This window comes from Notolabrus celidotus, chromosome 3 (assembly GCF_009762535.1).
Source record: "Notolabrus celidotus isolate fNotCel1 chromosome 3, fNotCel1.pri, whole genome shotgun sequence".
Lineage (NCBI taxonomy): Eukaryota > Metazoa > Chordata > Actinopteri > Labriformes > Labridae > Notolabrus > Notolabrus celidotus.
The window spans coordinates 25,157,671-25,301,849 of NC_048274.1; the positions used below are offsets into that span (position 1 = coordinate 25,157,671).

The window sequence follows — 144,179 nt, forward strand, 5'->3', positions numbered from 1 at the left end:
ATGTACACCACACAGAGACTTAAAGAACATTTAGTCTTATTGGCACAGTGTGGTTTGATGGTTGTTACCTCTGTAATCTGGCATTAATTAGTTTGATGTTATATTAACTGTCAGTGTTCAGTGGTCATCTGTGTTTTGGCGCTTAACATTACAATATCGACGCAGGTTTTAAAGTCAGGTGTATTGATGTTGTAAAAGTAGTCGTAGGCTAATTGATCAACCACTTGCTTAGTGCTGACAACAATAAGAACATGTTGGATCTCCATTAGTAGCACTTAACAGCCTGACAGCAAACACACACTAACACACACATTGGTGCAAGGGCCTATTTAAAGCTCATCCTAGACAACAGGAGTTTTGGGCCAATTCACCCCAGATTCCCCTTCCCAAGTTTCAGAGGGAACATGTGGTCTTGGGTCATTATTATTTCTTATCATGCTGACTTGTGTTTATATTTTCTTTTTTTCTGAGAGAATTTTCAGTTTAACAAGTAATTTACTGCCTCAAACCAACAAAAGAAGCAAGTCTGACTCTGTCTCCAAATACGCAATTCACCAGTGCCTGTCATTGGGGGTATACTTTTGTACAACAGGAGGAGGTAGAGTCAAATCATCCGTTAATATGTACTGTAAGTGGTTGGAACCAATATTTAGATTGATTATCCAGTAATGTGAGATGTTCACAGTCCCAGTTTGAGATTTCCTAAGCTGAACATGGTTGTTATTTAGGATATTACACCATGTCTTCCCATGACACACCTTTTTTTATTCAACAAAAGTCCTGAACTATCTGTGTTTGATGAAGATATAATACTAACAGCTGTTGACAAACCAAACTTTACATCTCCTCTCTCTTTCTAGTTGCACCTCTCTAAGATGTTAATACAACTAAAAGGCACACTGTGTCTTATTCTGCAATCAGCCCCTCTGAGATGCCAGCCATAATGGCAGTGCCAGGCAGGTGATGGTGATGCCAAGCTGGAATGACACTCACTCACACACATACACACACATACCCACACACACACACACACACACACACACACACGCAGAAACGTATCCCTGCGGACGCTCTTAATTAGACTCCACCCGTCCCCCATGGTCCCTGTGGCAGGAGAGACAAAGGGAGGCTCACTCGTTTGGACGTGCGACTGTGTCTGTGTGCATCCGAGTGTGTGTATTGTGTGTTTGTGTCTGAGGGGCCTATCTTTAGCAGATGCTCATACCTCTCCTGTCTCTCTGTGTGCGGAGCAGTGGTGCTATCATTAAAGTGTCATTGAGAAGTGGCACCACTTAATTTTAGCTGCTCTCACTGGGGGCGCTGAGGGAGACGCTGGAGACTGAGCAGGGAGGGAGGGAGGGAGGGAGAAGAAATGGAGACAGAGAGGGAAGCAAGTAGGAAGATTCAAAGGTTAGATGGAAGGGATTAAGAGAGGAAAGCATGTAGGTTTAAGAGGAAAAGCAAAAGAACGTTGACAAGAAAACTTACTGCAGCTTCAGGCTCAACTGTGTTTCCATTGGAAAAAGTAATGCTCACCTGGATCAGATAAGATTTCGTAAAACTGAAACACCTTGTACTCTGGCTTATGGATTTTGCACTGCATCTTGAAATAACACATCTCTCCTTCTTTCCTACCACCTGCTATCCAATAAATTCAAGAATACATAATAAATTAAAAAATTTCAGTTTGTTTGTGATCATTGTTTTCTCCTGTTTCTTAGTTTCCAGGGGAGTACCTTCCATGACTGGAAATTATGAACATTCAAAATGTGTAAAAATGTTGACTGTATTTTATGACACATTGACAAACTGCATGAATAACACATGTAACCACTGATATATCAGCCATTCTTACTTTTTTGGCTGTAGTTTTGAAGCCTACAGCTCAGCATTTTTGCTGCTTGTCTAAAAGTTTCAAAAAGTAATTTGACTTAAATGGATTTGCCTTCCAGCACAGACCAGGTTGGCCGAGATATTGTTTCAACTTCTGCAGTATCTTCACAACCAGTGGATCTAGATATGCATAAAATGCAGCGTTAAATGCAACACAGTACTCATACAATACTACTGTGTGTATTCTACTTTTCATATGAGAAAAGAGAGAGAGAGAGAGAGAGAGAGAGAGAGAGAGAGAGAGAGAGAGAGAGAGAGAGAATTGAAATGGGTTAAACTAACATTCAACGGGGGGATGCATTACTCCCCTATCAGCAATTTCCCAAACAACAGTTTACCTGATTTGAATTACATGACAAAGACATAGACATTCACACACATACACACACACACGCACGCACGCACGCACGCACGCACGCACGCGCGCACACACACGCACACACACACACAATCCTGGTGGCGTCTAGCTCAGTAATGAATCCATGTCTCAGGGATGTCAGGTGAGAAGCAGTACTTCCTATAGAGAACCCAAAATAACCAAGTGTTCCAATGTTAGACAGACAGACAGACAGACAGACAGGCAGGCAGGCAGGCAGGCAGGCAGGCAGACAGACAGACAGGCAGGCATGCAGGCAGACAGACAGACAGACAGACAGACAGACAGACAGGCAGGCATGCAGGCAGACAGACAGACAGATGACTAGTGTACTCTTACACATATTTTATATGCATATTATGTTTTCATAAGGTCTGACTTTTCCCGTTGATTTATTGACCTTGAACTTAACATCCCCACTCGGTCCCTCTCTCCTTCCATCAGTCTGTCCGCCCGATGTGTCAGTAAAATGTTAGCACATTGTCGTTGTCTCAGGAGCAGGTATAGACTTGTTAATCCTGCCCCATCCTCCGCTATCTGCTATTTACATTTTGTCTGGAAGGCGTGATGTGAAAATGTGTTTTCATAAGGCAGTTGCCAACACATACAGAACATTCTTCCACAGTTTACACAAACTGTTACTTTCACTGGAGGGACTTTTAAAACTTTTTCTCACTTCTGATTACCACATTAATTCTCTTTCTCACCCTTTCAGCCTGCCATCACTCCCTCGCTCCATCCCCACTCAAGGTCTTTCAGTTTTTAAAGCTGGAGAGTTTTCTGAAGTTGGACAGCTTACTTAGCTTAAGAAGATGCACTGAGCCGCTTAAAATGTTTCATGTTATACATTATGGTTTTATGTGTTATGAATATTGTATATAGGCTTGGCATTTTAAAAAGTACAGTTATGTACCCTTGGTGAAATAAAAAAAATGTGTGATCCTTTTTGTCCTCACAGCTTGTGCAGTAACATATGAAACTATCCAAACATTTCTGCAGTACTGGACGCAGAAGAAGATATCAAATAAGACACAAAAGAACAAACCAGGCCTAACACTGAATGAAGAGTCTCATCTCACAATCTGTGGATGCAACTGAGATGTCAGGTCAGTTTAAGTGAAGAAATGTATACCTGTAAGACTTTTACACTGCATGGCGAGCTGAGCTGTATTCAGATAAGGGGAAAAAAGAAAAAGATAAAGTTTTGTTGTTTTATATTTGTTTTCACTTTTGAGTAGCATTAAGAGAAAATCTTTTTACAAAAACTGCCTACACATGCAGGAGAAATGCTAATATTTGAGCGAGTCCCATGTCCAACAGGGTGCACAAAAGCCAAAAGCTCTGTCTTGAGTGAAAATAATCACCCTTTTTAGTTTGTTTCTGTTTACCCCAGTGTATATGAATGTCAGTGTTTTAAGCACCTTCAGAAATTAGTTTCAAAATAATAATAATAATAATAATAATAATAATACTTTATTCATTTGGCACTTTTCGATATAAGTAACAGTGCTTTACAGTAGGCAATAAAAACAAGAAGACGTTCAAAGCAAAATGAAGCGATAAAATGAAATAAAAGCTTAAAAAACATACAAACTTATAAAACAGACCCTTAAAATCAGAGCAAAAATTAAATAATATCACACAATAAAAGCTTCTCTGTAAAAATGTGTCTTGAGTAATGACATAAAACACTGACTGGTAAAAAAAAAAATACTCTGGTAATTATTTCAAAAATGTGATTGAAACCACACAATTTGTACATACAAGTGTAGAAATAGCTTTCTATACTGTAGGGATGCCATATATGATTGTGAATTGTGGTATTTTGGATTTTACTATAACTAGCATTGGGATGAGACAACTCCTCCGGCAAGTAAATATCCTATTACTCTGGCTTAATGGGTGAAGCTGACAAAAAGAGAGTACTTAAGTGATGCCATAGTAGGTGGAGTTACTGCAGTCACTGAATGCACCAAGTAGCACTGTTAGCGTTTAGCCTGAATATGACAAAAATGCAAAAAAAAAAATCTTAATAAAAGGCAGAGGGGTGTACTACCAAGTACAGTAAAGAAAAAAAAGAAGTAGTTCAGGGATAAAATAATTGCTTTTTTTGTTTTTTTTTAACCTCCTTTCTGTTCCCGTACAAGTACCAAAATATACTTGAATGGTTGGGCCGTCAGAACTGAACCAAACTAAACAGAAAACCATGACCACGATTGAACCAACGGCTAACTGTATTTTTGCATCTCTACTATATAGTAACACGTAACTGTACCTGAACAGATGAGCAAGCCCTCATAGTTATAGTGATATACTAAGAAAACAACAGGGATAGCATTTATAATCAGAATGATCCTGAATTAAAATCTCTCTTGCTGAAATACAGACTGATCACATATCACATATTCTGCTTATTTGCGTTGCTTAGCTCAGGGAGCATCTTTCACATAACGTTGCACAAAGAAAATAAATACAATAGGTTGACCAGAGCCCCATTTCACTCTTTTGGGAAAACATTTTTGTAAAAGAACATCCACATTTGTGTTAAAATCAGAATCACTGTAGAGTTATTTACACAAAGCACCTGTCTTAGTTCTGTTTACCAACCCGTGTCCTTCTGTTGTACTTTAATACGCTCATATCATAGTCTCCTCTCTCACCTCTCCTTGCAGACACCCACTGCTCCCTCCACCCTCCTTGTCTCCTTGTTTGACACTCACTGTCATACAGTTTTGGCATCGGCTCCTTGAACCACCTCCCACATGTCTCCCTACCTTCTCCAACCTCCCATTATGACTCCATATATTCCTTTACTCACTTTACATCTCCATCCTTCTCCCTTTATTTAAGCTCTGTCTGCATGCTGAGTCTCTGTCTCATCTTATAACATGCTGTGTACTCAATAGGGCAGCTGACACCAAAGTCCTCCTGTGAATCTTTGTGGGTTGTTGGCTGGGGTCTTGTTCGACTGCTGAGATCCCCGGAATCCATTTTTTGATAGGTTCTACTCAGGATTTCTGTCAGTTTAAAAAAGTTTCCCCTGGAACTGTTGCCAAATGTTTCCAGGTGTTAGCTCACAGTGGACCAGCGTTGGCAGGGTTTTTCCTGCATATAAAAGTCAGAGTCGACCACCTCAGCCTGTCGTACTGCCTCATGCCCCATAGGCAGTGATGGGTGTTTTCATTAAGAACAGAATTTTCAGAGGATAGCACTTGGTGAATGTTTTTTTTTTGTACTGCAATTACAGCACAATGTTGATGTAGAGGTGGCACTGTTTTTTAATTGGTCTAATGCAGGCATGTCCAAAGAATGGCCCGGGGGCCAATCGTGGCCCAAGGTCCATTTATTTATGGCCCCAAGCTTCCATCTAAAAACGTGTTATTTATAGCACATGAATGAATCACATTCTGAATCATCTGTACATTTGCAGTTTCTTGCAAGCACACAAACAAAACTAAAGTCAATCCAGAAACGTCTCAAAAAGCTTCATATGGACTACCTGTATAAAGCCAAAGCTTTGGGAATTCTGCAAGACGGCAATAAATAAGAAACACAAGAACTCTTTTAAGTTGACAAGTTTTCAAATGAATGTTTTTATCATGAGGAGAAAATGTTCTTGATGAACACTAAAAGTTCAGAAGACACAAAAGAGGACACAAAATAAGATCAAAATTATGAAATTCCCAAGAAAAGGCAAAATTAGGTGAATAAAAATGGTTCGGAACGAAGGAAAAAAATATATTTTGTTGTAAAATGTTGCCTGCTGGTCAGAAAAGTCCTAGAAACTACATGAAAAAGAAGTGTGATGAAATCGAGATCGTGACCGACAGATACCATAGAAAAATAATGAGACACTATTTTTCCCACATTGCCCGACCCTTATGAAAAACATTTTCCTCCAGAAGAATATGAAGTTTGCTAATGTTTACGTGGCTTGTGGAAAACTGAGGACTACCTAGTTACTGATTTATTGAAAACATTTTTTTTAAATAATTGTTATTTAATAGATTTTTCATATATAACTTTTATGATTACTAAGTCTCAGTAGGAGCCACTGGCCCAGAGTTATTCTGACAACATCAAATGTGGCCCTCTTTGAAAAAGTTTGGACACCACTGGTCTAATGTATCAGAGAGGACGCTGCAAAAACTGCCCCCCAGGAAGAAAGGTAAAATGTCTCCCAAAGTCACAGCTAAGTTATGTGAAAGATTGACATATCTTTATTCCAGACTTGGGTATGGCATTAAAAAGGCAAACATCTGTGGTGCATCAACACAAAAAAGTTTATGACTCTAATAAAGACATAGAAAGTGAAACCCATATCATGTACATCCTAGAAAAACAAGTGAACCTCTCTCTGTCGTTAACGAGCATCATCAGACCAACATGAATAATGACACTGTAAATCTTCTAGAATGTGAAATTTGAAAGACATGCAGGAAGCAGACATTTATTATTAAAATTAAATACGCTGTCATATGAATATAACAATATGACAAATTTGTGCGTGAAAATACAGCAAAATACAACACACAGTTGTTCATGCTCAAAATTTCCTGGGGGATGATGTCCGAAACCCCCTGAGAATATTTCATTTTTAACAATTTTGCTTCTAACTGTTAATTAACATATTACCCTTATGTTGTATTGAATTTAACTTATACAGTTTACTATAATATGAAACAGGCTCAATGCAAGATTATCCTTTCCTCAGTTGTGCAGTCATTGCAGTAAATAGGTCGTGATCAAGTCTGCTGCCGTGCACACACAGTAGGGATGTAGGGTACCACCTCAGCCCCATTTTAAGCCAGAACAAACCCTGGTTGGGTCTCTGTAGACATGCTCTTTTTGTGAAGTGTACTGAGGTAACTTTGGTAATGATAAGGGGCTGTATAAATAAATAAATAAATAAATAAATAATTGCTTGATTGTTTTGGTTGTGAATGAGACATGTAAGGGGTCTTTGGCTGCTGTTTGACTTCTGTGGTTGTATAGTTGGACCAGTAATTAATGGTCCAAATAGTTTCCATTGTGCTTAGAGTTAAGCAGCATTTAATCACCACAGTGATTTGTCATGTCTGCAACATCTGTCCTGTACAACTACTACAGCACCTTTACAACCCCTGTATGAGAGTCATTTACAAAGAAGGAGAGGCTTAAAGAGTCTCTGATGGATCATGGTGGTCCACAAAGAAAGAGAAGATGGGGTGAGACATTTTATGAGGAAAAGATAAAGAAGTTAAATAAACAATGAAAAGTGTACTGAAAAGGGTAATTGTTAAATTGTTAAACAGCACAGTGATGAAAAGTGAGGTGAATAGGACAAAAATGAAAGTAAAACAGGAGGAATGAAGAAAATTGAGAGAAAAATGAGAGAGGAGTGAGGAAAAGACAGTTTAAAAGAAGGCAGCAGGAGGTGAGGACGGAGACGAGCGGGGCCCTGAAGAAGGGATGAGAAAGGCGAGGATGAGGAGGGAGAAAGGAGTGAGGCCCTCTTCATTTATTGCTCCACTGGAGAAGAACGTAGAGCTCTCTAATGGCGCTGCCGTGGTAATAACAATAAAAAAGAGGCGAACAAGAGGAAAAGAGAGACGGAGAAAGAGAGACAAAAAGAGAGAGGTTAGGACAGAGGGGGAGACATGAAGCATGATTGTTTTCTTTCTGCATTTCCATATTTCCCCATAGCTCCCTCTCTCTCTCTCTCTCTCTCTCTCTCTCTCTCTCTCTCTCTCTCTCTCTCTCTCTCCCTCTTTCTCACACACACACACTCACTCACACACACGCTTTCCCTCTCTTCCTCTGTTCTGTCTTTGCGCTGTTGGCACTGTGTGTCCTTGCTCTATGCTTTGTTAGGCAGGACAGTGCCACTGCTGTAGCTGCTGTGTCAGGGCTTTCTATTGGTGGTGATTAATGTATGGAGATGGACTGATCGTCACCAGCCACCAACAATATTCTCACCGGTGGCACAGCGGAGGCACACACAGGGGGTAGGGGACATGGAGGCAGCCTGCACACTGGAGTCAGCAGCACTGAAACATACATGCCTGTTGGAATAGGTCACATATCTAACACACACACACGCACACACACACACACACACACACACACACACACACACACACACACACACACACACACACACACACACACACAGAGATAGAGAGAGAGAGAGAGAGAGAGAGAGTGAGAGAGAGAGAGAGAGAGAGAGAGAGAGAGACACACAAAGTCATACAGAAGTGAGTTCCATTCATTAAAGGAAAAAACTTTTTTATTAATATGACTCAGCATTTATCAGGAACGATTAATACCTGAGAATACAAGGATTAAATGACAAGGCAAAATCTCACCATTACTATTTAGTTGTTTTGTAAGAGCTATGAACATCTGGACATGTCTCTGTGTTGAATCAAATCGTGTTGAATAGCACTACATCACGATGTGGTTGAATCACAAGGCATAGAAAGTTGCTGCATGTGCATCTATAATGTATTGGATCCTGTCTGTTCCTCTTCTCGATTGTCTCCCGCCTCTTTGTTTATCCTTTTTGTTTGTGGTGGCTTAACGCCGGTAATGTGTCGCCACATCTTCCTCAACACGCTCTTCCCGCCGTGCTTCTTCAAGCAAATGGAATGAATATAACTCCAGTAGCTGAGGTCACGCCATTCCCGACGTACCAAATCACAACACAAGTACAGCGCCGCCAGGGTCAAAACAGCCTGACAGTCGGCAGAAATGGGCGAAAGTATGAAAACAAAACCTCACATGCAATACAAATATTTTCCATAGGCCTCTGGTGGGTGTGTGTTTTTGTTTTACACGCCAAAACATTTTTTTTACCCGCCATTGGCGCTTGGCGGGTGTTAATTTTACGCCCTGGTTACATGTCATACTAAGTGTATTACCCACAACTTAGGAGAGAGACCAGCAGGCGAACCTGCACCAAAGCTAGACTATCAACAGCTACAGATGTTGTCAGTACTAACATGTAATTTAGCAAAAGTTTAGAGAGTCTGTTCCAAAAACTGATGCCAGTATAAGTGCTATGTTTAATACATTTTCAGCTCTTTACTTGGGTGTCAGAAAGCCACCTTAAATGGCACTATTTGGCAGATGTCACATTTACATGGTCCACTCCTTGTAGCCCATAAGACATTGGCTTTCTGACTGTTTCTGCAGCCTGTTTCTTTACAAAGGGGCTGAGCCAACCAACATATCCTGTGGGTAATACACAACAACAACTGTTCCTTTAGCATTGTGTCCTTTATGGGTTTTTTTGCATTACATTTTCTATTCACATATTGATATTGTTTTTTGTAGCACACTGTCCCATTGGTATGTGTGTTTCAATCTGCAACCTGTTTTCTAAGCCATCATTTTCAAACTGTAGCAAAGCACCAATTTGGAGAACTTTTCTGTTTGTTTTTTCAAACATATTAATTCCTGACAAACTGTCTTGGCATCAGTAGGCAGAAAATCACATCTGTGGTCTAAAAAATAGTCTCAGCAAAAGACATCTAAATAACGGCACAATTTGATTCCTCATAAATTATCTTGCAAGGTCTGGCCCCACATTAAATCAGGTTGGAATAAATGACTGAAAACTGAGCAGCGCTAAATAAAAAAAATAACCTGTATACCAGGATAAAGTGCGGAAAACAGTTGTTATTTAACACACACGATTAACAAGTACAATTTGTGTGATATCGAAGTACCAAATGGCACACCAGCTTGGCATTTCTGCCCACACTGCATATGTGTGTGTTGTGATTAGGCCACTGAGACAGTAGATAAATTAGCTTTCAGAAGAAAATGAAAGTGCTAGATATACTAGGTTGCCCTATGAGAGTTCATGAAGTAAGTAGTGACACACACACACACACACACACACACACACACACACACACACACACACAGAACCTTCCCTCCCTTCCTTCCTATCCACCTTCCCATCCATCAGGCCATCTCAGGGAGCTGCCCGCGGTTCCACTGGCTGGTTTAATTGTTAATGCTAATTGCTATTTATTGGCTCAGATGCAAATGATAGGCTGGCCAAAGTGAAATTTTATGAGGAGTGAACTCCCCCTCTCACACAAATTGAAAAAGTGAAACAAGAGGAAGAGGGAAATGAGGCGAGGAGAGAAGAGCTTAATGGCGGCTCTTTAATGGCAGAGAGCAAAAATTAAGACTGATTTAAGACACGGAGCTAAATCCCCCCCCAAAATCCACTGTGATCCCCTCTTAGGGAGACACTCGTTTGGCAGGAGAGGAGAAGAGAAGAGGGAAGGGGAGAGGAGAAGAAAAGGGGAGAAATTTGTAATTAATTGAGCCTGTTGCCAACATAACGTGCTAATTTTGGGGGATTTTTGATTAGATGCAGAACTAAAATTAGTTTTAGTCTTAACTCTCAGCTCTCTAAGTTTTTTACTTTTAAAAGAAGATAGGATAAAAAAAAAGATATGGGTCATTTTCACAGGATATGTGTCTTTATGGCTTGATTTAAAGATACATATACATACACCACTTGCGGCTTGATAGCAGCAAAGACACAGAGGAATAATTGTATTAGAGGAGAGCATATGGAGAATGACACTGGGCTGAGGTCAAACTTAGCCAGCGGCTGCCTCTCACTGGCTCCCTATACACCAACTGAGCGTGCACTTGAACATCATCCACTTTCTAATACACTCTAAAAGGCAAAGCAGTATTTGCACAGCACATTATCTTAATGTAAGTCTTGGAATATGTGTGTGTGGGTGTGTGTGTGTGTCCAGGCACAGGACAAGCTTTGTGTCCTCTTTTTAGGCTCCCTCATTTGTTTTCCATCCATCCATCCTGTATCCTCCCTCCTCTCCTTCCCTCGCTCCATCACTCCATCTGATTGAAGCCTCTTCCATCCTCAAGGTGTGATCGCCCCGCCAATTAAAGACCAATCCAATCGCATCTGAGCCTCTGTGTGTTTATGTGAGGTGTGTGTGCAACCGCATGTACAGACGTATGAGGGTGCATGCATTGTGTATGCGTGTGTGCATGTGTGAGTGTGTGATGTGAGATCTGGGAGGTTAATGCAGTTAGGGTTATTTCACAGTCCATTAAGAAGCTTATGTTGACCTCATGACCCCAAAGCCAACAACACAGAATCCATTATCATGACAATAGGACTGTGTGTGCATGCATGTGTATGAGCTTTTGAGTGTGTACTGATTTGACATGTGCAAACCAAAGTTAGCATGTGTGAGGGAGATGATCAGAGGGGGTGAATGGAAAAGAGAAAGATACAGACGCCGTCACAGCAACAAGAAAGCAACATCTTATTGTCTCTTTCTGTCATTACTGGAGGTTTGGTGTGTTTATTGTTGCCTGTAGGGTAATCTGTATCATTACAGTTTACAGAGCTGAGGACGAAGGACAATCAGTGGCCATGCAAAAAGGAACACAAGATGCTGATGCCAGCTTTTTTTTCTTCTTAAGGTGGTGGAAAATCTGATTCAATTACGTAGAGAGCAAAACCTAGTCATGCCGTACGTGCTGGATTGTGTGTGTGTGTTTGGTTGTGTGTGTGCAAATGTGTGTCTTTGACAGATTAAGCCATCAATGGGAAAAAGAAGTTCGTCAGCTGTGAAGGCAACCTGAGCGACTGCTGCTTAAAATGGATGTTAAACAGAACTGTACTCTGCACCTGTGCTTTTTGTCTGATTGTAAAAGAAGGATTTATAATTTTATATTTTTACATGGATTACTGTTTACTCCAAGAATTGTAATGATAATAATACAAATTATTATTATTACTATTATCATTATTATTATTATTATTAGTAGTAGTAGTAGTAGTAGTAGTAGTAGTAGTAGTAGTAGTAGTGGTAGTGGTAGTAGTAGTAGTAGTAGTAGTAGTAGTAGTAGTAGTAGTAGTAGTGGTAGTGGTAGTGGTAGTAGTAGTAGTAGTAGTAGTAGTAGTAGTATTAATATTATTATTATTACTATTATTTGTATTGAAACTGATTCCTATTCCACACTCCTTTCATTTTCATTAATTAAAGGATTTTTCAGAACAAGTAGAAATAAATGTAAAGCAGAATGACTAAATGTGCTTAGGATTAAGTGCAAATGACAAAAGAATTTTATTAATAAGAATAAACATTACAGTCCAATAAATAATGTAACAGTCAACAATTTCTCTCTCTGTTTTATTTTCTCTCAGTTTCTCTTCTGTAATTCATCCAGTTCACTCCATTCTCCCTTTCTCTCTTTCTCATCTGTTTATCCACTTATTTCCCTAACACCTGGCGGCTAACCCTGACCCTCACCTTGCCCTGCACTATCCACACCTCTAGGATGGTTATTGATCCACACACACACACACACAAACAACCACACACACACATGCAGAGGCCTCGCTTCTGTGTCCAGTGTTATTGTAACACACAGGACCAGTCGAGCTCAGAGCAATTTGTAATCTGGAGGAACATAATAAATGTACAATACTTGAGGGGACAGAGAGTTGAAATAATTACATTTTGGCCATAGTTTGAAAGATTTTTTGCTTGTAGGGTTAGGGATTCACACTTAAAGAATCTGAGACTTGACAAGGACCTGACATTGTATGGTGACAAAAGTTTTTGAGGTAAGCTGTAGTCCAGATTTGGAAAACTAAAAACCCCACCACAAAGTACAAAGAAATTAACAAGGTGTGTATATAAAATACTTAATGTCTTCAATCTCACACACAAACACACACACATGGGCAAACACCTGCACACAGTTATAGGCAAAACTACACACTACCATTCTTCCTTCCCTTACACACCCCCTTCCTCAGATATTTTGGGGTTGAGTGTTTGTGTGTGTGTAAAGTGTGTGTTGAGAGTCAGTTAGAGTGGTTAGGTGAAAGTGACATTATACAGTAGTGTGAGTGTGTGAGATATCGCACACAGACAGTCGAAATAGATCTCACTCCAGCCAGGTCTTTGTGTCTAACATGGTATGTTTGCCTGTTCAGGGACTTGACAAACTGATGGATGGGCGGAGAGACGAGCCCTGCAGACCCCTGAAGCCCCCTGCTTTAATCAACAACCCCCCCCAACACACACAGAAACACACACGAACACAGAAACACACACACACACACACACACACACACACACACACACACACACACACACACACACACACACACACACACACACACACACACACACACACACACACACACACAACTGTAAACAACTTGAACAGTGCAGGGCTGTATGTGTCTACCTAAACTTAAAAAAACAGTCAATAACATCTTTGTGCAAAAAGACATCCATGTCCATCCAATCCATGTATGAGTGTACAACGATTAAGTCACACACCTTAGCATAAACACACACGGTGTCCTTTAGCAAACATGTATGAAAATAGATAAAAGCATAAAAAACTACACACTCATGAACATGACCTCCTTGTGTGTAGTGTCTCTGAGAACTGTGTTTCCATGCAGGGTAATAAGAACCAGAGAAAGAGACAAAACACAGCAGCTATCGATTGAAAGAAAGAGGGAAGCCTCTTTTACACATGCTGAAGCTCTGCCCCTCAAAATGTGAAGTCCTCCCTTTCTGCTGGGTATGGTATCCTGGGGTCTCTTGAAAGGTGCTTTGTAAAGTTAACTACTCCTGTTATTAATCCTTGTCAGACGAGGGGAGTGCAGGCACAGATAAAGTTGGGGCCAACATGTTGGCTGTTTACATTCACACGTGCAACCCACTCTGAACATTTCTGAAAATTCAGGAATTCTGTGTAAAGACAGATGGAGAGAAGGATGAGTGTAAAGATGTCAAATGACAAATCTTTTAAACTTATCTCTGTATTTTTTGTGGTACATAATGAAAATGTTAAATTAAGTATATTGTAGTTCTTTCATTGTATTCTTTCAAACTATACGTTCAAGTTCAAATCATTCATCAGCAATGCTTTTATAAAAAATATCGTGGACAATAATGATGACATCACAGCCTCATGTTTACTTGATAAGTTAATAAAGATTGAGGGAGAAGTTAAGGAAAGAATTCTAAATTTTAATCCTCATTTTCTTCAAGCATGTTTCTTACATCGTATGGACTCTCGAGATCCAAGTGTGTGTGTGTGTTTCTTTTTATAATCATGTACTAACTAAGAATATTCAATGATATTCATTCAGTTCCTCCATCATTTCACACTTCAAATCCATCCCTTGGTTTAACTTAACACAGAAAAATTGAATTTCAGCTTTACATTATGCTGTGATTAAATTTCTATTTGAAACATTTGTCTGCTGTCTTGTGTAGTTTCACCTCTCTGTGCTTCAGTGTGTGTGCGTGTGTGTGTGTGTGTGTATGTGTGTGTGAGGCCTGTATATGCACACACTAACTCTGTTTTAATGACTCTGGAAGCTGTTTATCAGTGAAGGGTATACAATGCTCTGTTGTCAGTACTGTCCAAAACACACTGGGACAAAGAACACACACACCCACACACATATAGATGGTGACGCTCTTTAAATTGTCCTTCACACGGCTCTCCCTGTGTATCGACTGTGTGTCTTTTTTCTCAAGCTGACGTTATTGTCAAATTGTTTCTCAAACGGGACACAATTGAAAAGGCGGACAGTTGTTCAATGGCTCCAGTTTTATCATTGATTACCAATAGTTGCGTCTATTCGTCTGCCGGCTGGAGGACCACAGAGAAACTGTGCTCTGCACTCATCCACCACTGCTCTCTTTTATTTAGCACACACACAGGTGCACATGCATACACACACACACACACACAAAGACAGGTAGATGTTTGTGTCTGTGCATGTGCACACACGTCCCCTTTCATTTAAATATTGCCCCCGTCCCGGCACATTCTATTACCTGATAGAGTATGATACCCACAGATCAATTGAAGCCAAGGAGACACCACACACACACACACACACACACACACACACACACACACACACACACACACACACACACACACACACACACACACACACACACTTACACTGTGTGTAGCCTGCAGGCAGATGGTATCAGCAGTAGACGCTTGTTTTTCTCAACAACTCTGATATGGAGATCATTAGCACAAGGAAAACAGTAAAAACGTGGATACACCTGAAGCGTGTAAAAGAGATAAAACTTTTCGCTTTAGGAATCAGCATATTAAAGCAGCCATGTGTGTGATTTTTTTCTGTTTAATATGTTTCTACTAAATCATTGAACACACATGCCACAGCTAAAAACAACACATATGCAGATTTTTTTAGGCAGGAGGAACATTTTAAAAATGGATGGAAAAACAGACAAGATGTTATTCAAAATGTAAATTTGAAGTGTAAGTACAAAAAAGGAAATTCCTGAGATAAAATATTTTTCATGATGTTCTTCTTGAGGCAAATACCCTTGTGGTTCATCACTTAAAACACTGATGAATCCGCAAACCTGTCAAATAAAGTGTTGTATTATATTTTAGTCTTTTTTTTCCAAAGTCAAAACATTTCTGAAACTTTTTAGAAAATGTGTAATATAAATAAAATATCAACAAATTATGTAATTGTGCTGAGAAGTTTTTGAAGCATGTCAGTTAAAAGAAAGGTCTGCAGCATCACTGTACAAGACACCTCTCAAAGAACAGGGTCAGGAAGGTTAACAAAAACTAGTAGAGGCCAGGTGTTGAGGGACTTTGAATTCAGAGATGTTTTTTTTTGCTGGAATCCATTAATATAAAAACAAAATGTATTTACTTTTATGACTGCAAAGATGTGTAGAAAGTACAAAGTTAAAACATTGCCTATGTATTCAAATTGGGCAAAAAGTAGCAGATGGGAAAATATTTCATTACTTACATACAGGACACACTTTTAATGCCTTTGAATATTTTTTTCTTTTCTTTTAACAGTGTTTTAAGCTACTGTTTATTTTCTCTAAGTGTAAAGTCAACTCTTATATTTTGAAGTAAAGCTCTGAACTAAACTAAACTCTGAAAGTGTCCTGAGCAACATACAGCTAATGCAAAATACTCACAAGTGTACACGTGGAGACTTTCTCTAATTTGCAATCATTTGACCCACTCTCTTAGGAGGGATAACTCGGTGTATATTGCACTTGGACAAAAACAAACAAACTTGTAAGCAAGTAGTTACTCGGTACCCAGTGGAAGAAGTTATATCATGGGATAGCACGAGGAAAAACTGAGATTAAAAGAAAAGAGAGGTGCAGTGAAGAGGACGAGGATGAATGTTACTTTTCTCCTCTCTTGACACTTTTTTCCTTGGTGGCACTTTCAAACAGTAAATAGATTACCAAAAGAAAGTGTGTGTGAGAGAGAGACAGAACAGGGGAGATAGTGTGTGTGTGTGTGTGTGTGTGTGTGTGTGTGTGTGTGTGTGTGTGTGTGTGTGTGTGTGTGTGTGTGTGTGTGTGTGTGTGTGTGTGTGTGTTTATACTTGCACAGAAGCCCTCCCTGCTCTCCTCTGTTCCTCCTCCTGTTTGTGAGGAGCAGACAGTATCTGAGGGAGCGTGCGGTGCTAGATTGATGTGTACCGCCGGCGTGGCCGTTTCTGCTGAGAACGGCCACACTCCTCTGCCTAATGATGCCACATCCATCCTGGAGCGCCGGGTGCTGCATTGGTAGGTGTGTGTATGGGTGTGTGCGTGTGTTGCTTGTGTGTCCACAAAGCGTCTATCCTGGGGGCTACAACGCAGCACCTTACACAGCCTCTGATCACTCTTTATCTGGCACCGAGCATGTGTGTGTCCATGTGTGTGTGTCCATGTGTGTGTGTGTGTGTGTGTGTGTGTGTGTGTGTGAGTGAGAGAGTGAAGGGTCCTATGTGCCCATTAATATTAAATATAGATACCCTTGTCAGTGAATTACATCCTCTGATCCCATATCCTCCTCTCAGGGAGGAGAGGTGAGGAGGGAGGAGACACAGGAGGTGAGAGAAGGGGGAGATGGAGTGAGGAGAGGAGAAGAGGAGGGCAGGAGGTGAACAGAGAGAGAGGAAACAGGGCGGTAAAGAAGGAGGTGAGGAATGGTCAAAGAATGGGAGATGAGAAAGCGTTAGGATGAAGAAGGTATAGGAGAAGCAGGAAAGGGCATGGTGAGGAGATGAAGAGTTTCAAGAGAAGATGAGTTGGCAAGGAAAGGAAAGGAAGGAAATAAATGAAAAGAAAGGAACTTAAGGTAATGAAAAGAAGGAATATGCAAGGAATGGAATGGAAAATAAGACTGAGAAAAGCTTGGAGGGTTCCTTTTTAAAAGTTACTTAAAATGTGAAAGTTCGCCAAAGAAAGTTGCAGGAAAATAAAACTAAGAAGTAAACAGGTGAAAAAGAAGAAAAACAGGGGGAGAAAAAGAGATTGATGGAGTTGAACCATAGAGGGAGAGCACAAAGCTGCAGATTAAAAAAGAAAGAAGGGAATGCAAAGGTGGAGAGAAGAGAAGGGGGGGATAGAAAGGGGCGAAATGTGGGGAAAGAGGGACTACAGAGGGGACTAAGGGGTTTAAGGATGAATGGAGGGAGGAAGGAGGGGGCAGCTGATTGATTGTGTGGAGTGTTGGAGACTTGAGGAAAGAGGGATGAGGAGAGGGGGAAAGGGAAAAGAAAACAGAGGAGTGAATCCATCACTTGAAGGGAGGAAAAAGGGGGAAAGATTTTGGCATGCAAAGATGGAGAACAGAGAAGTAGAAAAGATCAGAGATAGAGAGATGAAGTGTAGAAATGGAGTGAAAAGTAGAATAAAAGAGGAATAAAGCGGACAAATAGTGAGAAGGAGACATCAACAGACAGAGGGATTAGTTAGATGAAGATGTAAGAGGGAAGAAGTGATTGAGTGATGACGGATGGAGGAAAAACAACAGAGTGAACGGCAGCAGCTTTGACCTGTCATCTGTCTGTAATGAAGGAGGGAAGGGAGGAAGAGAGGAAAGGAGGAGTGACAGTTTGATTTTCCTAGCCAGGCGTTCATTCCCATATTCCCTGGCAAGCTCTCACCTGATGGAAAGATGGCAGAAAATCAATAGTCCATGTGCGTAATGGAGTAATGACTCTGAGTGTATGCGTGTGTGTGTGTGTGTGTGTGTGTGTGTGTGTGTGAGTGTGTGTGTGTGTGTGTGTGTGTGTGTGTGTGTGTGTGTGTGTGTGTGTGTGTGTGTGTGTGTATGTGGATAATGATAAGTGTGTGTGTGTGTGTATCTGCCCGATCCCTAAGCAATCACACACAGCTTAAGCCAGTCCCATGGGGTGGGGGCCACTTTAACTAACAACTTCATTACTGCAGCCACACACACACACACACACACACACACACACACACACACACACACACACACACACACACACACACTCACACACACTAACCAAGCCATGCCTGAACACAAACACTGTTGATCATAGACTAGAGACCTGTCATGATTCACAAATATATACTGGCCAAAAAGTTTTAAAAGTGTCTGAAGTACTGTGTTAGTCGGAAAACAAGGCAACCCTGAATATAAGGCGAACGCTTCTTTGGGAAAACTTTTTGAGGACCATCTCTTGTTTTTGTGAGGAAAATAATTTTACATTGAAATAATTATAACAGAAAACATGAAATGAAACAAGGTATGTTGTTTTTAGGTTCATGTTACTTAATTTACTGAACTGAACATGAAACAGCACAATAAGAGCCAGAATAAAAATCTATGATATGATGCTAAACATGATAAAAAAGTACTGAGTTCTCCACCAATCAGAACTTAATCAAGAGGGGGAAATTAAAAAAATCCACTCTGATAAATAAATAACTTCTGGGATAAAACAAAGGTAAAAGCAAAACAATAAAACATTCAAATAAAATTGTTTTCAACTTTTTTTAGTTCAGTAATGGAATCAAATGTGTAAATGTAGCACTCGTGGAACCTGTTTTTATCATTGATACCATACAAATGTGAATAACCTGTCCATGGTGATACTATCCCTCTCAGTTCAGAAACAACCGTACTGTATGTAGCCTCTATTGTGATCTTTCAGGTTTTGAGCAAGATGAAATCTCTGGCAATGGACATACTGTACCTTTGATCAGTTTTTTCAATAACATACTCAGACATGTGGTAATATTTTCTCTGACTATTTTCCTTTTTCAGATGGTCTTTTTTGGCATGCCAACTTCGGACATTAGACAATGTGTCACCATATTTATTGGCCCCTTGACAGTTGTTTAAGTTCTCAGCTGCATCGGTAACCATTAACTGAAAATTGGCACCATTAAAATATTGTTAACTTGGCATACTTGTGGAGCACCTTTTTTTTGTTTTGGACCATCACTGTGTCTCACCATTTCTAATCCCACTGGCAATGTAGTTGTGAATGACAGCTGGCCTTTGTCACAAGGAGTTGTAAATAAATGGCACCGCCCACTGTTGTAATTGAGTATCGCCATTAAAAAGTGTAGACCTTGAATGTAAGACAATCCTACTTTTTCAATTGTACTTCAAGAAAAAAAAAAGCATTTTATTCTGATCAATACAGTACTTTTCCTTTTTAATTATCAAAAGCATTACACATTAGAAACTTTAATTTGAGAAGTTTTACTTCCATAATCATTGGGGATCCAGGGTAAATGTGGAACCTTTGTCATCAAGGACTGTTAGATATCAACTTATGGTTCTTAAATAGTGATATGGATCCCAAAAGAACACTTAACCAATAAAAAATGCTGTCAAACAACCACAGTCCAATGACAGGGCTACAAATACAGTCCATGAATATCAGCATGGTGTCGCTTTGTGCGTGTGTGTTTATCCTAACAGCTCTCAAAGTGTTTCCAGTCACTGCCAAGTTGTTGTGAGGCTGTGAAAACATTCCCAGTTCTGGGAATGCAAGGCCCAGGCACACACACGCCCACATACACACTCAAATGCACACACACGCATGGAGAGATGCACCTCAATCAACCAATTAGGTCATCAAGGGGATCTCTCATCAAAAAACAGGCTCTCTGCCATGTCCAAATGACGGGGAGCTGACGCACAAACACAGTCGTGATCCTCTTCTGGCTCCAAACTCAAGAGATCCACAGAACACATAGAGACACGCACACGCAGTTACAATCACACTGCCCCCTGTGAAAACACAACCACAAACACACACATGCCCCCCTAACTCATTATGGGTCCACTGATCAAAAAGAATGATGCTCCCTGTAACTATCTACCAGAGGAGGATGGAGAGAAAAGAGGAATTTGGACAAAAGGCGGCCCGTTGCGGCTCGGCGGCGGCACAGACCGGCAGCTCATGGCGGAAGCCCCCTCTGTTTACTAGCGGCTAATTAATTCGCCACATATGCTGAGAACATCTGTCGCTAGTGACCTGCCGGGAGAGCAGAGGACGCACTGCTGCGATGGCCCACTACACCCCCCCCCCCCCCCCCCCCTTCTCATTAGCACACACACATACAGTTTCATACACATGCACACACACCAACACACAGACATGGATGCATGTGTGCACATGTGTGGAGACACAAATTGCTTCACATGTATGTAGCAATGTGATGACACAAGCACAAACTTTGATCTGTTATTACTTCAGGACTTACTCATTTACCTGCCAATTATTAGAGTGCAAAGATCCAACAATCTACTACACTCACATGGAGCCTTCATTTTGGTGCTAACTTGCTTTCTCTGGTGCAATCATCTACAATATCAATTTAAAGTAAAATATACTATACGATTCAAATATATTTGCTTTCTCTAAGGAGGGTTAACTTCATAAGGTCACAAGTTTTAGGCGTGCAGTTCTGCAGTTGCAGCTAGCTCAGAAGATGTTTTTAGGATTTGTCCACAAAGTGCATGTTACTGGATCCAACATATGAAGAGTCAACTTTTTATTCCAGTATTAGACCTCAGTTGACCAAACAGTGCAGTTAATATTTATATTCTGCATGGGTGTTCATCAAGGTGTAGTCTTGAAGGGCAGCCAACTTTCAGAGTTGTCAAAAATCTATCCGATGTGGGCCGATGTTCAGGTAGAGGTAGGCTGAAGGACTTCCATGATACCTTTAGTTTTCACAGTTTTTATCTTAAAGATTCAAAACAAAGAAAAATAGGTCCAGATAGTTTCGATTGAAACACAAAAAATTAAACAACATACAAAATCAAGCCTTGTGAGTGAGTTTGGCTTTAATCCACTGTAAAGATGCAGAAAAATAGAAGCAGTAATCATCTTCATATATTTAGATTGAGCCAAATAAATAGCAAAGGAACGACGGCTCTAACTTCCGAAGAATGAGAAAATAAATGACTTTCATGGTTATGTCTGTGGTTCATATATTTGATTGATAAAAATAAGTATACATTTTTAATTTGATGTTGCAAGATCTTTAACTTCATCTGGACCCACTTCTTTTTTTTTTTACACTATGTATTATCGAAGGTGATAGAGTTCAAGTAAAACTGTCCGCACATGATACATTTCTTCTCCTGTATCTCAGCCTCTTTAACATGTTGTATCAAAGTAGCAGCCTCTTCCACACCTTCAGTAAAATTAAGCTCACTTTTTGTCTGCCTCTGTCCTTCATGCCGCGCTGTGCCGAAGCCAAACTTGGCGAAACAAAAAAAAAGTGAAGCCCTGCGAGTGTGTAAACCGCAGCACCAGCAGAAAAACTCCCACCAGCCAATCAGATTCATTAACCTCCACTATCCCACAATCCCCCCAGGGGGACATACAGAGACAAAGACAAACTCTCTCTCCCCCCTTGTGTCCTGTGTGTCCCCCTCTCTTCCTCCTCTCACACCCCATAACTCCCACCCAGGCTCATAACCCACACACCACCCAACAATGAGTTTCAACACAGGAGGGTAAAGTGTGGGTCTGACTTACTGCAACCAAATATAAAGGAATACAAAGCTGTGATATGAGCTGGGCTTTGAGAAGTTTCAGGTTGTGTGATCTGGAAATGAAAATAGGTTCTAGTGCATATGATCAACAGTCTGCATGTAAGAAATGGCATTTTGATTGAAGTTGTTGGATGGCCTTTTAATGTTCATAAAAACACATTTAAAGCTAGGGTTGGTAGTCACGGAAAACTTGCATGAATTTGAATGCAGCATTTCCTCAGGAGTCCGTCTAACCCTCCCATCCCCCCGGCAGGACGAGATTTGATTGGTTTCATATTTTGGCTCCAAAAGGCATGGATTGGTTGGTGTTTTCCAGGTTTACTCTGGCTGTAGATAACGGCTTTTTTTCGCTCTTTTTTAAGAAGACATTATGTATTGATTGTCATCGGGACATAGAGATAATTTTAGCCAGTATAACAAAAAGTGTATCTAAATCTGACTTACGTATGCATTAGGTAATTTCAGTCACTTCACAGGCTTGAAGGTTGTCACCTCACCTGTCCCTGTTAATCTGGTAAGACTTAATTAAAGCTGTAAAGCTCTCACCACCTCAATTTCCACTAAAGGCCTCTAAGACAACCAGCTCGCCAACTCTTGCCATAACTCGCTGAACAAGTCAACAAGTCAGCCACTCGGCGAAGCAGTCGACCAAGCATCCAGTCAGTCACAGAGCCACGCAGCCGGTGAGCCCCCCCACCTGTCCCTGCTAATTTGGTGAGGAATCAATTAAGGGTGTGTTTGCTGAGTTCTCCTTGCCTTCAGCTCATCTGCTCCTCTCTAATGCAATTGTCCTGTGTGCTGCGTGCAGAGCGGCATAATAAAGTGATAAGGCTAATCAGGTTGGCTGCTCCTCTCCTCTCCCCATACGCACACTACACTTATTCTATTAGATGTGTAATGAGATTCTGCACTCCATCAACACGATGCCGCGATGTGTGCAAGTGTGTGTGTATATGTGTGTGAGTGAAAGTATGAAAGTGTGTGTGTGTTTGTGCGCAAGAGCTTCTGTTCTTGCAGAGGAAATTTGCTCCATTTACATTCTATCATTAGCTTGAAACAAATGTGCCCTTGAGCTTAGCGCCCCTGTCTCTCTCGGCTGCAAACACTTTACTTTGGCAGGCGATCATAGTAGCAAGCGCGTGCACTCGGAGACGCACAGACACACACACACACACACACACACACACACACACGCTCCCAAGTAAGACACTTCAGCTTATAATCGAATACAGAAATACACAAACACACACTTAAATGAAACTAACAGCACAAAGTATGACTCAAATGAACGTGTAATGCTGCATGTGAGGGTGTGAGATCATTAGCTCTGGAATCATCTTACTTTTCATTATGTAGACAGGCATACACACACACACACACACACTCTTACACACACACTCACTTACTTTAACTTCAATACATTCACTCATGCCTTCATTTATCCATCCATCTAACAACCCAATTTTACCTATCACACCATCACACACACACGCACACGCACACACACACACACCCCTTCCAGACAAATAGAGAGAGTAATGGTGGAGTAGCTGTAGAGGACACGGGGCTCCATGATGTGTAGAACAGTTCTGGTCAATGGGCCAGATAATGAGTTGCCATAAACAGCAGCAGTCTTCCACTGTCCAGCTCAGCTCATTACCGTAGCTAGCATATGTAATCAGTGTGTTGCTGGGGCGTGTCTTAATGTACTCCACTCTGCTGTTTCTCAAAGACAGGCCCAGGCCTACAGGGTGGGTCACACGAAGGTAAGAGCGGATCAGAGGATCATCCTCGGGAAACATGGGTGATTGGTATTCAAATCTGCAAACACAGGCTGAGAACAAGATTCCCGTTTCCTGTTCAAGTAATTTAGACTAAATAAGCTACTGAGGAGGAGTGCATTATGTAGTGCAAATACTCCATTTTAGGAGGCAAGTATGTTATTTTTATGAGGAGCAATGTTAAAGGTTTAAGCCAATGTATGTGCTGGGTTTTTATCTCAAGCAGTATAGGAAGAAGATGCTCATATATCTCCTCTGTTGTGATTGACTTCATTAACATAAATCAGTGGGAAGACAAAACAACAGAGGGTTTGCAGTATATGGGTATTTTGGAGGCCAGAAAGCTGTCACAGAGACATAATTAGAAAACACACACACACACCGCCACACACATACAAACACAATATCAAGCTGTGCACATCCTCATTAACTCCTCGAGTATGATAAAACACGATTCTCTCTCATCCCACCCAAGATTCCATAAAGAGGAGATAGTATTTCAAGCTGCCGACACTAAATCTCTAATTATAACTTTATTTGAAGAAAACAAGGGAGCACTTAATAAGCAAATGAGAGTGATAATAACTTGGAATATGGATTGGACCTAACAGAGTAGATTATAGGGGTGAACCCCGCTGAGACGGGGGGAGAGAGTTGTAAATAATGTGACAGAATGAGTAAATTATGAGGCTAAATACTCAAAGCTGTAATTATGGCGCTCTTTGAAACCAAGACATGAGTGGCTGTGAGGATGATCGGATAAAAGAAAGTTAACTGCCTTCCTCATTTGCTGTCATTCACACACAGTAGACACTCCTCTGCATCTCTATCTGCCTTTTACTTATTCTCTTTTGGTCTGAGTTTTTCCATTGTGTGATTTCTTTAACCAGGTTTTAGACAAGAGAGAGCAAAGTTCATTTAAAAGAGTAGTTGAAGATGTAAAAGTTTGCTCTGGTTGTAGAGATCAGATACCTCATTGCAAGGACTACTGATAATGTTAAACAGTGTGTGGTTTCTGTGGCTCTGGAGGAACTTGTTAAATCCATCCAGTAGCCCTATTATGTCATGAAGGTCATTTTTAGCAGGGCAAGCAGTTAGCATTTTTAACAAATGCCTGTTGTAAACCGGATGTGGATTTAGCCAGAAGTGATGAAAGGAAAGATCATCAAAAATAATACATTGAAAAATAAAGAAGTGTATCCAGCTGGAATGTTGCCAGTGTTTTCAGAGCATACTAGGGAATTCAAAGTTAGGATTTCCAGCCTCTTTCTAATCCCTCTTTTTACCCACTTTGGGAAAAATGTTCAAGAAACTAACACTGGCTGTTAGATGTAAGCTGGAAACCATCAGAAGTCTATTATCCTTAAGGCTGACGTTTTGTCCCCTGAGACCTCATTGCTCTGTAAACTTTGTCCTTTTGTTATACCACCTGACTTCCTCCTTTATTCCCAAAGGAACAGGAATCATAAAAACTGGGGCTGTTAGATGACTTGACCACTTAAATACACGTATATATTGTGTTTTGGGGCTTTACCTTACTTGACCTGACCTATAGTGGTTACAAAGTTACAAAGACTGACAGTAAACCTACATTTCATTGCACAAAATGGGTGATATTAAATGCCTTGGTTACATAGAAATACTTCTGATGCTGATTTTCATGCTCAAAAGAAGAACACATGGTTATTTTAAAGGAAAGAGGAAGGTTGCAGAGATTTCTAACCTAGCAATTTTTTCAATCCCAACTTTTTGCCTTCCAAGGTCTTTTCAGGCAAACGTGTCATGTATTTTGTCCTGTATCTGTATTTGGGATATGCGTGTTTAATCGGTTAAGTGATAAAACATAGTCACCCTCACTAGTCAGTACCAGGATTACTAGTTGGTTAAACCAATTCTTGATAATTTCGTTATTGTGTCTAAGCTGTAACACAGCCACCCACCACTAGCTGGGGCTGTAGATTAATGACCACTGCCATGATGCTTTACTAAAAAGGATGTAAACAAGCACAAAATCTAGTTAAACTGGCAAATAACCTCTTAAAGGTAGGGTTGGTAAACACGGAAAACTACCATGAATTTGAATGTAGCATTTCGTCAAGACTCCGTATAACCCCTCCCCAAAACGACGCCCCGCTCACATGCACGAGTGCCGCTGATTCGCGACCATATGATTGTGACTGATTCAAAACCAGTCCTCATCAAATCGTTTGGATTTGCACTGCGTCAACTCATGTCTCACTCAGCGGTAAGAAAACACCAAAACATTATCATAGTGAAAGTTAAAAACACAAACAAACATGAAATGTACGCCCTGCAGGAGGCGGGCAGAACGGCAGGATGGGATTTTATTGGTTTCCTAATTTGGCTCCTTATGGCAGGGATTGGTTGGTGTTTTCCCAGGTTTACTCCGGCTGTAGATAGCGGCTTTTTTTTTGCTCTTTTTAAAAACACATTGTGTATTGATCGTCATCGGGACAGAAAGATAATTTAACCAATATAACAAAAAGTGTATCTAAATCTGACTACCAACCCCAGCTTTAATGAGAGCAATTTGTAACCAGCACAGGCATGTGGACGTCAACCTTCAAGGAGAACTGAAGGCTGGTGGTGCTAGCCCTTCCTACCTTAGTCACACTGGGGAAATTAATTTATTTAACATTGTTTCCCCACAGATTTGGTGATCCTGTGTTCAGCTGTGTTAAAAAAAAATGTGCTCAATTTAGACTTTTAGTGTAGTTTGTAATCCAGAATTAAAATTTCTGTTTAGACGACCAAGTAGTTGTTCCCTTATCTGAAACCATGTGGAGTTGAATGTGATCAGTTATCTATTTTTCAGGAATTTGTACTCAGAGTTTAAAACACATAGGACATTTGGCAAGAAATGTGTATTTAGTTTGACATGCGGACAAAAAGGCAAAGACCTCAGAGCCACAGCATCATTAAAGAATGTCATGTAAGTTAACCCACTGGGCTCTCTGAAAGAAAAGCAATCCTGTTTAATCTTGTGACACAAATCAGAGCAGTTGTACAATATTTATGAATTGGTGGTACTGTTATGACTTTTCAACCTCAATTTAACACTTGATTCCCAGCTCTCATCGTGGTCTCCCCCCTTGTTCATCTATCACACTCTGTTCTTCACTTTCTTTCTGTAACCCTTTTCATTCCTCTCCGTCTTCTGTCTGTTTCTCCACTGTTTTCAAATCTCTTTAGATTTGTCTGCAGCTACAGGATCTGAAATTGACTTGTAAAGAGGAGACAAGTATTCACAGAGGGCTTAGCCATTGAAGGTTGATTTCATTTTATCGTTATCAGGGCTGTCTGTCTGTTTGCATGTTAAAGATATGAGCTGGGTGTGCACACGTGTGGGTGTGTGTTACTCCGTGCTTTGTGTCTCTGCCATTCAGCCAGCTGTACACATGTCACACAATCTCCCTTTCTATACATGGTTATATTTGACATATGCTTAACGGGGGCTGGGGGGATCGCTCACAGTGCTGTGAGTGTACGTAGATGTGTGTGTGTGTGTGTGTGTGTGTGTGTGTGTGTGTGTGTGTGTGTGTGTGTGTGTTTCTGTGTCCCTGAGCAGCGTCTGTGCTCCTGTACCAAACCAATGAAGTTGTCTGAGAATGACAGCTTCATTATCTTGTATGAAAGTGGGACAAATGGAGGCTTGTCTCTCTATCACTCTGCGTGTAAGTATGGAGAGTGAAAACAAGAACCTCAACACACACGCATAAACAAGCATACACACACATACAACCACACACACACAAACACAGTTACTGCTACTATCTTCTCTTACTTTTAATTCTTCCTCAACTTGTCTCTTCCTCATGGTTCAGTCTGTCCTATTTCGCTCTCTTGTATTTTTTTTTTCTTATGATGTGTGTGTGTGTGTGTGTGTGTGTGTGTGTGTGTGTGTGTGTGTGTGTGTGTGTGTGTGTGTGTGTGTGTGTGTTGGCAGCTGGGACTAGTAAGTGATGACTGTGTCTAAATGTTGATCACAGGGAGATGCTCTGTTGTTCTGAATGAAGGTGTGTGTATGTGTATGTGTGAATGTGTCTGTGTGTATGTGTGTTAAGGGGGGGTCGCTGGCAGATGTCAAACAGTTGAAGCCTCACACAGACGTGCTGACAACTCTCTCAGTAACTGGGCACCTTAGGGGGGCCAGACAGGTGTGTGTGCATGCATGTGTGTGTGTGTTTGTCTGTGTGTGTGAAACAGACGTGACCTACCCCCCTCCATTCCATCCCATCTGCATCCTGACATCTGACAGGGGGCATCACACCAGGCCAATCCACGCGTCCATGTGTGTGTGTGGTGCTTCATCTCCAATAGAAAGGTAATAGTATGTAAATGACCTCACATATGTCATCTATGAGAAGATGGGGATGAACACACACACACCTACACACACTCCCACTTTCTGCCCTCAGGGTTGGGGGGGTCCCGGCCCCTGTCTGATTTCTTTGGGTCAGTTTCTCACACTTCTGACAGGGTCACACACCTCTCCTCTCATTATTAACCTGCACTGAAAACGCCACAAAGCCACTGAGTGTATATCAAGGTGTCTGTGAGTGATTTAAAGACAGAGGGAGAATAGTGTGCTTGTGTGTGTGTGTGTGTGTGTGTGTGTGTGTGTGTGTGTGTGTGTGTGTGTGTGTGTGTGTGTGTGTGTGTGTATGTGTGTGTGTGTGTGTGTGTGCGTGTGTAAAAAGAAAAAGATTGAGAGAGATGAAATGGAGAAGCTGAAGTGTGTGTAGGAGTGTATGGAGAGACAGGTAAAGGAACTCACCACGTTGTGTGTGTGTGTGTGTGTGTGTGTGTGTGTGTGTGTGTGTGTGTGTGTGTGTGTGTGTCCTCGGGGCACTACCTATCACATTAGTGATAAGACAGACTGCCCAGCCTCCTCTCTTATTTCCTGTCAATCAAGCACAGAACATCACATTCAGCCAACAATAACTCACTCTAAAGAGAAAAAACATCCAATTACAGTTTCAACATGCTGCCTCTTGTGCTTTAGGACAGTTAATGTATATATATCTTTGAACATTCAGTTCCATTTAGTAGCCTTTACCCTCATGTCTCCCATCTGCAGTCATATCCCTGCAGCCATTCCCTGTCCCACATAGGCAGCTTTTACTTTAACTTAGCTATAATAAAATGCAAAGTGGCCACAAGGGGTTGGAAGAATCAAATAGATGCAGTGAATATGTTAGTGCTCACCTGTTATTGAGGACTTTTTTTACAGACTGCAAACTGATGCTGCAAAAGAGAAATAACAGATTTAAGGGGATCATAGTCACATAAAACATTTTGTAGAAAGAATAGAAAAGAAACATTTTAAGAAGTGCCTATGTGTGCGTAAGCATCCCCAGAATCTTGCTTTTTGCTCCAATGATTCACAGTCTGCTGTTAGGTTTATAAATAAATTCTCTATAGATTCCATCACAGTAACTGACAGGATTAGGTGTGTGACAGGTGATGAGAGAGCCCTGCACTGTGGTCACTGCTGATACACAATAGGATTATGACCAACACCTACCTGTGTGTGTGTGTGTGTGTGTGTGTGTGTGTGTGTGTGTGTGTGTGTGTGTGTGTGCGTGCGTGCGTGCGTGCGTGCGTGCGTGCGTGCGTGCGTGCGTGCGTGCGTGTGTGCGTGTGTTTACGAGTAAGCAGCAGTGACCAACACGAGAGCCTCCTGAATGATAAACACAGACTACATCTGTCTTTGTTCCCCCCTTCTTTGTCTTTATCTATCACTCCATCTATCTCTCCAACCATCTGGACCCTCCGTCCAACCCCACCCCCACTCATCAGCCCTACACACTCATACACTCATACACATGTATACATACTGTACGTATTGAGTCTCCTGTGAGGGAACATTGTTAGTTTTCAGATGTTTGAGTGTTAAGCTGTCTTGTATAAATTTTCATAAACATATTGAATCATGCTGCAAATTTGATGTGCACAATTTTAATGAAATGCTGCATGATGCAAATGTTGAGGATCTTTTTCATTGCAGGACCTTGACAGGCAGACTGTATTGGGTCTCAGGGAAAGATCTTCCCTTTGGTTGAGATTGAAAGAATATCACAGAATTGGATGAATAAAAGTAAACACTTCGCTCCTCATGCTTTACTTAACATTTAATATGTAACATTTTGTATGAATTACCTTAATCTTATCCTTTTAGTTGAAAAGTTGTTTTAGAGCCTTAATATACTGTTTTAAAAGAATCAAGAGGCATTTATGTTGCCTCAAATGGACAAAAAAACATTTTGTGGTTCGGTGCATTTGTTAAAGCTCCTGTGAGGAGTTTTTGACAGGCTTTGTAACATGACCTACTAAGGTAAACAACACATATAGGGACTACATTGATTCTTTCTATAATGCTATATTTAGGGGTGTACAGATTCAGCAACCCAAACCCAATCTGAACATTAAAGATCAGAGTGCACCGGTCCAGAGCAACCTGGATCAATAAAAATGTCATATGAACTGTTCAGTGGCCCGGTTTCAAAGTTGAGATTCAGTTGGCTGAGGTTTTGCTGAGCTCAACATCTTTAGATTAACAAGACTGAACATTGACCTTTTACTTTTAAAAAGGGTAATGTTAGCTTAGGTACGTGACTGGTCAGGTAGTGTTAGTTAGCTCACGATGAGAAAACAACATCTGTGATCGACGAGGCACTTTACAGCATCAAGCTAAGAAATCAAATCATCTGGACTTAATATGAAGGTCTACCCATCTGTAAGTGATTGTGTACATCAACTGTAAGATTAATATCACCTGATGAAACCCATGACCCATGAAGAAACTTGTGCTACAATGCTAGCATTAGCATTTTTTCAGCCACAATGTAGCGAAGTCTATGGTTATCACAACAAATTAGAGCCTGTTTTATTACTGAGATTTACAACCTATACTGTGTGGTTTGGAGTGGTGACTTTGGGACATGGTTAATACATTAAATCCAAGTTATAAGATTCCCAAAGACAGCATTAAACCATGCATGACAGAAATGCTTTGAGGAAAAAACAATGTCTTGAATTGTTTTCCTTGCTTTAATGTACAATTTCTCCTCATTATGGCTTTGGTAAAAAAGCTTTTTAGTGGTGTTTTATTTCAACTGTGATCTGCATACATCTTGCAGCTGCCTACTTTGTGTGTGACGTATTTGTTACTAGTCAAACCTCTGGATAAAGTCAAGGTGAACTTTTGGTGTTTGCGTTCATACATGCAGCCAACCTGGATAATGTCAGCAAACTTTCAGGAAAATGGTGCATGTGTGAAAGGGGCTTAAAAGACAGGATTCACTGTGGATACTCCATGTCAGACAATGTGAAACTTTGCATCATTCCTCATCTCTCACTTTCTCCATCTACGTACTATCTATGCAGGCAAAAATGCCACACCCAAACAAAGCAGAGATAAAACCATCTTATTGTGTTTGTATTTTGTGTATGTATGCAGTGTTATATAAGTAACGTTTTTTATACACATATGTTGAGTTTAGTATGGGTCTCAATATAGTATTATAAAGATAATGACTGCACATGAGCAGTAATGCATGTGTTTGTATTTTTGTATGCATGTGAATGTGTGTGTCTCTGGCCCCCCAGGCTCACTCCATCAACCTCCCCTCACCACCAGCTGTCTCTCCTCATTTAAATACTCTCTCCTCCCACTAATGGAATTAGCCACAAGTTTCCTGAGGTGAGGTAACACACACACACACACACACACACACACACACACACACACACACACACACACCCACACCCACACCCACACCCACACACACACACACACACACACACACACAGGTATATAGTCACAACTGTGTGTACTACATGTGTGTGTATGTACAAGATGTTTTGGGTGTGATGTGAGGATTGGTTGGGAAGGTCAATCAGAAGACACAAAAAGATGCAGCTCAGTCCAAAACAGACAGAGAGGAAAGTGAGACAAGGGATCTTCCAAACTTTCCCTCTCTAGGGTACTTTTATGCCTTGCGGATCAAAGGTTTTTTTGATATTAGTAAGCCAACATGAATAGTAGAGCCAATGAGCAAACTTTACTTAAGCCAATCAATGAGTTAAAGAGGTAACCTGCCATGATTGAGGACTGTCACATTGATAATGTTTTCGTTAATACACCTGTTATGTCTAAAAAAAACAGTTTCCATTTAGATAGGCTCTAAAAAATAATGTATATGAATACATTAAACCTACACAGAACAATACAGATTAAACTTTCAGCAGACTTAACAGGCCACCTTTGACAGATTAAGACAGTTGAAGATGATAGTGATTTCTTAAATCTGAGCTACGGTCAAAAAAAGGTCGCTTCTACAAATCTCTCCTCTTGACAATTTGCAGCCCTCGCACTCCTCAACAGGTGCTCACAAAACAATCTTCTGTGATTGGCAGAGCAAGAAAAGGCAAAAATATCTGACTTACCCAGAATAACATATCCTAAGGAATCTTAGTGGATTGTTTGGAATTAAACTTTTACTTTTAAGTGGAGGTTAAAGAAATGTTTAGCCCTGTGAATGAATAACAGGAAGAGCACAGGTGTAGTATGTGTAATATGTGTTTCCTGTTGTTATAGCTTGTTTACTGCTTCTCTTATTGGTCATTGTGCTGCTAACATTGGTAGTTTAGCCAAACAACTCCGTCTGACACCCGGAGCCGTGCTCCTCTGCTCTGGGTGCATATTCTACACTTCAGCCTCCACTGCTCCAGGCGTCCAATGGTCCTAATGCCCCAGAGACTGCGGAGCGATTAAAACTGATGAATGATAGAGACCACTCGGAGACCATTTGAAATTAATCATTTTCATATTCTGGAGTTTTTATGTCTTTAGATTCAGAGTCAGACGTCTCAAACATGCAGGCTGTGAACTCTCGCTCTCTTGACCTGTCAATCAAAGAGTTAGCTGCCACGCCCACACAGTCCTGAAAAATGCTCTGAACTGGAAAATGAGCTGTTTTTGAGCCAAGTTTTTTCAAAGTTATGGATGTTTATTTTCACTCAGAATTTTGTTGAAGCTTGATTACACATTTAATTTTGATATTCTATGTGAATTTTAAATATTCCATTTACATTTGCTTAGGCTTTAAGATCTATGACATCATCAGGATGCCTAGGTTGAGTCTATGAGGGAGCTTTAAGATTAGATCTATCAAGCCCTAATTTTACATATCTGGCCCAAATATTGGTACCAACCAATGGTCCAACCAAGTTATCTTTCCTGACTGTAGGGAGTGCAAATTAGGTATACATTTTCCCAAAACTTCTGAGCCTGGTCTTTCTTTGAAATGGATGATCAATCTTGTTTTATTTCATCAATTTATGCCAAAAATGTACCTGAGGTGAACTGATCCAGACCCAAAACTTAACTTCCCTCTCGTCCTCTGGATTGTTTTCACGATTACCTTGAGAAAGTTTCAATTGTCCCAGTAAGTGACCTCCCCTGGCCTTTGTCCTCCTTCTTCTTGCTGTCTCCTCTGCCCCGCTCTGCCGATGGTGCTCTGTTTCCTTTTGTTTTGTCCTCCATCACTCTGTCAGCAGGTCCCGTCCATCAATACACGACTGTCAGTCATTGGAGCGACAATTGGCAGCTGTCGATATGGTGTAGAGGTCCGCCAGTCTGTATACAGGCTTCAATTCCTAAAAAGCTATCAGCTGCCAATACATAAAGACTTACAAACACAAGCTTGACATGCACACAGGACCAACACACACACACACACACACAAACACATCATTCTCTTCACATCCTCATCACACCTGATCATCGCTGACACAGGAAAATTTGGCTCAGTTGCAACGAGATCAGATCAGATGAGGAAACAAAGAACCACCTTCTGACTATTCAGCCTTGGCAGCGCAAACACACACACACACACACACACACACACACATATACACACACACACACACACACACACACACACACACAATCACTATCTTTCAGATAAAGGTCTTTGACACTGATTGGAGTCACTGACACATGGCTCCCTCTACTGGAGACCTGTAAGACCTTTGACAATGACATTCAGTCCCCGGTTACACTGTAGCACATTAACATTCATTAATTGATTCAATTATCCATCTATTCATTAAACACTCCTCCCTCTCTCATTTCTTATTCCATCACTCCATCAAATCCCTTTTCTTCCTTTCCTGATTCCCTTCCTTTGAACCTGCTGACTTTCAGATCCTTTTCTTTTTCTGTTACTCTGCGATGCAGGTTCAAAGCTTCCTCTTGGTTTAGGTGTAAGAGTTGAAAAGTTTGTGTCTGTCTGCATGTAGCAGGCCTCTTAAAGCAACCCTAACTAGTATGCTAAATTTTACTGAGAATAAAAATATAACCTCTTAAATACTAACTTTATATTCACCTGAAAATTTAAGAATCAAGTGGGTTAGAATAAGTCCAGCAAGTTAAGCTGATTTTTCCGTTTGGTCACAATCTTTTCAGGTTTGATTCTTGGAATAATACAGATTTCATTCAGGCAGTGTGGCTGTATCCAATTGATACTCCAGAACAAATCTGTTACAGTGTCACAATAAAGATTTAAAGCTGCTGTTGGTAGAAATGGTGTCAAAAATGTTACTTTTTTTCAGTTGGGTTTGGAAAAAGGTCATAATACCCATCGGTACTTATCTGTATGTTAAGTAATTTGAGACTATCGCGAAATCTCTGTGTTTTCAAATGCCTATGTATAAAGCAATGTTATAACTCCCCTTGTTCCCGTTATGATGGACCAATCATAGCTAATCTCCATTCCTCTGTCCTGATTGGTTGAGTGGCGGCCCCACTACATCGCCCTCATTAGCTTGGAAGTCACTTCTTCCTCATTGGAAGCGCACAACAATCTTTTTTTTGTGTGTGTGGGGGGGGGGTTAGGGAGCAGAGAAGGGAGGGGTAGTGTAACATTTGAAATCTCTCTCCGAACTGATGTTTGTATCACGACTACAAACAAAAGCTTTAAGTAGTTTTAACAGGAAGGCTGGAGTAGTGGATTTAAATGTGAGAGGTGAGCATTCAGAGCTCAGTGCTGTCGTATTGAGACTGAAAGTATTCTCATTTTTATACGAACTGCCTCTTTTCATTGGTGGGTTACAGATACTCATGACTGGGGGATGTATGGAGCATGTGATTTTAAATGCATGCATACACTACATACCAAACTCATTCAATAGCAATTTTCCTTTAAACACTCAAAGGTTATTATGATTTCATTGTGCTGTGTCTTCATGAAGTAGTTTAAATAAAAATGAGAATCCAACAAAAAATTCATTGTGATTTCCCCATTTCCTGATTAGTAAGCCACTGAAAGACGAGGGGTAGTGAAGGTTTGGAGGAACTATAGGTCATATTTCCCATTAAGAAAAAATAATTGACAGCAAATTAGCAACCACATACTTTAAGTATTCAGCCAGAGGACCGAATGCTAATGTTGCCTCTTGATTGCGTTGTATGATGTACTGTAAGCAAGTAAATAGTGGAGTGCTTTCATTAGCTGTTGTTTCATATTGGCTAATGTGCTGTCAAAGTTGAGTCTGTTGCAAGCGGCAACCTCCGGTCTCAAAGTATGAAGCCCATGCGGAAGTGTTATAAACTGCAGTTCATCTAGAATCGGCTTGAGGCTGGCTGCAAAAACACCAGAAACCACATAGACACCAATTCAAAAAGACGATCTTTGCAGCATTAATAAACATGTTTACAGCCTGGTTCAAAAACCGGCTTGGCTCTATGTTGCTAATTTCTCTATCGGCACACACTGTACGGGGGGTGAATTTTTTTCTGGCGCGACTGTTCAGAAGAAATTAAGATTACGAGTTTTTGCCCAAATAAGGACATGACTGACACATAGCTGTTGGCTAGGAGGCTCAAACTCCGCCTTCCTACGTCACACTATGCCTGGTTGAGTTCCGCATTTCCAATATGGCTGCCGCCGTCGATTGGCTTCAAAACAGTGCTCAGGAACAGATAAGATTCTCCTTTATTCGTCCCACAACGAGGAAATTCATATTCATTCATATGGTTGACGTCACTGATACTGCGTCCATATTTTATACAGTCTATGGTCTGTTGATGACCATTTTTATCCATTCCCTATAAAAGTTAATGTTGGCATTGTCAGCCTAGCAAGAGTTAATCTTATAGTTTAGTTCTATTAGCTGATGTCTGGCAGCAGCGAGGGTGTTATCAGAAATGTTTCATTTTTCAACTCAAAATGTTTGTCTGTGAAGTTGCTGATCAATGTTGTTGTAGTTAAATACAAAATTGTCAATCAATATGGCATATGGAATTTCAAAGTCATTGATAGTGTGATTAGTCAGATTCTGCTTTGAGTTATATACCACACATCATATTTTATCAATGCAGTTTCCTCACACTGAATCCCTGAAGAACACAAAAATAAACACATTTATGTTGCAGCACTGAGACCAAGAATTAAAGGAACTTGGGGCAGCAGACCCAAATAGAGAAAACAGTATAAAAAAAGAATCGAGGAGAGGAATAAAAAAAGCTGATGGGAATTGGTGGGGGGAATGCCAGGCTGTCTGCTCTCTCTTTTACGCACATGGCGTCCATCCGGATGAGAAATGTGATTACAAATGAGAGTGTGAGTGAGAGAGCGGAGTGCCACAGCTGGCATAGCATCTGGCTTGGCATATCGTTGCCCGGCCTCGCCCGCTGCCTGTGCGCTCTAATGTGGCTGTCGACAAGCCCATTAAGAAACCATTACTAAATGCGCTGTCTCTGCTCCTCTTCCACGCCTTATAGCACAGGCCCGGGGGAAAGCCAACGACACGCAGGAAAAGGAAAGAAGAGTGAGGAGACAGACAGAACAGAGAGACAGACAGAAAACAAAGTGGAGTGAGGAAGAAGACGGCAGTGGAAAGTTCGTGCCAGAAAAGGTGGCTTTAATGGTAACACTTCTGTACTGTGCGTCAGAGACTGGAAGTGATGGAGAGCAGACACTGTGGACTTACTTTACTCTCAACCATCAAAACTGAGTTATATGAGGAAGTTCTGCCTCAGGGCATCGTAGGAAGAGGTGTCATATGTAGCTTTCACTTCAGACAAAGTTCAGACCAACCTACATTATTTAGACTCATATTTAATAAGCTGCATATGTCTTCAAAGGGTGACAGAACAAAAAAAGGTGACACATTTTTGATAAATACTTCACAGCAGAAAGAATAATTTGATTGACATAAAATAAATCAGTTATAAGCAGATTATTACTCTAATCAAACCACATATCATACTAAAAATAGTTAAATCCCCAAAAAATCAGTAATGTTGTAATTCTACTTATTGAATATGTGAGGTATTGGAGCCAACAAGGGCGTCTATTCAGCAGCAACCCAACAGATTTCCTTGAGACCAAAGTGCGGGCATATTCAGAGACAATATTATTATGTTGAATTACCCAACAAATCCACAGAACTGTAATGATTTGGGGATGCAGTAGGCAAAGAATTCTGTGATTGAATCAGATTTTGCAGCTCAATATGAAACGTCAATGTTGTTCTGATTGTTTCAGTTCAGGGCCAAACTAAACTCCTTGATAAGCCTGCTGGAGTCATTCAAAAGTTTTCTTTAAGCCTTTGGTGGTGGGCCAGAAATAAATAACATTTGTGAATACATTTGCTTCATATTGTTTTGTTTGAAGTCTTGAAGTCATGTTACCATTTTTTCCCATCATTATTAAATAACTGAGTGTTGAAGTAGGCTTTCACTCTGTACACATTTCCTGAAGTTCAGTTGGACAGTCACCAGAACATCCAAATGTGAAGTGAGACAGCTTTATCAGTGTTTGGTCAGTTTTCATTTCTAAGTGTGTTTTTATGTACAGCTTGTAGCACATTTGCTCCTGCATTGCTCTGTAAGTAATATCAATTAAAAAAGGAAATTGCAGAGCTTTGACTTGCAATATTGGAATCAACCTGTTGATAAATTGAACTAACTAGTTATAATTTGCAGCCCCTATCTAACAACTTACAATCAGTTAAAGGTAATGACGGGATCAGATGTTTCTACTGTTACCCGTTTAACTCTTCGGTATTTTATTACTGGGAACTTTTACCATTAAAACTGTACATGCTGCTATAATGGATTTTCTCACACATCAACTTGGTTATGGATACAAAATGAACATATAAACACAAACAAGCAGTTTGTAATAATGTCCTCGTTGTATATAGAATTGAGTGGCCCCAGATAAGCATATCTCTTTTGGTGAGTGGCAGAACTCATGTCAATTCTCTTCCTGGCACAAGACTGCCTATATACACTGCTGTGTCCTATAGGAGCTCAGACAACTCTGATTGTACATTCCCAGCTATTCTGATTTACACACATTTTGGACAATATGACAGACCGACAGTAGAACACTGTGAAATGTGTTGTCTTTGAGAAAAAGGGCAGCATTAGGTGAACCCTAACTTGGTTGTCACATTGAAATTACAGAGTCATTGGGAGGAAATGTTGACATGAACACATTAGGCACTGAAATAGTGCAATATGAGCAAAACATCTTTTATTGGTACTTCTCTCCATTCTCTCAGGTATGAAAGAGGTGTGTCACTCAGGCCTGCCTCCCATTGAGGATAGAGCCCAACACTGAGATTAGATGTTGAGGTTGCACAGTGAGGAGAGGAGAGGAGAGGAGAGGAGAGGAGAGGAGAGGAGAGGAGAGGAGAGGAGAGGAGAGGAGAGGAGAGGAGAGGAGAGGAGAAAAGAGGAGAAAAGAGGAGAAAAGAGGAGAGGAAAAGTAGAGAGAGAAAAAAATATATTATTTTAAAGGGAAAGACCTTAAAATCACCTTAAAATTTTCCATCTGGATATGTAAGAATTTATTATCACACGGAGATACAATATCTGAAAAGCAATGAGGCCTCTATGACTGTTTTTAACTATTGTAAATGGGGAAAGATACACATCCTTATGGTGAATCAAAAATACACTTACTGCTACTGTGAGCAACTTCCTGCTGAGTGTGTGTGTGTGTGTGTGTGTGTGTGTGTGTGTGTGTGTGTGTGTGTGTGTGTGTGTGTGTGTGTGTGTGTGTGTGTGTGTGTGTGTGTGTGTGTGTGTGTGTATGGAGTGGTGAATTGCTCTTTTCATGAGTGACAGTGACAGGTTTCTCATCAGGCCCTGAAGCCTCCTCACAGTTAGAGACCATGTACATCACAGCCACCCCAAACAACAAACACACACACACGCACTCATATGAGCACACTCTGAACAGGGTGATGGTGTAAAGGAGACAGTTTGTGTGAAACCAGGGAGAAGCAGAGACTTAGTTTGTGCCACACATGAGCATATGTGTATGTGTGTCTGCACCGGCTGCTGGAACTAAGCGGGGCTCTTAATCACGGTTGTAACAGGCAACATTACCAGCAGCCGCAGCAGGCTAATGATGAATGCCCGAGTCTCCGTGCAAACCCTGACCTCCTTTTCTGCTGTGATGCACAAAAACATTCACAAACGCATGTGTTTGCGTTGACACAAACACAAAGTGGCCTAAGTTTGCATCAACACATACATCTTGACAAAAAACTACACTGCTGAGGCAAAGGATAAAAATAGAGAAGAGAGTGAACATACATACACATACACACACACACACACACACACACACGCACGCACACACACAGACACACAAATGCACACACACAGACACGCAAATGCCCACACACTTGTCCCAAAGGTGGATCTAAGCGTACTTTCATAACCAGCCTGGTGGTTCTGGGAAGGAATAGCATGTGTTACTGTTTTTGGGTGAGTGTTTGTATTTAGATATAAAAATGATACAACCTGTTCACCAATTCATTGCTTTTAACAATCGTTTATATTACCAGCAAGATAAGAGGTTTTCCAAAAAGACCCCAAAACAAACACTTGGAGCTAGAGGACAACAGATTAAGAAAAAATTGAGAAGTAAACCAGAGAAAGAGGGAGAGATATAGAGCTAAGAGGAGCAAGAGAAGGGGAAATATTAGAGTTTTAAATGGAATGTAAATGAGAGAGAAAGATCCAGGAAGTAGAAATGAAAGAGAAACAGAGAGAGCAGAACATGAGAGAGACAGATGGTTAAAAAAAGGGAATAAACGAGTGAGATTTTGCGACAGAGTGAGTGAGTAGTTATAAACGAGTGTAAAGTTTTGATGAAGGACAAACTAATGTCAGGGACTGGGGCGGTTCGGGCTTCCTGCTCCCCGGCTACCACATGTGATCCCGCCTGTCACTCACACTCCATCGCCATGACAATCATCGTAATGCAGACGCCTGGGGGCGGGGACAAGCCTGTCCTTGTAACAAACAGAACCCCTCTGCGGTCTGACGCCAGCAACTGCTGAGAAGATTTCACACACACACACACACACACACACACACACACACACACACACACACACACACACACACACACACACACACACACACACACACACACACACACACACACTACCATCACAGGGTGAAGACACACCAGCAAAAACTCTTGCGCACAAAGTTGAAGCAAATTTTTCCATCTTATTTCAGGAGCATTTTTTAGGAACATTGATGTGATTGATGTGCTATTGACACTGCATGAAGATCATCTCACGTGCTTAGTCACACATATTCATTATGTGCTATGCATCATGGTGTTGACCGTGCATTCAGATGTGTGTGTGCTTTCAGAATATATTCACTAATTATAGACACTTAAACAGTGCATGTGAGGTTGTGATCATATCGAATGCATGTTTGAGAGAGGAGTGATAAAGAGACAGACAGAGAAACAGTCTTTGTGCGTGTGTGTGTGTGTGTGTGTGTGTGTGTGTGTGTGTGTGTGTGTGTGTGTGTGTGTGTGTGTGTGTGTGTGTGTGTGTGTGTGTGTGTGTGTGTGTGTGTGTGTGTGTGTTAGCCATGGGGTAGAGAGCAGGGACTTGTCAGGCTGAGGAAGAGATGGCAAACTGGATGGTGATGCCAGCCCTGTGTGACAGCTCCTTCACACACATATGCACACACTCACATGCACACACATACACACATGCTGTAACCCCCCCAAACCTACCCTGGCCTGCACTGTAGAGCTGTGAAAGCTGGGACGTAGAAAGAAAACGAGACTGGTGGAACCTCCTTTTAACTGGAGGCTGATTAGTGTGTGTGTGTTTGTGTGTGTGCGTGTACGTGTGTGTGTTTGTGTGTGTGTGTAATAGTGGGAGGGAGGTGGTGTACTGGGGGGCGGGTTCAAAATGTCACATCAATTTGTGGCTGTGGTGTTTCTGAAAGAGGCTAACCTCACTGCCACTTAAGCTTAGCACAACAGTGAACAGCATACTTGCAGACAGGACATATACGTACATACACCAAACAGGCGCACACACACACACACACACACACACACACACTTGCAGACATACACAAAAATGCAGGCACGCATCGTTATACAATTTCTACAGTTGTCAAATTCCAACTCCTCAACAAAGTGACTGCATAACTTTGACACTTTCAATCACTGCTGCAAAAAAAAATCTATCTCAGTTGAGATAATGTGTCTATACAGAACCAAATGCCATTATACCAGGTGACAATGCGATCTGGTAGTGTTTGTGGTAACTTTACATGCTGGGTTGTCAGTGCATTAAAGCCTGAAAAACCAAGCAACAGAAAAAAACAATTGTTAAACAGGTGTCGAAGCAAGGAAAACCATTTTCCTTTATCTAAATACCTTCACATCAGCACAAACAAGGACTGCACAGTTCAACCCAATATCATTGGGATTTCATTATTATCCCCACAATGACCATTAAGGAGTGCGTGTGTAGTCCAATAAACGACTAAACATTTCACCCTTGCTGGTCGGCTTCAGAATTACTAGTTGGTTAAACAAATTATCAATACTCTTTTATTATTGTAGGCACAAATTCCAGCCATATTATGTGTCAAAGCTGTGGCCCAGTCACCCAACCTTAGCTGGTGCTGTAGCTCCAGGTAATGGCTACTGCCATAATACAATGATGTTCTACCACCTGGATGTAAACAAGCACAAACAATAGATAGCATTTTGTAGTATAGCGCATTTTGACAGTATTTAGATCTAGAAAATGGATATAAAGTTGTATGTAGGCTGTGTCTGGTTATGCTAGAATATAAACACTCGACTGGGGCAAAGTGTGACCAGCACAGGCGTGTGGACAATGCAAATGTTAGCAAAACTCAGCCAACTCTTTTGACATTGTTTATCTGCAGACTTTGTCATCCTTTAACAGTGTTCAATAAAGTATGCTCAATTTTGACTAAGTGTTTTGTTTTTACCTTCAGACTGATCGGATAGTCAGAATGTAAATTTTCATATATTTAAGTAGGAAATAAGTCGATTTGGAACATCCCATATGAGCATGCACAGTATACACATTGCCATAGTCAATATTCTATATGTGAACAAGCAATGCTTTCTCTGTGAACATGGTTAAATGTTTACCTTCTGATGGGAGCCTGGGAAAATACTTTGGGATTTATTTGCGATTCAGGGGAAAATTGTTGCAAACACAGGTCCTGAGTAAAACATGAAGAACAGAAGATAGACAGACTTTGTGAGTAAAAGATTAGACAAACTCTTAATTATTTTTTTCAATTTATCACACGTTATATCTCAAATGCAATAATGCAGAATATAATCGACATTACATATTTCTTCATACCCTGCAGGCCTACCACATACATATCTTTGAGTTTGATGTCATTTCATGAAAATCTATCAAAGCATGTCACTCATATTGTATTTTGGAAGGGTGCTCCACTGTGCCTCTGAGCCCAAGGCACAGCAGCCAACTGAGGGGAGGTTGCCGGTTAAAAACCCCCAGGGGTGACCTGGCCAGGGCCCCAGACCACTTTAACCACCCATCTCCATTAACAGGCTCCCAGATATCATTATGCTCCCAGGGGAACAGGCGTGCTCTAACCAACCATTTACCCTCTCTCCTCTATTTCTCTCGTCTCTCCCCCTCTCTACCATCATGTTACTCAATGAAAAAAGACAGCGGAGAGAAAAAATATGAGATTGATTTATTTGCTTCAGTGTTCTTTTGGATGGAGTCCTCTCCCCCGTTTTTTCTCTCTCTCTCTCTTTCTCTGCAAACTGAAACCAATTAGCGAGCAGAGCACTTGTAGCGGGGAATGTAGGGCAAGCGAGGAGTAATAAAAAAGTATTGACTTTTCTGTGACTGTACGCAGCGTGAAAGGGGTGCCGCGGCCTTGTCCGACATGAAAGGAGCTCCATTAATTTCACTTATTTCACCCAGGCCCCTGTCAGGAGGCCCTAATGCGTCCCAGGCGCACTTCTCACATGCAGGCACTCAGACAGCACAACGCAGCTCCAGCCTGGTTACCAAATGAGTTTACATTATATATCAGAGCAAGGGAGAGGAGGGTGCAAGAGAAAGGAGTAATTTCTAATTCCCTGGTTGAGACACAAAGCGAGGCCTTTCATACGCTGCTAATTTTACCTCAACCTCACCTCCACGTTCTCTTTCGCTCTTAGTTTTCTTGTTCAGCATCATGTAAAGGCCACAGTTTCACATGAATGACTTGGGGTGTCAAAACATGAACTCAGTTCATGAGCCTGACAGTAAGATGATATACCAAAACCAAAAATACAACATACACCTTGGTGTGAATTCAGCCATCAACAAGAAAAAAAAAGGTTCTCTGTTGTAAAAATCAGCCTTCATTTGTACATTTTATAGCATTAAAATATAAAGCGGGGAATCAAGTAGAATTTTTCACGGACTAAAATTGAAAGGTTAGAAAATATAGTCATTTTAAAACATTGCAACAATCTGTCTACAAGCACATCTGATTTTGAAGTGACTTGTGGAAAGGGAGTCAAACAGTGTTTCAAAAAAAGATGAACGACACGACAGCTCCCCTAATGTGAAACCAAAACAATTGGAGCTTTCCTCCTGACTGGCTGCATAGTAGTCCGCGAAAATGCCATGATTGAGAACTTTGTTGATAAATGCAGCTCTTGCGGCACTATAAGCCTTGCCTTGCCTTGCCTTGCCTTGCCTTGCCTTGCCTTGCCTTGCCTTGCCTTGCCTTGCCTTGCCTTGCCTTGCCTTGCCTTGCCTTGCCTTGCCTTGCCTGCCAGAAGGGTTGTTTTAGCATCACTTGAGCACAACGAGAAGAGGTTCATCTTTATATACAGTCAATTGCTCAACTTTGCAATCTGTAAAGGGACAGCACAACTGTGTAAACCACTTGATATAGGCTCGGCTCTTTATTCCGCTTGCATGCATATTTTCTTCTGAAAACAAACCTGGATGTTATTTGTGAAATTCAGAACCGCAATCCTCACCTGATGTACAGTTCAGTGCATTTCACTTTTTTTTATCACACTCCACCAGATGATTAATCTGAAACTTGTTTAAGTGAAACCGGTTAGTAATAAAAGGCTCCGAAAACTTTTCTCATCTGCCTCTTGGGGTTTGTTTGCCATCATCAGGTAAATTTCATTCACCTGGAATTTTAACAAAGTTGTGTTTGTGTGTACCTGCGTGTGTGTGTGCATGAGCCTCTTTGCATAAGCACATGCATGTATGCGTATGGCAATGTGCCTGATGAGTGTCTGTGTGTGCGCGTAAAAGAGCGAAGAGTGAGAGGCTATCTGCAGACAGAAACTAATCAGTGTGTGTGAGATAAGAAAGCTGCCTTTATGGTGTATGGTAATCAGCCCCCCCCCCTGGCCTGCCACCGCCATGCATAATCACCACGACTTATTCACATGATTGATGAAATATGCGTCTGTGAAATCCGAGCTGCTTTTGTTATCATCCTGTTTTTCCCCTCTCACCCCCCTCTCCTTCCTTTTTCTCTCAATCTTTTTTTGTCTTGTTCAATCTCTCTGTCTCTCTAAATATCTCCCCTCCTCCTCTTTACAGTGGTCGGAGATGTTTAGAACCATGTACAAACAAGAAATTACACACACAGCATGGGGTCCCTCTTCCAAATATGCCCACGCACATACACACAAACAGAACTGCTACACATACTTTTCTCTCACAAGGTAGTAATGTGATGCACGAGAGATCCCGAGTAGAAACACCCACTGAAGAGGAATATGAAGAAAGAAAGAGAGAAAAGATAAGGTAGAGAGATGAGTAAATGAGAGGACACATTAATTGTTCTGTCCTGCAGAGAGAAGAGTTGGCTGGATTAAAGGGGATGAGAGGGGTGCGAAAGATTGGGTGATAGATGGAATTAGATGAGTAGATGCTTCAGAGAGCTTTTGTCATTGCAACTGCATTAATCAAGAAACAGATGCAGAATTCTCAACTAATGTAACATGAAGAAAAAAAGAAAAATCCATTTAAACAAAGTCCACTTTTCAAGACTTCTTTTTGTTAAGCATATGCTTAATTGCCTTTTAATTCAGAGTCAGTCTTTTTTGGTTTACTTCTCTCCTATTAGTAATTAATTGTCAGGTCCTGTTCAGCTTTATCCCTCAGAGGGTCTGTTTGACTGAACAGTGAACTAGAACTCATGTAGATGGTTTGGCTAAAGGACCTGGCAGAGGAAAGTCAAGCAAATTTGATTAAAAGTAATGCAGCATCATCCCGTTAAGTTAATAACTGCCCAGTCAACTACATGCATGTTCACATAGCTGCTAAATTACTTTGTTATGTAAATGTTGCTTAATTACTGTTTACTGTGTCCCTACTAGGACAATAAAGCAGTTAGTGCTGTAATAACTCTTCTTGGAGTAGTAAAACCTGCCTGATAGTATCCAAACTGTTGGGCCATGTTTTAACATCTGTTAAGTTTTTAAATTCAGAGATTTAAAAAAAACTTTCTGGATTATATTTCATTGTCTAAAGCTCTTTTACATTGCCATTCATTCCACAACACTGTGACGAGGCTCTGCTGTCAAAACACCTTCATACTTTTCATGAATGACAGACTGGCACAATGTTGGTGTCCCTGTGTCTGAATTTACATTGCATTCCAAATGAGAGGTGATGGCAGTGATGTGTAACAGAGCAGGATCATCACTGAGTATGACACATACAATAAGCAACAGTAGCTGCGAGTGCTTTTGAAACAATGATGGCGAATGAACTGCATGTCCTTCTTTCTTGCTGGACTCTGAAGACTGGAACAAAGTTTCTTTGCCATTCATCAACCTGATAGAAATGATAGAAATCCAAAATGATCTTCTATCCCAGGCGTTAGTTGCACAAATAATATGTCCCCAGACGTCAAAGGTTGGTTTGGTTCTGATAGTTAAGCCATTTTACACTGATCCACAGGAAACCAAGAAAGAGTGGGATGTGACATTTGAACCCAGGCCACTTGCTTGAGGACTATAGCTTCTGTACATGGGGGGCACTTGTCTTAACCACTCAGCCAAAGCGGCGCCATAAGAACACTCCACCTGGTAAGGTAAACACCCACAGTTCCCTAATCAAGCAGTTAAGTTAAGCTTGAGTTCACCCTGTTTCTCACAGTGATCAACTCTAACTCTTTGGGAAATACAGTTTGATTCAAAGCATAAGCGTAGAGTGGGGCCTCACTGTCAAACATCTTTGAACCAATTAAAAAAAACTCCCTCTGATGCTTTCTGAGTTACCCCGGCTATCCATTTATCCTTGTCCACACAGGATAAAGGGCAAGAAGACTTCATTTCAAGACTGATTGGGTTATCCGAGCTCTGCCACAACTACCATGAGGGCTGCCATCTTGGTTCCAGACAACACCATTTCATGACTCACCAGGGGCGGTATGCCAGGGAGACCCATGGCTTAGGAGTGGTATGATTCTGGGGCATGACTAGAGTAAAGTTAAGACTGAGCAAGAACTTCATTTACGGCAAAGCTAAAACAGATTTAATAGTCATTACAGTGGATCGCAACATCCCATCCAACACAGCTCCTTGTGTTGTCATTACACTGGCTGCTATCAGTCTGAACACCCACTTAGAAGGGTAAAATGGCTTTGGACTTTCAGGTCTTAGGCTCATGTGCAATGTCAAAAAAGGACTAGGAGACATAAAGCTTGGGAAGAAGACTAGGACAACCACTGATTTGGGTTGAGAATACACATTGTTGGAAGGTGGGGGCTGAGACTCAGGGTAAGATTAAGACTAGGACTGGGGCTTGTGAATTAAGGCCCCCAGCCTAGGGGTGCTATTACATATCTATAATGAGAAACGGAGACGAGGGGGGCTTGTCTTTGCACCTCGGCACACCTTAGATTAAATATGCACAATTCCCATGCAAAACGGGCAAGGAACAGCCGGGACCAGCGTTGCTGTCTAATCCCCCGTGCTGGAGTTGTTTCAGCCAGGGTTAACAGGCTCATCAGTCAACACAGGCTGCTTAGCACAGGACATCAAGGCCATTTGCAGGTTTAAGTGTTTGTGATTGCTTCCCCTTCCAGATCCATCCAGCCCCAACCCCCCACAAATGCTCCCTATGCTGGCTAGTGAGCATATAAGCTTGCAATAAGACACACGGGCATGCATATATCAGCCATCTAATAACATAGGTAAGGGGCCTTCACATTCACATTAATGAACAGACGGAGGGAGGTAAAGACATAGACAGACATTCTGACAAATGGATAAACCGACTAATAGTCAGACTGATAGATTGACAAAAGGTAGATAGACAGGTTAAAGAATAGAAAAGAGATGGATGATGTTTTGCTACATGAATGACAGGAAATTGTTTCAAAAATAATTATTAAAGCTTTTAAGAGTTAAAACAGACAGAAACAGAGTACGTAAAGTGCAGGAGGAAGCAGAAAAGGTAAGAGAATAATAACACACCTACCGTCTCCTATTAGAAAATGTATTATTTTGATATTTTTGACAGAAAAACACATGCTACTCTATGTATTCTGTCTGCTGTATCCTCTGTGTCCATCTACACGCCAGCTTCATCACAATCCATTTGCATTTCACAGCCAGAGTTGACTTCTATCACCAACACACTGCTATATAAGAGGGCTGTCATGTTCCTCAAGTATCTCTTTGTGTGTGCGTGTGTGTGTATTGTATATTCAGCTATTTGAAAGCACATGCAAACCCAATCACAAACAGACATGTACACACAGAACTATGAAGAAAAAAGCAGCAGGGAGCATAAAAAAGTTGTGGCTAGGAACTGCAGATGATAGAAGATAGAAAAAAAGTAAACAAGTTTGCAAATAAACAAGACAGCAAGGGAAAGAGAGAGTGATGGCAGGAGATAGAGATGGGCAGTGATTATACCACACTACATACTGTATGGTTCACTGGAGCATATCTTCACAGGGACAGGCGGTCCATTAAAAGCACAGACATCCTTATCCTGCTTGTCTGCCTGCTTTCTCTTACATCCATGTATACATGGAGAGGAAACTATCTGAATAAACCTGAAAAGAATCCAATCTTGACTTTGCCTTAAAATTACCATAAAGACATCACATTTCTATACAGTAGGTACCTTTTATTTTCTGGCTAGATGGTTTTAATCAATCTATTGATTAAATGTGTCTGGTTGACACTTGTGCTAAATTAAAAATAGCATTTATTAAATATAGGTTAATGATTTCATTTAAGATCGGTGGTATGCTTTCTGAAGTTTTTTATTTGATTTCATAAAACCCATGTAATACAGGGCATAACTGGTTGGTCAGGTGGGCAGCAACATATTTTCTGCATTTGCATTTCTAAAATCGCAGTACATCTACCGTACATTACATCTCTTTCGCCGTCTCCTTTTTATTCTTCTTTTTGATAATTGCTGTATGAGCAACAGCAAAATGTATAAGCTCAAACTTAACATGATACGCCCAGAGATACCATAGTTCACTGTAGTCGAGCAAGTAGAATATGTAGCTGGACCGGAAACAGGGGACCTCACTAGTAGGGTATTACAGAGTGACATGGACACGTCAACGCACAAATATGTAGTCCCACAACCACGTCGGCCACTATGGTGCAGAGTCAATGCAGAAGTATAAACCAGGCTTCACAGGACATGCGATCCGTGATGTTTACCGTGGGAGGCAACGGATCTGTGGTGTAGGCAATGGTGTCAATTTGACACAGAAATTTAAACCAGCTTAACACACTATCCTTCCATTTTATGAGGAGGGTATGATAACTTAAAAAATAAAATGAATTTTTTGAGACTTGATCCAAAAGGGCCTTGATTTTCACTGGGCCAGAAGGTTAAAGTCAGGTATGTAGAATCCAATCTTCACAATTTTGAATTTATACTATTCCAAGACTACTTTTATTTATTATTTTTAAACAGGAGTATGACACAAATTCACACAAATAAGTGCAAAAAATTGACCTGGAAGTGACCCAACTTAATCTGGTCAAGGCAGGTTTAACTGCTCTGAGCATAAATAATAAAGTGTAATGTCACTCACTCTTTTAAGTCATACCAAAAAATGATTGCTAATCATTTTATTGAGACTGTCCATTTAATATCATGCTGGGCCCTTATTGTTACTCTGTATGCAGGCCTTGTGGTGCAAAATGCCACCGTAATGGAAGCAAAGTGTTGGGTTAATTGATAAGCTGAGGTCTTAAATAGAAAGGACTGTGGCAGGGAGAATGTTTTACGGCTGTGCAAATGAAGGGGCTGCAGAGTTTTACACACGCCGTAAAATGGTTATGGAGAATTAGCATTCTTTCTATCGCACCTCTGTAACCTAGACACTAATGCAGCTAAGCTCACGAGATGGATGGACATGATAACATTAAAAAAAAACCTACATAGACAGACACATAAAGGGTGACTTCATGCATTTGCTGTCTACCCAACCTAATTCCATCGTCTCCCCTTGTGGTCTAGTTCAGTTTTGGTATTAATTGCCAATGAGCATTGTTCCAATTAAAGATTTGTCATACATCCATTGTATACATCACGATGATACATGATGGCTGGGGCCATTAGTGAGAGAGCCGGCATGTGTGGGTATGAGTGTAGATGCGTTTTTCTTGTCCATGTGGCCTGAAGCTTCATATCCGCGATATAATAATGACAATAACAAAGCCACACCACAGTAGATGGGAGGAGACTAAGGCAAGTGTCTCAGTGGGGGAGGGAAGATGTGTGTTTGAGCATGAGGTGGCAAGAGGCACAAACAAGGAAGATACTGGGGCAACATATAGTTCTATTCCTGGTTAAGCTTTTGGTAATGATCAGTGTAAGGAAATGTACTGGCATGTATAAATGATTGTTTAGCTGTCTATGTGCATGTGTGCATGAAAACTTCGATGACTGAGCATACTTGTGTATCAGTGTTTATCAGTGTGTTGGATCTGGTTAGATGCTGGCTTTTGAAAGTTGTGACGGGTGTCAGTCTAATGTGAGGGGAAGGAAAGGCTTCAAGCGCAGAGAGACACAGACGTGACCACTCACTTTGGTGAACTTGATTAGCACGTAGCCTCCTAATTAGCTAGCCTCTATGGTTAGAAGCAACACCGCTGGTGACATGGCCTATAACACAACCACAAAATTAGCATGGACAGAGAGGGCTTTCCCATAACTGCATATGAAATTAGTTGTTGCTGGTGCATTAAGCTAGTGCACAAACTATAAACCATTGAGAATTTGGATTTGTAGAAGCCATAATTTGCTGGCCATATTAAACTTTTAAACTTTAAGGGATATAGGCACTTTTACCTATATAACCTATGATTACTTCATGGCAACAGCTAACCAGGTAATCTGTGATTTAGGCGCTTGATAACTCCACATCGGCAATGCCAAAAAAGCCATTATTATTCAAAACAATTACACAACAATAATGCAAAAATCCATTATCTGCCTGGGGCGACAGAAAGCAGCATTATAAAGTTATTCCAGTGATTTCTCAAACAGTGTGCAGAATGTAGATAATATGTAATTATCATCTCTGGTCTGTTTTGTCTAGTCTATAAATGTTTCTCGGCCCCTCTCATGAAAATTTCCTCTGCTACGTTTTATAAGTTTCAGTCTGTTCTTCTGGGCTAGTCAGTTAATTAAGGTAATTTTTTAAAAGAAACTCTCCATGCCAGGTAGAAACAACTCTTCCTAGTACTGTGGTGCCCACTTTAAACCCTGGTTTAGGGAAGGTTAGATGATCCATGTTCACAGATTTAGTTACACTGCCAACGCAAGTATACAGCCGAAGAGTCTCAGGCTGGTGTTAAAATGTGTTGCATCAAGACAGTCGAGAAATGAGGGTTATGATATGGGTCTTCAGACTGTGAAGCTTAATCTTTAGTCAAGAAGTCCATGTGAGGCCACAAAAGAGGTGAAAAAAGAGCGACCATCGCACAGCCCCCATTGGCCCAAGATAGGGCAATTGAGTTCCTTAAGTGGTGAAGATCAGCATAAATGTGACTATGTGTGTGCCCTGACATGCTGGGTCACATTTGCATTGATATATTTTCTTACTGTGACACAGATGGCTGAGGTAAATAAAAGTCCAGGAGTCATGGTCTATTTCTAGGCCTTGCTTTGGACTGGGCAATGCTTCATGCATTCTGCCAGGAGCTGTGATGGTCAAGCCAGAGTCGGGGTCTGGAACTCAGAAAAAAAACTGGGCTATGTTAATGATGAAGCTTCAGGCTTTGTAGAGGGCTAAAGCAGGGCTTAGGGTGATGATTACAAACAGGGCTAGGTAATGTGGCAGAGGCTGGGTGAGAGGGCTGTGGCTGGGGTTAGAAAATAATTAGGAGCATGGCTGGATAACATAGCTGGATAATGTGGCTGGGGGGAGGCAGGCTGGGCACAGTATGAAGATGATGAGTACCAGGGTTGAGCTGTCCACTCCATTGGCCCTCAGAGCTGTGACAAGAAGCTCTGCTGGCTGCTGCTGTAGCTGGGGGTGATGCCAACGATAGGACTAATGCACTAATTACCACAGAGCGAGAGAGAGGGGAGAGAGTAAATAGAGGTAGAGAGGGATACAGGGAAATAGAATGTCGCACAGAGAGGTGAAACGGGGGGAATCTGAGGTCTGATGAGCTCTGAGTGACAGCAGAATGACACGGCTGGGCTGAGAGCTGCGCCGCCTTCATCATCATCTTCTTCAACAACATCCTACACAGCTGCAGCATTGTTATCACTGAGGAAAGGAGGTCACACTGAACACAGACATGTATAAGTGTTTGTATAAAGTGTACATCTCAAATGTTTAAGAAAGTGGCAAACTGAAAACTGTCATTTTGAAGCATTCATCAGAGAGAGTTTGTTGAAAGGGAATAGCTATCTTATCATAAGCAGAAGTTACAATTGTATACATATTATTGGTTGTATGTATATTACTTGCTTTCCATTATCATGTCGTCCTATTTTGAAGCTCAGCAATCAAGGAGACTGTTTCATAGTCATTCATTCACTATCACCTCCTCTCTTGTATTTAAGTCTCTCTTAAAACATGGTCATTCATAAATGAAGAACATAAATGAATAAAGGTAAACATGCTGACCTTGCATGATAGGGATTATAAGAGGCCTTTTCTGAGCATATTTAGCATCAGATCACTATAAATAATTTTGCATTAATATTGTTTATAACATATGCAGCATATACATCGAGCAAACTCCCTCAGCTCATTGTCAGCTGCTGGAGACCCCATACACCCGCCAACACAACCCACACTTCTTTATCTCCCCTTCCCGGGGCCATGTTAGTTCATTCCCCTGCCGCTTCTCTCTCCTTCTTCACTGCCTCCTCTCTCTCTTGTTTCACTCCTCGTTTCCGGGCAATTGGGTCTGGGTGCTGGTGGTGGGGGGTAAGAGGTTGGGGTGGAGCTGCTGGGAACTTTGTGTGCGTGTGTGTGTGTGTGTGTGTGTGTGTGTGTGTGTGTGTGTGTGTGTGTGTGTGCTGGGAAGTGAGCTAATAAAGGACGGTGATCCATGAAAGGCCTTGAGCAAAGACACAGTCAATTACCTAATGCCTGGACCAGACCGCAGGGCCCACGCACACACAGTCTCCCTCTAACAGACTCTCTCTCTAACACACACACACACACACACACACACACCAATGCATGCACCTCATTTACGTATACATGGAGAGGGGGCAGTGGAGGGCATAACTGGGAATTGTGTGTAAGTGTGTGGGTGGGTGTGCATATGCGTGTGATGGAGAGCGGCGATTTATTAAATTGCTGTCATTTTTGACAAATTTGTGCAACTCAAGTTGAAAGGGTTAGCCTGGACTGCTTCTCAGTTTTTTTATATCATGTTTCTTTTGCAGGAGAATAATACCTTCCAGCCGGCTGAGAACGAGACACTCTCAGTATAAACCTGTGTCTGCTGTTAGTATTGCATGGGACCAGGCCTCAGACCTGGGTTTACACAGGTCTGACACTGATTGATTTTGATTTGAGAGGATGAAGATGAGTTTTTATGTACTCTACATAAAAATGTAAGATCACGTTAAAATTATTACAGGATTACTATAAACCTACAGCACACACTTGGCCTCACTTTCATTTCAGCCATACATTTTGATCTCAGAGAACTGTTTACTGTAAAGATTCTTGCATTAACATAAAGTGAACTTTAGGAGAAAAAAGCTGATAAATGGATGGCCCTTATTACAGTTGAAACGCTTTCTGTGTGACTTTTTACACTATAAGGGATTTTCTTTGGCTGATTTGTCCTGATGTATCAGGTTTTTTTTTACATTTGTCGATTTTACTTGATTTTCAGTTTGTCTGTTCTTGTTCTTTTGTTTTAATATGGTTCTGAAATAGTAAATTACTTGTAAAGAAAAACATAAATAAGCAAAGCAACATTGTTGGACACAGATTGTGTAAGAGAATGTGTGTACATCAGTTCTAGTCAGAAACCTGAAAGTCTTTGGGGATTAATACTGACTTTGTGACAGCAGTCTGAAACAAAAGGGTCAAAGGCAAGTTTACCACATCTTCATCATTCACTGTATCACACATGAATTCTGTGATTGAGTGGTTACAGTCAGTGTGGGTTACCCACCTTGCGGTATGTACACTCAAGGCAGAAAAGAAGGATGTATTTAGACAACATGATGTCTAAGTGGTTGGTTGATCTCCTTATACAACTTAATTTGGGTGCATCAGACAGTATACACCAAATGACTCAAAGTTTATATCGGACAATAGTCATCATAGTTTATATGACAACAATAATGTTTGTGTGTGTAGCTTTTACATACCTCCGTCTGTGTCCTACAGTATGAATTTCTTGGCATAGACTGGCTCAGTAAAGGCATTGCCGCTGAGGCTCTGACGGTGGATCTTACTTTCCATTTGTCTGGTTGGAAAATGACAAAAAAAAACACTTCAGTTAAAATTGTCATAAAAGTTGCAGGTCAGCTCAGTACAGTCTTTACAAAAAATATCAACATTGTGTTAAGCATGATCTCTAAAGCAATACAAATGGAACCAACACAAATGCCACTGTCAAGCCATCAGTTTAGAAAGACAGAAAAATCTGTATTTAGTGGTTTGATTGCAGAGAGACAAAGGACAGAAGAGGGAAGGGTTGGATTGAGAAGAAGACTGGGTGGTCTTTTATACTGTAGTCAGGGAAATTATTGAGCGAGACAGATCAAACAGCGGGTTAATAACACTACTTCACACACTCTCACACAACTGAGTAGATTAGCCTGCAAGTGGTAATGAGGTTATAGTCAAGTGTTTCAGCAAAGCCGCACACACACTCACACACATAGATTCCTAATTAAAACTAAAACAAACCTTTGTACAAAGCAGGAAGTGACTGCTTATAATAAACTCAATATGAAGCTGTATTAAAATGATCACCGAGCATACACCCATTAGTTTTATATAATTAGAAAGTGCCCATTTACATTTAATGTAGCATGAATTTGTTGAATGTGTACTACATGTCTATGACCACACTTGTAAATGTTAATAAACTTGTATTTGATGGTGCATATTGAATAAAAGAAGCAATATCAGAGAAAACTTTCAACAGAACACTTGTAGTTTATATTTACCTGATAGTCTATGACGGAGGTTGTGTGTGTGGTTATTTTTCTATCTGTTTAATGTATCTGTGGCTTGTTCTCACATTGTTTTATTGTAGAGTTTTGAGGACTCATGTTGTCGGAGCTGGTTCTGGGCCTCCTTCAGGTGTGTGTAAGAGGTCTGCAGACGCAGTGTCAGGTCAGGACATTTTACATGCTGCCCCCACACTTCCCCTGGCTCTCTAAGTGGACCCTGGAATATCCACAACCGAAAGACAGACAGACAGACAGACAGACACACACACACACACACACGAACGCAAGAATCAGATAATGATCACTGTATCTTTCTGTTTCAGACCCCTGCTTCTCTATGTCTCTGATCCCTCTCCCACAGGTAGTGATGGCTTACTGCTAAAACCAGAGGCCAATCCTCTTCATCTCTCCTCCTGTGACACAGAGGCTGAGAGAGAAAGAGAGAGAAGAAAATTATATCAGGAAAAGAGGAAGTGCAGTAAAACGAAGCATGTCAGGGTTAAGAGAGGCAATACAAGGATAGCGGAGAGGAGCAACAAAAAAATGATGGTAAAGTGAGAGAACACGAACACGAGGGAACCAAATAAAAAAAAAAAAAATTGTTTCAGTTTGGTTCGTGGTTGTGAAGTCTTGGCTCTACATTTTCAGTGTGGTAAGGGAAATAAATGCAAAACAATTTGTCTTTTCCTTTATTGGGAACTTTAAAACTTTTACACATTGTCTAAAGTGACACATCAACGGTTCAAGCTTGTCGGCCTGCTCAGAGCTCTTTTTATTCCATCATTTTAAATTCAATATAGTAATAAGATGCAAGATCCAAAATGTATCTCTGCACAGCACGCAGATTTTCTGTTCTGCACCTCTCCCTACTTCCCCACTGCTGTTTGCATGTTGGAGCGCCACAGGGACGGGCTGACACATACATACATATACACACACACACACACACACACACACACACACACACACACACACACACACACACACACACACACACACACACACACACACACACACACACACACACACACACACACACAAATATGTGCACACAAACGAAAACACAGGAACGCCATGCTCCACTGTTTACTACACTTGACATCGGTTATCGTGCCAAACCCGGGAATTTGGGATCTAGAGTTTCTGACAGGGCTACTAACTAAGAACCCATTCTAGTTTATTTTCTATAGTCCAGAGAGAAGTTCGATATGCAATTTGTAGAGATGAAGTGATCCATGCCTAATAATGAGAGCACTCTGCGCTCATTTGGCTCCTCCCACTCCTCCCACTCCTCACTGTAAGAGACTCACAATGCTCTTTGGACTCTTCAAAGAGTTCTACATTTAAAAAAAAAAACATTTAGACAATAGTGTGCGCTACATTAAAGAAGTAGCAGATGAAACAACAAATAAAAGAAAGGACTATTTTTGTAATTACGAAACGCCGTTCATGATGAAGACAAGAGAACACTTATGAATCAGAAAACGCAGAGGAGCCAGGAAGTGGATGACATTTTTTTGTCTTTTTGTGAACAAAATAAAAAGGAATCTATTTGTAGCTTGAATTCCTTTGTAAGGGGTTTGAAAGTCACATATTTTTTGGGACCAAAACTTACAAGTCAGTTTAACTTTAAACAGCTGTCTGTCACTTTTAATCCTTGTAAATCATCTCGTCATTGTGGCTCCTACCCTGGAGTGTAGGGTTTCTGATGTCTACTGACATATCAAGACAAAGAAAAGTCGCTTTTAGCACCATGTTCCCTTTCTGACCTCATTTCCCCACTGAAACCCTCTTAACACCTCTGCAGGCTCAGAAAGGAAACATTTGAAGGAATAAGTAGTAAATGTACATTTGATTGCAATGAAAAACAAACCTGAACTTTCTTAATTTGTTTTACTTCCTACTTCCTACAACCTATGGCATGGCAATTACACTTTTCAAATTTAAAAACCAAGTGTTGTCTATTCAGTTTGTTGTTTTGATGATGGAATGCTTCTGTTAATGGTTCATTGATATGTCATGATGCTTTACACAAAGTTCAGATAGATGGGGGAAAGACTGTGGTGATGCAACATTCACTATACAGTGATATACTTAGTAAGCCATGCAAGCAATCCTACATTAAAATATTTAATTCTTAGGTTGAAAGTTAAATACTTACAAAAATATAAGACTTGTATTAATTTTGAGCAGATGTGGACTTGCATCCTCATGCAGAACTATGTAACTTCTTTCACTGTTAAGTGTAATCTTTGTAGAGTGTTAACTTAGTGTGGTACACATTAACTTTAATGTTGTTGCTTTGTTTGAGGTGACCTTCAGTTGTTGTTTGGTGTTAAAAAGGAGGGAGGATGAGAGAGGAGAGATAGAGGGAGGGACGGGGACCCTGTCCTTGCTCCTATCGCCACGGGATCGGTGGCCTGGCCTGACCACTTCCACAGCCAGCACCTCAACCTTATCCATCACCACTAGATAGTTATCACACCAGGGAGGGAGGGGGCGTGGGGTGTAGGGATAAGAGCAAGAGAAAGAAAGGGGGGACTTCCTGCACTAATCACACACACATACACACACACACACACACACACACACACACACACACACACACACACAAAATAGAGACATACTAGTAGGCAGGACAGAGATAGACAGGTGTGTGTTAAATAAAGATAAATAATGTATTCTCCTCTATGTCAGCATCAAGAGACCTCTCTAACACCATTAATGAACTCATCCGAACTATAGCCAGCTGGAGACTGGTCTGCGTGTGTGTGTGTGTGTGTGTGTGTGAGTGTGTGTGTCTGTGCATGTGTGTGAAGTGCAGCTAATAAAATGAGACAGATCCACGCCTCATTTCTGCTCACTTATGTTTTACATTACTTGAAAGTAATAATAGGGAAAGCACTTTGCCATAAAGCTCTACAGAGCGTAAATAACACAAATGGTGAAATGGCTCCTCATGAAATCATCAACATACACAAATATGCATGCAAAGAATCACATACGCACAAGTACACAGTTGAACTTTGATCATTTGTAGAGAGTTGAGGTAAATTCTTCATCAAACAAGCCCCAGTGATGCTACTGCATTGCTTTCAAACTCCATAAATCCTGCAAAATTAATAATGTATCAAAAAGCATGTTACAAATAATACTAACAATGGTTCAGTACCATGTGGTGTTACCAGTAAGTCATGACCATAGTACAAAATATGGACATAGTATCCGTGACGTCACCCATCTGTTCCTGAGCGCTGCTTTGAAGCCAATTGACGGCGGCAGCCATATTGGAAATGCAGAACTCAACCAGGCAGAGTGTGACATAGTGTGAGCCTCCTAGCCAACAGCTATCTGTTCCCGACCGGGAGTCACGCCAGTCATGTCCTTATTTGGGCAAAAACTCGTAATCTTAATATCTTCTGAACCGTCACGTTAGAAAAAAAATCACCCCCCGCACAGTGTGTGCCTATAAAGAAATTAGCTACTGTAGCCAAGACGTTTTGTTTATTAATGCTGCAAAGATCGTCTTTCTCCCATTCATGTCTATGTGGTTTCTGGTGTTTCTGCAGACAGCCTCAAGCGGATTCTCAATGTATTGCAGTTTATAACACTTCCGCATGGGCTTCATCATTTGAGACCGGAGGTTGCCGATTGGTCATAACATGTCAACCAACATAACTGATACCAAGACCCTGATACTAAAGCAGCTACATGAAATGAGCTGTGGTTCATCTTTTGTTTACAACTGTGTTTTCCCACTATAACAAGTCCAAATGTCTTCCATGATAAAGACCTCAGTTTATTTATTTTTTGAGTGCATTTACCGATAGCACCAGATCCTGACAATTTCTGGAGTTGCCCTTTCACGATGTAGCACACAGTAAGAGAGCATTTTTGTGTCACACATGATCTCAACTACCAGAAGTACGCATTTTGTTTTAAAGTGGAGTTAGTGCCAGAGGTAAACATACAGGTCAACAAAGAGGACTTGATAGAGATGACTGTTTTAGTGTTATTTTCACATGTATTTGGATGTATTCATAAAAGGACATTACACAGACTTTGTACAAGAGGGGCTGATCAGACAAGTTTAGGTGTGTAGAGCATGTGTGAAAAAGGCCACCAAGCCTTTTCAATTATAGCTTTCTCTGCACATTCATTGGAGATTGAATGGCCTTCTATTTAAAAAAATAACCATGTAAATAAAAAAAAATGGAAAAAAAAAATAAAAGTAAAATTACAATGGCGTAGATGTGCAGAGAGATCCTGGTGTGTCTGTGTTTAATCACAGATCACACTGGTTGGCCCAGCCAGGATGGAATTATTAGGACTACAAATGAGATGTGTGCATGGGACCGACATCTGACAGTAAAGTGGAGCAACACTGTCAAACATATACTGAAGTGCTCTCTGAAATGGAGACAGTAAACGGCTTCGAGCAGAAGCCCCAAGAGAGCTGTCTGCCATGTTTTAATGATGTCATTCTTCTTTAAAAGGACTTTTAAAGGATCTCTGCTTTCATCAAGAACCAACTCCACTGGGACAAGAAGGGGTTGATGGGGGGGCTCTAATAATTGCTATGACACTTTGTAATAACTAATACTCTCTTTCACCTCTTGTGTTCTGTTGCTTTCTTTTATCTCATTCCTTCCCTTCATTTTCGTTGTGTTTTGTGTATCCCTTTTATACTGATGTTTTTCTGTCTCTGCCTGTTTATGTCTGTCATGGCTCTCAAGCTTTTAACACCTCACCTGCTGTTTCTTGCCGGCTATGGGGGGCAGTATAGACTTGGAGGAGCAGCAGCTTCTATTGGTTTTGATCCATGGAGATTCAAGAGTACCAGGGACACTGGGGGCTGTTGGGCTAAGCACGCCCAAGACACAAGCCCTTCCCCCGGGGGCCAGTCTTGTGGGGGGCTGGTATCTGACCTGCCTCAGCAGTTGTTCCATCTCATGGGGGGCTGGCCTGAATGGAGGGTTGAAGACCCCTGGGCACTGAAAGGAGAACGAGAGAGAGTAAAAGAATGAACAATTGAATATGATGGGGTGCATATGTTTATGTCTTTCTAACTTTGTGGCTTTAAAGATATTGCTCATATGGCCCCAGTTTCTAAAACAACAGTTTGGTACAACTGAAAATACAAAAGAGGACAACATGATTATATATTCAACAGAGTTGCTCAGCCTTGATCCATATTTGTCCAGTATAATTTACAAAACCTTCACAATTGTTATATTAAACTGCATAGAGTTAAAAAGATAGGATGTTCTCTTTAGTATTTTCTCAATTGGTTTAAATTGAAAATTCAGATCCATTTAGATTCTGTATTGTTATTACATTTTTTTGTACATGGTATTCATTAAATTAAAAATTGTTCACCATCTTGGACAGCTTAGTATTAAAGTAACTATAGGTAGCCATTTAAACCTTTGAGGGCAACAATGAAAGTTAATTTTAACATCAGTTGGACATTTTATGCATTATATCACAAAAGTTTTGCCTTTCAACGCTCCAGTTATTATGACTGCCTTTCATCCAAACACCATTGGTTTTGGCCAAACACTTTTACCACGTCCAGTATTTGGCCAGCTTGGTTCAGTGTGTGCACTTAATGCAAACTGAACTACTGAATACCTGGCTAAGTCATTTTTTTATCACAATAACCCAAACACAAATACAGTATTTACACACATACAAAACTTAGCCTCCTCCTGTTGTGAAGTGGGGTACAAATTGGCCACAGACAGCCTCAGTAATAATTATTCAAATCACAGTGATCCTTTTTCCTGTGTGTTAATTACCAGACCAAAGCTTTGAGTTGGAGGACTCTGTATCTACTCTATATGCTAATAACACCCCTTGCTATTTAGGCCACTCTAACAGAGTGGGACAACCGAGAGAGAGGAGAGAGAAAGGACATAAGAGGGAATTTGCTCTAACTGTATCAACCCAAACCTCACTCTTTAAAATAACATATTAACTGACTGGTTAATTAGTAAGTGTTTCATTATTAGACCATGAGTACTTGTGATGTGTAAATGTCAAGTGTTTCAGCACAAGTAGAGAGAAATGAATTCAACTACAATGACCCTGATTTTTGTAACCATGGGTTGAAGACATAAATGGATAACAGCAGATTTTCAACCGATAGAGAGAAGTGGACCACCACTTAAAACTAAAGCAGTTTCAATGTCTCCAGCTGCAGATTAAACATATAATTGAGGCACGAAGGTTTATATTAAAGTTTTTTTTTCTTCCAGAAATATCTCAGTCAGATTGTGCAGGTTTTTCTAAGGACCTCAGTCATCATCCACCAGATAGTGTTGTATTATGTAGGGAAAGCCGGATGTTCTGTTATCATGTAAGCAAAGAACAAAGCTGTTCAATGTCTGCACCATTATCATGCACAGGAATACCAAAATATGACCGTAATACAACTTTTAAATCAATACAGTAAATACAATTAATCAAACAATGTGTTACATCTATTCTTCCCACAAATTAGATTTTTGAATACTTTATTTAATTGAAAATAGAGCAAAGACAACATATCATATGTTGAAACTGAAAAATGTGAATGTTTTATGAAAAGTATATGCTATAACATATTTTCATATGCAGTAAGATTGTCATCCACAATCAATGAGCTAGTCTCTCGTCGCTCTGCCCCTTGTGTCTGATAACCTGCGTGACACTGCTGCAGAGGGAGAGAGAGAAGGTCCTTCAGTACGTCCCTCTCTTTAATACACTTATTGAAGTGGGACATCTAATGTTCACCTTTCTTATACTGCTGGTTGATGCAGAAGTCTTTCGACACTATCTTCATTTTAAATCATTGCGAGACACTTGTAAGTACCAAGCCTTGTCCACATGGGGATAACCTGCTGTGATATCAAATGGAACACTTCAAAACACAAGTTGTGTGGTTTTGGCATCTTTATTACACGTGCTGCTGATAATTGTCGAGAGAACTGACACATAGAAGAAAGCGAAGAGAAATGGTAGGAGGTGGAGCAGGACATGCCACTGTGTGTATTAGGAGAGGAAAGCTATTGGTGCGGTGTGTATTACTCACTTCCTAATAGATTTAATTGATGACAATGTACTTATTCTGAGGGAAACCTGTACCTGCAAAAGTTAATTGTATTTGCAAGCTTGTCTTCCAAATTACCTTTTAGGTTAGTGATACACCTGAACACAAATTCAACTTTGAATATGGGACATTTCATTCTATCGTGGGTGCTGTGTATATGTGTCTATAGACATTGTGCTTTGGTCGAAATTGCTTGGGAACAGGTGTCAACTTCACATGTTGGAACTGTACTTCTTAAAAAGATTTATCATTGGCCTACTACAGCAGGACTGCACTGACGTATTTGCATTCACACTCTCCTTCTTATCTTTGGACCCTTTAGAATGTCACAACAGCACAATGATAAACAATCAAGCATTTGTATACAATACCATATCTACATGGCTATGGTAACTATATCACAGTGGGTTTATAACATGAACAGTTTATACAACAGACTGCAGTTCACTATCAATGTAGATATATTTCACTGCAAATTAGTGTGCATACCTAATTTAAGCAGGAAGGTACGCATGGTTGAGAACACAAACATTAAACAATCACATACTCTGAAAAAAAATTCTCACCCTTTCCAAAGACACACACACAAACACACACACGCACACAAACACACACATACAGGTACATGCAAGCCCAAAAGTACCAACCTAGCTACAGGAAGAGCAATGATGTTGACCCCAGGAACACACCATCTCTGTCTCTGTCATAGGGACTTGGGGCCTTTTGGTAAGCCCTGTGTGTTCGTGTGTTCGTGTGTTCGTGTGTTTGTGTGTTCGTGTGTGTGTGTGTGTATATGTGTGGGTGTGGTGTGTGTGTGTGTGTGTGTGTGTGTGTGTGTGTGTGTGTGTGTGTGTGTGTGTGTGTGTGTGTGTGTGTGTGTGTGTGTGTGTGTGTGTGGGCTGGGGTCCGAGAAGTGAGGAAGGATGAACTGTGTGGGAGAGCCATCTATTCACTGCTGACAAGGTCAGAGCTACGAAGGGAAAGAGTCCCCTGCCATATGCAGAGAAAGAGAGATAGAGACAGAGAGAAAGAGAAAGAGAAAGAGAGAGAGAGAGAGAGAGAGAGAGAGAGAGAGATGGACAGAGGGCGTGGAAGAGCGTGCAAACTTTCTTATTTCTTTTTTTTCTTTATTCTAATATGTTCAACATGATTGCATATCAAATTAAGGTTCGGTATAAAGCCATTTCAAAGAATGTAGAGGGTTAAACAACACTTAAGAGCTTCATCTAAGTGACAACCAGCTTACTCCGCCTTTGTTATAAGGTTTTATGCATGCGAGCATCTCAGATGAACATGGAAATTCTGCAGAAATAGGTTGTAAGTATGACGATGACGAAGCTGGTCACAGGCACGAAGAACAGAGAGAGACAGAGAGAGAGACAGAGAGGGAAAGAGAGAGAGGGGTCTAGTGGTGCTGAATCAACAGTGACCAGTGCACTTTGTCTTCATTATGATCCCAGTGGGGAGTCACAGAGCTGCTTGGATGCCACACACCACTAACACAGACACACACACTCACACTCACACACACACATACATGAACACCTGTGCCAGGGGAAGCACTAAAATACTCCACTCAGCACATCAGTACAGCCTTGAGGACACTTACTTTCTTGTGTGTGCGCACACACACACCTTAACAGAGAGCCACACAGCCCACCTTCTTTCTTTCCACAAAAGAAGGAAAGAAAGAAGACTTTCTTTTCTACTCTCTGTCGGGAACTTCCACTCTGTGACTCTTTTTTCTTTGCTAAAGTGAATACTACATTTCCTGCCAAGCACATGCCTATGTTTAAGTCTGGATGCTTATAAATATAGTTTATAAATATAGTTGTGCCAACTTTCTCAGAACAAAGTTGCTGGTGAGTCTTAAACATAAACTATGTTCTCTGGGATATACACTGAAAACGGACACAGTAACTGTGGATTTTACTTTTTGCTTAAGTTGAAAAGTCACCTTTTTGGGGGGGTTATGAGATGCAGGTTTATCGCATATGTATCTATTACACTGTGACACTTTACCTTTTAAATTGTTTTTATGGTAGGTCCTGTCTTTATTGAATGTGTGTATTCGTTTACGTCTGCGAGTGCATCATTTGGATTGGGTGTCAATATCAATTTCGTTGTGGCACAAAAATGACAATACAGGCTTCTGATTCTGATTCTGACATGATCATATATATATATGTATATATATATACATATATATATTACATATACTAGATATATATATATATATATATGGCAAGCCGTTCAGGAAATTAATATATGGAATGAAGTCTGAATATATGGATTGAAAGTCTGAATATATTGATAAACTTGATATATATGGAATGAAACTCGATATATATGGAATGAAGTCTGAATATATTGAATGAAACTTGATATATATGGAATGAAACTTGATAATTGGAATGAAGTCTGAATATATGGAATGAAACTGATATATAGGAATGAAACTTGATATATATGGAATGAGTCTGAATATATTGAATGAAACTGATATATATGGAATGAAACTTGATATATATGGAATGAAGTCTGAATATATGGAATGAAAACTTGATATATATGGAATGAAGGTCTGAATATATTGACTGAAACTCGATATATATGGACTGAAGTCTGAAATATATTGAATGAAACTCGATATATATGAATTGAAGTCTGAATATATTGAATGAAACTTGATATATAGGAAGGAAACTCGATATATATGGAATGAAGTCTGATATATTGAATGAAACCTCGATATATATGGAATGAAAACTCGATATATATGGAATGAAGTCTGAATATATTGAATGAAACTTGATATAATGGAATGAAACTCGATATATATGGAATGAAACTCGGAAATATGGAATGAAAAATCACGTCATGTATGGCCTGCGCCATCTTGTCTTTCTGGGATGTGATCATAGGGGTGTGATTTTGTTTTCCGGTTAGACGTAGCTTTTAGTAATGCAACCATGAGGGAGGCACGAGATGTTTTCACTGCAATTTTAATTAATGAAGGGGTTATCAACCCCTTGGTAATGCATGTGCTGTTAAGTCAATCCGTATAGGAAAAAGGAACCCACCCCTCCTCTCTATTAAGTTGGTTTCATCTAAAAGTGATGATCGGACCGTCTGCACAGAGAGACGAGAGGAACACGAAGCAGTGGGCTGCAGAAGCATTTAGGAGGGTAGTAAACAAGTGAAAATACGAAAATATTAATATCACAGGTTATACACACTTCTACAAAGGCTAAAGATATTGCCCCTTCTTTATTCAGGTGGTTCAGTCCTCTAGTTCGCTAGCTAACTTTTGTTATGACTTGTGATAATGTAGCATCCTGTTCAATGTTAACAGGTGGAGCTCATACCTGTGTGCATCATCTGACAGTGAGTGAGTGTAATGAAAAAGTACGACCAAATTACCACAGGTTACAGAGGGTAGAGGAAAATGTGTCCCCTCAGAAACACTAAAAAGAAGTGCAAAAGGTTATTTTCAGAGAGACATTAATAAAAGATGAGTCTCTTTGATGACAATAAAACAATACGATTATAAGTGGTGTTCAGAGTACTTATTTAAGCTTTCCATTCAATATATTCAGACTTCATTCCATATATATCAAGTTTCCTTCCATATATTCAGACTTCATTCCATATATATTCGAGTTTCATTCAATATATTCAGACTTCATTCCATATATATCAAGTTTCATTCCATATATTCAGACTTTCATTCCATATATATCAAGTTTCATTCCATATATTCAGACTTGCATTCCATATATATCGAGTTTCATTCCAATATATATCGAGTTTCATTTCAATTATTCAGACTTTCATTCCATATATATCGAGTTTCCATATATTCAGACTTTCATTCCATATATTCAGACTTTCATTCCATATATATCGAGTTTCATTCCATATATTCAGACTTTCATTCCATATATTCAGACTTTCATTCCATATATATCGAGTTTCATTCCATATATGCAGACTTTCATTCAATATATTATTTCCTGAACGGCTTGCCATATATATATATATACATATATATACATATATATATATATTCTTTTTTGTTACTGTAGTGTAATAGTGACTATAATAAATATTATAACCAGAGTTCATGTGCATGTGAACTTATTTAAATTAGTACTTTTTTACTTATTAGGTTTAATTGAAAAATCTGCCGATATTTATGGTCAGTGTATTGAAATCTTTAGGATGATTTTTGGGCTTTTTTGGCTTTATTGAGAGGATGTTGGATAGGGTCAGAAACTTGAGGAGAGAGTGGGCCACCAAGTTGAGGGGCATGTGATTTAAACACTGATCTAAACCAACACCCAATTATATATTTTCACCAAGAGTTGTGTTTTTTTCCAACTTTTTTCAAAGTCACAAACATGGCTCACAGTAAAGAGTAAGCTTCTATATTAACCATGTACCTGTACTATATGCCACTTTAATTATTATTAATATTATAATAAAATACATTTGCAGGAGTAGTAATTAGATTAGTGTTATCATTAATGAATGACTTAAATGGCTCAAAATATAAAACTTTAAAAAGACATTGAGCAAAATATTAATCAGTAACTGCTCAAGCAAAATCATGATTGCACTTTCAGTTGAGTTTAAAGACTCATCTTGTATACCCAGCGTGCACATTTGTCACTCTGCTAACTGCTGTCCACTGGAGCCTGACAACACTGAGCTGAAAACATCAACATGGTGCTTCAAACTTTATTTGTTTTGACACGCAGTCCAATGTTATACAAGCGCATGTCATATGATGCTGATTTCTGTCATGGCTTGAGATTAATTGTTTTCCACGATTAAACATAATTCTGAAGAGTGATTCAACATAAAAATAGCTTTGAATGGAGCTTTCAAGTCAAATAAGTGATTATGTGGAATTACTGTCTGAACCATTTCTACAGGCTTATAATTCTGTGGTAAAGAGGAAGTGATAACTTTACATTTCTATGAAAAAATCCTGGTCTAATACTCATAATATCTATGTAAAATGTGTGAGATTTTGCTTGTGTTTGTGTGACATGACCTGCTTTGTACTGAGAGATGATGTGACTGGTGAGCTTGGTTATACCCTGGCTGTCTGCTCTTTAACCATCTTCAGACAGCCTCTCTCTCTCTCTCTGGAGCTCCTCATGTTCATCCAGCTCCCTCCTACAGAGCAAACATAGATAATACTCAATTGTTTTGACATTTAAATCCCAACTCATCATAAGTATGAATATTTTATAAAAGGTAATAAAAAATGTATTCCACCTGCAAACATCTTGGATATACAGTAGTTTTACATCTGCATACTTTAAGAGTCCTCCGATCTCTATCAGCTGTAGTTAATGCACTCATGTATGATTTCTGAATGAAAGTCACTGGATAATGCTATTATTTTGTTTAATTGACATCAACTTCATCGGCTACACACATCATAAGAAACCAGTGTTTTCATACATAATACCTGTTTGAGACCTTTATAACATTTCATGTTTCATATTAGGTTCATTGTTTATTGTATGCCAATGCTTTTCAACTGGAACACCTATATAGGAGATTTGAGTATGCTTTAGTGACATATTGTTCTGTTGTCAAGCAGACAGTCACCTGAAGCATCCTTTGGATGGATTAAAAAAAACACCTAAAAAGAGGGGACGGAGGACGGGGGGGGGGCAGAGGAACTGTGAAAGAAAAAACAAGAGAGCTAAGACATCCTGGATGGGGAAAAGTCTAGTTAGAGCACAAGAGGCTCTAAGTGGGAGGATGATGGATATATTTCATCACTGCAGTCAGGACATGGTCCGTCTGTGACATCTGTTAAGCGGAGCCGGCTAAATGGATGCATTAAGAAGCCCATACACAGCAATTTCATTCTGCAATCCACACAGCCTTATTGTTACAAAGGGGGTAATACTGTAAAAAGGGGAAGCGAAACAGTACTTAAAACACGCATGCAATGGTAATGGGAAAATGCATACACACACACACACACACACACTGCTAAGAGCAAGCCGTACCTCATCAACAATCCTTTGCTTTCTATTTTTTTTTAATCCCTCCTGTTTTCTCCCCTTTCTTCCCTTCCCTCTTCTCTACCCAACTTCTGTTTTCAATTACAAGCCTCCACAGAAGAATCAGAATATTCATAGTGTGTCCATAATGTGAGGTTAACACATTCTGCAGCTACTGACATTTAAAAAGAAATCACAACACCCGCTCCCGTTGCCTTTGCATTCTCATTCCTTCCACTGCACCAGATTAAATTACAAAATAAATGAAATATGCAGAGCACTGTGTGTGTGTGTGAATGTGTATATGAGTGGGTGTGTTTATGTGGAGAGAAAGAGAGAAAGTCTAAATGTGCCTAAATGTGTTTATGTGATATTAAGCAGAGCAATTTAGGATTGTGTGTATGTGAGGCCATATGTAAATATAGAGGTTGCTTGGCCCCTATTTGTCCACATGGCTGACAGGGATATTACTTATTAATGTAAAATATAAAGTTTTGGTTTATTGTAGGACAGTTGGTTCACAAACCAATGTGCTTGTGTGTTTCTGCTTTTTATGTGTAGTTGTAAATCCATGCATTAAAATGGTCTGTAAAACAGTTGCATGTATTAACAGGGGGGTCAGGACCTGTTCTTGAAATTTCTTCATGCGTCTGTGCTGAGACCAGGACCATTTCAATGTGTGAGTGAGTTCAAGACTATGTGTTCACAATTTTTTCTGTGATGTCCCATAAGGATGTATGTTCAAGGAATGTGTGTGTGTGTGTGTGTGTGTGTGATGTGTGTGTGTGTGTGTGTGTGTGTGTGTGTGTGTGTGTGTTGTGTGTGTGTGTGTGTGTGTGTGTGTGTGTGTGTGTGTGTGTGTGTCAGGCTGAATCTGTGACCTTTGCTTCCCTGCCCCCAGCCCCAGTGTTATTAATTGCTGTGTAGTGGACAAAAGCCAAACAGATTTGTAACGGCTGAAGGCAACCTCGATCTGTGTCGACCCAACCAGATAGGGGCCCGCCACAACATACAACCCTCATTAGCCGCTGTTCGGAACACGCAGCACTTGCTCCGTGCTGTGGGTGTGGGTATGTGTATGTGTGTGTTTTGACTGAGTGAAAGTATAAGAAAGCGGAGAGAAAAGCAGACAATAAGCAAAGCAAGACAGGAGAGTGGTAAAGCAATGGCCTATTATTTTCTTAATTTCTAGAATATAAATACAATAAATTCTTGCTTTTTTCTGAAGTAAATTGAGAAAATTATTGTGAGTCTATCAGTTAAAACCTTTATCTTATACTGATTTAATTTTACTACTTTGCTCTTTAATTAATTAACTTCAATTAAAACTTTTTCACATATTGCAATGTAGTCAAAAAATGATGCGATTGTAGCATTTACCACCTTTCAGCGAAAAGTTTAGCCAACTAGGCAGGATAACTCTTCAGCTTTATGTATAATACAATCAATGGGCACATGTAGACATTTTTCTCATCATACAATCAATTTCTTTTGCAAAGGTGGTGTCAGTGAGATGGATTTTTTTTAAATATTTTTTCAAAGGTATGAGAACTGTAGATTGTATCCCAGATCCTTTACATGGAAGGCGTATTAGGAAGTGATCTGTTCAGGGCCAGTATGAACTAGAGGAATGATTAAGACAGCAAACCCTGTTCCTGTACATATGAGCAGCTGATTACAGTTAAACCTATGCTTTAATGTGTTCTGGTCAATGAAAATATATTTAGAGATTATATGTATTCCACTTGAAGGTCATTCAATTTTAAGACAAGATAAGGGAATTACTACAAATGTGTTTAAATTGCTTTTTATGTCAGTACATTTCACTTTACATTCGTATGTAATATAAGGTGTTTCATCATGTTGGAGTCGTTTGAAATTTTGGATGACTGGTATAGCCATCTTTATAAATATTGTTTTACTACTATCATAGCATTGTTTCTTCACAGTGAATGAACCTTATATAGTGAATATTGGATTTACAGGCTGCAGATTACTCTTGTAGCTGCTGACTGCTGCACAAGTTAGCCAAGCATTCCTGAACTACTTAAAGATAACTGAGACTCTAAGTGACATTCTCACCCCCATACTGTTAACTTATTTAAATGGCTAAGATAGTACACTAAATTTCTCACTTTCCTTCCCTCAATTATTTACCCCCTGGTTCACCATGGGGCTTACCAGGCTGATGGGATATCAGAGAGGGAGGCATTGTGGGACAGCAGGGCCACACCTGCGACGTCGTCCAGGCCAACACCAGAGCAGCTAATTGGCCAGGGTTTAAATATTTAATTGGAGGCTTGACCTGATTGGCTGTTTTAAATTGCTCCAATTAAATGATTCAATAGCTGGCAAGGAGGGGGTAGTCAGGCGTGTCAATTTAGCCAGTGACCGCTCGATGTATTGAACCTTCAAAACCCTCATAAGAGACTGACTGAGTTGATTAACTAATTCACTGAAGAAGTTAAAAACTGATGCCACAAAAAAGGGTGTGATGCAGAAGATTCCATGATGGGAACTATCTCAATTAAATATTCTCAATATTAAAAAAGTAAAAAGATGACAACTTTCAGCATTGTACATCATTTTCTCCAATGTTTAACTCTCCAAAAGTTAGTTCCTAAAGAGGCAGGGAGCACATCAGCTTTATTTCAGCCCTCTCTCTCTCTCTCTCTCTCTCCTCTCTCTCTCTCTCTCTCTCTCTCTCTCTCTCTCTCTCTCTCTCTCTCTCTCTCTCTCTCTCTCTCTCTCTCTCTCTCTCTCTCTCTCTCTCTCACACTCTCTCTATCTCTCTCTCACTCTCACACTCTCTCTCACTCACTCTCTCTCTCTCTCTCACACACACTCACACACACACAGAATACGGAAATCCAATCAGACTGAAGAAGTGAACTTGTCTCACACCAAACTGGATCAGAAAGAAAGAGAAGCAAAAAAAGACTGACGCATAGAAGCGGAGAGTGATCGCAGGGCAGGCTTGCAGGCATTCCCGCACTCTCTCCAGCATAGCAGCTCCTTTCATGAATGTCCTTGAGAGGGACACAAAAGAAGGAGGAATGAAGAAGGCTGGAGAAAGAGAGACAGGGGGGAGAAAAGTAGAGAGAGAGAGAGAGCAAAGCATCACTTTTGCTGCTCAGCCTAGCAGCACCAAGTCCATAAATTCTTCCTTGTTCTCTTACGGATAAGTTAAAATGATTTTTCCATGTCGTTGCAACATCACAGGGAGAATTATTTATCTGATTATGGCGGTAATAATTACCCAGCTGTTTATTGCAGATAGAGGAATTATTCATGTAGTCAACAGGCCGTGTTGGTGGCGGCAGCGATGACACAAGCACATTTAGAAAATATGCAAAGCGGGTTTGCTCCGCTTTCCTAATTGCCCCCATCGTCCCGCTGCATGCCCTTATTAAAGCCCAGGAACTTTAAGTGTCTCCCTGACAAAGTGATAAATTGTTGGGGTACCATGGAAAACTGTGGCAGAGTGGGGACTGTGCCGGGGTCCTGACTTCATTAGGGTATGCAGAAGGAGGGGAACGATGAATGATGGACACAGGCACAGTGAACAGGTGACAGGGAGAGAGAAGGATACAGAGGAAATAGAGAAAGAGAAGGAGAGAAGAGAAGAAAAGGCAAGAGGAAGGAAAAGTGAGGGCAGACGATCGCAGAGAGGAGTGGAAGTAGCGTGTATTAGCTGTATGCTGTACCTAATGAATGACACAGATGGTTTCGTGCAGGGGAGATCTGTCATCAGAGAGAGACTGCAACAGAGTCAGAGCGAGAGGGAAGAGAGAGAGGTTCAGCAGTCTATGTATTACTCCTATATCATTACCATGCACAGCCGATCAGCCTGTGCTAAATGGGGACCATTAGTCCAACTTTGAATAATTTATGCAGCGGGTTAAACGGACAGACAGACTGATCTACAAGAGGGAGGGAGCAGGTGGATTAAAAGTGGACCTTTACGGGGTGAGTGATCAGGCAGCGAGCGATCCGAGGGCTCAGTGGCTAACACGGAAAGGATATTTTAAATAAATGCCGGCATGGCGTTAATTGATCGTGACCCCAGCAGCACTAAATAAACATGTGATTAACTGGAGAGAAAGTGACCTCAAAACCCTAAACTGCTGTGGAGGAGGCTGCGTGGAATGTGAGGAGGAGACTGGGGATGTCAAACAGCTGATAACAAAACAACAAACCAAAGCAGGGGGATAAGATCGCATTTTTGTGCTCGTTTAGGTTATTTTTCAAAAGATTTACTTCCATATTTTATGTTTAGTAATGTTAATTAATACTATAATAATACATAGATTAATGTGTCAAAATAACAAAAATTAACAATTACATTTCCCAGCCTTAACATTTGCTTCTGTTGTGAGATACAGCATTCAAATAAAGTTATGTCATTTATTACAATTTACACCGAGGAACTTCACGATGTGTGATTGGACCAAATCGCACCCAGATCTAATTAAACATTAAAGTTATAATTTCATGTTCTAAGCGCTTATTCCAAGTACATTTTAGTTAAAGTGATAAGTTATAGTTATACATTGTGCTTTTGAAAGATGGAAGATATCACTACTTCCTCTGTTAGACAAGGCAGAGTAAAATAGATAAACTATTTAAAGCACACTTCAGTTGTACATCTTTCATCTCAGGTATAGTACCAGAACACTTGACAAAGTCCTGTGTGTGTGTGTGTGTGTGGTGTGTGTGTGTGTGTGTGTGGGTGTGTGTGTGTGTGTACATGTGCATCTGTTTTTGTTTTGTAATAACAAAGTGGCAACATCCTTAATGGACTTTTACAGCCGAGTCCCCCCTACCTCTAAAAGGGGCAAAGAGTGTGGAGGAAAGGTGGAACGATGGTGGGGAAGTGAGGGGGGAAGTCAGTGATCCAAGGAGCACTTTAACAAATTTACATTTAATTTTAGCAGAAGCCTAAAGATATTTTCTGGTAAAATATATTAGCAACATTAAAAATGTGACTATTAGCTAAACGTGAAGTTTTTTTTTGTCAAAAATAAAAGATGGCGTATCTCTAGCAGTAAGCCCTGGAGCACAGGATGTTTTATTAATGCACAAGCTGCTGCGGTTCAAATCAGAGGCTAATTTTTAATTTCTTCACATCGTTCACTTCTCTCTCTCTCTCTTAGCCCCGAGCACTTTAAGAGGACTTCTCTCTCTCCTCTTTCCTCTCACTCTCTCTCTCTTTGTCTCTCCATCTCTTTCATTCCTCTTCCCCTATCTCAGTACTTCTCCTCTGAGGTAATGACAATGTAAGTAGATACTGAATCTTACCAACACCTTTCTTTTACATACACACGCACATATTTCAGACTTATGGGTGCACCAGTTCACCTGTTAACCAATTGCCTTTACATCAATCAAATTAATTCATCTTAACCAACTTGGGTAACCCAGTCCTTTGGTGGTCCCTGAGCAAGAAAATGTTTCACCACATAAACGGTAAATGATACAAAACACTGCACAGCAGAGAGTGTGTAAGACTGAAGAGAGAAAGGAGAACACCTTACAAAATGGTGACAGATTATGTGTTGTAACAGAAGAAGCTTTTTTTCTTTTCTAATATGCCAGTTGCAGTATCACTTAAAAAATATAAACAAGTGTAGACCTGAGTAAAAAAGTAAAAAATGGAGGGAAAAGGAGACATTCATTCAATTACAATAAAATCAAACTGCCAGTTCCTTTGTAAGGCATCAAAGTCACCACCTTTTTTTTACCTGACTAGTTCATTGTTCACAATGACTCCTTCCAGGTAGAGCTTGCGTGCATAGAAATTATGGATGAACTTCCTCACAAAGAATCCTCTCCATCTCCGCTGGATCTGTGAGATATCAAAGCATTCACAGATTCCCTTTAGAAGTTTCCAAATGACTTCAGCACAAATTATTTCATAATTCAAATAAGGGCATGGCATGGGCAGATGATTTTTTCTGTGACAATATTTAACTCATTGCAAGCGTCATACTAAATTAAAAAGAGATTTATTTTATTTCAATTTAATCATATTTGTTAGCTGGATAAAGTCTTATTTCTTTTACTTGCAGAGGATGTTAAATTAAAATATAATACAACACTAGAACAATTCTAACACCATGAACAACTATGCAGACATTATTTTTCTCGGGAGGGGGGGGGGACAAGCTGTCACAGACCCATGTTTAACTGTGTCAGTCCACCTTGATTGTGGAGGTTGCAGATTATGTAGCGCGCACACACACACACACGCGCACACGCACACACACACACACACACACACACACACACACACACCACACACACACACACACACACACATGCCATTGGACCATTTTAAAGCAAGGGGGCGGATGTCCTTCAGACTAATTAGGAGATTAAAACGATGGCAGGTAAAAGAATAATCACACTATGAGAAAAAGGGAGAGGAGAGAAGAGGAGAAGTGGAGGATGGGGAAAAACAACAAAGAGCAAAATGAGAATTAGCATTGATCTGCCAGTCAATAGATAATTTTAAATAAAGTAATTGCCGCCTCCCGAGTTCTTGCTGACCTTTGTTGACTAGTGAAATCAATGCTGTTGAATCTAATACAAATCCGAGGTGCGGCATGTAAACACTGGTTTCTATTACGGCCCTAATACATTATCCTCTGTTAGCTACCACGCCGTGAGAAAGACAACAGGAGGGGAGAGAAAAAAAAAGAATCCAAATTGATTCAAAGAAAGTGTCACAAGGGGGTCCTGAGATGATTGTGTCTCCTTTTTTTCTCTTTCCCTCCGTTTCTGTATTTACGCATTAAATTTGTCTTTGCTCAAAGATGGCCTCTGAGCACAGATGACCTTCACTCAAATGTTAAAACTACTAAAAAAATGTTTGGACTGCAGTGTAGTCACCATCAGTCCGGACAACAGTTTGTAGAATATAGGCAATCCAAGAAAGTATTAATCCACTTAAAGACAATTATCTCTATTTGTCCCATGTTGTCGGATTAGGATCAGTTGGCATTATACAGTGTAGCGTTAAAGAACAAACTCCACTAATGAAGCCAAAGTGCTGGACTAGGGTGGTGAAAGTGTGTTCTTAAAAAACTTAAGGGTTTCTTTTTGTGTTTAATAAAAACTGAAGTAGAGTAAACTAAGAATCATGCACTGAACAAAATGCACAGCTTGCACAGAGAAGTCCCCCTTGGCTCTATTTACATTGAAACCAGCAACCTCTAAAATTGCTTGCAATGAGCCACTTTGCCTCTCTTTCACATATATTCTTCCATTAAAATTCCCATTGCTTCCTTTAGGAAACTGTGTTTTTATATGGGTAATAAAAGGCCTCTTTTCTATAACTTCAGAAGCTTCTGCCTTGCTCTATATGGCGACTTCACCCCTAACCTTTTCACCCACTGACCTAAAACAGCTGGGTCAAACACTACCCCTAGATCTATGCATCTCCTATCATGTGACATTTATTGAAACAACAGGGTGGTCAAAATTTATATGTTTGGGTTTCTATTAAGTGTAAAACCCGAAGCCTTCAATTTCCAGGCTTTTTCGACCAATATGAAAATATTGTAACCATCTTCCTCGACCTGGGCGGCAACGCGGCCTCTTCAATAAACACTAGTGGATTTTTTGTGGGCCAATAAAACCCTTTAACGGTTCAGCAGAATGAAACTGTTAGCCAAAAGAGTAGGCTTTATGGAAGTATAAAAATATAAGGTTTCTGTGCAATATCCTTGTGTAAAAGTGCCAAAGCATCAGTCACAGCAAAAATGGTATGATTTATAGATTGAAGAGAAGTAGCTGCAGATGGAATATAGGGAGCATTTACGTAACATTAGCATTGAGGAAACTGATAAAAATTCAACAGGAGAGCTTTCAACAACATGTTTTTTCAGAGGCCTTTTATAAGCAATGTGCCACAGTGAAATTATGTTTAAGGTCATTTTATGAAAAATAAATAAATAAAGCAAATGGTCCTCTACAGTGTAATTGTTAACAACTCAGGGTAAGCCTCTTTAAAAAAGATATTAGTGCAAACATACAGTATGTGTTACATCTACTAAAAAGTCAGATTAGAATGGACCACTTTTGCAAAGTGGCAGTGTGATTAAGTGCTTACTGGCTGCTTTTCATGGGGCCTCCCATTCACAGCACACAGAGAAAAAGAGTCCCCCACCACGACACTCCATTTGCTAAAACAAGACACTGTGGTGATATTTACCCTGACCGCCGTCTCCTCGTAGAAATTCATCTTCATGATAAAATATGCCTCCTGTGAACACAAAGGAAAAGATGGCGTTACATCTTGTCTCCCAGCCCTCTGATCTGTCCACAGCAGGCGTCAAAGATAAAGAGCTCTTTATACATAATACATTGCACAGAGGCAGCGCAGATAGGGCCACTGTAGAGGGGAGGAGGAGGGAGGGAGAAGGGAGATAGGAAAGCAAGAGAGAGGAAAGGAAGAAGTGAAAAAGTCAGAGGATGGAGAGAGAGGAGAAGAGAGAGGAAGAGAGAGAAAGAGGGTGGATAGCGGGACTTTGTATCAAGGGGAGGACGGGACTCTCTTAATACACTAACGCAGACAAGGGCCAAGAAAATCTATGGTAGTCAAGCAGCGAGCTAATGGAGATGTATGACGGCCAAACGCTCTCCTCTGGATTTCATAATCAATGACAGCTCTGCCAGCAGTGACAAACAAAAGGCCAGAGAATATTCAGGGGCGCACTCGACGAGCCGTCACACACCTAACGTGTCTGCCGACCACTGGGGGCATATTTCAGGAGCAAACTGGAGAGTCGGCCATAAAAGGGATTCATATCTCAACACGTCTTTTTTAATAACAACAGGGAAGAGAGGGAGCAGAGGAAGGGGAAGGAAGACAAAGACTTGAAAGGAGGTTGTAAATTCAGTTTGATGCTTTGAGATGAGGCTTTGTGCACATCACATTTCACATGATAAGGTCTGCAGAGTAAGAAAGAAAAGACAGAGGGAGGGAGAGAGAGAGAGAGAGAGAGGAGAGAGAGGGAGAGAAAGGCAGGGAAGAATAGAGTCTCTCCGGGCTACTTCAAAATAGTGCACAGTGGCAATTTTGAGTGATTCAAATTAGCGCTCGTCTGTTTCCAATGAGAGCAAACAGCCTCTTTTAGCCCATATATGTGTGTTGTGACACATCCTTCATCGTTTAATTCAACGTCCCTCAACCCCACCCCCACCCACCCAACCCCCCTTTTCCATTTCTTGAACGTCTCCCAAACGGCGGCTGGCAGTTATGCTTTAGCAAACAGTCAATTTACAGGCATGATAAATAGCTTGTTGTGATACGTTTACAAAACTCAATCCAGGGGAAAATTATACGTGAGAGCGCTGGGTATTGGATCCGGTATCAACAATCTGTTCAATTAAGAAGCAGTTGGAGGCAATATGCTGAAAATTGGGGCCTTGTTTTACAAAAGCACACACACACACACACACACACACACACACACACACACAACACACACACACACACACACACACACACACACCCAACACCACACAACAACACACACGAACACACACACACACACACAAACCCTCACAACTCTTTCCTTCTCTCTGTTCCCCTCCTCAACTCTTTCCAATTCATCCCAGGAGTTGTGATATAGATGGAATTCCTTATCATATTGCATCATATTTCCTAAGTGCTAATTTCCTGATGTGTAATGAGTGAATTATATCTCTTAAGGTCAGACACAGGGACTTAGGAATATAGCAATTGAATTCTAATGCATGCTATCATAACATAATCAATATATCTATAGCCGTTCCAGGCTCTGGCTTACCTTCACCATTTGTCTGAAGCGTGCCCTTGCTGTGAAGCCCCGCCATATCTTCTGTATAATGACTGCCTTCTTGTGCAGATAGCTGTAATAAAAACCAGTTTGTACGCTTAGTCGTTGAAATGAAGAAAAACACTAAAGTTATTCTGATAAATGTAAATTTAATTGTGGATTTCTTGTTTGACCGAAGTATTTTTATGCTCAGAAATGATCCAATTACGTAAAGATAAAAACAAGAATACTTAAAAAGCAACAAATAAAACCTTCTTTAATACATTTACACTGAAAAGAAAAAACAATAATAAACTAAAATGTAAAACAATGAATTTCTGCTTCATTATGCAATTAAAAAAATCCCAATCACAAATTCCCCCTAAGTCAATTCAGCTTCAATGAACTCTGATCTCCTTTTTCAAAAACAGAACAATGAAAGGATAAAAGGAACTGTTTTGTTTTCTGCATACAAATGTTAGGTTGTAAAGACTTCAATTAAAAGGTCAGGGAAACATTATGCTTAAAAAAAAAACACTCTCATAAAGAGACACACAAAGAGAACATTCTGCTCCTCCAGGCTTCTCGATCATGTCTAGTGAGCCTTTCACCTCCTTTAGTAGGCGGCACACATTTGTATTCATCTTCTTACATACTCTAAATGCAAGTCCACCACGATTCTCTGCCTCCAACGAGGCCATCAATTTCCAAAAGGCCATTCATATGCCCAGAAAATCAATGCTTATAGTGGGGAAAGCACAACCCCGGAGTTGCACTTAGGCAGCTAAAATTGTTGCTAATTATCCACTTAACGCATTGATCAATTAACTAAAGTAATCTGAATTAACCTACTGTCTGGAAGTTTGTCTGCTGACCCTGCAGAATGGTGCTGGGGTCACAGTACAGGAAAAAAGCGCAGAGATAGAGACATTCATTTTTGTGTGTGTGAGAGGAGCACAGAGTGCGGGCGACATTTATTCCTCAGGCCATTTGCAAAGCTCTAGAAGTGTGATAATTATGAGAGTGAGCTAGTATCAGGGTTTCCCTGGAAATTAACTCTTCAGAGACCTGCCTGGATGTTTTTCAACCCCTGAAGGAAAAAAAGCTAACCTCATATTAGTATATAAAATATTAAGGCTTGTATTATTTTGCCAATGGCCTTTGAAGGATTTTAAAACAACATTTTTTCTTGTTTGCAGGTTCAAATGAGGAAAACACACACACTCAACATATGCACACATTTCCAGTCGTGGACAGTAACAAATTAAATTTACTTAAGTACATTTTTTTGGTATCTGTACTTTACTTGAGTATTATTTTTGGGGGAAACTTATTACTTTTACTCCACTACATTTAGAAGATAATTATTGAACATTTTACTCCACTACATTTCTATCAGTGCTCTAGTTACTCACTACTTTAGCTTTGAAGTCAGCTCATGAATTTCCTTCTCTTTTCTGAAATCTGATCCCTAAGACAGTAAAATGTGTTTGTGTAGTTCTGTTTGTCTCAGTGGTTTAGTCGTACCTGTATGTCGTGCGTCTCCACGGTTGAACGTGGATCAAACACAGAGCAGATTTCACTCAGATCAGGCATTTCATTATAGGTGGTAATGATGGCTGTAATTCTCCACATGAGCACCCATGTACATATCTTCAGACCATGTTAGAGGTTTTTAAAATGAAGAATGTTACGCATCGTTTGAAACGTTCACCCTGTTTCCCACTCTGCCCAACATAAAAAAAGTTCACTGTCCAACCTGAGAAAGCGTATGGATCTACAAAACATTTGTTTCATTCCAGATGAACATTTCAACTAAGGTGTCTGTGCTTGGAGTAACTTAGTTTCTGTTTTTATTCCATGGTATAGTTTTTAGAGATTTCAAGTGCTGGTTTCTAAATAAACATAATGTAACAGAATGTACTCCTATGTATTCTTTATTGCCATCATGCTTTGTGAAAATACAAGGTTTTGAGATTTTTTAAAAAGTACTTTGAACACTTAAGTATCTTTAAAAGCAAGTACTTCAGTACTTTAACTCAAGTAATAATCTGACAGAGCAACTTTCACTTGTACTGGAGTAATATTTGACCTCGAGTATCTATACTTCGACTTATGTAATGAAGCTGTGTACTTTGTCCACCGCTGCACATTTCATACCTGAGGTAAGCTCGCACCCTGCATGCTCTAAACCAGCTCTGGATCCGGATGGCAGCCTGGTTCTCCTTCAGCCTGTTCTCCTCTGCTTGACTAAGGGACACAAACACAAGAAATAGCAGGAGAGTGATCCTGTGACTTCAGCTAAATTGGTAAGTTGCATATAACAACCATTACGTCAGAAACTAAACTTGTATCTTAAAAAAAAGTGACACTTGGATAGTTGAATTAAACATGAAATCCTGATGGTAGCATTAGCTGAGCTCACATGTAACGCTGTTAACTAGCTCAGTTAGCTTCATTAGTGTAACACTGGTTTGTTTTGACTGTCAAACTATTTAACATCAACCACACACGGTCCGTCATTTCCAACCAAAACGTAGTGGTATTTATAATTACACGTACCTCTGTCTGTAGAGGAGATCCGATTTAAACTGTTCAATACTACTTTCTATCTTCAGCAGCTCCGCCATGTTTACGTTACACAGTTTACCTGTTGTCTTGACAACAAGTCTCCCAAGGTGGTGGTGATGCGTTCAGGTCATCTAGAAAGTTAGAATCTACGGTTTTTTTTGTTTGTTTGTTTGTTTTAAACTTAGTTTTTATTTGGAAAAGGCAACTTAAACATTCATTTATACATCTTTACTGTATCTGTTGCTATATGGTTTTATAAAATATAACATAACAATAAACAAAACACAAAAGACATACCTTTAAATGAATGAATTAACAAATAAGAGTAATATAACATATACAAGAGAGAGCAGAGATCATAGAAAAAGGAAGACAAATAGAAAAATAAAATAAGTGAATTAATAAAGAAACTAAAAGAGCACTTCACCAACACAAACAAGGCAGGACTCCACCTTCCAGCAAACATCCCTCTGCAGTCTCACAGAGTGTTATCTTTTCCATCAGATGTATTCAGAAACTTTCTCAATCCATAAACTGAGTGACAGTGGCTCAGTTTTCAGTCTACGGTTTTTCCCAAATAAATTACACTTCATTCAACCCATCGTAGCAAAACATATCTTCAGAATTATATTGCCAGCCTACTGATGTAAATGTAACAAAGGAGCTCTATAGATATAACAAAATAGCTTACATAAGTAACTGTCAATATTTGTCCAAATTATCTCTGACGTTTGAGGCCCCTGCTTTTATAATGTCACCAGGGGCATTGTAGTGGGGGGACAAGTGGGACTGACTTCCTAGGGCCCAAGTGGGGAGGGGGGCCCTTAATGGCCTGAAATATAATGTATTTTCTCTACGCTTTTCTTTTTCTTTATTATAACAGCAATAAGATACTAGAGTTGTCTGAATAAATAAACAAACAAAGATTCCTTTCTGGAATTTTTTTCAGGCTCCGTGAGATGTGTGTCTCATGCCTAAAGTGGGGCATTGTCATATTTTCATAGCATCTAGTGTGACTGAATCAGATTGAAAGTTAACTGTAAGTTTTAGAGTTTAATTTGACTTCATGAGGTGAGATTATACCAAATAATGCCCCTTGTTTTTATTCAACAAGTCACTTGGCTTCAAATAATCTTGTTTAAAGAAGTGGACAGTCTGAAGGTCAATATTGTGCAGTTACATTTGGAGAAATTGTAAAAAATATATATATATTTTGATATGTAGCTTAGATTTGAGTCAGTTAACCAGGACAGTTTTAAGCATATATTTTATTTAATGCAAATAAACCAGTATTATGGCAGCAATGTTATATTTTGTAGGGTTGGCTGTGGTGATGGGGCCCACTGAGATATCTTTTCAGGGGGCCCAGAATTCCTGGCGACACCCCTGAATGTCACAATTAAGTGAAGACTTGCAGCCTTTTTGATTTGTTGTGTTTTATCTTTAAAAACATGAACTGACACTCCATTTTATGTTGATGCCTCGTGCAGTTCACTCACAATTTCTCTGTAATTTGTGTTTTTGATAGCTATATGTTGAGTTTCTGATGGCTTTAACTTAAAGCCTCTCTATTGAACACAGAGAACGTGTTGAAAGTAGACACCTTAAAAGAATGACGTCATAGCCGAACCTATATTTTAAAGATGGAGGGTCAAATTAACTAAAATTATCCACCACAATTATTTTGCAATTAAAATAGACATAAATGAGTTATTAAATCAGGTCAGTTTACTGTAATCATTTTAAGATCTGGAAGCATTTTGAAAAATAACTTTGTTTACCATTTGCTAACCTTCCAGCTGTATTAAAAGTAAAAACCAACAAAAATAAGAAAGAGCGCTGTCCTAGTTAAACCTAATGAAATGCTTCACAGAGGCCCATCATCTTGTTTATTTCCTTTGCATCATCCTCCACTTTATCTGCTTTATTGAAGCAGAAATAGAGTAGAAATATGGGAGAATGGGAGACAGACATTTTTGAAATCCCTGCTCTCTGGATGCAGATTGTGGATCTGAGTATTGATCTGCCAGCTGCCTCACTTCTTCCTTCCGTCCTTCCATCCATTTCCCCCCTTCCCTGACGTTATCATCCTTCATCATACAGTTATCAGTCTATTTCTACCTATTCCTTATTCCTTACTTTTCCTTCTCATCACTCCTCTGCTCTTCTTCAGCCATATGCACCTGTCAAAATGATCTCCGCGGCAGGGAGGGAGTGTGTGTGCACTTCTGTATCTATGCAAGGAAAGATATCTGTCTGGCCAATAGTCAGATGGAAAGACTGTCTGTTTTATAAATTACTCCTCAGAGACGCGAGGACAACAAACACAGAAAGTGGATTGATGTGTGTGTGTATCTATCTCCATGCTCTTCCTTGTCTGGTACCGGCTTCTCAGCGAGGAAGACAGCGTGCTTGTTTAAGTGTCTTCTTCTGTCTCTCTGTCTTTCTCTCAGGCCAATTTGCTGTGCAAGGGCCACCGCAGTGCCGAAGAGCACTAGACAGACGTCGTAGGTAAAGTTATGGCTGCAGGGGCGAACCATGGCGGCTCAGCCCATCCATCGAGAGGCAGCAGGAGGGCGGCCACCCTGGTAATTACTGGGGAAATGTTGTTGTGACAAGATGCTATGAACTGCCTGTGTGAGTGAGAGAGACAGAGGGATTTTTACCAAAGTGTTGTTTTGTTTCAGACAACACTGTAAGGACGGCTGGAAGCCATTCGTCCTGCCCTAACACTGATTAGGTGTCACCAGGAGTGTATCTATGAGGGAACTACAAGAAAAGGTGAGTAAGAGCACTTCATAAAAGGACATGCTGTTTACACACGATCTAATGACCCACTTCTGGAGCATCATCTTCTCTGTGTCCCTCTTCTCTAATATCACAGTCTTCCATCATATTCCTCCACTTGCATCTCTCTGGATAACTTTCCCCTCTTCCTCTTCTCTTCTTCTCAATCACAACATTTTTGTTGCTCACTGAGGCAATAATCCCTCATCCAGGATTACCCATGTATCCCTCCTCTCTACCTCTCTTTCGATCTCCGTCTCTCACTCCATCTCTCCGTACGGGGCATGTCATTTAACATGCCTCCAGTCACCTCTCACAGTCAGGAAGCTCATCCAACCAGTCATTCTCCATGCCCATTGTTCCTAAATGAGGGCCATATGCGCTGCGGCCAGCACTGGTCATAAAGACACACACACACACACACACACACACACACACACACACACACACACACACACACACACACACACACACACACACACACAGACAGGCACAGACAGGCATAGACAGGCACATACACACACACAGACAGGCACATACACGTGTCAGCGGTGATACTGGTGTCTACGTTTGAATGAGTGTGTGTGGCACATTGCTCTGCACAGTGCATGTGTATGAATCATTATTGCATGTGTCAGTGTATGAGTGATTATATGTGAGCGTCTGTGTATGTGGGCCTGTCTCTGTGTGTGTCTGTCTGTGCATGTGTGTTCCTTCAGCCACAGTAGGGGGCTGTGGATGGAATGTGTGTTTCTCTGCAGGACCAGTTCGGCCATTATTATTAAACATCTGTCCGCAGCACATTAATTCCCCACTCTGACGCATCCCTCTCTGCCCAGGGATCACTTAATTGAAATCCATAATGACTCTTTCTTCTCTTCTCTCGCACACTGAGCAAAGTGAAGCTGGAAAAAGGGATTTTTGACATAGAAGTGGGTTTCCATTTTGGCGGGTTAAATAATGCCTTTTATCACGTAACAGCACCTAAAATTACAACTCATGTTAAATTTTCTGAAAACGAAAAATGAACAAATAAATAAAAAACCTGGTCACCACATTTCCAAAATTACAAGAATAGTTGAGGTGACTAATGATGTCCTCAATTGGTAGGTATATTAGTCTCTACACTGTTTATATGGATCAAAAAATGTAATCTACACTGAAAAGGAGTTATTTTTGACTAAATACATATTTAAAAACTATTCATGCTCATGTTTTTCTAGCACAAAGTTTACTTTACTTGGTAACTTCTGATGACAGCTATGCAAACACCAAATCACATTTTAACAGCATATATCCAAAGATTTTACCCAACATTAATACAAATTCAAATTAGCGGAAGGGCTGTATAAGTCCATAATTGTCATTTTATGAGGATTTTATTCATCTAGATTTATCTACATTGATGTTAAAATCAAGTGTCATTGTAGGCCAATTTACATTTCAAATAACTAGAAATATGATCCTCATGGGGGATATGCAGGAGGAAATGTCTATATAGAAAAAAATATATAAAAATACAAAACATACTCTGCTCATTTTATGGAGGTCACAGTGTCATAAGTAAGTCCATTTCAGTTAAAGAAAAGGTAGATTATTTGATATGTTTACATCATATGGATATGTTCTGAATTATTGTATTACAAAAGGCAGAGTTAATTTTTTTTTTTTAAGTGAGTAAAGTATTTAATTTTACTTCAGCACAGTTTTCATTTGTATCCCACCTTCCTCATAAGATAGTTCAGAATGTTTTCCCTGTAGGCCTTATTTTCAAAGTTGTTGTCATCCAGACAATTTGAAATCCACATCACATGCTCAGGGCTTACCAGAGAGTGTTTAAGGCACTTTCATGTTAAGCTGACATCCTCTCTGTTTCACTAAATGTTAGTGAAAACAATGGAGAAAGGCACCAAACCAAAGCTAACCTAAGGCCTAAAGAGGCCCTAAACTGGCCTTTTTAGTCAAGACCAAGTAAATCCCTCCCTCTGTGGCGGCTGTTACTTTTTACAGTGGCAATGCTTTTAAACCAATTTGAAGTCATCTCCTTTCCCTCTCCATCCCCTCCCCTTCCTCCCACCTTTCCTCATTCCCCATCCTAATATCCTACTAATGGATAAAAACTATGATTGTGCCAGTAGAGGAGAAATATCATACCTTTATTAGCTCACCTATTCCCACAGAGAGAGGCAGAGAGAGAGAGGAGAGGGAGAGAAAGAGTGAGATAGAGAGAGAGAGAAAGAGAGAGAGAGAAGTAATGAATTGAGCATTGTGTAAAATAGTTTAATGCAGGGGTGGTTCATCATTATTTGTGGCGGATTGCGTGCAGACAGGGGTGATCCATTAGTGTGGTCGTTTCCATCTGTGTATGCGTGTCTCTGTATGTGGGTGTGTGTCTGTGTGTCTGTGTGTGTGTGTCCCGACCAGAAGGACATTTGCTGCTGCCGGCCCCACTGTCACAATGAGAGATTCATCACCACACACACACACACACACACACACACACACACACACACACACACACACACACACACACACACACACACACACACACACACACACACACACAGACAGGCTACAGTACACATGTGGCATTATTGTTCCATCATTACTCCTCTCATTCTTCTTTTTAACAATTTGTCATTTTGTTGTCTGCGTTGACACACACACACACTGATTCATGTGTCATCATGTTTACTGCGTAGAGGGCGAGGGCCAGGATTACAAACATTGAAATGGACCCCCAAAATTCAAAATGTTGTGATGCCGATAAAGAGATTATGATGCAAACTTTTACTGCGTTAAGGAACTCAGAGTAAAAAATCCATGCAAATATCTATTGGCTTTCTGATACAGCTTTCTTTTTTATATGCAGACTTAATAGCAGTTCACTTTAATCATCTATTACACAGTGCTTTTCAGATGATAGTTTGATAAATGACATCACAATAAGTGCCTAATGCAACAGAAACAAAAACTAATTCAAGTCATTTTCCCTTTTCTCTCTTTAGTGTCTCTTCATAGGTAGCAATTATTTGTTTAAAGACTATGACATACAGGGAATTGCGGGGCTATGTTTTAAGTTTCCTGATTGCCTCATCTGATGGCCGTGCCTTTACCCCCTCCACATCCACATCCACATCTACAATCTCATTCCTCTTTCAAAATAAAACCCTCAGTAGTTTAATGGAATGTAGATTTTCCTCCCAGGGACTCAATATTGGAGCGGGAAAATAAATCATCCAGTGCATACTCTGATCATGGCAGGGTGTACGCATGCATCTGAGGATTCTCCGTCTTCCCCCTCTCTGTAGCTCTCCACCACTCACACTTCACTTGTTCTTTTCATCTGCCCCTGCCAATCCGCTATTACGCTCATGTCTTTGTCTCTTGTTCTGATTCGTGTCTGTCTTTTGTTTGCTCTGTATGGTTTACATTAGTGACCAGCTCTTTTGTTAGCACAGGTTTTTTTTTTTACATTTTGAACATGACTTTTTTTTTCTTTACCTTTCCCTCTGTTTCTTTGACACTGACCTCTTATATATTTTTTCCGGGTTCCACCGTCTCCTCCTGCATCTTTCTTTCAAGTGAGCATGCTGCAACAATCTGTCTCCTAAAGCACAAATGACACAGAACATGTCATGTTAGCTGATGTTCAACAACCTGTGTGACAACAGGAGTTTTGAGTTCAGCAATCACATTTCAATGTACTGTGCAGCAGAAAAGTACTTTGTGAACTCTAGAGCCAACCAGTACCTCTGTTTCCATAAGAATGAAAATTTCCAGCCACTGAAATCAACCACCTGTTATCGTCTCTTTTTAATCTGCCATTCATGATGCACATGGTGCACTCATCTCTACAGAACACTTTTGCCATAGCTGCACTTTATTAACAGAATCACACTTTGTTGCTTCTGTATTAAGTATGATAAAGCTACAACATGCCTGCCTGTATCTGTATATCTGTTTTGTCTCCACAGTGGCTGGTATATTTCACTTGGCTCCGAGCTAACTGGTTGGACTGTGATAGAAACAGGCTGTAGAGGTGGCCAAACCTGACAGTGAGCGTGTGTGTGTGTGTGTGTGTGTGTGTGTGTGTGTGTGTGTGTGTGTGTGTGTGTGTGTGTGTGTGTGTGTGTGTGTGTGTGAGATGTCCTCTGGCATGCCTCAAAGAGCTAATCATAACCACACTGTTGAGATTAATGAAGTCAAGAGCAATCAGCCCTGACACACAAACAGGAACACACACACACACACACACACACACACACACACACACACACACACACACACACACACACACACACACACACACACACACACACACACACACACACACACACACACACTCAGGGGTGTATGTATAGTAGTTCTGGCTCAGATACTCTGGACCTTGTTTAGTTGAGGCAGTGACATGTGGAGTCACTTAATGATTCATTGAATCTCTTCTACTGTGAACATCTGTACCTACATATGTTGCAATAGCCAAAGTTCCTCTTTGCTTACTCACCCAACTTTTTCTCAGCTCGTCTAGGGAACTATTTTTTAAATATTCCAGTATAGTTCATGCATATCCTCCTGTACTATCTTAACCAATGCACAAGTATAATGCATGGTTTTGGACTTTTTGATGCAACTTAAAAGCAGAAAAATGCAGACATCTATGTTTTCCATTGTTATACATCTAACCAGATACATCTAGATCCCCCTGAGATACATGGAATGGAGGATGGGGTCCCTCTCCAGAACTGAGGAAGAGCTGGACATCAGTGAAGCGCTGTTCCCTACATCACTAGGTTCAGAGTGTCTGCATTGACTTGTAGCTTTCTTTTAAGAGTGAGTTTAAAGCAGATGAGAGGTATCATTTTGTGTTGAGTTTTGCAGCCCATGTAGACAAAGCTGTATGTATTATCACTTAGCTTACATTTATTGAATTTCTTTAAAAAGAAGTTGTGTCAATAATACTTACCTTAAAACTTTTCCAGGGAAATAGGAAACAAATGCACTTTCTTTTTGCAGGTTCGCTTCACAGTCCAATGTGTTGGCACATTGACAGGCATTAAAATAACCAAAAAAGCTGATCTATTTTGCATTATCATGTTTGTAGACGGAACACAAGACAGACATCAGCGGGGGTTCATCAGTTGGACTCACCTTATTGAAAGCCTGATGGCATTGCTCTGTGCACTGGGCTGCATGTCCCTCTCAAGCAGGACCACTGATCAGTCACTGACTATTCAGCAACAAAAGGTTCAATATGGAGCGCCAACAACCAAAAACACGTCAGCCATGCACGCCAGCTAACATTATTATTAAGTTTTGGCCACAGGCATTGGGGATAGTGATGGACTTACCTGCCTTGTGGCCCGAAGGTTCCCCAGATGCAATGTGCCTTTTAAAGAATGTTTAGTTGGTTCCACCTTAGGGACTCAAGCACCACAGCCACCATCTGTGTACCACAACGTCCGCAATGAGATCAGAGCATCATTTTGTTAAGCTGTAACACTTTGAGATTAAGTTGTTGTTCTTCCACAGAGAGTACCAAATACTAACCTGGTCAATTCATTTGAGTTTACTAACTTTTGAGGGAAACAAAGGGAGTTTTTTCCCCCTGTTGGATTGATAACATTTAGTAATTTTTTCCATCCAGGAGGGATAATGACTGAGTATTGACAAACTGACTTGTTCTATGTGACCGATGAAGGGACATCAGCGCTAAATACCATCAACAGCAGCTATTGCTATCAGTCCAAGACACCCACAGAAATAAATGCCAGAAAGATAACAAAACTAAACCTGAGCCCCAAAGAAAACAACCCGTCATCCCTGTGGATGTATCAAGCTGTTGTTTTCCTGAATGATCTTATGATGGCTTGGTGTGGATTTGACCATTGACAGAAGAAAATAAAAGATGCAGGGGGCAAAAAATACATTAAAATCCACATTTTTAGAGTATCAGGCTATCAGCCTCTTATAAAGACATTGAACTTCGCCCCTATGGGCCCCTGAGCGTGATTCAAGGGCTACAGGGATGCCTGATCCTATTTATCCATTTGAAGGGTGTTGGTGTGGTCACTTTTGTGCACATGGCTGTATGCATGATATGCTTGCACTTAAAATTGCATCTAATGTTTGCATGTTTGTGTGTTCATACTTAGGAAGGATAAAAACCTTGAACCTTGAAACTTGAAAAAACACTTTTAATCCATTATGATAGACAAGGCAAAAAATGAACTGAATGTTTGCATGGGTTATTTGAAGATAAGGTCTTTAGAATATCCTCAGTCATCCATAAATAACCTTTCAGCAGTTATTACAGTTCAAGTCTGGTTGCTTTTCAATGTATTTGTATTAGGCTCAACTTGTCTGGTAACATGATGTTGGCTTTTGCACAGTCTGTACTGACTCTCGCACCTTGCTTTTGAATGTTAAGTACTTTGTGGTTGCCAGTGACCACACTATAACACGCATCAGCACACTTGCATTTGTGGTTCACTGTGTGTGTCCAAAGAACTTTGACTGGGTTTGGCCTTTGGCCATTATCCCCACTGACAGTTTTGCTATCCCACTCCATTTACTGCTGACTGATTACCATGGTTGGACCATAAATTTCACAGGGTTTTGCAAAGTATGTTGTGTAAATGTTGAGGTCATCTGCTGCTGTACCTGTAACAAACTAACCAAGTCATTTTTAAGTAACCTCTTTTCAGTCTGCTTTTAGAAAAAAATATTATGGAATTCATAAGAAAAACTTTCCCCACAACATTTACTTTAGATTTCATGAGCTACTTAATTCAAGTGCTCAACTCTTATATTGCATTAGGTATCTTTTCTTTAACTTCAAAAACTACAACACAATGCTATCAGATTACTGTAACATAGTTATATAGTCCATTACACTTTCACTCTGCCCAGTCACACATAAGAGCCACATTCACCACAGAACCAATCTAACTTTTAAATAAACAGGAATCAGCCCTGGCCACAGGTGACTGGCCTGGCCAAATAGCCTTCTATTGCATGTGTGTGAGTGTGTGTGGTTTTCTGTTATATATCTTGGCCCTTGTCTTTTCTTGTGTGTTTGAAAATTTAAATGGAGAGCAGGGGTGTTCAATGCTGAAAGTCCCATGGTTGCACTTAACACAGTACACCTTTTTTCATTTATTGCTATTTTATCACCTAACTATTCACTTTAAGTTGACATTGAGATTAACAGATACAAAAACAACGAAAACAGAATCAGACCAAAAGAGGATTGGCTGATTTATACCCACCTGATAGGGATTCTCAGATCTCATATCCCATGGTTCCAGAATGGCTTGTAGAGTCATCTGAGCCTATCCAATGATATCATACATGTTCATTACTTTATATTCTAAATTTTGAAAATATCATCACCAGTACTCACATGGAGCCATTGCAGCCAATCAGCCATTGCACACTACTGTTGACAGTAAACAATCTCAACCTCACCCCCAGCTCTTGCAGTAGAATCACATCCAGGTTTACCCTTTCTCCTAAGATGTGTTCCCCTTCAGAAGTAAGTTTCCCTCTCTTGTATTTTTTTCCTCACTGTGAAGCATTTATATAGCATGCCATCAGTCTCTATCTTTGTTGGCATCTGCCTGATGGTGAGATCATATGACATCATAAATGATCACTTGGTTAGGGTTAGGGTTAGGGTTAACCCCCCATGGCCAACTTCTCCCTATTTCAAGTGTAGCCAGCTGTTATCCATGAACAACTTCCAGGCAGGACTTCCTTTTTTATTGTTTAAAGACAAGTTAGCAATTATAGAACGTTTTAACTCAAAATGAGGCAAAATCCCCCCCCCCCACAGATATTAATGTTGGCATTTCTTTGGTCTTAACATCCCCCAGAGATGTTGCCTTTCTTCTGTTTATGGCAGGTCTCAGTTTTACTGTAAATAGTTACAGAGAGGCTTCACTCTGGCTTACTTCAGCAGAAAGAGAATGCCATAAAAACATCTCTTCTGATTTACTTGCAATTAATGATCTTTGGTTCACCAGAATTACAGTTTTGGTCTGGAATGAATTGTTAACTGCCCTTGTATGCAAATATGTGTTTTTAGCAAGCAGCAACCTCCGGTCTAAAAATATTAGTCCACTGCGCTAAAAACTGCAGATCATTGAGGATCTGCTTGAGGCTGGCTCCGGAAGTACCGGAAGTCACTTATGCATGAAAGGGAAAAAGACAACCTTTACAGCAGAAATAAACATGTTTACAGCCTGGTACAAAAGACGAGTGTGGTCTGGATAGCTCATTTCTGGATCGGCACACACTGTGAGGGGGGTGATTTTTTTTCTAACGCGGCAATTTCAAAGATATTGAGATTACAAGTCTTCCAATGAGAGGCACAGCTGACTTGATTGACAGGCGGGAACACTGTAACTGTTGGCTAGGAGGCTCAAAGCCCGCCTCTTTACGTCACAATTGCTCAACAGCAGCAATATGGCTGCTGCCCCTGATTGGCCTCAAAACAGCGCTTCAGAAACAGATGGGTGATGTCATGGATCCTACTTCCATATTTTATACAGTCTATGCTTTATAGCTATAAACAAGTTGTCATCAGATTTCCATTGACAACAGCTAAGGTGTAATTGACACAGCTTGTGTTACGCCTGCTTTTGCTCTCTTTTTTTTTTCTTGTATATACCAAGGCCTTCTAAAACATGATTGGTCAATACAACAGACATACTTGAAACAGAAACCAGAACTCTTCTGACAATACAATTCTGACTCCTGAGAACATATTCTCAGTTTTATGTAGAATCTGTAAAAATAAATTACTCGTGGGTAACCTTGCTCCGTATGACATACGTTAATCTCAGTATAATCCTGTAGTGAGTGATGTAATTTGTGTCTCATATAGTATGTGCATAGTGGAGATTGGAGAGAAGAACATCTGTAATGTTTCTCTTTGTTAGAGATACAACCTGGTGTTTGAACCAGTAAAGAGTCTCCCGTAGTCTGAGTCCAGCCAAAAGAAGCTCAAGACAAAGGCAGCCAAACCCTGAGCTAGACAGAGCAGAAACCAAGCAGCTGGTACAAAGGCAAACAGTCCATCACTTCCAGGCATTACCATACTAACTGATAACGGAGTGAATGTGTAAACCTGATGATGATGAGCTTGTCTCTTCACATGTCAGAGGCGGCAGCAAAGGTCACTGAGCACTGAGGAAGTATGAGGCTTTTAGGGAGGAGGAAAACACTAAATACTCCTAATCCCCCGTTTATTTGCCGCATGGATGGCTAAAAGCTACTCTCAGCCTCATAAAATTAAAACCCATTGTGCATTGAGCTGTGGAGAAGAGGCATGGATATAGAAAGAAAGCAAGGAAGGCAGGGGAAGAGAAAAAGACTTAGATGATGAGGCGAGAAAGATAGTGAGATGAAGAGGGAAAGAGGGAGGTGGAGAAAGTGTGGAGAAGAAAGGGGAATTGAGAAGCGGTGATGTGCAGCTCCAAAACATTCTTTAGCAGAATGAGCTGTCACCTGTACCTCCTTTTCCTGGCGATCTATGGTTCACACCAGCTGCCTTTGATTAATACATCCTACCTAAATCATCCAAAGTTCCCCGTTCCTTCTTACCCATAAAGTGCAATACACAACACAAATCAGCCCCTTAAACACTGCAGCCGGATAACAATCGGAAAATAATGCATCTTACCTGGGCCATCCCGATAAATTGTTCCTTATAACACCCTCCCTTAAACCAAAATCAATTCATCCGCCTCCGATTTTTATTAAAATCCCCAGTAATAAATCTTCCCCCAATGTTTGTTCATCTGTTTTTTGATACATTTATATCACTTTCAGTTCTGCTCCACTGTTTCCCCTGCCTCTGCAGCGTAAAATGGGAAAATCTATTTGGGGCCAATAGAATAGTTAAAGGGGTGTTATGGGTGCCTGTTCTTGTGGTGAAAATGGGTGTCAGTTTGTGTGTGTGTGTGTGTGGTGTGTGTGGTGTGTGTGGTGTGTGTAAATGGAATCGATAAATGTGGCAGTGTGGTGAGTAGAAAGCACCCTTCCCCTTGCCTTCTGATTAACCCACAACAATGAAAACCTGACAGCAGCATAACAATATTAGAGGTGTGCGTGTGCGTGTGTGTGTGTGTGTGTGCGTGCGTGCGTGCGTGCGTGCGTGCGTGCGTGTGTGTGTGTGTGTGTGTGTGTGTGTCATGGTGTTTGAAGGCCTACGTGTTGAAAGTCAATTTGAACTTAGCTCATCTACCAATGCTGCTCTATATGTGCGTGTATGTGTGAGTGTTTGATAAAGGGCTGCCAGTAAACTCTATTTGCAGCCTTTTCTCGTAGATAAACTTGCTTTTAACTTCGCATTATATGTGCACATGATAACTGCCACGCGTGCATATACTGTGGGAAAGTGAACTAGCGATCGATGTCTGACTGGCATGTCGGCAGGGCACATACTCAAAAATGAACGCAAGATGCAGATGAAAGGTAGGGGGCAGTGTAGAGGCAGATTGGATGTGGCTGGGTCCAAACAGCAGCAGGGACACTGGAAGAAAGTTTTAAAAACAGGCGTTCATCAAAATACAACTGAAAAAAGTGGCCTTATCCTAAAATTAAGGTTTTTAATCGAATGCCAATATTCCTTGGGACACTGTTTTGTTTGCTAAGTTTATTTTTAATCAAAATGTATTTCTTCATAAAAGAGTCTTTTTTAAAAAACAGTCTTAAAATGAGGAGGTCGTCTTAAAATGATGTCTATCTTATAATCAGGTCAATGCGGTTGCAGTGACTGACGATTCATTGTGACCAATCAGGGTTGTGAAGTGTTTTGATGCGATCTTTTAGAATTGTCTCAGCTTGCTAAGGCGTATTATCATAATTAAAAGAGAAAAAAGGAATGGATTATGAACATACATATATTTTGCAGAAAAATTTGAAATGTATTATACATTTATTAAAACCCCTTTACAGTAAAGCCATGTAGTTACTTGTAACTACCAACGTACTGGGTCATCTCCGGATTGTCAGCAGATAATTCTGAAAAGTCATGAGATAATGAGACGGAGATGATGGACTGAAAAAACAGATCTTTGGTTTTCTTTAACCCTTGGGAAATATAGAATAATGTACGCTATCTATTTCAGCCTTTAGGGTTATTTAAATAAACCTACCCTAATCTGAGTATTTCTATAAAACTTCTTACATCACATCCATGGAACAAAGATAAATGGTATTTCATGAACATGTAACATGTATTTTAGTGTGTAATGGGTTTCTACAAAGTAATAACTATATATTGGTCAAATATGTAGTTGAGTATTTCCCTCTAGATTGTGTAGGAAGTCTTAAGCGGGGGTAAATTGATATACTGCAGTTAAATAAAAGTATCCAAGTGATTTCTTTAGTAATTGCATTCCCTTCTCGCAGAGTTGAGACTTTTTGTTCAGTTTTATTGATTCTGGAAACTAGACAGCTCAGATCTCATTTTCTGTGTCTCATTGTTGCATAATTTTAAGAAAACTGAGAACTTTACTTTTTACATGTTTAAACATCTTTGTATAATTTTCATACTGTAGTTTTAATATTCTTTGCCATCGATGAACATACTTTGTACTCTCTTGGACTTGAAGTACAGTTAAAGAAGTCATAGTAATAGACAAAGTTGTGTCCCCTGTCAGGCTATTTGTGCATCTTGTCTACATCTCTTTTACAAAGTTGTAATCACAATCTGTCCATCTGTGGCAGGTTAATGATGGACGATGTAAAGACTCAGACAGCAGACTACAATAGGAATACAATACAATAAGCCTCATCGCCCTGCATTGTCTCATTTGTTGTGTGATCAATGAATGCTTCTCAGAGAGCAGGATGAGTCAGTGCTGAGGTATGGAGAGATGTGCTGTGATTTATTCTAGGTGTTAAAAAATAATTTGTTTGGATTGATTAACGTTAATTAATTATGCTAATTGAGCAGGATGAAAACAGATGTCGAAAGTGCCCTCAGACTCATCCCTGTGTAAAACTGTCCTTTAATTACTCATGCTATTGGTTTATCTAAAAATAAATCAGAATACATGCAAGTGTTTGCACACAGGATGCACATGGACACTGATAGCATGAATGCTTTCATGTCCACACAGATAGACACAGGATTCATTATGAATTAAGATTTGTTATTGGATGTATTTTCTATTTGTCTATTAATTAACATACTTTTTTTTAATTTAACTGTAATAATTTCTGTCCTTGTGCTACTGCAACAATTGAATTCATGCCCAGAGGATCACAAATGACTTATCTTGTTGTATAAAGTTTGATAATATAGTACTTTTATTATTAATCAAACTTTAAATGTATCATCCTGGTGATCCAAAGAGCTTCTCATTCATTTTCAGATTTTATTTCTGTAATCTTATTATTTCATTTGTCATTCCAGATGATTCTGGACTGAAAAAAAATGAAATTGAAATTGCAGAAGTGCATGACAATGGGTGCCTAAGTCATGTAATGCGATCTTTGGGTTGTGTTTTTAAAAAAGAAAAACTATGCCATCAAAACTATTTCAAAGATCTTAATTTTACTTATTTTAGTATTTTCTTCATACTTTGGCTGCTAAAAATTCCCACTGCTTTATTTTTTTTTTTGTCTCTATTGGATTGTCTGTAGACTTGTGCATATTGAAACTATCGTCATTGTCAGGCAGCAACCTTGTATCTCCAAAACCACTACTTTCCAAGAAGTAAAAAAATACAATATAATATATATACAATAATACTTAACATCCATTACATTTTAGAACACCTACTGGCATGCATAAAGTCACATCAGTGGCATTGATTCATGCAACAAAAAAAAAATAGAAAATATGGAAACCAGGTTTCTGCCTGACAGGGACGCTATACTTCTGGACTTCAAACATCCTCTAAGCATGCATCTGACTCCCACTTTGTGCATGTTCTCGTGTAAAACTGCAGGTGAGGGAGGTTCACTGAGTAGTTTATCAATATTTCCACCTAATGTTCATTGAAACTGTAGCAAGAACAACTTACAAAACTCATATTTAAACATGCTACTGGGACTTATACAATTTTAGTTGAAGATTCAAAGAGAAGATGAGGAAGTTATTATAATCCAACTTGATGTGTGGCTGTGTTGTGTTGTGATCAAGCAGACTGAGTCACTATCTTTCCCAACCAAACCCCTCGTGGATACGTGAATGTGTGTGTGTATGTGTGTGTATGCACATGTACTGTGTGTGTGATAGTATGTGCAGGTATCTGTGAGCTGGGATGGGGCAAGAGGCTGCGCTGAGCCGCATGGATTTGCTGCTAAAGTTTGAACAGTTTTAAATTAAAATGTATTGCCCATTCTCAATGTATTGATCTCAGACCCAGCTGTGTCAATACGCCGCCCCGGCTATTTTTCCAATAACTTATAAAGATCTGCCAGCCAGGCATAAATTCATTACATAGCTCTGAGTTTATATTCTCTCTCTCCCGCCCTCTCTTTTTTCTCTCTTTCCCTCCCATGTTTTCCTTCCCCGTTGCCTTTTTCACCATCTCCCTCCAACATTTAACCCACCATCTAGCAGTTATTTCATGTGTTGTCACTGCTCTTATTCCTTCGTTTGGGATGTGTTTTCGCTGCTATTTCAGGTGTGATGGTTATTGACCAGCAACCCTCCCCAAGGGGATTATATTGTAACAAAAAAAAATCAACAGCTCTAAAGGACTCCACCAAGATGAAAACAGAGATCAGAGCCATCACTTTTTTTTCTTATTCAGTACTTTATAGTCAAAAGGTGTGCTGGCACTCAGGAACTTTTAGGAATTCTGTTATTATCATTTTTTTTCTTTTGTACATCTCTATCACATAGACAGAAAAAATGAGTCTGAAAAAAATATTGCAAATATAACGAAAGTGGAAAAGCAGTTTTTTTTTATTCTCCACCTCAACCGTTATCATCCAAAACCCTAAAAGGCTTACTTTTTCTTCCTCTTAATTTTTCATAACTTAATTCTCCTGTGACTGTATCTCAACAAGGATTATAGGATCTTTTCTTTTTCTCTTGTCATTTTCTCTTCTCTCCCCTTTCTCTCCTTTTTGCCATTCATCTGCTCTTTCTCATTCTCTTTCCTCCTCCTCTGCTCTCATTTCTTCCCACCTTTTCCTCTCCTCCCTCCCTCCCTCCTCCTTCTACCACTCTTTCCATCTCCCTCCCTAATCTCCCTCCACCTCCCCTCATTGTCAATACCTATCTAATTCCACTTTAGCACCAGTAATTGGCTGATGGATAGAAGCTATGGATTGGCCTCTTCCTGATGACTGCATGACATTTTTCCCCCCTCCTCTACAGCTGGTAATACTAATAGAATTCCAAATCCGCAGCACTAGGATCCTGTCATGAGTAGGTCAACCACTGTGTCAAGGTCCTATTGGAAAGCCGGCATCCAACATCTTAATTTAGACTTAGCTTTTTTTCTCTCTCTCTCTCTCCCATCTCTACCTTGTTGGATGATCACTGCGTGTTCCTGTGTCTCTGTTTCAGGAGTTGTTGTCTGCTCCAGACTTCAGTCATGCTTTCTGTTTTGTTTGCCTTTGCTAATTACAGTCTCATTAAGTAATTGTTTATTTTTGGACAGCAAGGAAATCTATCGATAATCTTCATCTTGCTGATGAAAAACGTGTTTGTTTTTTGACGGTCAAAAAGTTTTTATAAGTTTGCTAAAAAGTTTGACAATTGGTAGAAACAAAGCATTTTGTTTCAAGTCCGTCATCGGAATAAAAATTCAGTCACCTCTACCTTCTACACATTACCAGTTGTGATATTCAGGATACCTCTTTTGGCTCCAATGTCTCTTCCTGCTGTGAAATATATGTGAAATATATGACTCCCAGCCATGACCTTTTGCTGCATGCTTGCACCCTCCTTTTCTCTGTCTTTCTTCAGCTGTCCTACTTAAGGAAGGCAAAAGATAGCCAAGAAATAGCTTTATGCCTTAACTAAAGGACTTATTGTAAAAGCAGAAAAGTGGCATTGTTACTGTAAAATCAAACCAGAAATTATCATAACACAAAGCATGATATGCCAGCCGATGCTATATCATGAACTATTCCAACAAGAAAGTAGACCAAAAAAACTTTAACCTATGCTTCCACTTGTGATGTTAGATTTTCTTACTTTAGATCTCAATTTTAAAACAATTCTTTTTTATCATAATTTTGTCTGTCCCCTCTTAGTTACACCCTGTTGGTCTCACTCATTAATAAACAGTCATACCTGTTTGTTCGTGTGTACATATATATCAAGGTATACATACTTCAGCCCACACAGCTCATTTATATCTGTCTATAGACTTTGGATTGAATTTCTGATCAATGAAGAGGACGTCTTGTTCCCCCTCTCTCTGTCTCTCTGGTATATGAACTTCAGCAGCTGCCAACAAACACACAAAGTTTAGATATCTCTATGCATGAAGTTTTTTGGTTATCTATCTATCTATCTATTTATCTATCTATCTATCTATCTATCTATCTATCTATCTATCTATCTATCTATCTATCTATCTATCTATCTATCTATCTATCTATCTATCTATCTATCTATTGTTTTACAGTTATACTACAAAAACCTATGTCTTCTGGTATGTGTATTTGTGTGCTTGTATTTGTATCTGTGTGTTGTGTGCGTGTGTGTGTGCATGTGTTATAGAGATGAATTGGGGGGAAAGGAGGTTGGCTAAATCGGGTTGTCATGCTAATTCAGTCAGCTGACTGCATAATGCAGTGCATCAGGGAGACGGACTGAACTTGACCCTGTTAAACCTGACCTTGGCCTCCGCCTCTCTCCCTCTCAGATGTGGGTGAAGGGGTCGGCAAATTAAGCCAATAAATCTGTTTTGTGTGTTCGGAGCGTCTAGGGTAACGTGGTGTGTTTCATGGCATAAGAAGGCATGAAGATCTCCACAGGACAAATGCCACATGCACAGAAGTGTATTGATAAGACTGCTTTTTCAATACAGTACACATACATTGTTCCTAATTAAGTATTATGAGATGCAGGTTTTTCTCATTTGGTTGCAGGGATCCTACTGGATCCTACGTTATGACTTTTAGGTAGCTGATATTACTGTAATATTCTAAAGTCTGAGCAGCTAATTACCCTGCACCTGTGTACCACTGTCCATTTGTTCAACATTTTTTAAACATATTGGGTGAGTACTGATTTGTCAACTCATTTTGCTGACTTGGCATTTCATTTTTGATATTTTTCTGAACCTTCTGTTGACTTTTTTTGACTGTACAATAGTATGAAATCAATCCAATCCAATTGCTAGACCTACTACAGAAGTTGTGTTTGAGGGAAGTAATCAATCAGTCAAAGAATACAGATACAATCTAGGTATGAGTTATACAAATTATAAAGACTGTAAGAGACAACACAAAACCAAAACAAACACAAAATAAAGAATAAAAACTACTTCTTAAAGTTATGGTTGGTAGTCACAGAAAACTAGCATGAATTTGAGTGTAGCATTTCCTCAGGACTCCATCTAACCCCTACCCCCCTCTCCTCGGAGCTCCTCCAAAACAACGGCCCTGCTCACATGCAAGAGCGCCGCTGATTCGCGACCATATGATGGTGACTGATTCAAAACCAGTCCTCAGCACATCGTTTGTGTTTTGCTCTACGTCAACTCATGTCTCACTCAGCGGTAAGAAGACACCAAAACATTATCATAGTGAAAGTTAAAAATACAAACAAACATGAAATGTACGCGCAGGAGGCGGGCAGAACGGCAGGACGGTATTTGATTGGTTTCATAATTTGGCTTCTGATGGCAGGGATTGGTTGCCATCGGGACATAAAGATCATTTTAACCAGTAAAACAAAAAGTGGATCTAAATCTGACTACCAACCCCAGCTTTAAATAAGATTGATATTTGACAACATTTTTAGTAGTGCATGTCAGTGGGCTGCTAGTTAGTCAACATTATGTGCTGTGCAGATTTACAAAGTTACAGAGGTCACTGCTACATAAACATTTCTGAATGAGAAAAATAATTATAATCTATATTTTATTCTGTTACATCCAGGGGCATATCCAGGAGTGACCTGGGGTGGTATGAGCCCCCTTGTAGTCTCCCCAAAACCCTAAACTGGGATTAGAAATTTGCTTTGTTTGCGGCATGAGTTAAGTTAAAATAAATTATTCAGGATGGGTTGCAAAAGACTGCTAGTAGCTTCTTTTGCGTTTCATTGCAGCACATTTCTTTTTGATAGTTTTTCAAATTGTGACTTTGGACAAACATCTGCTTTATTTAACCTTAAAAAATTACGCTGAGATGATTTGAAGTTGTCACTTTGTTGTGTTACTTCTTAAAGTAAAGAAATATGCTCAAGAAAATAACATACGTTAGATAATTGAATATTAGTGGTTTAATGAGATATGATGAGTGGAGGTAGAGAGGATGAATAAAGCCTTTTCATTCGTGTGTGTGTGTGTGTGCGTGTGTGCATGTGCGTGCGTGCGCGTGTTCGTGTGTGTGTGTGTGTCTCTGTGTGTGTGTGTGTGTGTGTGTGTGTGTGTGTGTGTGTGTGCGTGTGTCTGTGTGTGTGTGTGTGTGTGTGTGTGTCTGTCCACAAAAACTTCATGCTGCCCCTACATGAGTCGGTGCTAGGCCACCCAGTCAAAAAGTCTGGATCATTTTTCCTTTAATATTATAACAACATCTGACTGAAAATAATTTGATTTTACTTGACTATCATATGTGAGATCATCGTATATTTAAGACTAGCACACACCTCTCTTACCTGTGACCTTCAAGTTTGAAAAAAAGACTGATTAGAAAAACAAATGACTCTCTAAATATCTTATATTTGTGTTAAAAAAAACTCCTTCATGTATGAAAAAATAAATTAAATGATAAATACTTTAAAAAAAAAAAATCAAACTTGATAAATCACACAGGCAACAAATGGTATGAATCAACCATTCACCTGAAGTCAAGAGTAACATTTGTTTATTTTAGCACACTGTTAGAAGGTGGGGTTACAATCCTGTGTGGAATGTCCCTTTAAATTATTCACAGCCCAATCAGGTGTCTTTTTCTCCTCTGATCTAAAGATGGGTATCAGAGGTCATTCATTCTTTCCTCCCAGGGTCACCTTTCCCACTTTTCCTTTTAGCACTGACACTGTCACACACTTCCATTCCCTATCTCTTTCACTAATGTTATAGCCTATAGGACACTCTCATGGTCACAGGCAGGTACATATGTGCATGCACGCACACATTCAGAAACAAAGCAGCCGAGTGCATACACACACACATGCATAGACACTACATACATGGCATGCATGAACCAAAAGGCGCACACACATTGCATAGGCCACCCTGGCTCCCCTGCAGTGAGCTCTATTGTGTGCCAGGACATTGTTCATTCTCCTTCTGTGTTTCCATGTATCTGGATACCTCCTGACCTTCTCATAGACTGCAAACATTATTGCTCTTCATGCAACTTGCTTTTGTGTGGCACCAACAATAGGTGACGAAGGTGGATGGGATGTGAAGAGGCAAAAGAAACACATGGAGGAGGTTAGGATGCTGAGATTTAGTTTTTTACTTTGCATCTTCCTCGCCTTATGTAATAATGCTGAATGACATCAAATACACCATGGAGTGTGAAAAAAAAGTATTTGAACCAAAGAAATATAAACAGTGAAGGAATATCAGTGCAGATATTTCACATAATCTTAAATGATTTCCTTTCTGTCTGTATTCATATGTTTGCAGTTTTTTACAGTTGTGTGTGTGCAGCCTTTCGAGCAATACAAACCATAACCATCAGTGAGAAATCCCGCATTCTGTATGTGTGTCTGTATGTGCGTGCTCACCGCTTGGGGCTTGTTGTCAGAGCTCCTCTCGACTGGCCAATTAATTATGATGGCCTACTTATGATGTGTAATGGGATGATTTATTAGTAAACACACAAACAGAGCAGGGACACAGACAGTCAGGTAGCAGCGCTGCATCCTGTTGGTCTGTTGGATCATACACTCGGGGCAAGATCACAAGCCACCTCTGGCTGTGTCCTGCTGGATTACAGTGAAGAGTACAAAAGTTTTTAAAGGTGCATCTTTAAAAATCAAAGTTTGGGGTTTCTTTTGTTAGTGGTAGATTGACTGCTTTATTTTGTGTGTAACCAAATGTTGCATATGTATTTGTTTCAAACTTGACCAAAGAGCTCTGAACATTCAAAACTGAGGCTGAAGTAGTGACCAGGCCTCTATAATGAAGATGCCATATTTGACAATTTGGGGTCAGGACCTATTGGCCTCACTCAAAAAGACTCACATGAGTACACACACCAGGTTACTCAGAGGAATCAGGTGAAACAGGTAAAATAAGATCACATTCACATATTCTAATTACCTGCTTATGGTAAATATAGGAAGAGGACAGGTCTGAAAAAGAAGACCTGCAGCTTCTCATCATTCTCATGTGCTAGTTTCTGTTTCTTTGAATATTGACAGGGAGAAATTATTCCTGATGTGCAACAACCGTCCTTGCTGTCTGTCACATCTACACTTTTTCTAGAGGATAGGACAGTGGATGTAGGAGGAAACTGGGAGAGAGCGGAGAGGATGACATGAGGAAAGGGCTGCAGGGTGGAATAAACACGGGTCATCTGCTTCGAAGGCTCTGTATATGGGGTGTGCAAGTTTAACCACTAGGCCAAACTGGTGCCCCCCAGCCAATCAAGTCTAATGAACATTGAAAATCTGACAACAGCAGAATAAACACTGTCAGAAAATTATTTAGAAGCTTTTGAAAATATTTTTCCAGGTTACTGACAATCACAACCTGAGATACCAAATTTCTGGGCCAACATTTGATGCAGATCTCACTCTACCTGCCCACTGTCCTTTCTCTTTATTCACAGTTCAATTCATTCTTGCCCTCTTCTGCTATCATCCTCCTCAACCAGGATCTGTTAGGCTTGAACTGTTAAATAAAAGTTCATTTGGACTTGAGTATTGAAAATATATCCTCTTCTGTATTATTCCACGCTGTGTCCTCTCAACTGTTCTCATTTGAAATCAGAATTATGTGATGATGTGAGCGTGGAGCCAGTGCATGCACACATATAAGTTTTGTGTGTGAGTGTGCGATTGTGTGCGCATATGTGTGTGCACGTGCGTGTGTGTGGGGGGGGGGGGGGGGGGGGGGGGGGCAGCGTGGCTGGTGCAGGTGCAGCAGGTCTGTCCTGGTGGTGAGCAGAGCTATTCTTTTTCCTCAGCTAGCTGTCTGACTAGCTAGGTGGGTGTCCTATTTTTGGATGACACACACACACACACACACACACACACACACCACACCCCTGTGCCCCCTCTACCATACATTGTGGGACATAATTTATGATGTCTCTGTAACATATGGACTTTTCATCACTCAATGGCAACAAAGTCTCTGCACTCAGTGTTACAGCATATTCTCTTGCTTTCCCTTTTCTCATTAGTTTCCCCTCATCCCTGCTTCTTGTTTGGAGTTTTTCTCTTCTTTCTCTGTGAAAGTTCTTAGACCCATTTCAAACTTTCTCACAACTTTATTTTCCCCCATTAATTTTCCACTTTTCCACAACTGCATTTTATCTACTGATTTAAGACAACAGTATTCTTTCTGAGCTTATGTTTTGTAATAGTCCAACCTCTGTGATTAGTAAATATTTGGCGCATGATAGAAACAGAAAGGAAGAAAAGGCAGAAAGATTGTGGGAAAATAAGTTATTTTTAAGGGTGCCAGTTTGGCCTTGTGGTAAAGTGGCTACCCCATGTACAGAGGCCATAGTCCTCATGTGCGAGACCCGGGTTCAACTTACAGGGGCAACTTACAGCCCCTTTTCCACATGACACTTTCAACATTCTCCCAGTTTCCTGCCAGGAGAGATTGTCCTGCCTTCACCAAATAAAGAATTATAAGGCCAAAAATATAAATAAATAAAAAAAAACATGTAATTTACATTGAAATGCGGAAGACAATATTTCCCCACCTCGTCCATATAGTTATTACATTATCATGATCAACAAATTAGATCAATATCTTTATTCCCTGTAATTTTCTGTTTAGACCTCCGTTGTTCCAAAAGCCATCCCATTTTCAACACTGACTTCTAGCCTTTGCACTATTTTTAAATTGTTTATATTTTCATGGCAACAATTGTGTGTCTCCGTACATCGTTCTGATATGAACTGACTGTCTTGTAATATGGTTCTGTATGTTGTGTCGTTTTTTGGGGCTGTGTGTGCTTGCATGGTGACACCTTATCCTCATGTTAGTACCATGTCACCATGATGATTATAATAAAACACTTAATGTTCCTTCATTATTATTTTATCATCAAACACGCAAACACTCAGCATAATAAAATATGTGCGTTTGTGTCACAACTTACCATTTAGCACACATACACACATAGACACACACATACGATGCAAATGTCCCCCTTTTAGATTTATCATGTGGTCCTGTAGAAATTCTATAAAGAGCAAAGGTGGTGATTACGTTGTTGACCAGTGTTGATTTCCCAGAATAAGTCTATTTATCACTGAGGCTGCTGGGCTGTCGGCATGTGACTAAGGCAATGGGGGACTTGTGTATACATCAATGTTAGCTTGTGTACATGTGTGTGTGTGTGTGTGTGCTGGTGGAACAACACAGGCTTACTTTTATCAAAGACAAACATGATTACGTTCAGACACAAGATCATCATTTCCAGCATTTAACTATACAATATGAAATATATGTTTTTAAAGTTATGCTTTGATTCTATGCAGCTGTAATATTTCATTGTATGAAATCCTATTAAAAGTTATATTTAAGAAGGTCTTTCATGTTCAGTTGTCAGAGAGTTCATTAACTTCTATGTTTTTTTTTAAAGCTTTGTTTCACGTCGTTAAAATATGTTTAAGATCAATGAAAAGTCCTGTGAGGGACTTTCAGTTGGGATCAACATTGGTGTACACTGTGGACATCTCTTTGCTGATTTTGCCCTGTAAATATGTAACAGAATATCAACATTCTTTATTTTCACTACTAAATGTCCCTCATTACTTACTCACAGCTCTCAAATTTAACTCAACATACAATCATCTAAAGCAGTCAGATGTCTTCAGATCTTCACAAACTTTGGTCACTTGCTTTAAAAAAGGTTTCATGCAACTGGTAGGGACATATTTATGATTTAACAAAGTCTCCTCTTTCTGTTCTCACTGTGTGCTGGCACTCTCTGTAACTATTGATGCTACTTTGTCCTGGTGATGAAGCAAGCGGCCCGTTGTTGGGTCGATGTGTGTCATTGTTATATTGATGTGAGGACAGACCCCCGGGGCCTGCAGCCTTCTTCTCCCCTGAAAGCAATAAATCTATGGCCTACTGTTCCCTCCACTGTACCCTGCATAGCTTCACACACACACATCACACACACACACACACACACACATTCAGCACACTGTGTACATACAAAGGGAGACACACTAAAAAAGAAACTTTGTCCCCTCTCGTTCTACACTGTGAGCTGCATAATCTCATTCACAGAGGGGGTATTTGCATTTTAATTCCACTCTTCCATACATTACGCCTCCTTTTTTTCTCTTGTCTCTGTGTGTGTGGTTGTGTTTGTATGTGTGTGTGTGTGTGTGTGTGTGTGTGTGTGTGTGTGTGTGTGTGTGTGTGTGTGTCTGTATGTGTGTGTGTGTGTGTGTGTGTGTGTTTGTGTCTGTGTGTGTGTGTGTGTGTGTCTGTGTGTGTGTGTGTGTCTGTGTGTGTGTGTGTGTGTGTGTGTGTGTGTGTGTGTGTGTGTGTGTGTGTGTGTGTGTGTGTGTGTGTGAGTGTGTGTGTGTGTGTGTGTGTTAGTGATAGAGCAGTCCTGTGTTCAGTTTCTATGAATCATTTTAATTCCCTTCAGTCAGCCAGTAGAGGCCACTCACAGCATTCAGTACAGACAGACAACAGTCTCTCACACACACACACACACACACGTACTCACACACACAGACGACAGCTGTCCATTTCAAAGCCAGGCAGCGGCTGGACGAGTGAGAGTGCAGGAGGCTGCAGAAGAAAGAGAGAGAAGGGGGAGATATAGAGGAAGGGAGGGAGGACAAGTTGACAAAATAGTGGACAAAACACTGGAGAAAAAATAGAAGGTAAAACAGAGAAGGAATAAATAAAAGGAGGGGGGTGAGGATGACAGGCATGTGGAAAAAAAGGTGGTGACAGTGCTTGTGATGAAATGTCGTATTTTGTTTGTTCCTGTTTATTCAGATCATTCGGCTTCACTCACTATCACAGTTTTTGACGGAGGCAGGGAGACAAATTGGTGAGAAATTGTACAAGACAGTCATCCAGTTTTCAGTCTAAGGGGTGAGAGTTTAGTTTCTTACCACTACTGTAACAATACACAACACTGTTACTGTGTTTGTGCATTTAGACATCCGTGATAAGCGTGTATATATATATTTTTTTTTTTTGGGCTGTTTCTGCATCTGTAACTGGCTGCAGGTGGAGGAGAAAAAAGGAGGATGTGTGAACAGAACAAAAAAGGACATAAAGAGAGAAAAGAGGCTAAAAAGATGGAAAAAGAGAAATAATGCAAATGAAAAGGGGGAAGGGAATAAGCCCATGAACCCAAAAATGGATAACCCTCTTGAAAATGAGTGACTGAGCAGGTGTTATGGATCTGAAGCTGTGCAATGATCGTATTCGAACTTGGAACTCTCTCACAACTAATCACATAAATACTCAATGGGAAATAACAGTTTAAACCAACAGGACGGTCCCATATAGTAATGTTTGTTCTCATATTGTCATTTTAGATTATTTTTAGAGTGATTTATTTCCCTTCTCAGATGGATGTTATGGAAAACATATGCAGACACTCAACCTTACTTGTGTTCCATGTTTTGCAAAAAACGGAAGTAGATTTGTTTATTTGAATCATGTCGTAACTTTTACAAATATTGTAACAGCCAATAGAAATACTGGAAATTTCATACAATATTGATAAATGGCCATCAGATAATACAGAGAATTGAAGCATGTGCCCCATGTCCTCATTGCAGCAGTCATTAGTTCAACTCTTAGACACAACCCTTTGCTGCGTGTCTTCCCCACTCTCAGCTCTACACTTCCTGTCCCTCTTCAGCTGTCCTATCAAATCAAGGCAATATGACCCGAAATTAACTAAAGACACACGTTTATTAACTAATCAGTTTGAGGAATGTAATGAGGTGTTAAAGGAAAACTGTTAATATCCCACCCTTCTCTTTATCAGTGGGCTCAGTGTGTGTGTGTGTGTGTGTGTGTGTGTGTGTGTGTGTGTGTGTGTGTGTGTGTGTGTGTGTGTGTGTGTGTGTGTGTGTGTGTGCGTGTGTCTGTGTGTCTGTGTGTCTGTGTGTGTGTGTGTGTGTGTGTGTGTGTGTATGTGTGTGTGTGTGTGTGTTTGTGTGTGTGTGTGTATGTGTGTGTAATCTGGGGGTTTAAGGGTGAAATCGCAGAGGATAGTTAATGAAATCATCTTAATCCTACTAGCTGCTCGCTTCTCTCCCTGCAGAGAAATCTTTAACTCTGTGTCCTCCTTTACCCCTTCTTCTGTTCTTTTTTCTTTCAGTCTTTTATGTTCTTTCTTGCTTGCTTGCTGTTTTATACTTTTATTTTGTCTTTCTTTTATTTATTTTTCATTTTTCTGCCTTATTCCATCTCTCCTCCATCATCTCTCCTCCTCTTTCTCTCCTCCACACTCACTAATTATTTCATCTCGAGCATGGAAAGGAGACGCCAAATCAATAAGTCTCCTCTGTGGAGGCTGAGGGGAGGACGGATGCAGGAGAGGATGAGGGGAAGGGTTGCCGAAAGAGATACACTAAATGCTTACATTTTTTCCAAAAATATTCAGTGTATCTGTATTTTCAGTACGGAAAAAGCACAGCAGTGTTTAACAGACTTTAAAGCTTCACAGACGTGGATGTTTTTTTTTTTTAAATCCACGTTCAGTTGATGTCATTGTAAACAGATGTTGCCTTCCAAGTGAAAATGACACTTAAATCACTTTTTATGCATTGTCATTGTTTAACACCAAAACAGCAGCAAAATGATCCTTAAAGAGGTCTATGAAACAAAAATGATCATTTCTAATTTCAATGAAGGATTTTATTTTGTCTTTTCATGGTCTCCTTTTTACACCTGTGGTCATTTGAGGAGAGATTTCCACATGTAGAGGTTGTAACAAACACTTTAGAGCAGAATGAGCCAGAATTTTTGAACCATACGGCCTGGTAGTGAAGACATTAGAGGAATAAAAATCAAGTGCAAAGAAGAGAAAAATGCACAGGGCTGTTTTAAAGCTGACCTTCAGGAAGCAGAAAGGACATTGAAGTTTGTAGAATTACTGCTTCAATATTCTCTTGGTTACATTTCTTTCTGGGAGGGGGAGAGAGTGGAGATTCCTCGCTGTGACTAATGTGATGTTTGTCAAATCCAAACTTTCTCCTGCTGCCCCCCCACCTGCTCACAGCCCTCACATGCACAAGTTCTCTCTCTTTTCAGACTCTTTTTTTTTTTATTGTTTGTTTTGTTTTCTCCTGACCAGCCCACCTGCAGGTATACAGACATTTGTATTCTTGTGACCAGTGTGAGTAGGTGTGTGCATGTGTGTGTGTGTTTGCATGTCTCCTCCAGGTCCAAATGTTGTTTGTGATATTATATTTGGGTGAGTTTGTGCCTGTGGAGGTGCTATCTGTGCTCAGATAAGACTGTAAACCAGATTAATCTGGCGTGGAAGAGCTTGTCAGCAGGACCACTGTGCGTGTGTGTGTGTGTGTGTGTGTGTGTCTGTGTATGTGTGTGTCTGTGTGTGTGTGTGTGTGTTGCTCTGCTCCCTCCATCTCAGCCAGCCCATCAGGTGAGCCATTGGTTCCTATATTATTTGTTTGTCTGTGCATGTGTGTGTGTTTGTGTGTGTGTTTGTGTGTGTGTTTGTGTGCATATGCGTATGTGTGCATGTGCCTGTGTGTGTGAAGGAAATCAACAGAGAATGCTGTATAAGTGAATGAGTGTGTAGGGTCCAGCGCAGGATAATGTGATCACGGCTCCATGTAACACAGCATGACAACCGCGTGTGTGTTTGAGTGTGTCCCTGTGTTTGTGTGTGTGTGGAACACGCCATGACAACAGTGTCTCTCCATACCACTGTGGAGAGAATGGATTACTCTGCTCTCCCACTCGAAACACTGACACACGCAGACACACACACACACACACACACACACACACACACACACAGACACACACACACACAGACACACATTACTCAGTGCACTATATGCACCCACAAATGTCTGGCATATGGATTGTATGCAAAGTGAACTGAGGACATTCATACTACAAGAAGTGTAAGAAGTTCTTCTAAGGATTATTTTGATATAAAACATAAGGATTTTCTCAAATAAATACAATATAGTTATAATAGTACAATGATATATGATATAACTTCATGAAAAAATATTACTAACACCTTATAAAAACAATTTTCCTGCATTTGTGCTATCTCACAACTCAAAAGTTTTTTTTAAAGTAATTTTTCATCATGTTGCTGAACAGTTTGCAGTTTAAAACATTTCCACTAAGCAAAAAAATGTGTCATGTTAAAAGACATGCTCCAGGATTTCTTTTTTGTTTTATTTCTGAAAAGTGGAAAAAAAAAAAAGTAATAATTTTGCATTCCCCATGGAGCTCTACACCCACTCATTAAGTGCTCCCTGTAGCTGGAAGCATCAAACTCAGGTTTGTTGCAGATAGTTTTACAAAACTGAGAAATAATGACTGAAATTGACAGTAATATAAAATGCCACTTTTTGTACCTCACCATTACAAGAAAAGTAAAAGATTCTGCCTTAAGTTTTCGTCTTTGTTTCTTCTTTATGTATCTTTCCTTTTATTTCAGCATGAAAATGTATTATATTATAATCTCTACAAGTATAAAACATTGTTGCTATGTGGAAAAACTGCAGCTGTTAAAGCAACTTTTAGAGTCAGGTGACAAAACTCCCTAGCAGCTGTAGTTTGACCATAGACTGTATAAAATATGGATGTAGTATCTGTGACGTCACCCATCTGTTCCTGAGCGTTATTTTGAAGCCAATCGACGGCGGCAGCCATATTGGAAATGCATAACTCAACCAGTCAGAATGTGACGTAAAGAGGCAGAGTTTGAGCCTCCTAGCCAACAGCTATGTGTTCACATCCTGGAGTCAAGTCAGTCATGTCCTTATTTGGGCAAAAACTCTTAATCTTAATATCTTCTGAACCATCACGTTAGAATTTTTTTTCCCCCTGTACAATGTGTGCCGATAGAGAATTTAGCTACGTAGAGCCAAGCTGCTTTTTAAACCAGGCTGTAAACATGTTTATTAATCCTGCAAAGATCGTCTTTTTGAATTGGTGTTTATGTGGTTTCCGGTGTTTCTGCAGCCAGCCTCAAGCGGTTCTCGATGAACTGCAGTTTATAACACTTCCACATGGGCTTCATACTTTGAGACCGGAGGTTGCCACTGTAGTGTGACCATAGACTTTAAAAACCTAGCACAAAGATGGCCGTGACCATTATAAATGCAGATTCCAACTAAGTTTCAGTAAAAAACTGGCAAAGAGGTGAAGTTGAGGCCATGGACACCTGGTAAACAGCAACAAAGCATTCAATCATTAGATTCAAACATGCCCTTAATTTAATCTATTTAAGCATTACTCTAAGCCATCAATATGATAAAAACAAACAAGCTATATAAAATCGCCCCAGTACTGTTTTTAATAATAAAGAAATGAGACATACAGACCTGAATCAGTTTTTGTAGCAGCCTTTAAATATGTGCAATACTGATGTTATAAGGAACATTTTAATATGGACTCTTTGGGATTTCTCAGCTTTTGGTGCCAGTTTCAAGTGGTCCCTCAAGGAACTGCAGTTCCCTTTTTTTTTTTTTGCTCTGCTGAGTAAGATTCTTGTCGGTTAGGAGTTAAAAAGTTAGGGAAACATTAAAGAAGGGCCCAAGTCTTCAGGAGAAATGAATACAAGGAAACCACACCACCATTGGTTTTCTTTCTCACGTGAACAATGATCTGTCCTTATTCGTAATTCTTAGTCTCTATTTTAGTGTCTATTTTATTCTATTTTATCATATTTTCATTTGTATTTCTATTAGTACTATTTTTATTATTATCATTATTATTATTTTCCCCTAATATGTCTTGCCATTGTTTTACTTCTGCTTCTTCTTGTTTTTCAATCGCTGTAAAGCACTTTGGGTTGCATTTCATTTGTATGAAAGGTGCTACATAAATAAAGCTTGATTGATTGATTGATTGATTGATTGATTGATTGATTGATTGATTGATTGATTGATTGATTGATTGATTGATTGATTGATTGATTAAGTAAGACTCTGTCAGGATATCTTCCAGCACTTCCAGTCACTGAAGATTAATTTTGTCCTCTGGTATGAAGGATTTGTTGCAATTACAATGAAATATATAGTTATGTGGACGCTGATTAAATATCCAAAATGTCTTTGTAACATTAACTTCCTGTTTAACAATAGAAGTTTAGGAAGAAAAAGAATTCACAGAGAAAAATGGAACTGAAACGGTCTTCTGCATTACCTCCTATATCTCACATGCAGCCCTCTATATACATTTGCATTTCATCAGAGATGCTGGAGGCCACCTGCAGTGCAGCGTGGGACTCTGTGTCTTATTCAAGGGCATCACTGGTGAGAACTTTAGAAGTAATAGCAGCATCCTGCAGCTGCCAGCTCACAGCCAGAAAACACCCCTGTCTGCGGCGGGGATCAACCCCATAACCTTTAGGTTATTAGTCAGCCTCTACATCCAGGCCAACCTGGGGAGAGGTGCTGGGTGTGTGGGTGAGTAGGTGGGTGTGGGATGGTAGCCAAATTTGTGTGTGTGAGTGTGTGTGTGTGGTTGAGTGTGTGGGGGTGCTGCTTCCCCAGTGTAAGGAGCACACTGCATCTTCCCCGACCACTCTCTGACAGGACTACATACATCACCACCCCCAACACCTCTGTTTCTCTCCCCTCTCCCTCTTCATCATCCCAATTCCCTCTCTCCCTCCCTCCATCCATCCACCTCTCCTCCCTCTCACCTGCTCCCATCTCTCACCAGTGCTGCCGTCTCTTTCACCTGCACGCAGCCCTCCCCTTGCACCTCTCGCCAGGCCTCCCTGAGTATCATTTACATCGATGATGCCTCATCATTACCCCTGCCCTACTTTATCTATCACCCAGCAGCTCCGCCATAGGGCCCATTCCTGCGCTGTAGGCCTCATTCCTATAGTCTATCACAGTAGATCTCAAGCACTGAGGCAAGGCGTAAAAACAACTGACTGTTGTTTTCACAGAGTCAGTGTGAAGTTTGCTTCAGAGTTCATGCTGATCTCTAGTGATGTGAAAGGCAAGTTTGAGGCAGAAATCACTGGCAACACCATTTTTAAAGAGAGTATTTCTTTGTTCTCCAAAAAACTGCTGTTTATTAATTGACACCTTAACCAAACATAAGAAAGAGAACAATTACACAAACTTTAAAAACATTTATTTCTATTCTTGCTCCTCTACAAACTGTAGTTATCTCTTGAAAAAAGAAAAAAAAGCGGGCGCAATATGCCTCCAACTTATCCGGCTCACAATTTGGAATTAATATTCAAAACCAAACTTTATCATTAAAAGGGTTTGTCATGATTAAGCGATAGAACATGTGGCAGGGAAAGCCAACCCGGATCTTAGGCTAGAACCTCATCTCCTCCAATGCACAATTTCCTTATATATCAATAGCTTTTTAAAAGGTCTGAGAGAGCAGAGTGGAGCTGGGGTCTTTCACATTGGCAGCATTTCCTCACTGATGTGTAAATCCTCTGGAGTAATTTATAGTGAATGAATAAAATACTCCAGAGGATTAGAGAGAGTAATGCTGCCCTGCCAATGTATACTTGGACCTAATCTGTACAGTGTATATTCCACACAGTGACAGGTTTATTGTGATGCAGTACATTTAACGGGGTTAATTAGGACTTAATGTTGGCAACATACGGACACGGTGTATAAATTCTGCAACATCTTTAGTCTAGTATTGTGTGTGTTTATACACTGTTATGTGAAATGTGTTGGTATATGTTGGCATCCTGTGATAACAAGTGTGGTGGTGTTCATTCAGAAATACTGGGCAGTTAGTATGTGTATATATATATATATATATATATATATATATATATATATATATATATATATAATTTTTTGTGGATACAATAGATCTTGATTAACCTAGAAAGATTAATACAAGATTAAATTCATAAAATTGGAAAGTATTTCACCCCTGGAAGTCAGACATCAGGAGAAATTTTACTGTCTCGTCTTACAAACTAAGTCTTTAATCAGGTCAATTTCACATCTAGGTATATTTCAGCATACATCATGGGAAAAACTGTGTAATAAGGCTTCATGTCCTAGTTTTGTCTGTGAGAGGCTTTAAGGAATATTGCACCATCAGTCAGGGAAGAATTATCATACCTGGAGCTCCTTAAATAACTGCAAGCACTCCCTGACATATATTGACATACAAATTTCTTCTGCTGAGATTAGTAACATTACCTTGACCTTGGTTTATTGATTTCCGCATTTTCTGCTCTTATTAAAAGAGGAATGGGATGTCCAGTTGGTTTCACTCGAAGGCAAAGTGTACTCAGGGAAAGTTGTGGTGGCTCGGTGGTTTGACTTATAATGGCTTCTGACCTCTGCAAGATGTCATTTATTTTATTTTCCCTGAAGTTAAACTATCTGTTATTAAAGCAAAGACCTGGTTGTATGGGAAATTGCATGGAATAAGCATCCTTGTGGTGAAAGCTGCTGGACATGTTGGACTCACAGGATCAGAGATTTAATTTCAGCTAATGAAATATGAACCAGGTCGAAGCTTGCACATTTCTTGCACATTACATTCCTGGATTTATTGTGAAAGAAAAAGAAAGGAAGACAATTTTGCTAAAATATTTTTACACTTGACATGAACAAAAGACTATAATGTCATTAAATGACGGAAAAAAAAGAATGAAAATGCATGACGTCAGATTCCTCATGCCTCGTCTCTTCTCTGTGATTCTCTCCCGCCTCTTACCTTTGCCCTCGTATCTCTTTAAGCCACCAGAGATATCAGATCAGCGTGTGTGTGGATGGAGCGTGCAGGGCTCTCAGGGTTAAGTCCCTCACTGTTGCTTCGCGGCGCTGAACCAAAGGAATCACGCATGCAAGTGCAGTAGAGGAGGACTTAATAATATAAAAGAAAATTGATTTTCTGGAACGAGATTTCTCCTTTGATAAGGTATTAGCTGGGAGGGGAAAATGTTGTGAATCTTCATTAAGAGCCTCTGATATGCACTGGGATAATCGCAGGGAGAGAAGTAGGAATGAAAAATGAACACAAAGGGAAAAAAGAGGAGAGTCATACATTAGGGAGAGATAGAGAAAGAAAGATACTAAAAGTGCAGGAAAGAGCAGAGAGAAAGGGAGAGAGCACGCACCCACACGTATGCACACACTCGAATCAGAGACTTAAGCAGGAGAAGGCCTCCCTTAATAAGAGTGAAAATTGATTTCTTTCCACTTCCATACGACGAGATCTAAAGATGATGAAGGTGAGGATTGGGCTGCAGTTCATTATGGAAAATTAGACTACATTCAAGCTAGCCATATATCCCTAATATATCTCCCCTGGCTTTATCCAACACTTCTTCACACACGCTGAACAAACATAGAGGTGAAGTTAAGAGGCAGAAGAGGAGCTATATGATGCAGAGTAAATCTGAGATAATGAGACAGGAAGACAGAGTCGGTGGAACTCAGGTGAAGGAAGACAGACAGACAATAAAAGTAAGAGTAAAGAGGGGGGATGAAGGCAGGAAAAAGAGAACAGTTTGCCAACAGGCTCTCTCCCGCAGCAGTGAGTATTAGTTGGAGCTGAGGCGGGGATGAGAACAGAGTTAGAGGGGATAACAGGCAGATGGACTGACTGCCGAGAGGAGAATTGAATAGAGCCTAACCTCGGCTAATACCGCCGACAGAAATTTATGACAGGCCAGCAGAAAACTATAGATCAACTGCAGGAAAGGATCCTTTTGTTGAGTCAGAAAAATTGCACCCGCAAGACTAAACACAGAGCAGGACTGACAGAACGGAAAGTAGGAGATTTGAGGTGGAATTGGAGTCTGATTTATACTTCTAAAGTAACACTGATTACCTGCAACAAGTGGACAGAAATTTGTACTTTTCTTTCACTTCAACAAATAAATGTCTATGAAGTCTTTCCACCCGATCCTGTGTGTGTACATGCCTGTCATCATGATGAAACCTCTGAATGCAGTGTACAGAGTGTGTGTGTGTGTGCGCGCATCTTGTGTGTGTTCCTCTCTGTTTCAGCCTGCAGGCTGTCTGTTAATGTGTGAAAGCAGAAGGTGGAAAAGATCAAACCCAACTGACCTGAGAATAGTACTGACACCTTCTCACTCTCTACCACACACGTCTGTCTCTGTGCGCGTGTGTGTGTGTGCTCACCAGTGTGTGAGACAGATTAAAATACAGAGAACAACCAGACAGCAAAAAAGAAAACAAAGAAAAAAATAGAGAAATAGAAACTTTAGGCAGGGGATAGAGAGGCAGAATAACAGAGAGCATGGCAGAGACAGACAGACAGAGAAATAGTGTGTATGCGTGAGAAAAAGACAGGAGTGGAGGCTTAGAGAGTGGATGGGGGAAGGTGAGAGGTAGAGAACATTTATTATGCCGATGCTTCATCTACAGATACAAATCACAGCCTGTTATCACACTCAAGCAAACCCTGCTAGGACCCTGCACTTGGATCCATCTCCACCATGACAATCACACACACACTCACACACACACACACCTGCACCTAGACACACACAGATGTGCAAGGTGTGTGCTCTTTGTGATAGGATTATAAATAGAGCCGTGGACAGACTCTGTGAAAGGTGAGAACATCCAGCGGGCATTATCAGGGACATACCAGCAGGTTTCTCTGAGTGTTTTTGTGTATCACAGTTTGTTTCTCTCCTTTTTCACCTGTGTGTGTGTGCACGTGCGTGCGTGCGTGCGTGCGTGCGTGCGTGCGTGCGTGCGTGCTTGCGTGCATGTGTGTGTGTGTGTATGTGCGTGCGTGCATGTGTGTATGTGTATGTGTGTGTGTTTTAAGTCCATATTTTGTTTAGCTTAGTAAATAAGACAGAGAGCAGGGAAAAAACTTGCCTGGGTGGATTGTTGATTCTGCAGTTATTAAACACAATCAGAGCTGTCACTTCTAGATGCAAGTCAGGTGTTTAATTTGTGTTTCAGGGCCGACTGTATGCACATTTTTGCTGAATGTGATGTTTAACCCTCCTAACATTGAGCCTGATTGGTCATTTTTCTGTTTATGCAGTTCTTCCACATTTCAGCACCATGGACAGCGAAGAACCTCTCACTATAAAGACTCCCACACAGGACCAAAGTTAGCTATATTTTTTGTTAAAATTGACCCTGTCTGCTATGGTTGATTGACCCTAGCTTCTATGCCGGTTCCCCATCCAATCTTTTAACATTGACCAAGCTGACAAGCATCCCCCCTGTTAGAACACTCACAAGTACCTCATACAACCCCACTTCAATAACAACAAACTATCCCTTTAAGGGAAATTATTTCCAAACCACACCAGCCAAATAAAAAGATAAACTTCAACAGATGACCAGAATTGTATCTCTCAAATATCTCTTAAATTATTTCTCCCTGATTTATATCTTGAAGTGTTAACTAAAGGGTAAGTACCTAGGTACTGACTTTGGCATATGATATCATGATGCACAAACATTTGTAGTATTTCAAACATATAAATAAACTTTACCTTTACAATTAGAAATCTGTGTGGATCAGGATGTCCTGCACACAGGGCTGGTTGTCTTGTCCCCTACTTCTACTTTCTCCATAATGTTAAACATCTTGAACCCTCAGCTGTGTTTAGTGAATGAGTAAAAAGTTGCAATGAAAATAAAACAAAAGCACTCAGAAATCAGAGCTCACCACGTTTTTTGCAAAATGACTTTTGTATACATATCAGAGAAAGACATTCAACTTATATCTGCTCCACTCACACACAGTAGAGCTGTGTGCTTTCAAATGAATTATACATTGACAGTTTGAGATGACTGCGTCTGAACCTCCCACATGCTGGCTCCCCATTGTTAATGCCTCTTTTGTACATCATATTCTGAGTCCTGTGTTTAAATACTGTGACTTTGAAAATACATTTAAAAGCTAAGGGATGGGCTCAAGGTGATTCATCTAATCACTTACTATGTTCACAGACGGGCGTCCCACTCCCTCTTACACGCATACAGGCATATAATAACACACAAGTATTAACAGAGGGGTTTGTGCCTGCCCAGTAGCATAATAGAAGACCCTTATCTGTCTATTTATGTATTTATTATAAAACATAGACCCTCAGTTTTGAAAACCAAAACAGCTTGACCTCTCCTCTCTGCCTTCTGTGTGTCTAATAAGGTGGGTATGTGATGCCTTACTTTGGGGAGAGGGGATAAGAAGAGAGGAGGAAGGCAGAATTTTACTCCCTCTGAATTCAGAGACCCACTAACTCCCCCCCCATGTGCACACCACTATTTTACTCCCCGCTGCCTCCCCCGCTCTTTTCTTCAACTCCCTTGCTGCAGTCTTTAACAGGCCACACATTCCCTCTTTGACCCCAGGCAAGTGTGAGGTTAAACACCTAAACTGAACTCCCGGAGATGAGGGTGGGGGCGAGCTAGACATAGTGAGATCTGTAGAATTGAAAAAGGGCGAATAAAGAAAAAGAAATAAGTAAAAAACATTAATAAGACAATGATTATGAGATGGGAGTAAAAAGTAATACGTTTAAACACACAAAAAATATTTTCTCAAAGGGGATTTGGTAAAGAATGTGTGTATTTTGATCTGAGTTTTTTTTTTGGTGATCTTAATTCCAAAAGGTGCTCTGACATCATTCCCAATGTCTTTTAGGACTTTAAGAGTGTAGATAACAGTTTCTGTTGATATTCCACTGGAGTAGAAGAGGTCAGCAGTACATTAGCTGAAATATATCTACTGTCAGACAGAGAGAGAAAGAGGGAGAGAGAGAAAGAAAGAGAAAGAGACCCTGGCTGGCAGCAGTGCTGTCTTTTCACCCCTAATTCTTTCCACCTTGTTAGGCACTCTGCCGTGGGCCGGGCAAATATAAACACCCTGGTAGGGGAGACAAGGAGAGAGGGAAAAAGAGAGAGGCGGTCACAGGAGGAGTGTATGGTTGAGGAGGGAAATAATGCATAAAATAAAGGGAAATGGGCAATCAATGTTATATATATGATGCAAGACTTAAGTTAAAAAGCAGCATGAGGAGGGGAATAGACTTGTGAAGGCTTTATAGATGAGATGCATGTAGTCAAAAGGGTATTTATATGGAGTAGTATATAAAGCTCAAACAATATATTTTGGCATGGTTTGCCATTGCCTTGCTTGTTTCAGAATGTGTATTACAAGCCTTCAAATAAAGCTGATCTTTTCATCTATTTTGGTGAAATATAACTTGTGATTGGATCCTGCTTTCACTTGTCTGTAAGCTTGTTTGATGTCTGACAGAGATATAACAACATTCTCAATTTTTCAATTCAGCTTTTCAAGATTTTTCTCAGTTTGTTAGTTACCCGGTTTGTGGTCAAGCCTAAGAAAAAAGACTGTTTCATTCAGCTGTTATTTGTGATGCTTTTATTTTGCCTTTTTACTGTCATATCCCTTAGGTTACCTTACATCCTATTTTGATGACAAACGCTTTTATTTTGAAAAGATGCAAAGCATTCTTGTTTAAGATCATAAATTTACAGGGGTAAATGCAAAGAACTGAAATAATGATCATTGGTAATGACTGTTAAATGTAAAACCAACAGAGCAGGTGTCAAGAAACTACTTGCAAGACATAAAGGAAGAGAAGAAAGAGAGTATGTCCACCAGATTATGACTATGGGATGTTAATCTAAAATTGGTGGGCTGCCCAGGTATTGTTTCTGTGTTAGAAAGTCTGACAGTGGAGCTTCAGCTGCAAAATCCTCATCTGCTGCGGCTATGTCTGTACAACTCTATTCAGCCACAGACTTAAGAGACGTAATGTTGTCAAAGACAAGTAAAGTCAAAAGCAGATAGCGCCATCTGCTGTTTAAAAAGGGTATCAATGTTCTGTTTTCATCTCACTGATTTAAATCATCCCCATCTGTCATGTTAAGTATCGATACATCCATCCATCCATCCATTTTCATTCGCTTTTTCAAGATGGAATCGCAAGGGCAGCAGTCTAAGCAAGTCGACCCAGACATCCCTCTGCCCAGAAACTTTTTCTAGCTCTTCCTGGGGGAGGCGTTCCCTGGTCAGATGGGATATATATCGGTAATCCCTCCAGCGAGCTCTCGGTTTACCCCAAGGCCTCCTCCCAGGTGGACATGCCCATATCTCCTCCAAAGGGAGTCATCCATATCAAATACCCGAACCACCACAGCTGACTTCTCTCGTTGTGAAAGAGCAAAAGCTCGACTCTGTGCTCCTGCCGGATGTCCAAACTCCTGGCCCTATCTCTAAGGCTAAGCCAGCCACCCTTCAGAGGAAACTCTGAGGCATCCAGAAAGAAAACAGAGAGAAAAAATTGCCACTAGTTTTTTTTTTTGGGAAAGGAACTTCCAAGTGTAAGAAAACACTAAAAAACGTATAACACACATTCATATTAAGATGCAAGCTGCCATTTGAATGTGTGTATATCTCTGGTCAAGTATCTGCAGTGAAATTTAAAACTGCGTTTGCTGGATCCACGTTTTTGCTGGAAGTTAGCTTTACTGACCAAGTCAAACTTTATGTTTTTGAACACAGATTTGTGTGATATATGGACTGAATGAGATTGGATGCATTGTATGCATAAACAAATATCATCTGTGGCAAGCCAGCGAAAAACATGGCTTCTAAGCATTTTCCAGACAGTTACCACACTCAGTCACCATGTTTTTTATGCCATCATAATATACTGAATCTGCTGTGATGTACATGCTGAGCACTTTGTTAATTAGCCTCGATTTCTCCATGTAATCATCAACCAAAGAGGTTTCATCAGAGAACCAAAAAACACAGAGAAGTAGAATTATACATGAACTCTGAGCTCGTAAAATATTTCCCTTTGTAACTGACTCTCTCTCTCTCATTTTCGTTCTGTGCAATCCGTTGTTGCCCCCTGGTTGTGTGCTGGTTGTCGTGCAGACTTCGGCAGTATTGCTGTGGCGACAGAGACAGGAGCAGATGTGACTCTGGTTGCCGGGCGTTTGGCAGGAGCACTCATCGTCACAGTGACGGAAATGCAGCTGGACGGCACATCATCTGTAGCTCTGTGAGGAGAGGGGTGTGTACATGTTTCTGTGTGTGTGTATGTGTGTGTGTTAGAGAGTGTATGGTTGAGAGGGGGGGATTGGCATTGGGTGAACTCCCCTCACCCACCAGCACACACACACACACACACACACACACACACACACACACACACACAGAGAGAGTGACCCCACACACCCTGGGGGGACTGCAAGTGCACAGCCAGTAACCAGACGAGACGGGGGGTGATGCATGTGTATGTGTGTGTGTGTGCGTGTGTGTGGGTGTGTGTGTGTGGGTGTGTGTGTGTGTGTGTGTTTGCTAACCAGGCAGCAAAAAGTGCCGTCAAACATACAAGATGTTATTTTCCTCTCTCTCTCCCTCTCTCCGTCATTTCTTGGGGTATTTTCTTCTTTTATGGTCTTTCTGTCTGGTAAGTTGGAGACAAATGGCTGTTTGGGGGCTAAATGTTTGAACTTGAACAAGGAGACCCAAATTGACACTCTTAAGGAAAACTGAGTCCTGAGGATATCACAGAGAGAGAGAGGGAGAGCAGAGAGATTACAGATGGAGGCATTACTCAAGACATCTGTAATGTGTACACACCACCAAAGAAAACAAACACAAGAACTGGCCAGCGGACACACACTCCTGCTGTGCTCTGCCCTCCATGCCTGCTCTTCATTTTGCCCTGCAAACCTCTCTTCCCCAACTCTGGCTGCATTCTTATTGTCATGCATCCAAGTGTTTACCACAAACTTTTATGGATTCCAATGAAGAAACAGGGCTGAAATTATAAAATGAGGTTTTCATTATTAGATTGGTATTTAATGCAATTGTTGTCTGCATCAGAAAGGGATTAAATTAAATCTTTGGCAGACTAAGTTTAAAATGTGGAATCCAAAGTTGGGTGCACGTTTGCAAAAGCAAGCCAATATCTACATAAATATGAGTGTGTGTGTGTGTGTGTGTGTGTGTGTGTGTGTGTGTGTGTGTGTGTGTGTGTGTGTGTGTGTGTGTGTGTGTGTGTGTGAATGTGTGTGTGTGTGTGTGCACGTGTACACCATCATGTTTGAATGTTTCCTAATGACGTACTTTGAGCTTCTGTCTGTGTGCAAGTAAGAGTGACCAAATGGCTATATATTTTTTTTTGTGTGTGCAAACGTGTGTTACCTTTTTGTAATTACTTTGTGTGTGTGTGTGTGTGTGTGTGTGTGTGTGTGTGTGTGTGTGTGTGTGTGTGTGTGTGTGTGTGTGTGTGTGTGTGTGTGTGTGTGTGTGTGTGTGTGTGTGTGTGCCCGGGTGTGCCTGTCAGGGGTGTGTACAGCAGTGGTTTGGCAGTGGTCTGACATTTCCTGCTCTGACATCTTGTCTCAGTTCATCTCCCCTGCCAGTGGATGGACGGAAGCCCTGGAGGGACACACTAGCACCAGCAACGCAAACTTGTCTTTTCGTCAGCACCAGTGAAAAGCTCTCCAGTACATTAGTCACAGACACACACACACACACACACGCATTTTTTTTTTTCTCCATACTCCTCTTTTTTGATGTGAAATGACACAGTGACTGTGAAGTGCAGACTGTCCACTGTAATTTGCTGGGATTTAATGATAAATTTGATGAACAGCTGAAGAACCAAAGCTATTCTTTCCCCCCTTCAGTATGCTCACTTCACATTTAAATAATTAAATATTAATTTTTCATCCCCTCTCAACCCCCTCCACACCCAAATTTATGTCATGAAGATTAAAATATTTTTAATGACACCCACTATAATGTCAGCTAACCAAGCCTCAGACTTAACCGTAGGTTTAATGAAGACTCTTACATTACTTTAAAGTAAAGGTTCTGAACTTCATTAAAATAAATGGGATGAACTTTGACTAGAGGATTTTGGACAGAAATGTTATAGATAGCATAGCATTAGACTGTGAAGTTTACTTTGTTTTAATCGATTTTGTATTATCTTTTGTTAGGAAGCTGTGGATTGAACATGTAATTGAGATAAAGAGGTAACATCTCAACCATGAATCTATGTATTAACTTTCTATTTCTTTCTTTGCTTAGAAAAGAGAAATGAGCAGTTTAAACTTTATGGAAGTAAGTAAGTAAGTAAGTTAATTTTATTTAGTATAGCACCTTTCACAGAATAAAATCACAAAGTGCTTCACAGGAAAATATCCAACACATTAAAAGAAACAGACCAAAGCATAAATAAAACATTAGTCTGAACACAGTGAGTCGAAGGCCCGTTTAAATAAATGTGTCCTCACAAGTTTTTTAAAGGTGACAACAGAGACAGCTGAATGAACATTTACAGGAAGAGCGTTACACAATGTTGGTGCCACAACTTCAAAAGCACGGTCACCTTTTGTTCTTAGACGAGCTCGAGGGACCACCAGCAAGCCCTGGTCAGAAGACCTGAGTGACCTACTGGTAAGGTAGGGGTGGAGCAGGTCGGCAATGTATTCAGGAGCCTGACCATGCAGAGCTCTGTACACAAAAACGAGAACTTTAAAATGAATCCTAAATTTAACTGGAAGCCAATGTAGGGAAGATAAAATCGGAGTGATGTGGGTTGTCCAGCTGGACTTGGTCAACAGCCTTGCAGCAGCGTTCTGGACTAATTGAAGACGATGGAGGGACGACTTACTGAGGCAGGTGAAAAGTGAATTACAATAGTCCAGTCGTGATGAAACAAAAGCATGAATGAACATTTCCAGTTCAGGATGTGACACAACAGACCAAAGTTTGGCAATGTTTCGTAAATGGAAGAAGCATGACCGGGACAACTGTTCTATGTGGTGATCAAAATACATGGACTGATCGAATATAACTCCAAGATTTGAGTTTAGACTGGACAGCAGAAGAGAGGGAACCAATACACTGAGCAACCTTGGAAGCTATAGTATCAGAACCAACAATAAGGACCTCCGTCTTGTCAGCGTTTAGCTGCAGGAAGTTGTCAGACATCCAGTCCTTAATGGCAGTCAGACAATCAAGCAAAACTATCAGCTTGTCTGTGTCATCAGGCCTAAAAGACACATACAGCTGGATGTCATCAGCGTAACAGTGATAAGAAATACCTTTGAATTTACTGATAATGTGACTCAAGGGCAGCAAATACATGGCAAATAATATATGGCCCAATACAGAACCCTGAGAGACATCACAGGAGAGAGCAGCAGTTTCAGACATGTATGGACAAAGTGACACAGAAAAACTCCTGTCAGAGAGATAGGAAGAGAACCAATCCAGGGCGCTCCCAGAGACACCTACCCACTGCCTCAGCCTCTCAGTCTGTTGCAGTATGTGTTGCAGTCTACAAGTGAAGTGGAAATAACACGAGAACACTTTACAGCTACATTAAGGACTTTAATGTTTTCAGGAATGAGATAAATAGGTCACATCATGTAGGGATCGTGACAGTCCCAAATTTACAAACATGTCAGTACACTGTACGTCAAACAGCTGCTCTGACAATGCAGTCCAGACCACTGATGGTATAAAAGGTGGACAACATGACAGCTCCCTAAAAGTGAAGCCAAAATCAAGCAGCACCCCTGGTGCTGAAAAATATAGCCAATGCAGAAGTGAAAGAAACAGCAGTTATTTGAATATACACTTGAAGTTGACAGCAAGAACCAAAGAAACTCTGAACATGTGCAATACCTGGTCCCATACCACAATTCTCTATTTAAAACAACTTTATAATTTTAGAACTAAGTAGTTTTGATTAAATTAAAGGCTGATTTATACTTCTGCAGCAATTCTCCGCTGAAATGCTTGGGGGCAGTGCGGTCTCTCTGATGGCTTGTCTCCTGCTTCCGGCCCCGCTATGATCTCTGTTTATTTTTCCACAGCGATTCAGAGCGTGTTATGTTGATCTGCAGCTGATACATGTTGCTGTTTATCATGCAGACATGATTACATGAAGAATAGAGAGGAGGAGATGAAATACACGGCTGATGTGGGGCCGGTGTCCGGAAGTGATGTAAATGCGGGAAACACAATGCCGCTGAGCAGACCAATCACAGGGCTTGCAGTCCGCGTCGATTCTACGGGTTGTTACATTTTGGAGGAGGCGCACATCAGCTATGTGCGTGGGCCTCTGCGTAGGTACGGGAGCTACACCGACCCCCGGCGTAGGCTCCGATGTCAATTCGACGCAGAAGTATAAATCTGCGTTAAGAATAAGAGTTGTGTATAATTACACAGAAAATGTAACAAACACTAACGCTACAGTCATTCAGCTTTCTTTGACCAGGAATGTCAGTTTCAAATCAAAACTATAGAAGCTTTTCTGTTGTCAATGTGACCAATCTGTGTTTGCTATGTTATTTTCTGTGAATGAAATGTGTGTCTTAATTAGCTGAAGGGACAGGATATTAATACTGCGGCTCCACCAGCGGATCCATACTGTGTAGACTGCCTCCAAATGATGTCTTTAGAGCAACATCTTAGTTTGCTTGTCATGGGGGTGTTTTGGCTTCGCTTTTTGTTGAGGGGATGCAATAGAGGCATGTCATTCATCTCTATGTACAGTCAATTGTCCAGACCAAGGTAATGGACCAACAAACCAACTAAAAGACTGACATTCCTTTTGCCACACTGGTATTGTTGCAAATAAATGAACAGTCATAACAGTTCAGTAGTGTAAGCCACAACAGCAGACAAGCTGTATACACTACTGAGCAACATCTGAATCATGTTTTTCCACGGTAACATTTGCAGAGCTGAGTCAGTTATCTGACTCTGAGCTTGCTGCCCTCCCTACCAGGCGTGCCATCTTCACTTATCCCCCTCCACTCTACAGCTCCGCCATCTCTTCTTCTGTTCCGCTGTCTCTCTCGAGTCTTTCCTACCATCTTTACGAGACTCGAGAGAGCTTTGACATTCCTAAATGAAAAGGCTCTCTTTGCAGCGCTGCAACAGCTGACGATTTATGACAACGCGGCCTCGCTGGAATCTTAGCTGCTGTCAGCCGGCATAATGATGTTTTGATATAAAGATGATTGGTGGGGCTGCATGCGCTGCACTGTGCACCAAGCCCGTGTGTGTGTCTGTGTGGAATTCTGTGTGTATGTGTGGGTGATTGGGTGATTTAAGGTGGACACTCATGCGTCATTTACTTGTTGTTGTCTATTGTTTAGCTGTTTACTCCTTTGGTTGCTGTTTTTTTATTGGATTCTCTTTTACGTGACATTTAGAGTCCCCTTCAACCAGACTCCCCTCTTTCTCTTTGAACAGTTTTCCTGTCTTTTTTGTACCTCTCTATCTTTCCTTTCTTTCCCAATCGTCTGTTGTTCTTATCACTTGGATCATCCTCTTTTTTCGATCTTTTCATGATGTCTGCTTCTATTTCTCCCAATTCAAAACATATCATTTTTAACTTTCCTTTCTCCCCAACACACACTCTCACTCTGCTGTCATCGGTGACAGCCGTATAGTTTGCCATAGTTTCTATTAGAAGACCATTGCATGCTTGAGGGCCTCCACAGATTGGTTACATTTTGTACGGCGGGGCATTAGCGGGCCCCGTCGAAGGGCCCCATCATCATCAGTGTGTCTGCCATCTTCCGCCGGTGATCTATGATTCGCCCATCAGACATACATAAATCAGAGCGCTAAAAGGATTTCCACTCTACCCACCGCAACCCCCCTCCTGTTAAATTTATGCTGCCGTAAAAGAAAGGAAAATTAGTCATTGAGGACCCCCCCTTCCTGTCTTTCTCTATCTCTTTCCCCCCTCTTCTCATGTGATGTGTAGCAGTAAAAAAAAAAAAAAAGAATGGGGAAGACAGACGGAACAATCGCATGCGACTCCCATCATCTTCTCCTTCCTTCTTCCTCCTCCCTCCTTTTCTCTAATATCATCATTATCAGAATCGTAAAGCGAAAAATAACACGCAGGAGGGGAAAAAAGAGGAGAGAAGGTTTCGAGAGGGGTGAGTGTGTTCCCGCCAACCTCTAATCCTTCTCCTCTTCCTCTCCCCAATCAGCTCTTAAGATTACTTCAACACGAGAAGGGTTAATAATTAGTCCACAGTGTGTCTAAGTGTGGGTGCTCATATATGTTTGCATGTGTGCGTGCTTACAAACTGTGTTTTTATTGGGGCGGGCGGGGGGGGATTGCAGCGTGGGTGCATGCATGCTCTGTGACTGTGTTTGGGGGTGTTTGTGTGTCTCCACTGTTGAATGCAAATCAGTGAGTCGCCCATGCAGAACGCCTTTCAAATCCCATCGCCGCTCCGCTCTGCCCTTCCACTCCCAGAATGCAGTGCAGCAAGGCAGGCAGGTAAGGAGTGCGGGCAGTGCGTTGTCGTGGGTGACTGGTTATGTTATTGGCCCACAATCTACTCATTAACTTCCTGCTTTCCTCTCTGTCTATCACCACGGTGTCTCGATCAGAGGCTTTTCTGTCACTGTGAATGGCTGTGTGTGAGAATGTGTGACTGTCCATCAGTTCATCTGTCTCCCGCTCTGGTCTTTTTCCGTGACTCTAAAGCTTGCTCTGTTTCCCTCCTCTCTTTGTCTGCAGCTGTAGTAATGTCAGCAATCATTTTTTCTCAGCTAAGGCATATTCATAAGCTTTTGCATGTTACTGTGAGTCAGTGCTTTTTTTCTGGTGTCACAGCTGCGCTGTTTCACAACTTCTGACCTCACGTTCAAGAGAATAAAGGAATCTCTATTTATTTCTTAACTCCTTCCGGTGGCACAACATACTGTGTTTCAGGTTTAGGACACATTTGTGCAGGTATGCATCAACTGAAGACTTTCATCACTTATTTAACTGATAGTTAAAACAGAGTTTCAGTTAACTCAGTTCCAATAAAAACCCTGTGTTATAGATGCATTATTTTATATGATGGGTTTATCGTTTAAAAAAAGTCAACAAAACAATTCAAAGCAAACTATCTCCATTCAATTTAACAGGCTGTCGCACGTGATACAGACACATATTGTAGAAATACAATGCTTTATAAAGAATAAAAACATCAGACAGTCAGAGATCGTCTCAAATTCTAGATGATACTTTACAGACATATCACATTTCTTTATCAAATCCACACCTTCAAGATGATGTGATATGACTTTTAAATTGTCTTTTTTTTGAGGATTTGCTTGGTCATGACATTTCACAGCAGTGTACTACACATGTATTTTTTACAAACATGAATGGATTTGAGAGAGAGAAGAAGATGAGAAATTGCAAGTTGAAGGAAACTTAATTAAAAAGTACAGAGAATGGTTAGCCTGAGCAAACAACTATTCAGAATCAGAATCAGAAATACTTTATTTATCTGGAGAAGAAATTCAGTTGTTACAGAATGCTCTTATACACAGTATGAAAAAGTCAAAATATTAATAGAAAGAAGGAACAAAATAAGATATAAATACGAATGAAATAACATGAATTGGATTAATAATAAGTATATACAGAAACGCAGAATAGTTACAGTTCTATATGTACAAAAGCACTGGGAATGAAGGTATTATATACAGGAAGTTAAAGTGGCAGGGATATTGCACAGGGTATTGCACAGGGTATTGCACAGAGTATTGGACATTATTGAACAGAGTACAGAATATAGTTCAGTCATCAGAGGGAGGAGTTGTACAGTCTAATGTCCACAGGCAGGAATGACTTCCTGTGGCGTTCTGTGGTGCATTTAGGGGGGATCAGTCTTACGCTGATTTCTTAAGAGGTGACTCGCAAGACATGTAACAAAGCTTTTGAAAATGAAGATGATTGTATAAATGTGTCACACCTCTGTTCATTTCAGTTTGTTCTGTTCAAAATGTGTATATATTTTCTTTTTTCGTGGTCTTATATAGGTCTTCAGAAGTATGCGGCAATCCATCATTTTTTGTTCATCAGTAGAACAAACAAGAAGCCAATAAGACCTGCTGGCTAGATCACACACACTCACACATACAACAATGCTCGCCTGGAGCAAAATGTAAAAAGTGAATCCCTCTGACTGGCTGTGTAGTAGAAAGAAAAAAATGACAGACAACTTTTGCAAACAGCAAAAAGTATTTCCTCTGAGAAAGTTGTTCAGACATAGAAACCAACTCTGACTATTTGAGGCTATAAGCACTTCAAAAAGTCTTACTAAAGCAAAGTGTTGTTTTAGTCTGTCTGTACAGAATATATATTTGACCAACATATATTTTTGTATTGCAGGTTTACACTGTTATCTGCTTGTTATTAGATGTGTTGTGACTGTAGAGAAGATCTTTCATGTACTATTGAAACTGAAAGAAATGTATAACTCTTTATTTAAGAGTCACTTGTCCTCACTGCTGCCACATCCGCCCCTCCACTGCCAAGATAAATAAACTGAATACAATACTGCAAATGGGCAGATAATAGGTGAATAATAGGAAGTGATACACCTTCTTAAGTGACATTTTCATGCCGTCAATAATCTCCTCCATATCATTTTGGGTAATCAATGATAATTTAGAGTGGCAAGGTGTCTTGTTGTGTTCACCCAGCACAGAATGACAGCTTGTCCTCAGTCATATTTCCTACAACTCCTCACTGCATAACATCCACTCAGAGGACTGTCCACTTAAAAAGCCATTAACTTAATCAATAATGTTTCAGATCTGATGACATACTTTGAGAGTGTGGCTGAAGTTTGCCAAAGCACAGGGAGGATGTTTGAACCTGTAGGAAAAGAAAGAAGTGTTTGATATTAATGATTTTTATAAATTTGACAGATGACGTAACGAGACGAGTCAGGTGCAATCAAAAAGTAAAAGAAATAAGGAAAAATTAGAGTTTATTTGTAGATCTGCTGATCCTTTCTGTCTAAAAATGCAATGTTGGAGGCTTTTGTACAAATGTAGCAGTATTATACAGTAAAGCACTGTCTGTGACCCAAATCATGTTGTTTTTTATCTAAACACAGTAGAAGTAAAGATTTCAGGCAACTTTATTGTATTTTTTTAAATCATTTTGCCTGTTGATCAAAATATAAAACCTTAGTGTTTAATATTAAGTACATTATGAAAAGTAAAAATAATTCTGACTATTCTGTAGTCTATAAATAACTGAAAGTATTGGGGTGAAATCAGAGATTAGTTTAGAAAGTTCAGCTTGAGGTATGTTTGCATCCTCTTCATTGGTTGTTATTGTCATTATTAACTTACTGTCTTTTGTCACTGCGGTTTTGTACCTTTTAGGTGAGTGTGAGCAAGGGAGCAGTGTTAACTTATGTCAAAGCTCTTTGAATCAAGACAAGGAGAAGGAGACAGGCGGAGGGGAAAGGCTTCTTCTCCACTACTTGTAGTAATCCCGTCTTTGTATGACGCTAATCATATGTAAATCCGCGTTGTAAAGTGATTTGGTTTTCCTCGTGTTTGAAATAATTACACAGGCTGCGCTTATGGAGGAAAACCTCTTCACTTTCAATTGGTACATGGCTTTCTCTGTTGTCACTGCAGACGAGAGAACTGGCTGCTGTCTTAATCCAGCAGACCTGCTTGTTTACCAACAACAAGAGAGTAATATCATTGTCATTGTCAGACACACTTAATGTTCATTTGACTCAATCAGGTTTATGAAGGTTACTTTGAAGATGTAGCTCATTGCAGAATACTGATTACCTGCTTAATACCAGCTTATTCCAGCTCCTCTTTCTGATTACTTTTCCACTTACTTTACTGCAGCTCTTTAATCTGATCCATAAATGGATATTTATCTTAGAATATACCTCTGTATAGGATGAAATAAATCAAAATATGCATGGACTTTCCTCTTCCAAAGAGTGGCAACTTCAGCTGATGGGGAGTCCAGTAAAGGTATTGTCTTGAAATAATAAGAGGGGAAAAAGTAGTAGCACACTGTTCTACTGTTTACCTGATAAACGTCTAGTACAAGCGGCAACCTCCGGTCTCAAACTATGAAGCCCATGCAGAAGTGTTATAAACTGCAATTCATCGAGAATTCGCTTGAGGCTGGCTGCAGAAACACTGGAAACCACACCAATTCAAAAAAGACAAACTTTACAGCATTGATAAACATGTCTACAGCCTGGTTAAAAAAAAAACAGACGATTCAGAGGATATTAAGATTACGAGTTTTTGCCCAAATAAGGACATGACTGACATGACTCGCGGACGGGAACACATAGCTGTTGGCTAGGAAGCTCAAACTCCGCCTCTTTACCTCACACTATGCCTGGTTGAGTTCTGCATTTCCAATATGGCTCGACTGGCTTCAAAACAGCGTTCAGGAACAGATGGGTGACGTCATGGATACTAAGTCCATATTTTATACAGTCTATGGTCTAGTACTGAAACTTGCAAACAAATATATTTTTTTGCAAGTCAGACAGTGTGCAGGAATTTTGATTCTTTGAATTGTTCAACCTACCTTTCCTATAAAACCAATGTGCAACATATTTTTCTACTTAAAATCTTAAGGGGAAAGATGAGACTCATTCAAAATGAAAATCCAGTTTTAAAGTAGTTCAGTACAATGGACAAAAGGTGTTAGAAATCAGATATTGGGCGTTCTATTTAAACTGCTTTAGCCTAACTTCTCTTGATGCTCCCCCTGCAAACCACTTTGCAAAACCCGCACCTCCTTTTCTGCCACTGATGCCTGCTCTGTTCTGTACACAGGGGGTCTTTGCTGCTGCTGCTCTCCCTGCCTTGGCTTCTCAAGTATGCATATGAAAGAGAGACGAGGTGTGCTCTCCCCACCTCAGGCTTTGGTGTTCCACATAAGCACATGGAAGGGCAGAACAGAGCCATACCACCAATTATTACTTATTGCATGGAGAGACAGTAGAAAACATGGTTGTATAACTCATCAGCTGGCTGGATATCAGCAGATTTATCCAGAAGAACAGAATGCAGGAGAAGGAGTGGAAAGAGGAATAAAAAAGTGTTGGGGAGTATATCCGAACAAGTTGACTTTTTGATTGCCATCTCTGAATTCTCCCCTATATACTTCTATACCTGTCTTACACACACACACATACATGCTCTCCCTCACACACACACAGAAGGGGGAGACACAACAAAGGAGAACAGTATAAAACGGGGGATGAGAGAGAGGGCATGTAGAGAACGAATGCAGAGATGGTCCATGGGGTTTATGTCAGCGGTGTAGGGATGGCAGGAGGAAACATGAGGTTCATTCACATTTACACACACACACACACACACACACACACACACACACACACACACACACACACACACACACACACACACAGTGTCAGGGTGTGGCTTTTATTTACCTGTGAGGAAAAAGGCTTATCTGGCCCACAGCTGTGAGGCTAAAGAGAGGTCTGACCTCGCCTCCTCTCCTTTTCTTCTCCTCCTCCCTTCTTCTCACCTCTCCCCCTGCAGCTCCAGTGTGCTTCTGTGTGTGTGTTTGCTTGGTAACACACCAAGGGCTCTGACCTGCGACCTGAAGAACATGGCACATAGAAATGATTCACAATCTTCTCTGTGTGGCGCTGTTAAAGGTTTTGTCTTTTACAACTTTGTTCAAGGAGAACAGATTTCACTCCACAGAGCAGTGAAGAAAAGACACACAAAGAAATATCGCCAATGAGTTTGTATCCACACTTCAGCAGAGAAAACACTCCTGTCTGAGTTTAGTGTGTCTACTTAAATCAGACTAGCACAAAGTTTTACATTGAAGCAACAAAAATATGTTTTTGTCCATGAACTTTCAAGGGACACACTGAAGTGTTTGTATTTGCATGATGAGAAAATGTGTTTACATGCCAGAGAACTTAAACACTGACTTCTAATTACTTCTGTGCATTTTTTCACTTACACTAAGAGAGCTGGCATGCTTTGGTGCATCAACCTGACCAAACATGCATCTCTTTCACTTTTTTGACACGTTTGTCTGTTAAGGACTGGACTCTCTCTCAGGTAATATTTTCAGTTGTCCAATCGAATACATTTTTAGGAAAACGTCTGGTTGGTCATCAAACAAACATCTGTTTGATCTTTTGTGTTGGGGAAAACTCCTTAATGTGACAAAAGTGTCTTGGTCACTATCATTATTTAGGTTTTAAAATGTACTTTTTTAAGGTTGAAGAAATTATTGTCATGGTAATAAAATCATTGTGGTTATGCTTAAAAGCCTTGAAGTCTAAGTAAGAAAGTAAAGCTTTTTTTTTATAGTTTTTGAAACTCAGTAAAAAAGTGCTTCACGCTCTCTTTATCAAACAACCAGAAGAATGTGATATGGTTTGTGACGCTGTTAGCAAGAAGAAGAATTCTGCTGAACTGGAAACAAAAAAAACTCCAATTTCTCTAGCTCTAATGAATGATGTAATGAAGCATTTGCAGTTAGAGAAAATAAAATTCACCCTGAGAGGAAAAATAAATATGTTTTACTCAATATGGCCATAGTTTATAGACCACTATAACAAAAAAAAATAATAACTTAGCAAAATCTAGGGCACTTGACATTCTCCAAGTTGTATTGTTGTCGTATTATTACTATTTAAATTTAATTTTTATGTTATTGTTTTGGTATTTTATTTTATTTTACTTGTGTTTTGTATATCCTTTGGTTTTCATACATACATTATTTATTTTTTTGTATGTTAGTTTGAGGCATGGATAATAATGTCTCAGACTTTTGCACTTTTGTATGTGGAAAAAGAAAAAAAAACAATAAGAGATTAAAAAAAAAAGTGCTTCACAACCATAAAGATAAAACTCAAAGCTGAAATTAGAATAAATATATCACTAGGGATGACACAGCATTTCAAGACCTGAAGCTCTTTTCTTGGTTTCACTTGAGTTTATGGACCATACCATTGGTGATTCAGTGACTCTGTGTTCATGTTTTTTTATTGACTGACTCTAACTTTTTTATATGCCTAGCTTTGTTTTCTTTTAGTCTTGTGAAGAACTTTGTAATGAGAGTTTTAAAAAGTGCTCAATAAGTAAAGATTATTAACTGTATAAAACAAAACAAACTCAAGACAGGAATGGAGAGGAACAGCTCTGAGAGATTGTACATGATGATGCAGAGGGTGGGGGCTACGTATTTCTAAAAATTGATTGTTTTATCCTCTGTGATTTAAAAAAGACTGTCCACATGACTGCATAAAAACAGTAGAAAACACTTGCATAAACATGCCCAGCCAGAAAGTGGTGATAATGTGTAGTCAGTCTGTCATATCAAACACCGTAGAAGAATAAGTGTGCAATAGTATATTGGGCATCTTCTTGAGCGAGTAGTAATCGTAACCAGCATTCTTTGAACTGCAGAATGGCAAATTAATAACTATTGAGTGTGATATATTAATTCGTCCTCAGCCAGGGTATAATGATGTAGACTAGACAGATTACCATCGAAACATGCAATTAAACCTAACAGTGCCAAGCAGACGTAAACAAACCAGTAGCCTGCCAACTTTGTGCATCGCAATACATATCAACAACAACTGCTTTGATCAAGTATGTCAGCGTTTCCCAAAACTTTCCTTTTTGCCGTCCACATGAACACGACAAAACTGAGAGTTTTTGAAAACCTTAATTTTAGTGACCTACAACTAGTGTGAACAGAAGGCCAGAACACCGCAAATAAACAACATTTTCAAAAGAACCCATGTACGTGTGAACGGGGCCGTAAACTCCATGATTGATTTAATCGGATCAATGAACTGATCAACTGGTGTGTTAATGTTGAAGACAGTCTGATGCATTTCTGACAGGTTTCATATTGATCGTTTTTTAATCACCTTTTAGCACACTTGCTACTTCCTTGTGAAACTGTCTTTTTGCACCACACATTATAAAATAGCCAGACATTTGTAGCTTCCCAGCACTGCAGCTAATTACAGGTGTATTTCAAAGAGGTATGAATAATTATCAGAATTATACAGGTTTAAATGTGCCAAAAAAAACATGTTGAAATTGTCCACCCCAACCCTTTTCTTCTGTATCCCCTTTATTCCCTTTCTCTCCTTTCATGCTTCTCTCTCTCTTTCTGACTGTAGGAGCAATTGTGTGGCCGGCAGTGACAGATGTGCTGTATCGCTGCTCCTCCGCATGAAAGGGGGGAAAAAAAAATCATGTCTTGTCCTCCACATGTCTTCTCTCTTTTTAGAGCTACTGAGGTCCTGGCCCCATTACACTGATTTACACACACACGCTCTCTCTTTCTGTCTCTGTGTGTCTCTCCACGTTAATAGCAGAATGCAGATGAGCACTTTTTCACAAGGAGCCGGCTGACTGCGTGCGGAATATATATCTGTGTGTGTGTGTGTGTGTGTGTGTGTGTGTGTGTGTGTGTGTGTGTGTGTGTGTGTGTGTGTATGCATGAGTCCTTCTGGCCAAGGGGATGAGAGGGTAGTGACAGGGGTCTTGACATGCTAAAGAGGCAGAGTAAATGGGTTTTTCTAAAGCAGTAGAGGAAATATCACCGTTTTATACCAGGCCAATTTATGTCCCCTTATCTCTTCCTCAAACATGTCACTTTAGCTACTGCTGAATGGTAATTACCACTCTCTCAACACTCAGTCACTCTCAAACACACACACGCACACACACACACACACACACACACACACACACACACACACACACACACACACACACACACACACACACTTAAAGAAACAGACACGCGTTAAAGAAGAGTAAAGTACACACGCGTTGGCTGGATGAAAAAGTACACTCAAGCACATTCTAGGTAGATCAATGTTGTCAATGCATGAAGCTGACAAAGAGCACACACATAAGCAAACACACAGACACCAAAATTCAAAAGACACACTTTGACTTAGCAGGTGTAGAGAGAAATTCTAATAATTTGAGGTGCATCTATGCGTGCGCGTGTGTGTGTTTCAGATGTGCTGTACTGTCTGCTTTGTACGTTTCAGATGGCCTCCCCAATCCGTTAATCCACATAAATAGCCAGTCATGACAGACACACACACACACACACACACACACACAACACACACACACACACACACACACACACACACACACACACACACGGGATAAATAGCCATTTATGCTCATCTCATTCTAATTCTGATGGCCCTCCCTACCCCATAAACTGTCTCAGGAATTGGATCGCCCTGGGCAGATTATGATTATGGTTATCAAAAAATCACATCACAGATTGCCCCTGCGCTCTCTCTTCCTCTTTGTTTTTTTCTCTCTCTCAAGCTCTGTTTTTTGTGTGTGTGTTTGTGCTCCTGCAGCAACCTTTGGTGTCTCTAAAGTCAAGTGCTGACTGCCGGAAAACACATCAGATTTTACCCTCAAGTTTTAGCTGTGGACCTGTAAAGACTGACAGTCATCCATTCAAGCAAAGTTCCCAACAGCTTTATATGTGGTTTCAGATATTCACTACTTGCAAAATAAAACCCCTATGGGGATAAAAATCCTACCTTTGTAGAAGACAACAGTGCCTTGAAGGTCAAAGTGAAGCCTTCTTCTACCTAAATATAACTCATTTAGAAGAATCTTCTTCCTTTTTCTTTTGCTTTTAACACAACAGATTAATTACTGTCTTCATTAGCTGCAGGCCAAGCCAAGTTAACACTGAACAGGTGATCCTGCCTGTATAAATACTATGTTAATGGAGTTCTGTCAGCTGATTAGCAAGTATTCAAGCAGAACTCACCTGCCACTGACACACAACAGCAGCCATGCTGGCCATGTGTTAAGCATGTTAACTTGTTTTTTTCTGCTTGGATGCATCACAGAGTCTGAATGGATGGAGCGGCCTTTCAGGTACAATCAATAATTTGGAGAGGTAATGAATGATAATGCATCAGTAGTATTAACTTCTGACACCCTGCAGTGTGGTAATACTGCATCAGTTAGTCTTTTGTCTACAAAAAAGGCCTATTTAAGATTAAGTTAATTTTGAAAAAGGCATATTTGATCACCTTGTGATTGTAGTTATGTGGACTTAGCACTGTTATACCTAAGAGTATGTTGTACTGTACACTGTGACTCTGGTTTGCTGCTATGTGTGTGATTTTGAGTTCACCTACCCATGAACATTAAAACCAATGATACAACTTGAGAATATGATTCAAAGGAACCCAAAAAAGTCTATTTTGTTCTGTTTTTGTCTTTTCTTTTTCTTGTCAGACATGTTAAATGATTAAATCTTTCAAAACCAGCCAAGCAAACATTTTCTGTTGAGCAGGGGAGCTAAAGAAAAATCAAGCAACATTTTCTCAGTGAGCATTTCACCTTTATTTATGTTTTTGTATTGTGAAATGAGCAGGTATTTAGATGTCTACACGTGCAACAAGAAAGAAAATTGAAACAGGATGAATTGCTCGTGGGCACTCCTATAGGAAACAATGTAATCAAGCAGATTTTGTCACTGATACTCACCTGGGTTGGATGCAATTGAGACAGTGTTAAAGTGGCCATGTTATGCTCATTCGGGTATTTTATTTAAAGTTTGTGAAACCTCTGTAAGAGCTATGCATGACTTACAACTCAAAAAACTCCTTATCTTTATCACTCTAGTGTCACAGGAGATTTCAGATACCGTCCCTTAAAGATTTTAAACCATCCAAGCCCACTGTCTTCTGTCTGACAGACAAACTCTCTGGAACCCTGAGAATGTGGGTGTATCTTGGTTTGGCCATGCCTGGGGCATATGACCATATGAAGAGTCCTCTGACTTTTAACTTTTAATGCTTTTATAGATCATGTAGCCACTGTAATTTGTATGCTGCCTATATGCTTTATCTTTCTTTTCTGTATGTCTTGTCTTTGTAAAGCACTTTGTTGCTTTTGTCTATGAAATGCGCTATATAAATAAAGTTTACTTACTTACTTACCTGTGATGTCATAAAATGTCCATGGCAGAATAAACTGTGTGAAACTCAAGCAACAACTTTAAGTCCCTTTTAAAGATGGGCATTAAAATGAATAGCATACACAGTGTATGGTGGTTGAATTGTTTTATAACTCATCAGTTTTGAAGATATTAAAACTAAGACTTAAGCATAGACTTGCATAATTTGGTGTGGTGGTCGATGTGACTGTTCCTGCCTCAGCGCCACCTTTTTGTCTGTTGCTTGGTTGATCAAAAGTAGGGTTCAGGCAGCATTTCCAATATGGGCACCACATTTGATTGGCTTCAAAACCCCTCTTCACAAACCAATGGGTGACGTCACTGACAGTACATCCATGTTGTATACAGTCTATAGTGAAACCTGACATTTAAAGCTGCCTGCAGACAGAGCTCTCAAGACTGAGGGATAGTACTCACTACATAGTACTCCTCTTTCAATACCTGAGCTTTTCTATTTGTCAGTTCAATCAGTATGTACAATTTTCTTGTATTTATATGTTGCCAAATCATAGCTAAGTTATCTGATGACATTTCATTTAACAAAATAGGGTCTAGACTGATCTCTTTCTTTATCTTCATTTGTTTTATTTGATTTAATAATTATAGACACCCAACGTTTTTCAACATCATCATATTAAACCCCTGGCTCCGGTCACAAACAGGTAGAAACCTAGGGCAGAACCAGACTCAATGGTGGACAGCCATCTGCTGTGACTGGATGAGAGTTTAAACAATTACTTGCACTCAAAGTCATTGATGTAATAGATTTATGCACCTATTTCCATAATTTATTTTTCAAACTACTCACAACATTTGTGTAGCATAAATTAGATTTATGTCTAAACCCTCAACACCCTGAATTCCTCACTTGAAACAAGAACTTCATGGATATTTTAGCTTGTCTTTATGTGTGTCAATGTGTGTTTTTGTCTGTGTGTTTGGATCTGTCTGCGCATAAGAATGCCTGAGTGTGTGTTGAAAAGAATTTGTAACTGTGTGGATGTATGTGTGTGTGTGTGTGTGTGTGTGTGTGTGTGTGTGTGTGTGTGTGTGTGTGTGCGTGTGTGTAGCCGTGGCCCCTGGTAGTGTGTGCTCCCCCTGACCTTGAGAACAGAGCGCCGGCTTGTCAGTCTGAGAGCTAACGCTAATGCTAATGCAGAGAGAATAGCTGTGTAAAGTGCAGCTCTCTCATCCTCTGTGGTTTGAAGTCTTTCACTTACTGCGAGGAGGAGCTGTCCAATGTCTCTTTTTGTTTCATTCAATATCTTCCTCTCTTTCTCTTTATTCCCTGTCTTCCTCAAACTTTGTTGAACGTCTCTTCTTTTCTCCCTCTCTCTCTGTCTTCTTCAGCTTCAATCCATGTCTCTGTCTAATCTCTCTTTTGTCTTTCTGTCTGTTTCTCTCTTTGTTTCCTCTCTCTGTCCTCCTCTGACCCTGTTGAGTCTCCTTTAGTTCTTTCTTTTTGGTTTACTTTTGAAACCAAACTGTCTATGAATGGTCTTGTTCCTGTGTTTATATATAAGAATCTTCCTGGCCTCTACAACAAATACTGTAAATCAGTAAATGTCTGTTTTTGTCCTCGAATGCCACCAAGAAAAAATGTCACCCCTACATCCACCTTTTTTCTCCTTCTGTCTCTCCCTCTGTCTCTTATTCTCTTTTACAAACTGAGCCTCTCTTGTTACACCTCTCTTTGTCTTATCGGTCTGGTTGTCACAGACCTTCCCATGTCATGTCCTCAAAAGTTAAGAGCTGGTAATGAACGGTGTGTTGACCTGCCAAATAATTCTGTCCAAATCAGCCTGCTTGAAAATCTATTTCAATTCAATCTTCCTGCTTGTCTTCCTTCTGTCTGTATTTGTCTCCGTCTCTGTGCCTCTATTGTTACTGAAGCTGTAATTGCTCTTTTCTGCTTTGTGTTATTGCTGCTGGTCTTTCACTCTGTTTGACACCAGGAACTGTAGAATTAAACTACAGCTGTATATCCATTGAGTCGTGAACTGTGCGAAAGAGAGACACGCTGTAATAGAATATCATTGAGAAAGAAAGAGAGGATGCCGTATTGTGAGTGGGTATGCCCGGCAATCCTGTTAGAGACTACGTCTATATTCTCATTCTGTTTGATTGTATTTTCAGAGCAGCTAGAGTTCCTTTCACTGAGAAACTCAAAATTTAATTTGGGCCCATTGTTTAGTCTGCGAGTCAAATCCACAATCCGTAATTGTATGAAATGTGCTAAAGCCGTGATCCATGATTGTGCGAGCCAGGCAAATTATCTGCTCTGACCTGGCTCTGTTTTGTAAGGCCTGAACTCCATCTAGAGAAATAAAAAGGAGACTTGAGGCGCCTGTGTGCATCATTAAATGCAGCTATTATGGTGAGATAATACTATTGGCGCTCATGTGGCGTCTGCATATTGTGCGTTGCTGTGAGCCTGTAAGTCAGGCTCAGGAAAGTGCTGATAACTTTGGCCTGACATTGAAAAGAATCTGGATAAAAGTCATGAAAGTGCCTGCTGCTTTTTGATATCCCATTGAATCTGATATCAATAATTAATTTGAATTATTGTTGTTTTCCAAAGGCAATTTAGAGTATTTCTGCTGGGACTGATAGCGTTACGTGAAGAGTGATGAGAAGGAGTGTGGGGTGTGCACTAAAAGCTGTGAACCTAAAACTTGTGATGTAGCAGTGGCACCTGTCAGTGGATCAAGAAAACTTTTACACCAATGATAATGCCTACAAAAAAAAGAGGAGTGTATGTTTTCGTCCACTTTTTTGGTGGCTAAAAGAGTATCTTTGGCTTTTAGAAACGTTCTTCATTTTGTCTTGAAACCCTTTGAATGTATTTTCTCATGTACTTGTGTGTGAGGGTTAAACTTCTAAAGTGGTCATTGTGGCCCGTTTTGATGTCTTCTCTGTCTGTGACTGTGTGTGTGTATAGAAGTGTTTGTGTGTGTGTTCTATGTGTGTGTTTCTTGACGTGATGATAGTGGACAAAGTGCTGGGAGCTTGAGCTGTCAACCTGTCACACACTGACAGATATGCTGCTCGTACACCGTCCAGGCAACGCCACATAGATGCACACAATGCTTGTGTGTGTGTGTGTGTGTGTGTGTGTGTGTGTGTGTGTGTGTGTGTGTGTGTGTGTGTGTGTGTGTGTGTGTGTGTGTGTGTGTGTGAGTGTGTGAGTGTGTTGGTCATATGCAGTCTAGGCATTGCCAGAATACCCAAGCACATACTTTATACCCAAACTCCTGTATGTGTGTCAGAGAGGGAAACCACAGTGACAGATAAGGCCTTTAATATATCATAATACAATATTTTTCTCCATTGCTCGCCTTTACGTGACCCAATCATGAACTATGACGAGAAAGATGAGTGAAAGAAAGGGAAAGAAGTACAGTGACAATAAAACTAGGCAAAGGTAGTTAACTTGTAGCAAAACAGGTTGACTATATGTGACTTTTTAGTTTGGAAGACAACTTGTTTGTCAGCAAGATGTGGCGAGAAATACTGACGTGATTTTGTGCATACTTTTATTGCCTTTATTTGAATATTTGTGTTGTAATTTTGTGATCTGTCAGTGAAACTATGGAAAAAAACAACCCATTCAGAAATTACCCACATACAAACACACACACACACACACACACACACACACACACACACACACACACACACACACACACACACACACACACACACACACACTCACAAACACACACACACGTCCCTAATCGCATGTACGTCCAGTAGGCTGACAACACGCTGTTTTCCCTTTGGCTGAACCCTCAGAGCTGAGAATTCTGGGTAGAGCCAGGATTACAGACTGTGCAGGAGTGTGTGAGTTTGTGTCCGTTGATGTGTGTATGTGTTTTTATATGTCTGCTTGCTTGTTGTTGTCATATTTTGTCTCTAAATTCAAACATCTTGCATGAGAATGTCCATGTGTCTTTATTCAGTACCCAGTGATTATATGAGTGTGTGTTTTCAGTGTGAATTTCTGAGTACTGTGTGTGTGTGTGTGTGTGTGTGTGTGTGTGTGTGTGTGTGTGTGTGTGTGTGTGTGTGTGTGTGTGTGTGTGTGTGTGTGTGTGTGTGTGTGTGTGTGTGTGTGTGTGTGTGTGTGTGTTCTGGCAGAACAGATGGCATCGGGCTGAGAGACCCAGTGTGAGGTGAGACATCTCCCACTGAACTCTTGCACACACACACATTTGCAAAGATCCATCATTAATATCATTATCATAATACTCTCAGTGTGCTGCAGCCTGTCTGTCACAAATATGATCACTGCTATCATTCTCACTGTTACACTGTAATTATTTAACTGCCTTTGTGTAAGGAATCATCCGGGCCATCATTTGTACCTGCCAGGGCTTTGTAAAAATAATTTCTTATCATTATTCACAATTGGTCTTTGGTTTAATTCATATCTGGTGCTTCTTTCATTACACAGTTTTTATTTTAATAGTATAGAAAATAGGGAGTGAACTTAGGGTGTGGGAAAATTTAACTGACCAATGTACTTGTACAACATATCTGTTGTTGTGATGCATAAGGTCCATATTTTTGTGTTGAACAGGAGTTAAACAAGTAGGGGATGTTTAGATAACCTTTACAATTGTAAGAATAGACATTACATTCTGTTAAATTCAGGTCAATACCCATCTGTTGTTGCTTGTTGGGCTTGGGTTCGTCATGTTATGCTTTTGACATATCATTTTAAGCATTTAGTAGCTTTGAGGTTATTCTGGAGAATATTTTGAACAGTATTTGTTGTTGTTTCAATTGCTGCAATAATAATATTCATACATTAGCTTACACCACTTAGTCCACTTCCATGTAGCCAAGAGTATAAAAACTTCACAAATAATTACACTTATACAAATAAAGAAATTCTGTGTCTAATCAGGAGGGAATTATGACTTTCATGCGAATAATCAAGATTTTAAAATCCATCGTTTGACAGCCCTATGTATTTATCGATACATATGAGAACAGAAAACAAGCAATCTTGAGGTCAGACTTTGCATTTGCCACAAAGAGTTTTAGTTTTAGTCAACAGCTGCCATGTGAAGCAATCTACTAGAGTAATTACATTTGTTGTATCCATGAGAGTAAAACAGAGCCCAGGATGCAAAATTGCAGAATTACCTTTTAAAAATTACTTATACTTTGTCCAAAGTCTGTATTCGTACGTGTAATCTGTACCTGCAATGTTTTAAGGGTTGGTGTGGTTTGTGGAGGTGTGAGGCCCAATGTGATATTTTTTAAGGGGCCCAAAATCCCTGATAGCACCCCTACATGACTGTAATGAGGATTCTGAGTGGTGTTATTCTGAAGGCTTTATTATGGAGGGTGCAATCCAAACAGAACATTAATGATAGAGGTTAGGTTAGGTTAATGATTGTCAGGAGGTACGACTAACAGAAACTAGACTATCGACTCCACTTAGGGCCCTTTATGACTCCTGGACACACCCACGACTGTTAGTGGCTTATATCTTCAAGCTCTTCCCCAGTCTGGTCAGAACTGAAGAAGCCTTTCGGAGGAGAGGTGAAACTTCTTCAAGAATTTCTACCAGTCCAGTTGCTTTGCTGATCAAGCTTTGGATTACCATGACCTGGATGACTGAGAACCTTCACAGACGTTAATGATAGAGCCACAGGTTGCATCATTTTTTTCATCTCACACACACAAATTTAGAAAATAAAACGGTATCTATTATTCTTATTGTATTTTTAATATCTATTCATTTTAACAAATATTTACTTTTATTGATATTTTGTTTTTAAGTTTGTACAGCACTTTGGTCAACAGCGGTTGTTTTAAAATGTGCTATATAAATAAACTCTGACTTGACTTGATTATTTGAAAGCTCATATATTCCTCCACTGTGAAGTTCTGACACATCACACACTGCACACGTCAGCTCCAACTCTGTGACTAACTCCTGACTAACCCTGTGACTAACCTAACCTATTCCTGACTGCCTGCCTTTCACACACCACAGCCCACTTTAAGAGGACTATTTGAATGTTTTGATGACTTAATCTGTAGCTGAAGGCTTAGACAGCAAAACACTGGCTGATCATCATTTCCTCTTTGACTGGCTGACTGACTGATTATATAATTTACAAGACTAGAAGGCTGGATGGGATGTTTTGGGGTCACTGAGTGGCCACCTGCCTCAGCAGCAGACAGACTGATTAACAGGGTGACTGGCTGAAGAACATTCACAGATGGTTGCATATGTTTACGAAGGCAAGTGACCTAAATGTCCACATGAAGAAAGTGCTTACTTTATCTCAAATGTGTTTAAGATGTATGAGACAGATTATCTACAATGCAGATTTTAAATCTCAAAGCTTTATTATTATCTAAGAATAGTTTAACATCAAACAGAATAATCTATTAGACCTTAATAGTTTTCTATGTGTGTGTGGGTGCATGCATGTGTACGAGCGTGTGTGTGTGTGGTTTTCACGTGTGTCTGTAATGGTGTTGTTTTCCTCATTTAGCTGGCTGGAGCTCTTCTGTCTTTAAATGATCCACTCA

General features: G+C 40.2%; 1 protein-coding gene and 2 long non-coding RNA genes across 3 annotated transcripts; 2 read left to right on the forward strand and 1 right to left on the reverse strand.

Moving 5' to 3' along the window:
* The first annotated feature begins 30,610 nt into the window (after positions 1-30,610).
* LOC117810932 lies at positions 30,611-37,830 on the forward strand. Its single transcript, XR_004630879.1, has 3 exons — positions 30,611-30,688; positions 31,561-31,654; positions 36,740-37,830. It is a non-coding gene; the product is annotated as an uncharacterized LOC117810932 (long non-coding RNA).
* Positions 37,831-38,476: 646 nt separating this feature from the next.
* On the reverse strand, positions 38,477-80,572 carry spata17 (spermatogenesis associated 17). The gene is given in 11 exon segments (XM_034680939.1): positions 38,477-38,608; positions 54,145-54,242; positions 55,026-55,174; positions 59,709-59,951; positions 67,113-67,202; positions 67,204-67,237; positions 73,827-73,930; positions 76,301-76,351; positions 77,901-77,982; positions 80,049-80,138; positions 80,451-80,572. Coding segments are annotated over 10 exon segments (996 nt in total). The 5' UTR covers positions 80,519-80,572; the 3' UTR covers positions 38,477-38,608; positions 54,145-54,157.
* LOC117810931 lies at positions 80,060-120,782 on the forward strand. Its single transcript, XR_004630878.1, has 4 exons — positions 80,060-80,197; positions 82,913-83,047; positions 83,147-83,240; positions 120,677-120,782. It is a non-coding gene; the product is annotated as an uncharacterized LOC117810931 (long non-coding RNA).
* The last annotated feature ends 23,397 nt before the right edge of the window (positions 120,783-144,179 follow it).